The following is a 144179-nucleotide window of genomic DNA, read 5'->3' as shown; positions in this document are numbered from 1 at the left end:
TAAATGTCATTTGCCATGTGTCTGCCCAGTTCTGAATCTTGTCTAGATCATTTTGAATGACCTTTGCTGCTGCAACAGTGTTTGCCACTCCTCCTACTTTTGTGTCGTCTGCAAATTTAACAAGTTTGCTTACTATACCAGAATCTAAATCATTAATGTAGATTAGGAATAGCAGAGGACCTAATACTGATCCCTGTGGTACACCGCTGGTTACCACACTCCATTCTGAGGTTTTTCCTCTAATCAGTACTTTCTGTTTTCTACATGTTAACCACTCCCTAATCCATGTTACGGAATTACAGAATGTGTGTAAGTATGCATGCATGTATGCGTGTATAACGACTTGTAACAAGAACTGGAAAACTGTGTGTGCCAAGAGTGCTCTAATACTGGCTGGAGCATAGTATACCACATGTATAAACACACTCACACACACACACATACTGACTTGACAACCTGTGAGAAAACCCCCCCAAAAGAGCCATAAAACATGGCTTTAAAAGGAAGTCAATATGTACATAACCTTACTACAGCTTTATGGGAGTAGATATCATTTCTCTTCGACTTCTTGATGGGAATTACCTAACACTGGTTACTATCTCCATTAATGGACAGAGTGATATTACAGGCTATGGTGGGTGACAAACCCAGTCTTCACGTGATGACAACATGGATGCCTATTTTCTCCAAGGCAGGGCGTGGAGATTACAACTGTCTTTACCAGCTGGTGAAGCATTTCTGCAGATCAGATAGCACTGGGATAAAACCACTGTTAGCTTCCTTTTAGCAATGTCTTAACTGCTGTTTACTATAGACACAATTGCAGATGTCTCAATCAGAGTAGAACGGTCATCGCATAGTCCCAAGTTTCATCAGCTGGAATGCTGGTCCAGGATATTTGTTGTGAATGAGCAGGAGGAGGAGTGGGGGGGTCCGGGGTAACCTCCTTCCACAAAAAAAAGTTGGGCAATGATTAACCAGACCTAAATTACTTCAAATTACATTTCAAATCAATACATGATATAGGAAACAACAACACAGATTTATTAAAATTCATGTAATTTGCAACTTCAATGATGAACCAATCAATAAATGAAGTGTATATACAATCATATGCTGACAAGAATAAACAGTAATCTAACATGACAGTTTTATTTGGTGGGTTGTACAATGACTGTTGCAGGTCTGTGGGTTTTAATGATAATCTGGGTAAATGTGGGTCATTTGGGTGATCTACATTATCCTATGATAGCGAAACCTAACCCTAAAATATAACTTAAAAACACATTTAAAAAAATCCTCTGCCCTAGCCTACTTGTCACCTATCTGTCGATGCTGTACATTATCTAGCAGGTAATGACAGCTTTATCAGACATCAACGCTTAAGCATATTTAGCTGTTGCACACATATTTTGACAATAACACCTGATATTCCTAGATTCTGTTGATCAATTATATATCATATCTATTTGCTTATTCTATCGAGCCATACAAAGGAAGCTTACCTTGTGTTAATACGTTGGAAGCGTTAGTGCAATCAGGCTACGTGATGTGTTTCTTACACAATGGTCCTGTCAATGGGAGGTGCACCCCAATGCTGTTGGGAAAGAGTGATTCCTCTTTGACAGTCATCACACAACAGGATGCAATGTTCGCTCATTTACTCCACCAAGGTTAGGAACTCAGTGCACATAACTGTCCTATTTTCAACAAGCTGAAAAGGTGTTAAAACACAACTATTTCCCTAGAATATGCAGTGTCTAATACTGAAAGCACTGATGACAGCCCGTTATTTATAGACGTTCATCTACCCAATCAATTCACCACATTTTTGTATATGGCATGCCATTCCAGTCAGACTGGCTTTATGATGTTGCAAGTGGGTGAGTTTTTACGCACTGTCATGCCATTTCTGTGGAAGCACTGCTAGTGAGAATGGAGCAAGTGTCACAAACGAGATTCAGTGGCAGTTCCGGAAATTTTGCTGCTTGAATTTGGCTTGCATTCAGTCAGGGAGAAGGAAGATAGATAGGCTGTATGCATATAACAAATTTAACAAAAATCCTACTGATACAGCTGAAATTAAATGCCAACAGGCGACCTCCAAGGGTCACAGAAAAGAAGCTTTTTGCCAACAAACATGAGCAGTGCAATCAGCCAGTGGATCCCGGCCAGTCAGTGTTTTGTGTCCTATCTCATCAAAGCATATGAATTTTCAAGAGCTGGTTTAATGGCCTACTTGTTGCAATATCTTATAAGTCAAACTCCCACAGGTTTTGAATTGTGCAGTTACCAAACATGAGCAGCTGGCACTTCGGGGGTTTTCATTGTTCCATATGAACATTTTCCTTAATTCTAACAATGTCCCTGCCAATTGTTGAATGTCATCAAGCAATGTGGCAAAACTGTTGACACTTCTGGGTGGCAAAAAATTAGAGGAAAATGCAACATTTTCATTGTGTCTGCAGCCAGGGTCCACTCTGCCATTTCATAATGATTATGTGAGCAGAAGGCCATCCTGGTTCTCACCATTTTAGAACAAGTTGCTGGTCATGTAATTTCACTGAAAGTAAATGTTTCAGCAAAAAGAAGGGGGGACAGAACAGGACAGGACAGGACAGGACTGTGCAATAAAAAAGTAAACAATATTCTTGATCTTTAACAAACACAATGATTTGTATGTTTTCTTATTCAGTTGTTTTTATTGGAAAATGTGTTCAGAGAAAACTGGAAAATGGTCAAAAGTGTTTAATTGATGGGCTATGGGTGAGTCATAAACTCAGGGGAGCGCAGGTTTGCGTCCTGGCCTGGCCTTGCTGGGGATACCAGAGGGAAGGCAGCATTGGCTCTGAAGCTCCCGTAGGTTAAGGAGGCAAAACCGGTATGGAAGCCAAGTGAACTCAGGTGCACACCTGCAGTGCTGGCCTGGGTGTAAAAGATGAAACTGTCTTGGTTGTGGGATCAAAGGATGCTCACTGAGCCTTCAGTTCTCATGAGAAGCTGTGTGGTGAATTTCTGCAGTGAGGAAGAAAATAATTGGGCATTCTAAACTGGGGAGAAAATCAGGGGTAAAACTATTGGATAAATAATATATTAAGCTTTTATCTGTTGAGAAATCTTAATTTAAATGTTTTGCATTCTATCTCATTAACCCTATCCCTAAACCTACCCCCCCCCCCCCAACTTGTTTTAAATAGACACCCCCCAACCTCAAGCTTACAGAGCCCCTGAAGGTGCAGGTCAAATTGTTTGTTCAGTGTCACTCAGAGGGTGTTTGTTCCCAGTTAATCAGCATCAAGAGATAATGATCAGCAGGTTAGCTTTGCTCACTACTTCCAATACAATTCCTGTATAAAGGTGCTGACTGTCACAACAATGCTTTTTAAAGTTGCGACCAGGTGAACGCTTGCAGCTGATTTGGTTACTACCTGAGTGTAATTCCTACTGGAAAAACAGCCCGCTGATTGTTTTTGTAAACTGAATCATTAACATTAACAGGTGAGTAAACCTGTCCACTGATCTTATCACTTGTCTAGATCTGGAAGGAAAAAGACATCAAACTCGTCTTTGAATGTTATTGAATTAGGCTACTTCATAGATTATTCAAAATTCTTAGCTTCTTAAAAGGGCTCATTAGTTTAGGATGATTGAGGGAAATATTGTTGACTTTTACATGGCTGCCTTGATATGTGTAACTGTAGCATAATAAAAGAGTTGCATCCTTACGGCATATTTTTTATATACAATAATGTGCCAATGCATTAGAACACCTCGAGATTTATATCTTTTATATACCGACCTGCATGAAAACCTCTGGGTGTGAGAATTTACATTTCCACTCAGTAATCAGTGATATGGAAACAAAAGGCACTCGTATGTGAAAATGTCAGACCACTTCGTATTTTAATTAGGCATCTTAAACAACCTAGGAAGTCTCCTGCATTTTGTCATTTGCTGCTATGTGTTCCTTTTACCTTACTGTTTTAAATTAATTGCGGTCTGTCTATTAAAGTCATCAATTAAATTAGACAATCACCAATTTGCCTATGTTGACAATGTTTCAAGATTTTCAGTTCCAGTGGTTTGATTTCATATACACAACAAATCAAAACAACACAAGCAATGGGGTGTGCTAATGCATTTGCACAATACTGTATGTGGCAGTGAAACTCTACAAAAATTATCCATACCACTTTATACATGAGGTCTAAAATACATATTATTTTTTAAAAGAAAATCAGTCGATACTGTGCTCTAATTATTAACCTGCACTGTCAAAGTCTGTTTTCAGACTTGCGGAATTCTTGGATCAAGTGTAAAGTATGCTGGCTCGCCTCTGTTCTCTTCACAGGTAAACGACTAAATCGAAGGAGGAGAGCAGAGCTGTACACATTCCATCACAGGAGGTAGCCCCACTCCTTCTTCAGCTATGCACGCGATTCTTTCAAAAGCACAAGGGTGGAAAACATTGCCCCCACTTTTACAGCTAGTGGTCGAGTAGTAACAGCTTTAAATATACCATATTAGTTCAATCTTTTCTTTCCTGTAGCTTTTAAGTTTTAATCTGTTTGTGTGTATATATATATATATATATATATATATATATATATATATATATATAGATATATATATATATATATAAAAATAAATATGGACTGGAGAGGAGGGCTATAGTGGAAAATTACTGACCCGAGAGAAGACTATTGTTACCGACAGGGGGCTCTAATGCTTGAAACTGCAGGCTGAGGGCATTGCACACTGGAGGTAACAATCGTCTTCCCTGGAGGTAACAAGAGTATTTTGTTTATATATAGCTGAAACAGCATAAGTAAATAACTAAATAACATAAACAAATAACAGAAAATGTTTTTGAAGTTCATACCGCCAGTTTTTGTTTTCATTTGTAGCATGTTCTGTCATTCATTCTCTGTTTGATCACCAAATTGCTATTCAGCGGTTTTTTCATTCACATTACTGAATATCCCATTACAGATAAGAGCAGCTATAAAGTACAGTAAAATCAGTGGTAAGATCAATTTGAAATAAGAGCAGCACAAGGAATGCAGTAGATAATTAGACGTAAGAGCGAGCTCGACTTAGAGCAGCTACATGTATATCCAGTAATCATTGAAACACCCTTCTGTGCCAGACTGGTGCACTTTGTATGGGAGTGTTCCTTGCCTTCATGTTGTTAGCTCTTTAGAGAACCTGGAATAACCCACAATCAGTGACTGGTGGTGGGCCTTCCACAGATCATCAATAGATTTTCCATGATTGTCCCACTTCAGTGTTTAGATATTTAAATCGTGTGTCTTGAGGCATTTCCAGAATAGTGTGATCATCTTGCAAAACATTGCACGGAACATGCAGTGTCTACTTATACATCACAATGCTGTTTGATAGACATGCCCAGTGAAGCCACAGCCAATGAGAGACCTTCTGTTGCCAGTTGCTGTTGAGCAGCATAGACCACAGCGCTGGACCTCTATTCTGTATGCATGGCTCCTATCTGTGGCCTTGTGTTTGCCTCTGGTGGCTTCATAAGATTGTCTATCCAGCCCTCATCACAGCCCAAGAAAGCTACAGTACATCAAAGTTGAGGGAAAAATGACTACATTTGCTGAGAAGCCCTTGTTGATTAAGCAGGTCTCTGTTAGAATGGCTGCAAGAGTAAACAGAAGGCTTGAGTTTATCCAACTAAACAAAGAACGAACACATTCCCTCTCATAATTACCTGCTGTTGCTGTCCTCTTGGATTCTCATCTTCCTGAACAATGAAATATCGTCTTTCCTATGTTGTAAGATCGGTATTGTTTGTTTGTTTTTTTCTTCACTTCAGTATAGATTCATGGTACTGAATTTGTTGTATCTAAGGTGGGGCTTGTTTTCCTATCAAAGCACTGCCTTTGGAACAAATACATTGCTCCTACACTGCCTAGGCTTGGTCATTCAATAAAAGCTGTGCCGTTTTGTGTGTGTACAGTATTGTTTTTTTCAGTGGGTGTTGATTCACTCTGAGGAATTTCCTTTGATCAATAAAACAGAGTGAAAACTCCTACCATACACTTTCCCACACTTCTAGCACTTCAAAGAGAAAAATTTAGCAAATGAAACATCAAACTCACTTTTGTTAATTCCAAATCTACCTTAGGATGCATTTATGAAATATCCTGTCACCTATGATAAACCCTTTATATGCCCCTTGGGGATAAAACATATAAGAAACTAAGTCAAATAGGCAAATGTTTCAAATAATGCTAATGCCTTCATCGATGGCATTGCCTGCTGTTAGATCATCAGTGGGTAAATTTCATCCATTTTAAATACATGAGGGAAGCCCTTCCTAACCCAAAGAGATATGCACACTATTGGATGCATTAGCCAAGAACTTTGTCTTCCTGACTTACAGAGAAGCATTCGCATGTAAGCATCAGTTCTGAATGAGCGTTTAACCTGTTCATACAGAATGAACCATTTACTTCACAACCTTCCCACTGAGCTGCTGTACTGTAATGCTATGTTCACATGAATTAGTTTCTATTTTTCTTTTGTTGCTGAGTTTATTCATTGATTTATAAAACACATTTTAAGGGAAAGCCTTGGTAATGGTTTGGAAGAGCGATTTGTTTCTTTGCAACAGAAAAATATCTACTTATTTTGAATAAGGCTCAAAGGCCTAGACAATGGTTTGAACTCAGTCAATAGAAAAGCAGTGCGAAAAGATAACAAGGAGAACATGATTAACGACAGAAGTGACGTGAAATCAATAGAAACAGCCTGGGATCAATAGCTGCTCTTTGAATAGGAGCCACTGGAGCTTGGGATTGTCTTCAAGAGTTTCTGGGCAAAAACACACGGCTTGATTTCTGTTACTGAGCTGAGAAATAAAGAAATGGGTTACCAGAAATCCCAGCATGATTTTGCCTATACACTTATACCAATACAGCTCTACAGCTAGCAAAGGAAGAGTGTATGTTTTTTTTGTTTGTTTGTTTGTTTTTTTTTTTCACTGGTCTCTGTTTACCAGAGTCTTGGTACACAATACTCTGTGCTGGTAATCAAAAGCTATTGTGATCCTTAATAGCAAAACGCAAGACCAGTTTACAAGGTTGATGATGCAACCAGAACAAAAACAATGTATGAAAAACCTCAATGGCAAGTATTGGTTTGCTAGTAATTGTTGTCAGATTATTGATTTAAGTTACATGATAAGTAAGGCACACAAAAGACCAAATGTGGTAGACACTCTCAGAATGGATCTGAACCTTGCAGGAAAAAGTGTCTTATTTTAAGTAATTGATAATTGATGAAACCCATATGTTTGTATACAGCTACATAAACACAATCAGTAGAGCAATACTGCAATCCTGTGATATAATTTATTTAATAAATATAAAGTACATGATATAATAAAGTACAGTAGGGTGAGCTGTGCTCCATTTCTCTTTGGTTTCTCTATTTCTCTGTTTTCTCAGGTAAAGTACAGTAGGGTGAGCTGTGCTCCATTTCTCTTTGGTTTCTCTATTTCTCTGTTTTCTCAGGTAAAGTACAGTAGGGTGAGCTGTGCTCCATTTCTCTTTGGTTTCTCTGTTTCTCTTTATATTATCAGGTAAAGTACAGTAGTGTGAGCTGTGCTCCATTTCTCTTTGGTTTCTCTGTTTCTCTTTATATTCTCAGGTAAAGTACAGTAGGGTGAGCTGTGCTCCATTTCTCTTTGGTTTCTCTGTTTCTCTTTATATTCTCAGGTAAAGTACAGTAGGGTGAGCTGTGCTCCATTTCTCTTTGGTTTCTCTTTATATTCTCAGGTAAAGTACAGTAGGGTGAGCTGTGCTCCATTTCTCTTTGGATTCTCTATTTCTCTGTTTTCTCAGGTAATGTACAGTAGGGTGAGCTGTGCTCCATTTCTCTTTGGTTTCTCTGTTTCTCTGTTTTCTCAGGTAAAGTACAGTAGGGTGAGCTGTGTCCCATTTCTCTTTGGTTTCTCTGTTACCAAAGTTAAGTTTGAAGTAATTCGTTATATCACTCCATGTGATACAAGCACTAACTTGCTTGATTTTTTTGAGGATGCAACATCGAAAATGGATAATTGCAAAACATATGACATGGTTTATTTAGATTTCCAGAAAGCTTTTGACAAAGTCCCGCACAAAAGATTAATTCTCAAACTGAACGCAGTTGGGATTCAAGGAAACACATGTACATGGATTAGGGAGTGGTTAACATGTAGAAAACAGAAAGTACTGATTAGAGGAAAAACCTCAGAATGGAGTGTGGTAACCAGCGGTGTACCACAGGGATCAGTATTAGGTCCTCTGCTATTCCTAATCTACATTAATGATTTAGATTCTCGTATAGTAAGCAAACTTGTTAAATTTGCAGACGACACAAAAGTAGGAGGAGTGGCAAACACTGTTGCAGCAGCAAAGGTCATTCAAAATGATCTAGACAAGATTCAGAACTGGGCAGATACATGGCAAATGACATTTAATAGAGAAAAGTGTAAGGTACTGCACGCAGGAAATAAAAATGTACATTATAAATATCATATGGGAGATATTGAAATTGGAGAAGGAATCTATGAAAAAGACCTAGGAGTTTTTGTTGACTCAGAAATGTCTTCATCTAGACAATGTGGGGAAGCTATAAAAAAGGCTAACAAGATGCTCGGATACATTGTGAAAAGTGTTGAATTTAAATCAAGGGAAGTAATGTTAAAACTGTACAATGCACTAGTAAGACCTCATCTTGAATATTGTGTTCAGTTCTGGTCACCTCGCTATAAAAAAGATATTGCTGCTCTAGAAAGAGTGCAAAGAAGAGCGACCAGAATTATTCCGGTCTTAAAAGGCATGTCATATGCAGATAGGCTAAAAGAATTGGATCTGTTCAGTCTTGAACAAAGAAGACTACGTGGCGACCTAATTCAAGCATTCAAAATTCTAAAAGGTATTGACAGTGTCGACCCAAGGGACTTTTTCAGCCTGAAAAAAGAAACAAGGACCAGGGGTCACAAATGGAGTTTAGACAAAGGGGCATTCAGAACAGAAAATAGGAGACACTTTTTTACACAGAGAATTGTGAGGGTCTGGAATCAACTCCCCAGTAATGTTATTGAAGCTGACACCCTGGGATCCTTCAAGAAGCTGCTTGATGAGATTTTGGGATCAATAAGCTACTAACAACCAAACGAGCAAGATGGGCCGAATGGCCTCCTCTCGTTTGTAAACATTCTTATGTTCTTATGTTCTTATGTTTTATTTACATCCTTGCAGCCTTTTCTTGTTCTTGATCAGTTAGAAGCGAGGACTGTGAAGATCATTGTGATCTGCTGTTGGGTTACACTTCTGTCAGAAGGGGAGGTCGTTGAACAGTTTTGCATTTATCAACTAGAGTGGCAACTGCTCTAAATAGTAAGGCTGTAAACTTGTCATGTTTGCACATGTGTAAAAGTTTAATGCTAATTTTACAAAAATATTAATTATGCGCAAAACAATCAGGGAACATATAGGTTCCAGGAATTGCCATGACACTCTTCTAAATGAGGTCTCAATGAGGTTTGTCCTGGTTGAATACATAAAGAATGACTACGTAAAGAAATAAAAATTATTATTACTATTATTATTATTATTATTATTATTATTATTATTATTATTATTAGTAGTAGTAGTAGTACTATTAGTAGTAGTATCATTAGTATTAGTAGTAGTATCATTAGTATTAGTATTGTAGCGTTGGGTCTCGTGGACCCGCTGAATAGCACATGTTGCTGTTGCATCTTGGTTCCAGTCAGGTACGCTCTTTCCTGCCTGCAGACCCTATATAAAACTGCCGCCTGTGCGCTGACAGTGAGGGTGCTGAGAGAGGAGAGCAGCAAGAGCTACAGAGCAATGGCACCAGTCCATTTCTCTAAAGCAACAACACTTACCCGCGCCAGTCCATTTCACTAAAGCAACAACACTTACCCGCGCCAGTCCATTTCTCTAAAGCAACGGCACTTACCCGCGCCAGTCCATTTCTCTAAAGCAATGGCACTTATCAGAGGCAGTCCATTTCCCTAAAGCAACGGCACTTACCCGCGCCAGTCCATTTCTCTAAAGCAACGGCACTTGTCAGCGCCAGTCCATTTCCCTAAAGCAACAGCACCTATCAGCGCCAGTCCATTTCTCTAAAGCAATGGCACTTACCCGCGCCAGTCCATTTCTCTAAAGCAATGGCACTTATCAGCAGCAGTCTATTTCTACAATAAACTAACTTTCCAGCACCAAAGAAATCTTTGGAAGTGTTTCCTTTCTTCCCGCTGAGCCCATGGCAAGCTGTCTCCAGGGTATTATTACTATGCCGAGTTTAACAGAGATATTGCCGTTCAGTACAATAGCTTGATTTGGCTCAACATGCTCCCTGTATATGAACCCTATTTAGACAAAAAGTCCAACATCAAAGCTGTCCATTGTGCTCAGGAGTTCCAATGCATGTACGGTACACAAACATGAGCACATAGATTGTTGTCCTGGGTACATTACAATTAGATTTGCTATTAACTCTGAGAACTAAAGAAATACAATTAAAAACATACTCATGGAGCCCTAAACAAATAATATAAAAGGTCTGGTAACTGTTTGTTTGGAGACAGTCGTTTTTATTATCCATTGTAGATGGATCCCACAACTTGTTTGGACAGTTTAATGTTGAAAGCTTGTAGAAGTTGAGATTGGGATGATTTGCATGCCGGCATGTTTTGCAATGCTAGTCATGTGGATGTCTTTTAAAGTATTAGGGAGTGAGATGATTTTATTCAGCAATGGGTTAGGAATGATCTGGTTCAGTGAGAAAGCAAAACACAGGGACGGTGCTTTATCTATGTAATCAACCCATACCATACAAGAGCATCCTCCACATCAACATTTGACATCACCCTTCAACACTTATCATAGTCAGGCTTTTCTGCTGAGCTTTTAATTTGAACAGGTTGGCCTACAGATGTACTTCAAGAGTTTGTTATTTACATGTAGTGTTTCTATTTGCCAATACATTCTGCCAATACATTTGTATTTCACTGTGCATCATAAAACAACAGCCGTGTGTTATAAGACAATCATTAATACTTTCAAAAGATAAAACTGCTATGAAATCTTTTAAGAATCCTTTATGATAGTGTGTGTGTGTGTGTGTGTGTGTGTGTGTGTGTGTGTGTGTGTATGTGTGTATATATATATATATATATATATATATATATATATATATATATATATATATTTATATTATTTTTTATTTTTTTAAAGCCTATTTTCATGAATAGCCTTTATTCATTAAATAAAGATCTCTAAGGGTTGGTTTATGAATAGGGCACATTGAGTCAATATAACTAAATAACCCTATGCAGGAGTACGCTAGAAGAATCTAAAAGGACTTCAGAAGGGGATGGGGATGTCAAACAACTGAAATGAAGTGATCTGTTCACAGCTCATCTGCTGCATAGACACAGTGTTTAAGGGTTAGCTAATCCCTGAACAAGGGACAAGAAGTATGTATAAGTACGTCTATAAAGTCACCTGGTCATTTCATACTGCTGTTGTTGTCACAAGGCGTATACTAGAAGTTGTATTGTAATCATTGCTCAATATGACCACATTTTGTCATCAAAAAATTAAAATACAAAAACGCAGAACACGTAATGTACAGGATGGCTCCTGAAGCACTTCTAGAAGGGTGATCTGCTTCAATTTGGACAATGAATGTTTTTCCACAAGAGCAATGCAAAAAGACCATGTGACTACAGCCAAGCTGTTGTGTTTCATCGTATGATACAATATGTATGAGTGCATACCAAATATAACAGTGCTAGATACTTTCCTGCAAAAATAATTAGATGCTTCGAATGAAACAAGTCCACGTGCCTGTGTATAACTCCCCCCAGGAGAGCCAGTGTGCAGCAAAACTAAAGCAATTACTATGACTCTAGAAGCAGGGTTGGTATGCATTGTCTTTAGAAGAATGTTGACTCATTTATTACCTGTGAACCTACTTTAGTTTCTGTTGTGACTCATAGATATTGGAACTGTTTTGATGTTTAAGTAGCCCTTGAGTGGAATTGGCAATGAAAGTTATACAATGACAGATGATATATTAAAAAAACGATTTATTGGAAAATTCCAAACAAATTAACAAACCAAGTGTCTGCAGTTTCAGTTGTAAACTTGGTCTATTAAAACGCACTGGTTACAAATTGCTAATTTTATTTTTAGACATCTCAGGGTTAGGGATAACATTTACGGTTTTCTATTGGAGTCACTTGAAGGCATTTGAGAATATTTGCCAATAACAATGTTGCTATGTAATGTGTATGTTGCCATATGTACAGTACAAAGTAGAATCACCTGTGCAAAATGCATGCATCATTCATATTGAATTAATCACAACCTGAAAATACTATACGAAAATTTAAATGAGATGCATTTTGAACCAATAAATAGAAGCAAAAAGCCATTTGTACCTGATTGCAAACTTCCAGTGATTGTGAGGCGATGGCGATGTAACATCATCAGTCCAATAGGAGTGGAGCATCATGTGACGCATTTAATTGAGCCCTCTGTGTTACAATATTATGAAAACAACATCCATATATGTATGAAACCACTGGACACACACAGAGTTAAAAAACTCTCTTAGTTCAAGATATGATCTTCACCAGCAATGGAACGTGTCTGCATGAGCACTAAAATCTCTTACTGTTCAGGAAGATACAACAGAGCTCTGACTAGAAGGTAGAAAATACAGGCCCTTTTTATTACTTTTCCACACAGCTTGCTCACTGCCAGCATTCAGTGTGTGGGTTTGTGGCAAAGCGGTTTGCAGTGCGCAGGTGCAGTGATGCTGCAGTGCAATAGAATAACAACCCAACACAGTTCAACGGTGAAAATAAGCTTTATTTTGCTTAAATAATATGACTGGCTATACACAGCAATGTGTAAAGCCCAGTCAAAACCCACAGGGTTCAGTCCCAAAATAATATTTTAGAATTATAACACACACTTTAAAGACCTGTGGCAGGGAGATTGCCCTGCACAATAGGTAATTAGTGTTAATGTCATTTGTATGTGGGAATGGGTTTATTGTGTGTCTTTTTGGAGTTGATTTCTATGAATGAATTATAGTTTACAGACAGGTGCTCGATTGAAACTTGCTGCCTGCTAAGCTTGGTTGATGGGAAGGGCAGCAAGTGATTGGCTATCCTCATCCTCAATCAGCAGGTGGGCGGGTCTTGACCCAGTGTCCGTCACTTGAAAAACAAACGCGGGAGATGGCTCGAGGCTGCTGTAAGGCCATCAGACTCTGCGCTACGGAGGTCTGGAATCCTGCTGGAGAGAAATGGAGACTGCTAACTACTGCATGGGTTAACCAGGGTTAGGGTTCCAGCATTCACGCGAGAAGAAACTGCAGCCACTAGCGGTCATGTGTGTACCGGGGCGGGATAGGAATGGAGCTTAGTTTCAGGCAACAACAGCCTACAATATAGAGTGAAGTGGATTCTAATGGGACTTCCTGTTTAGGGTAGTAGCGCTAGTCATTTTTAAGGCACCTTTTATTTGTGTTTTTTTGTACTGCATTTTTGTACAGCTAGCTGTATAAGTCCTCTGTGCTTTACCATGGCTGGCAACATCACTTGACTAACTTTATTTACTTTCTTTTTGTTTGTTAATAAATCCTGCGTGCCTGTGCTGGCTTGTTCAACGCCACCCCCAGTTGTCTCTCTGTATGCTTAATCAGCAGCTACCTACACACGTGACACGAGCAAGACCCTGTCACACACCTACACAATCCCAATTTCCAAAATGAGTACTCCTAGTGCAAGTGGCGAATTATACAACAATATTGTAGTGTGGTCTGGGGTTGGTGCTGGCTTTTAACGACTGCTCCCGGATAGTTTAGCCGTCTTCAAATGACAAACGTAACAGTTTTTGAGACAGACAAGACAACACAAAACACTCATGGTTCTTTTATGATTCTCATTTACAGGTCCTTTCGTAACTGTAACAAAGGAACAGATTGCTTCACCACATCCTCTGATATGCTGTCAGTCACACCCCCTTCGGTAGCGAGCGCAATCTCTTTTCCTCCAATCCATGATTGCCACGTTGCCGACCGCATTTAGGTGATGACTTCTGGTACTTAATGGCACAGTGTTCCTGTTATACAGTGCCCTCACAGGTCGGGAGGGACATTTATGACTTGGATTCTTTTGCTGTCTGTCACTGGGTTGTTTTGCATATTGATTGACAATTTACTTAAATCACAGTCCTTTGCATCCCTTGCCTTCCTCTCTCCCTCACAATCTGATAGACAGACCAGTTCAAGGATGCTGGATATTTCTTAAAAGACATCTGTGCATTGTCCTTGATTTTCTTGTTGCAGTTGAAATCTAGGATATAGCTGCGCATATAAACTAGTTACTCCCTGTCACACTCTAACCAACTGCTCCAAACAATATACATTGCAGAGTTTGTTGTTTGTATCGATTTCAGCCCTTTGATGAAATGCACAGTTTTTAAAAAGTGGGCTAAAACTAAATAGCCATCTGCATTTAAGCTATACCAGATAAAAAGAGAGATATGATTTTTAAGACCAGCTTTAGTAAATTTTTGTTCATTAAAAACATGTCATGTTTAAAAAACAAACTGTGATCATCACATTATAAGTGAAGGCACAGCTTAGGGTTCTTCTAATCTGTTATTTGCTGAGAGGACTGGAGAGATCCATGCAGTCCCAAGATGTGTGAATATATATTTCAAAAGCCAAATGTATGTTTGTACTGTACTGAGGGACTGAATATGATCTGGCTTTCTATTTCAAAATATATAGGAGCTTGCTGTTAATACGAGTTGTACATTTGTTAGAATTATTATTATTTTTTTTTTTAGTGCCAGAGACTTTGAAAGCACATAATAGTGGCATTCATAGTGTAAGCTTCTCACGCCACACCAAAGGATCACTTTATCTTAAGTTAGATACATTGTACAAAACTGAGGAATTAATGGGCTGGTCTGAGACCAGATGTTGCTGCTTTCTGAGGAGCTTGGAGCTCTACACCCTTTTACACAAATACCCTCCCTTGTCTTATAACATGTTTTCAATGTGAAAGTAATGGATTGCTGTAGTGAGTCGGTGTATGAGACAGGCCTGAGGAGTCCCGCATTAATATCATTGAAAGTGCATGGTGAATGGAAAGCCACTAATGTGCAGGGCTGATGCAGGTTAAATAGGAGAGAAGTGGAGGAGGAAGTGGAAGAACATCTCCATGCTGTGCAGGGAGACCCTGGCAAATGAGCAGTGGATAAGAACTGAATACTCAAGCAGTGGATAGAACTAAATACTCTAGGAAACATTTAGGTAAAACCAATCAAACTAAATGCAAAAGCTGGCTTACACATAACTTTTGTCAACTCATTTTTAATCTGATAAAAAGATCAATATAATTTAATATTTTATGCAACCAGCTACTTGTGCCAACTCATGTCAGGATTGGCATGGTAATTTAACTTTTTTTTTAATATTAAGAATATTATACTGGGCTTTAAAACATTTTTCCATGCTTTTACTACCTATATCAACATGATTTTTATTTTATTAAATTAATGTTATGATTATAAATATATGCTAGATCAGGGTTTCCCAAACCCGGTCCTCAGGACCCCAGTGTCTTTTGGTTTTCATTCCAACTGAACTCTGAATTACTTAACTAAAACCTTAATTGAACTAATGATTTGCTTAATTAGACCTTTTTAATTGTTTTCAGCTCCTAAAGTTTGCTGATTTCATGTTACTTATAACATTTTACAATTAACTTGAAATCTCCAGCTGTTTAAGAGCTGAAAACAATATAAATGGTCTATTTAAGCAAATGATGATATTAAATGATATTTAAGTTCAATAAATGGGTTCAATTAAGGGTCTAGTAAGTAATTGAGAGCTCAGTTAAAAAGCAGAAGACCCTGCGGTCCTGAAGACTGGGTTTGGGAAGCCCTGTGCTAGATGTTTATATGTGTTGTGAAGTTCATTTTTTCAGGTTTTTATTTTATTTATTTTTTTCTGTTCTAATTGGACAATTGTTTTACCTAACTGCATGAGAAGCTATTTCCATTGTAGCGGAACACATAACTTATGTACCCATCTAAACCCACCTATGCAAACCAGGAAGACTGCTAATAAGGTCTGTTCCTTGACAAAGTACTGTAGGAAACGAGAAGTAAAACAAGGATAAGCATGAACTAAAACAGGATAAGCATGAACTGCAACAAGGATAAGCATGAACTGCAACAAGGATAAGCATGAACTACAACAAGGATAAGCACGAACTACAACAAGGATAAGCATGAACTACAACAAGGATAAGCATAAACTAAAACAAGGATAAGCATAAACTACAACAAGGATAAGCATGAACTACAACAAGGATAAGCATGAACTAAAACAAGGATAAGCATGAACTACAACAAGAATAAGCACAAACTACAACAAGGATAAGCATGAACTACAACAAGGATAAGCATGAACTACAACAAGGATAAGCACGAACTACAACAAGGATAAGCATGAACTACAACAAGGATAAGCATGAACTAAAACAAGGATAAGCATGAACTACAACAAGGATAAGCATGAACTACAACAAGGATAAGCATGAACTAAAACAAGGATAAGCATGAACTACAACAAGGATAAGCATGAACTAAAACAAGGATAAGCATGAACTAAAACAAGGATAAGCATGAACTAAAACAAGGATAAGCATGAACTAAAACAAGGATAAGCATGAACTACAACAAGGATAAGCATGAACTAAAACAAGGATAAGCATGAACTAAAACAAGGATAAGCATAAACTAAAACAAGGATAAGCATGAACTACAACAAGGATAAGCACGAACTACAACAAGGATAAGCATTAACTAAAACAAGGATAAGCATGAACTACAACAAGAATAAGCATTAACTAAAACAAGGATAAGCATGGGGACAAAGAGGCCCTGAAGTAGTTTATTATCCCATGTGTTAAACCTGGAGTAGAATAGCCCTCCAGGACCGGGATTTGACACCCCTGCAGTACACATTTTCAAATGCTATTTGTTTCAAATGGACTCTTCCAACTATTTTGTCACTGTTAAGGAGCTATCTGCTCTGTGCTTTGCAAACAGTTTGCCTCGTCTCAGCATTCTTAAAAACTTTTACACACCCTTTGAAAATCCTTGCAGACTGTAAACTTAAACCAAAAGGTATTGAAGCAATTTGGGAACAACTTTCAATATGAAAAACTTCAATGGTGAATTTGAATAAGGAGAAATTTCAGGCTGTATAGATATACAGTATGTGTGACATCCAAGTCAAAGAATTAACTTTTTAAGCTTGTACTCCATTCAAAACTACCAATTATTATTATTATTATTATTATTATTATTATTATTATTATTATTATTATTATTATTAGTAGTAGTAGTAGTAGTATTCGTGGTGTTAGATTCCACTTAACTAAATGTTTAAACTTAATTATGAATATGTTTAAACATTTCAATATCTTTTGTAGCTATTTCGAATGTTGGTAATCACTCAGATACCCCAGTAGAGTTGCACACCAATGACTGTACTATTGTATAAGACTAGATGTGTACAACTCTAATGTGCGTGTGGAACTGAAAAAGACTTACACTTATTTCTGATAATGACTTATACAAAATTCAAACCATTTAACATTTGGATAATGTCTAAACTGTAGACTTAACACTCGTTAGTATTATTTTTTTTTTGAAAAATAAAAATCAGTAAATCCTCTTAAATCCTGAAAGAAAGTACCTGAGCAGCATTGAAGCATCCTTCAGACTCCTGGCTTGTTTATTTCTAAATGTTAACAGCTATTATGTCCAAGAAAACAAGCTGCAAGTGATTGATGATCAAGGTTAATCAAATGAAGATGGTGAAACAGAAAGAAAAAAAATCAATTCCCAATGGAAATTCTCGAAAAAAAAAAAACAATTAATTATAGGAAAAAAACTTTTTTTAGCAAAGGTTTTGGTTTTGTGGATGAGGAAAAAGATACAAGAAGTAGATGTCTAGAATTATTTATTTGAGCATTTTTTTGTTATGATAGTATTGTCTACAAGGTGCTAGAAATTTCAGTATGATAATGCCGAACCTAATACTAGAAAATGTTGGATTGTAGGTGAACATTTTTAGAGAGTATAAAAGGGTTAGGCATTACTGTCATTACCAATAAGTCAATATGGGGAAAAGTAAAGAGCTACCAGAAGACCTTAGGCAGAATTTTTTTGTTGTCATAAAGCCTTAAAAGGATACAAGAAGATTTCCAAGCATTTGAGTATCCCAATTTTAACTATTGTTTCTATTATCAAGAAGTACAAGACTCCTGGTACTGTCACAACACTCCCTCGGTCTGGAATAAAGAAGGTTCTTTCACCAAGAACAAGTAGACAAATTGTGAAAATGTGTGAAGAGACCATTTTGTGCTTTAATTAGACATCTTAAACAACTTCTAACAAGTCTCATGTCTTTTAAAATGTGTGGTTATGTGTTCCATTTCTCTTACTATTTTAATTTGCCTATTCCCAATTGTACAAGATTTTCAGTTGCAGTGGTTTGATTTCACAAGTACAACAAATCAAAACAACCAATGCAATGTGATGTTCTAATACATGTGCAAACAATACTGTATATAGAGACGGACACAAATTAGGCAGTTCCTTGAGCCTCTGTTCACACTGCCACCACAAAGACCAACTGGCATTTTTTGTTGCATCCTGGGCCATCCATCTCTCCCTATATCAGATTGTGCATCCCTCGCCTGTCACCTTTTCATGCTAAAAGTCCTTTAAAATTAAATTAATGTTTGTTGTTGTTCTAATTCAAACTTTCTACATTCACGTCTTGAATAGAGACCATACAAAACATGAAATAGCTGTGCCCTTCAATATTCTATATTTCCATCATATGTTTCATTGAGTGCATAACTAACTGAGATCTCTGGAAGATTGCCTGGGTAACATTATTCTATGGGCTGACTACTGAACTTGGTGTAGAAGAGGTCAAGGTCAGGTTTGTATTTCTCTAACTTCATAGCTCAAGTTAAATGGTCAAATGCCACCCTGCCCACACTTAGCATGTACTGTTTACACCTGTATGCTCAGGGTGGGGGCATGGAAACATTACAGCCTTTTCAGTTTAAATAAGGGTTATCACTGTTTGACAACCTCTTTTGATAACTACTTCTGCTGCAGTATTTACCATGTGATCATGTGATGTAAACCAGCTGATTCCATTGATGGTGTTCATAGGCATTTTCTAAAGATGAAGGAACACAAAGCCACTTGTATCAAACCCCAAGTCTCCCCTGGTGTGCCATGCAGTGGCCTGAAACCTAGTCTTCTAAAACCAAGTTCCAGCCACAAAGTGGCTTTGTGTTCATTCACTGGACATGATCGAGGGCTGTGTAAAGGAAAAGACCTCGGGAATTGATCATAGAAGACGTGCTTATAACTTAGAGAAGAGGAAGGAGATTACCTTTGGCTCGTGCAGGGCCTCCATCTTGGAGGTGAGACCGAATCGTTCAGTCTCCAAGGCTGGGAAGCAACAGATGCTTCCCCCAAGGGGGATCTAGAGGAGAGAATGGGAAGATGACAGTGATAGTTAAATTTGACCGGGGGTCCCCCGTGACTCGTGGAGAACCTTCTAAGGTTGGGGAGTGAGCTTCACTTACCCACAACAGGGAGACCGTTGCAGAGGAGAGTGCAGTTGCAGAGGTGGAGTAGCTGAATAGAAGAGGAAAGTGTAGTGGGGGAGGAGGCAAGGATGGTGGAAAACAAAAAATGCAAGACAAACTCAAGGCTTGAGGTTAAAATTGGTGATTAGCAGGTGCTATTGGTAGCCCTCATTCATGCCCCCTGAATAACATTAAATTTACAACAAAACATTGGAAATTATAAAGTGTCACACTATTTAAACATGTTGCTTGTTTTTCATTAATTTTCGTACACTTTTTGGCAGTTTGTCAGCACTGAAGAGTGAAATCGTCTGTTTATCCAGAGAGCAGGGATAGCACAGGAAGTAACCATGGAGCTTCCCTCAAACCTTTCCTGGAGAGACTGTCCACTTAGTAGTAGAGGGATAAGAGAGCAGCTGGTCTCCATGTCCATCACCACACCCATTCATACTTGGCATCTTTACTTGAAACTGTAAAAAGGTGCAGATTGTGCCAAATAGTGGTGTTTTTAGGGTCGTGAACTTGTTGTCCATTGAAGGATGACTTGGGACTACAATACTAATTTCATTGGTAACCTAAGCTGGGTTTAAATACTGTTCAAGAGAAAGGCTAGCCCATTAACTCATCAGTTCAACCATTATGTGGTTGTGCAGCTACTGAATAATATATTATTATAAATGTATATTGGTTTTACTTGTTATTTACTTTTACATGCAGTGCAAAACAGTGTTAACCTTTTTTCTACTGACCAATAAAACAATATCATTCACACATACAGACTTATCAAAATGGAGATTAGATAACATACAAATATGGCACTAGAACTATTGGGGATACTGAAAAACAAAGGAGAGGATATGACTATAAATCCATTACTGTTACAAAATAAACCTCCGAAAAAAAATGTTTCTCTTTTATCCCATTGCTGAGAAGATAAACTCTCCCTGAAGGTCTGAGGAGCAGTAAGTAAAAGAAACTAAGTCTGGGTGTAAATATGTCAAAAAAGAAAAACATCTCTGCCGTGTTTAAAAATAGTCCGAAAATGTATGAAAACAAGAGAAAGTAAGACAATTGTGCACATACCTCTCCTGCTGCTAGGGCTAGTGAATACAGTGGTTACCATGGCTAGATCTGGATATGAGGTGGACTCTGGGGGCCAGGCTTTGTGTCTGATCTTTCCCCAAACAGAAAGCTCCGATCCAGGCAGCAGGTTTGTGTACATTGGGCAATCCAGTTCCAGTATTCAACAAACGAGTCATTGCTTGAGTGCTTTTGCAAGTGATCTTGGCTGCCTTTAGCACTTGTCATATAACTGAAAACTTAAATACCTTAAATATTGAAATTACAAAAAGAGAAATAAAAAACCCATAATACAGCATTCAACGTTTACTTTTATATCAAAGGGCCTAATGGACTTGTATTACAAAGCATTACCCTTTTCCACAGATCATTGTGTGCATTGAGCAGCCCAATGTGATTGTCTTTGATGATTGTATTTTGGTTCTCAATCAAGAGAGTCTCAGTGGTTCGAGATATATGTAAATAAGAAAGTACAAGTCCTGTCCATGATTAACTGTGCTATTCTTATCCAATGATTGCTTTAGATTTTGCCTAGCCAAGAAAATTAAGTTTCTAAAAAATGACATATTTCATTGATTCCAAAAACTACCTGGTTTGAATTCAGCACGCTCTACTGAGCTCAATTAAAGAGGACGTTGCATTTTCGTTATGTTGCTGGTGAAGTGCAGCCTAGTCTTTTATGCTGTTCTCCTGCTGTGAAAAAAAATTCACGCCGTGTAGTGTAGGCTACGTATAGCACAGGCTACTCTAGTCCTATACTTCATAGTGCATTTCTTAAGGGCATTGGCTAAAATCAACACGTTCCTATATTAATACCACAAGTCTACGGATATTATCCCAGTTGCACTATAGTGTTTCTTGGAAATGTGCCGTAAATTATAAACAATTCCAAGTAAAGAAAGGAATGTATTCGCTTGCGTAAGTAACCTTGTCATAAGCAGTAGACAAGGGACGCTGGATCCAGTACATACAGATATTGGGTTGAAAACCATTAGATGAACGACTCAATGCAAAACAGATACAAAAAAGTATACGATAATAGGGAATTAAATTATTAGCAACTCCCACTGACATCAAGCTGATCAGGCTAGACTACTAACAGAAAACAAAACTTTTATCAAAATGAAATACATTTTTTATTAAAAACTTTAAAAGGTTATTAACCATTAAAGTTTTTTTTTTTTTTTTAAAGATGTTGCTTCGAGTGTACATGTGTTGTTTGGGGATTCCATATTCCATATTAATCAGTTTATAGTTGTTAAATATATTTTAGAAATATAACTTTTAAACTACAGTACCGGTACTTGTATATTTCACTAACATAAATAGGCTGAACCGACTGCACAATTAACATATTATCTTACTACAAAATACGTGTGCGAGTTATTAAGATAGCTGTAATAACGTACACAAGGGTTGTTTTTATTATAATTAAACGAGCAATTTCTTCTTACAGAGCAGCAACCGTGTTGGGTAGAAATGGCATTGTGTAAGAGATTTGAAATGACTGTTTTGCTTCTTGTCATGTATCAAGTCTTAAAACTTTTTTTCAGGAGTCACACAAATCTAATTGCTTAATCGTCTTAATTCCCTGTCCAGTTTTACAATTAGCAAATAAAACGACTTAAAGACCAAGTAAGATCTTAAAACTTTAAAAGTATACTCTGTTATCTGGGCTATAAAACAGTGGAGCACTTTAATTATTTGTTTTGTGAGAGGAAGATGTGACTGTGAAAAAGTAAAGTTAAAAAACTCTGTTACCAACTGCTCCCAATCTCCTTCAAACAACTTTTTAATCAGTTTACACAGTGCAAGGATACTTCTTTAAAAAGTACTGCAACCCCATTCTAAAATGTGTTACCCGACTTGTTCTCTTACCTTTCCCATATCAGCCCAATCTATGTGTTTACTTGTCCATCAGCAGCCCAGTCTGATGAGCAGTCTTCGGTTCCTACGATAATGTCACCGTTTGCGACACTGCTAGACAGCAGTTAATAACATTAAACTCATCCTCACCCACTGCATTTGCACAGATTGACAGCAGTTGTAATTGCAAATGCTGTTTTTTTATTTTTTTTTTACACTATGCTTTCCTGAAAAAATTGTTACAGCATAAACAATGATCACAAAAAACAAGAAAAAAAAAACTTTTTTTTTTTTTTTTTTTAAATCAAATGCTCAAAGAACATACATTTTGTATTCGGACTGAATGTTATTTTTGTATTCAATTTTTAGTAACCTGTGTATTTCGTGTACATTAGTAGTAGACTGTTTTAATTTGTTGTAAGTTGCAACAAATAGGCTACTTTCAGAAAATGCAAATATAATAGGTACCCTACAGGCTCAATACCTATAGGAAACGTCTATCATTTCAGCGATACGCCAAACGGTACCTGAGAGTTACTATTCTGGGTAAATAGCTTGCCAAAAAAAAAAAGAAATTCCTTCAGGTATTAATGTATTCATTTATAATCGTTTGGCATGTTGCTCTTTAAATAATTGTGTAGGTTAAAACGTGTCTTTGCTTTGTAAATACACCGACAAGTGAGTGTGTGTGTGTGTGTGTGTGTGTGTGTGTGTGTGTGTGTGTGTGTGTGTGTGTGTGTGTGTGTAATTAAACACGGAATATAGCGGTTTCACATATCAGGGAAGATAATCTTAAAGTTAAATCGTTCACACTGCCTGACAAATTTATATTTACGCCAAGACAAGCTTTAGAAAAGGAACAAAAAAAAAAACTTGTAATTGATGTTTTCCCAGAAAGGTGCAGTCCCTCCCCTCAACTCCAACCCTTCAGGTGAAAAAAAAGGAATCTTTTAATATGTTTTGTCTTTTGTGGGATAACATCAGCAGGGTTTGTCTGCTCGAGCCAATCAGCTCCCGCCCCTGCCATAGATTGCAGCTATAATACATAGCAGTACAGGCAGAGTCTTCTCACAAGCGCCTGCCTACCATGCCATTCAGACCCCCTTTTTATCTTCTGCTCGCTACAACGACCCAACTTCGATGTGTTCCGTTATCAAGGACCTGAAGCCTGTCATTCCGCACCTGCCTTGATAGGGATCGGTGGATAGTAACAGACAGAACAAGAAGAGAGACAAGGACATAGGACGAGAGAGAGAGAGAGAGAGAGAGAGAGAGAGAGAGAGAGAGAGAGAGAGAGAGAGAGAGAGAGAGAGAGAGAGAGAGAGAGAGAGAGCTATCTAGAGAACCAGGGATAGACAGTGACGCTTCAAGTACAATAATTAGATTCAATGGACGAAATGCTGCTGTTGAGAATTATGCTTATGTGCTTGATCTGCTGCTCTTTGGTGTCCTCTGGGCTGGCTTGTGGGCCAGGCAGGGGCTATGGAAGGAGAAGGCACCCGAAGAAGCTGACTCCTTTAGCCTACAAGCAGTTCATCCCCAATGTGGCCGAGAAGACCCTTGGGGCCAGTGGCAGATATGAAGGGAAGATCACAAGAAACTCGGAGAGGTTTAAGGAGCTGACTCCCAATTACAATCCTGACATTATCTTTAAGGATGAAGAGAACACTGGGGCTGACAGGCTCATGACACAGGTAGAGTGAAACACGTTTCCTATGCTATGCATTGACAGTATTGATGTAGCGTTAGACATGAGACCAAATCAGCAGCAGCAACAGCTTATAAACTTTATAGTCTTGTGCTGCTTTAGTATTCAGATCAGTTTGCCTTTGGCGTGTCTGCATTTTTACACGGTCTGAAATTGTGTTTATCAGTGTCCCCAATGCTGCACTTTGATCAATCATAGTGTAAACAGTAGAGAAGGGGCACTTACTTGTATAGTGACTGTCAGGACTTTCGTTCACTACAACTGCAATACACGCTTGACATAGCTTAGAGTTAGTTCTCTAGTATTGCGTATATATATATATATATATATATATATAATATATATATATATATATATATATATATATATATATATGTAATTTTGACATAGAAGGGTTAATTACACAGTCCACCAATTAAAAGCTATTTAAATATAAATCGGGAGAAACCGACCGGTCTCTCTGTTATAACTGTTTAGATCGGAGGAGTCTCATACTGCATCCATTCGCAGTTGCGTTCATCAGGGCATGATAATACTGCTATTTCTTTAAGGGTATTCTGTACACCATTGCTACTTCATGACGGGCGGGACTTAAACATCGCTGCCACTAAAAGCCTGCAACTCAGACTTGTTTTATTCTGCATAAGGCTTTTTTGTTGTTGTTTGCAAGTCAGTATCGAGGAGTGAATCGTAATGATAATCCATTGACAACACCAAACGGGGTAAATGGTATTAGTGCTTCAGGAAAACCAAGGAGCTCTGTGTGACCTGCTTGCATAGACGAGTTCACATCAAATATGGGTCAGAAATGATCACTGCAGGTAATATGTCCAGCGTTTATTGCTGGCTTGTGAATATGTCCCTGCTGTAAACGCTTTGCATTTTACCGAGAAGTAACGATGTTTTCAGCATTCACGAGATTTAATAAACACAACGATAATTCTGTGGCTACCCTCCTTAAATATTACAGGACCCAGGAGTAGTGTGATGAGGCGCGCGCCTGCCTCTCTCAAGCACAGTGATGCGCGAGCCTCAATTAAATATTCACCCTGTAGTGTGCGGTGCGTGCAGTCAAGGATATATTTGAATTGCGTACCTCCTTCCTATATCTTGATAAGATTCTATTCAAATTATTCTAGCCCTGTGAGTGACAGAGCCTCTGTTCCATCATTGAAGAGTCAGCTCAGTCCTACATAGCCCTCGGTCATCGCGACTGGAAGCTGCAAGACAGTGATCTGCACCAAGTCAACGCATCGTGCATTTTCAGCTCCACTTACTTCTCTTGCATCGATCGGAACGGCTAGGATTTCGGTTTGCTTCCTTTTTTATATAACCAATGGCAACCCGAAAGCGCCGTCTCTGAGATTATTCGTTTTATAGCCACGACTGTAACCTTTAAATTCGTTCTTAAATGCAACAGTATACATATTTCACATATATGTTAATATGCTCTGCATTACAAAGACAGCACGCACAAAAAACACTGCGTTAATTTTATTGTAAAGACACGTGTTTTGTCTGCCGTGATTTTATTAAAGGCTGCTGCACAGCGCAGTCACTTCCTTGGGAATAGGCTGTCTTTCTACTCGGCTAGCCACTCTCGCTGCATTAGCTGGAAGCGTTTGAACTTATGACCTTCTGTCAATGTCTCTAAAATGTAAGAAGCAAAAGCAAATGTGTATTCTTTCAACAATATTTGTAGCAATTGAAATAGAAACGGAGTGGTTTACTTCGCAGATCACAACTAGTGTCACCGGTGTAAAATAGACAAAATGCTAAAAAGAAAATTTCTAAAAAGAAAATGCCTCTAAAGTGGGACTTAAACGTGACAGTACTAATATACACAAGCGAACCGTTACACTCGGAGGGGGTCGCTAAGATAAAATAGTTCTAAAGAAAGCATTCGACAATTTCAAAATGTTTAGGTGGCATTCGGGCGTTTGCTTTGGATGTAAACCCTATACCTGTGGACGCACAGCTGGTCTTCCTGTAGAAATAGTTTAAAAACAAATCCAAGTATGTTAGTATAAATGGATAGCCTCGGGGATCTTTTCACAGAAGATAAAACTCATTTCTGGTGTGGGTTCCTAAAATGTAAATCATATACCAGTTCAAGTTATTATGGCAATAAACGCATAATACCCCGAGGGTGTACCTATAATGAGTTGGATCAGCTTGGAGTTTACAGGGGAACCGTTTTAACTACAAAGACCTATCTCGTAGACTTCTGTGCAACTAGAAGGGGATCACCTCAAAGAAACAGTTTGTGTGTTAACCCACAAGCGGGCTTCTTTCTGAACAAGCATCACCGTAGTGCAGCCCAGCCAAATAATCGCTCCCGGTTTGGAAACGCGCTCGCATTGAAATAGCCGCCAGGTTGTTTGCGCTGACAGGTACCTGTTAAGCGTCTCCTCTAAGCAAGTCATTTGTGAAGAGATTACGAGCTGGCAGCGACTGCTTGTTGAACAACTTTGTCTCGGCGGCACAAAGCGTAAGCAGGGGGATCCCTGCTGGGCTTCACGGCGACTGCACAGCACTGGGTTTGATTTGCGGCACACGACCCCATGAATTAATAAAGAGTTTGGTCTTCACGGCTTTTGACTGGCAATCCTGCTCAGAATGTGAAGGGAGAGGTTTTTGGCACGGCTCTTGCTTTCTGCGTGCTACAAGTTCTTAGGATAATCTTCAATGCATCTGATGTTAATGTCCCATAATCTCTGGAGCGGGTTGGTTTGGGATAAGTATAGACGCTTCTGATGCCACGATCAATAGGACTTTTGCGTTGCACACACTAGTCACACAAAATGACAGTCTGTAACATACATCTTTGGGAAAGACCAAACAGACAAGTGGCAGATTGAGACGAAAACTTCGTATTTATATTATTCACTTAGCTTTAAATATGTCCAACATGATTTTAAAAAGGTGGTGGTACAGTCTTTGAAAAATATATATTTTAGTTCAGCAAATATCTCGCTTTAGTCGTTTTGAAACTGATTGTAAATGTCCTGTCCTGTCTTGTGCCCCCTCCGCCCCCTCCCCATTATTATTTTATAGTTTTCAAAAGCGTATTTCTGCAGTTCTGGTTACGCAACCCAGTCACGTCTCTAAAAGTAGTTCTGCAAGAATAATGAAAGTTTCTTTCCCATTCCGAGAGCCGTGAAAAGGCTCTTTGTTGTGTTTTATTTGACATATTGGTAAAGTGTTGGGCACAGTTGTCCCGGAGAAGGCCAGGCATCTCAGCACTGAGTCTTAGAGTGCAAGCCCCTAATTATAAGCGCTTTTATAAAAGTCCTGGGTATAGCCAATCAAAAGAGCAGGCGAATGTGTTAATGGATCAGTCCAACACGTTATTATCATTAAATTAAAACTGATGTCCAACAAAACCAACGTGAAGATATCATATGACATGAACTCTTTAAAAAAAAAAAAAAAAAAAAAAAAAAAAAACTTACATTAATACATATATATATATATATATATATATATATATATATATATATATATATATATATATATATATATTTGAAACGCCATTCTGAGAACAAATGTTACTGTTTGGATTGGCGAGTGACGGCTTGCTGACCTTAAAACAGGGATCTAAATATCTGAACCGATTCTAGCAGACTCTGATTGATTATGAAATATTAATCGCCTGCTCAGGCAAGGCGAGTATGCGGGTTAACGTCAGCTAACATCATGTTCGTCAATTATCTTGACTTCTCGACGACTTTAACTTTGATGCACATGTACACTATGAAACATAAATCCTTTGAGGGTTAATTCTAACCTCTATTTCTGTTTGCCTTGATTACTGGAGCACCTTCATCGCAAGTACAGTGGCAGCCGAGCAGGGGTTTATAGCATTTAAACACTTAATAAATGATATGGAAACGAATGTATATGAAAGAATATATATTGCGAATTCTGCATTTATAAGGAGAAAGACTTGACATACACTTTTCAGTCATCTTATCAGTAGCTATTTACAAGCCAAATTCAGAGGCTTCCACGGGTTCATTGAAAACAACTGCAGCTTCCTGAGTGATTTGTAAAACTAAAGGGTGTGAGAGCGGATAACCGCATCAGAAACAAACCGGTGCCAATGTCATTGATGTCTCGTTCTGTCTTTGCTCATGTGCACAGGAAAGTTCATGTGACAGTATTGAATTTTTGCATAGAACAAATGTGCAAAATGCCCATGCGTTTGTCGGTCTGACAAGTCGCCATGCACACACTAAACTGCTATTACAGAAAAGCCCTGCGCCCTAACGCTATTGTGATTATTTATGTTCAACAGGTATTCGATGTGTAATGCTCAGTGTATTTTGTTATTTTCCTTTTAGAGATGCAAAGACAAGCTGAATTCTCTCGCCATTTCAGTGATGAACCAGTGGCCAGGGGTAAAGCTGAGGGTCACGGAAGGCTGGGACGAGGATGGGCACCATTCTGAAGAATCTCTTCATTATGAGGGGAGAGCCGTGGACATCACTACCTCTGACAGAGACAGGAGCAAGTATGGCATGCTAGCCAGGCTGGCAGTGGAGGCTGGATTCGACTGGGTCTACTACGAATCCAAAGCCCATATCCATTGCTCTGTTAAAGCAGGTAAGACAGTTGATTTATTAATATACCCGACCGAAAGCCCCTGAAATTTGTTATCCATGGACTGATAATCTTTAAAATCATTGTGTCATTGTTAAATAAACATACAAATAAATACATAAATAAAGAAATACATAAATAAAGAAATGCGTCCAAAAGCATGCTACCCATTCCAACACAAGTATGTTGTGGTGAATCGGAACAGCACAAATTAGTATTAAAAACAACTCGATCATTCTGGGATAACTAAATGAAACAGAAATAGGTGTTGGTTTGCACACCTTGTTTGCGCAACACATAATTATGTTGATATAACACAACGGCATTACAATATGTTGAATAACACATTTTTAATGGGTTACCCCAGTTGCACCGCACAGGATCTTGTTCTGTATTAATACAGCACAGCAAGTTCAAAGCTTCAATCCCCACCAGTCACCGGTTATAATCACGTGTGGAACATAGCGCCAGATGTATTCAATTAATTTTCACATATAAACCCACACATTGCGCGATCGTTTACAAGTTAATTTAGCTAAAATAAAATCTTGCCGGAATGAATGCTTTTTAACTAAGTGCTGATTTCCAAACATTGTAAGGGGCATCAGAAGTGACATGCTTTGCTGTAAAGACAACACATACAAGGAGACTCTCCACACAACGCCAAGCTTCTCGTTTCATTAAATATGTATTATTTAGACACGCGTGCTACACGAATAAACATCTCACTAATGTATATATTGTTTCATGTCTACCAGATCAGTAGAGAGCCGGTAAATAAACCAACATTATAGTTTAGACGCCAGAGGTCTGTGTAAAGCATTTTAACAAGGTCTGTAATCCAGTCCTTGAATCCAGCTGTTTACCACATTCATATTCGTTACAGCCGGTCATTTATGGGATATATAGCATTCTCATAACAAAACGCAAGATTGAGACCGGTAAAAAAAAAAAAAAAATGCTTCCGTTTATAACCCACCTAGTTTTTTTTCTGTTTGTTTGTTTTTTTGTTTTTTTTTTACCACTACATGTAATGCAAAATATATGTAATGAAATGCGATTCTTGTTTTGTTTTCGGATTTGTTTATACTAAATTTATTTCATTATTTTTAAATAGATGGGAGGCTAATATTGTCTATGTACTTTCCCTTCAAACGCACCTGTTTATCCTTACTCCTTGTCCATAGCGAAATTCAATATTCTGAAAGTTTCAGATACTTTAAAGCAAATTATATGTCAGCAGATTAGTGATCTGAAAGTGTTGTGCATTTCTTTTAAATTCCTAACAACAATTTGTAAGGAAACCTGTTTGCGCCCTCGTGATTCGGCTTACAGCGGACTGCAGCTGAACGTTCTGCGTTCTACAACGCCACACACTGGCTTCAAAATGCAACCACACTTTCAAATGAAAGCCCTTTAATACAACGTCTTAAATATCTATGTCAAAACTGAGTGGAAATATGAGTTTTGAGTTAATGTTCCCGACGTTTACTGCTAAAACTAGTTGAACAGGGGCTTTGTTCGGTGAAGTACAGCTGGAAACAAATGAAATGGGTTAGAATTCAAGCCGCAAATTGCCAGTATTTTAAAATTGGTCGCACGTCACTTAAAAATAACGCTTTTCTGTTCAGATGTGTTGAAAAGATCATCATTTAAAAATGAATCCGAAAGGATGAATGTGTGGATAATTATTCTTAATTCATTCTTCTTTTCCAGTCACTTCATTACCCGTAACGTGAATCAGGTTTATTAGATTTGGGATTCTGATTGGAGTGATCATCAAGAAGCATACACTGTCCTGAGATGAATGCCCTGGATTAATAGAAGCGTTATCTTAAAGGGAATTCATCTTACAATTGTTGTAAGGATAAGATTTGACTAAAGAATGGGATAATGCTATTTCAGTAAGAGGAGCTCTAGCTATGTTCTAAATTATTGTATTGTTTGCATTTTGGTCAGCTATGTAACACCAAATGGATAATCCCACCCCACGCATATTGTATTAAGTATTGAGTGGCAAAATCTGCTGTTTAACATTCAAAACACACGTAGAGCTTTTTAGATCATATTTAGTCCATGTCAGGCAAGGTCGTGTGACTGTACCAAATGGATTTGAACAGCGCAATGTTGAATTCTGTCAGCTAAAGCTGGTTTTCAGTTGTCCCACTGCATTTCATGCCCCTGAATCCTATGAGAAGATTAAACGCTGAAATTCCGTGCAGGAAGATTCCATTCTCTACATCTCTATTTGCTAAAAGTATGATCCTGGAGATTGGAATGCAAAGAAGCGCTCTCCCAAGACTTGCATTATTGTCATCGGGGTAGACAACAGAGAGGCATTGGAGGTAAAAAAGGGACATTGATGAAGGTCTGCTCGGAGCATTTAGAGACTTTGCCTTCATTTAAAATTCAAATACACATCTTGAGTGCTTTGGAGAAGTGGCTCTGCTGTGCAAACAGTGTTTGCAATGCCCTGGTTTTGGAGGGTATGTGTGCGAATTGGCACATAGGGGTTTCTGCACCTGAGTAAATATGAGAAAGAAGCTGGGAAAAGTGTAAGTGTCCTCTAGTGCAAGAGTGGCTCCATCTCTTAGCTGAATTAGAATGACAATGAGCGCTCTTTATTGGTTTTTAATTAGAGGAGCCCAGCTTTCGCTTCTCAAGGCAGAGGGGTTTTCACACCTCGCTCTATTCACAGGCGTGTTTGTAGAGTTTCTTAACTAAGAATTGTATTCAAGGAGCCGTGCAAATGCAAATACTGTTCAAACCGTGACTTTAGACGGTAGCTGTTCTCTTTGGAACTATCCACAACACAAACAGTGTTGTGTTTGTCGCCTCTACATCATTTGTGAATGACTTCCATTAACCAGGAACTACAGAAAGCCGTTAATAAACCAATACCACCCTGATTCTTACCGCCCTACTCCAATTAGAAAGCTGTTTCCTGAGAGCACGTCGGGCTTTTCTTTGTAATGCTACAGCTTTGCAAACTGCTTATCAAAGAGATATCTATTATTGTGGTGGAATAAAGCAGTGTTGGCTTTTCACAAACTTTGATAGGTAGTTATGATGCTATCTCGTATATGTCATTTTAATGTCCAATGTGAGATCGAATTAAACAGGTTGATAGAGAGACAATAATAATAACCGTTTCTTTACCTTCTATTTTAGAAAACTCTGTCGCTGCTAAATCTGGAGGTTGCTTCCCCGGGTCAGCCTCGGTAATTCTGCAGGGTGGGAGAAACAAGCTGGTCAAAGATCTCAATCCTGGAGATAAATTGCTGGCCGCCGATGACCAAGGGAACCTAGTCTTCAGTGACTTTATGATGTTCATAGACAAAGAGCCCGAGTCCAGAAGAGTTTTCTACGTGATTGAAACGGAGGAGCCCCACAAGCAGATCGCCCTCACTGCAGCTCACCTCCTCTTCGTTGCCGACAGCAACACCACCGCTGGTTTTCATTCCGTCAAAGCAACATTTGCTAGCAAAGTTAAACCCGGCCAGAGGGTGTTCATAACTGAAGGCGTCGGCAACCAAGTGAAACCTGTCGCGGTGAAAAGGATTTATTTGGAAGAGTATGAAGGTTCCTTTGCCCCCGTCACTGCCCAGGGAACCATTGTGGTGGACCAGGTATTGGCCTCTTGCTACGCTGTAATAGAAGAGCACAGATGGGCTCACTGGGCCTTTGCACCCCTACGAATCTCCTATGGGGTCGTGTCTTTGTTGTTTTCTAAAGACCATTTAAACACCAACAGCACCGTACAAGACGACGGTGTCCACTGGTACTCCAACGCGCTGTATCAAATAGGGACATGGGTCTTGGATAAGGGCTCGTTTCACCCACTTGGGATGTCAATAAACTCTAGTTGAAATAGCGAAATAAAATAAATAAGTAAATAAATAAAAAAAAACATGAAAAATTAAACAGAAAAAAAACGAACTAAGACTTTTATTTAAAACAAAACACGAACGTAGAACTAAAGAGACCCCAAGAAGTTCTGGAATATTTATTTCACTGACATTTAGTGTCTCTTTAAAAATAATAATAATAATAAAAAAAGAATACATGGACCTTTGAGAGCCTTAAACGTATCTTTGAATAATTAATTATCGTGTGAACGTTTGCTGGTCCCTAATGAAAGGATTTCAGTGATGTGAGACCAGACAGGTGTGCAGAATCTATTTTTCTATGTTTCAAACAAACAAACAAACAAAAATCCCTAATGTGTGCGACTGACTGTTAAATTGGGGGGGGGGGGGGGGGGGGGGGGATACTGTACTTCGTGGGGGTCTATAAATTATATTTTTATACACAGAATTGTAAGTTAGATTTTTGACAGATCGTTACTTACTGAGTCACATTTCGTTATTTGAAATAGTGTAAAATATGAGAATATATTATTTTAATTTAATAGTTGCAAAAATATAAAGTCTTGGCTACCTTGTACTGTTTTTGTGTTTATGTTTATTATTTTTTTTTATTATTAATATTATTTTGTAAACTGTTTGGAAATGGCCAAGTTATTGTAAAAATGCGACTGTCCTCTAAGCTGTACTTTTTTTTTTTAATTTCAGAAAATATTTTTAAGAAGTGCACATTTTGACGATTTCATAATATGATAAAGTGGTAGTACAGATAAACAAGATGTTTCAGTTGATGGATTAAAAGAAAAAACTGCTGTAAATTTACTAAAATGTATTTTTTGCATATTTTGTAACAGTTCAATAGTTTTATAGACATGCCAGGTGTACAGTTTGAATATATAATACTTAAAGTGTCCATGCCATCTAACTATCATAACGAGGCGATGTGTCGAAAGATATGTTTAGATTTCATTATTTATGTTTTACTACAAAAAAAGAGATACAGGAAATACTCATATGACACCTGCTATACACCTGTTATTGTGACTCAACAAAACACGCGTTTGTACAATGAAAAGGGAAAGACATTTCGTCTTGTTTTATTGCACATTACGTACCCCAATAAACCAAAACTGGTGTAAGCACAGCCTTGTGTTAACTTGGAACAAATAAACCGAGAACCGAAGGATGTACATGGTTTTGTTTGTTTTGACAGCATTCTCGTGCTGCATACAAACGTTTTTGTGACGGCCTAAACGCATTTTATCAACGCATACACATGCTTCTTTTATTACAGTGTCTTCCCATGCACGCATCGGATCAGATGATATTCACGTCTACACTTTCATAATCCTGTACCCACCCGCATAATAATTCCTCCAAGCACTTCAGTCCAATTTCAATACAATATTGACTTCAGTTTTATGGATTCTTTGTTTTCATAATTTGGCCTTGGTGAATGGGTCTCTTACAACCCAAGCCTATGTGCGATTGAATACAGCGTTATTAAATCTGTCAGGTATCTATGGTTTTTGACGGACCTATGCTGTCGTCTTTATGTCAAACAGGAATCTATTCAGTCTCGTGTTAAGTGTTGCATGTCCTATATTAATTCATTCCAGTTTAGTGAGAGCAGCTACATGTGCAGAATATACATCACAAACAAAATAAAGCGCAGGCTTCTGTGCATGTGGATTGCAACTGGCTGTTAACATGTTTTTGATTGGGGGGTAGGGGGGCAGGACATTCTTCGTGTTGTCTAAATTATATACATCTTTATGAACACTGTGTTGATTAGACCAGCATCTAAACACATACATTTAAAGCGATTTCCTATATTACTATTATTATTATTATTATTATTATTATTATTATTATTATTATTATTATTATTAGTTTTTTTTTTTTTGTTTTTGTTTTTTTTTTTTTTTTTTTTTGTGCTTGATTTCTAAAGAAAGTTCAGTTAAATTCAAAGTATAGTTTGAGCAAACAAATGAGAATTCTAACAGCTTGAAGAATCGGTCACATATTTTCCAGCTGGAACTATGCAAGGCTTTGAACTCTATAATATCTACCCGTGGAAAATCGAGGCTCGATGTTAGATTACACGTTTAAACCCTTGCAGAACCCCTTCGCTAGGCATAGCTGACAGATTAAACACATTCTATATATATATATATATATATATATATATATATATATATAATATATATATATATATATATATATATAAAATGCCATACCCCCCCCATGTTTTACGTTCACTCAGACGACTCGTTTGATTTACAAACTAAACCAAATTGGTTTAACTTATTTTTTTTTGTTTTGTTTTGTTTTGTTTTTTTAATACACTTCAAATGAAAAGTTTCACAGATGTATTGGTACAGTTCAAGTAAAATTGCCATTGAAATAATTCACTTTAACGATAGCGGATTTTAACACAATGTCAACGACTCGTAGGCTATATAGTTTGTTCAAGACTGGGTCAGTCACGGCTTTCCTATTGAGGCTAATAGTAATACATAATCATTGGGATGTAGCCTTTAGAAAACGCATAAACCACGGCCTCACACACGTTCTTATATGTGCAAGGACACCAGTCGACGGCTTATTTTGTATTGATCATGTACAGTGTTTCATTCACCAAGAAGCTAACCCCGTTCCCAAGCGTGCCTGCTGCTTGATCTGTAAGAAGCAGCTGCAGAACACGACTGTTTAACCATTTCATTCCGCACGTTCAAAACATACAGCAAACAAACACTCCAAAAAGAAAGCAAATACAAACGAATAACATTCCCATGATGCAAATGACATAGAGGACAACAATAACCAGCGCTTCACACTGTAAATCATGTGCACAAGTCCAATAATGGGTTAACATAAATCTCAATGTACGATTTGTTTACTAGGAGAGGGGTAGATTTGCATGAAATACACGGGCCTGTAACCCTGATCAGCACGTTTTAGAATTTTTACTGTTAAAACTTTACGCTTCTTACATTATTATTATTATTATTATTATTATTGTTGTTGTTGTTTAAAAACAGGCATTTTTCCTTACATTTTTTACTGTGCCAACGTTTAATAGCATCCTTTTAAGTTGCCTAGCACATACAAAAGACAGAAAGCAGACCACTTTGTGTTTTCTACACTAGACTCCTTATCTAATATTTTGAAGTATTCGTCAACGAAAATAATACAGCCCCCTACCTTGCAGAGAAACATTTCCCGGTATTATTGCGACCTCTAGTGACAACGTCGTTTATACTTACAAACCTGTAACAAAAGCAGAATCTAAAAATGAACCATACAGATGTTTCCAACCGAGAAGTTGTCATCGATAACTTGTTACATTCTTTTGGTAAGCTTATGTTTGTTTGTTTTTCTGCCATTTTGACATAGATTTTTTCATTATTCTATGAGCTCTCCTCAAATTGATGGTTTTGTGTGAAACGCAACTGGTGGAATTGAAACACACGAAAACGCACCCACTCGCAAACCAATCTTTCAAACTGATTCTCAAAGCAACGCGGCCACAGCAAACCAAATGTTTCAAAATGATTTTCAAAGGAAGCTGTGGAAGACAAGACCCTAAACCAAAAGAAAGAAACTTTGCATTTCAAGATTAATCTCACGATCCTCTTCAGCTGTTTGCGGTCGATCTTCAAGTGTGTCTCCCAATGCCCAAAGTGAAACTTCAACTGAACTAATGATCGTTAAGTGCATCGTTGATCCGTGAAATTATTAATTAAGGCCATTTGAAACACACGTGAAAAAAAAATGAATTTACTAAAACGGAAATAGAAATATTTGTGAATGTGGTAGAAGCTAATAAATCTATTTTATTTAGCAAGCTAAAATCAGCATAGCTCCGAAAACGAATGCCTGAAATACTGGCGCTCCAAGAGAAGGAAAAGATGTTCTCAAGAAATGGCAGGATTTTGCTAGCTTAGCGAAACGGAAGACTGCAGATATTAAAAAGCAACAAAAAAAAGGGCGGCGGCCAATGCGCTCTAAGTTAACCGCAGAAGAACAGGCTGCCCCGAGCCATCGGTACATGGTAAACGGAAGCGTAAAAGAACACTTGCAATCAAGAGTTAATCACACTAGAACGCGAGGACATTGACATACTGGGGAAAAGCAACACACATTGCGGAAAAAATACTATCGCGACAGCAACAGCAACATCACGAACCTGTTGCATTTAAAAAAAGAAAAACTGGAAATGATGGAAAGCAGCAAGCAGTTCCTGAGGCACCGTATTTGCGACCCAGTATTTCGATTCCGTTCGTCATGCCAAACCCCTTGGCAGAAGGACAAGGTGGGTGTGGGTGGGATTGCAGCTGTGGCTCAGTGTCAGTAAAATAAATACACCAACACGCGTATTCTTATGTTCTGCACCTGTACACCTTTTATCTTCATTTTGTAGGATGCCAGTCAAATCCCTCTCCCATGTCTATGGAAGCAACGCCAGCACTCAACGATCCTGATAAACAATAAACTATAGACATGTACAGCCCTCGAAACATATTTCACAAACCCTGACGAGGAAAACAAAGCACTTACACAGAGCCTTCTTGTTTTATTCATATCCTTATTTACAAACAAAATAATTGAATTTCCGCTTAAAGCAAGTCGAGTGCACAAAGTTAGACCCACAATCCCAGAGCAAGTTACAAACCAATGTCAGCTTGCTAAATTAATTTAGCACATGCATTCATCCAAAACAACGTTCAGATCCCATGGGATCAGCTGGTGCTGCTGAGTCACAGAACCATTTATGTTTGCAATATACACTTAAGTAGTATTGCATATATAAATGGCTCTATATCTATCTATCATATCTATCTATCATATATATATATATATATATATATATATATATATATATATATATATATATATATATATATACACTGAGTGTACAAAACATTCAGGCTCCACCTGCTCTTTCCATGGAATAGACTGACGAGGTGAATCCAGGTGAAAGCTATGATCCCTTATTGATGTAACCTGTTAAATCCACTTCAATCAGTGTAGATGGAGGGGAGACAGGTTAAAGAAAGATTTTTAAGCATTGACACAACTGAGACATGGATTGTGTATGTGTGCCATTCGAAATTGGCACGGCAAAAGATTCAAGTGCCTTTGAATGGGGTATGGTAGCAGATGCCAGGCTCACCGGTTTGAGTGTGTCAAGAACTGCAACGCTGCTGGGTTTTTCATGCTCAACAGTTTCCTGTGTGTATCAAGGTTGGTCCACCACCCAAAGGACATCCAGCCAACGGCAGGCCAGTGGTCGAAAATGGCTCATTGATGAAAGAGGCCAAAGGAGGCTGACATGAATTGTGCAGAGCAACAGACGGGCTACAGTTAGTCAACTGACAGTCCAGTACAACATTGGTGCCAAAAGACCCATAAAAGAATGCACAACTCATCGTACCTGCGGTTGCAGTGGGCTAAGGAACAAAAACACTGGACACTGGAGGATTGGAAAAACAATCTGGTCTGATGCATCCCGGTTCCTGCTGTTTCACACTGATGGGAGGACTAGGGTATGGAGAAAACCACCTCCGAGTACATGCATCCATCATGCCGCGTGTCAACATTGCAATTTGGTGGTGGTGATGGTGTGATGGTGTGGGGTGTGTTTCCATGGCACACATTGGGCCCCTTGATAAAAGTTGAGCAATGTTTGAATGCCACAGGATATCTGAACATCATTGCCAATCAGGTGTATTCATCTGCTAATGGATTTTTTCAGCAGGATAATGCCCCATGCCACAAGGCTAGGATTGTCCAGGAATGGTTCCACGAACATGACAGTTAATTCAGCTTACTGCAGTGGCCTGCCCAGTCACCAGATCTCAATCCAATTGAGCATCTATGGTATGAGATGGAACAAGCTATTCGGAATAGAGATCCACTACCAGCCAACCTGACACAACTATGGGAAGCAGAATGGGCCAGCATCCCTGTGGAATGCTTTTGACACCTTTTAGAGTCCATGCCCCGATGAATTGAAGCTGTTCTGAGGGCAAAAGGGGGTGCAACTCAATATTAGGAAGGTGTTCCTAATGTTTTGTACACTCAGTGTGTGTGTAAATATATATATATAGCTTTTGGGAAATGGCCCCCTGCTGCTCAGAATGCTGTGCCCTGGATTATCACACGTATAGAAAGTGTACATATGGTTGTTTTTTCTCTTATTTTAATTATTTAACTCCAATATTCGATGTATAGCTGCCATGTTTCAATTGCTGAATTGTTGTGTTTTTGGTTCCGATGGTCTCACGATGCATTATAAAACTCCACGAATATTTTACAATTACCCCAGACCACTCGTCAACTCACAAATGAGTTCAAGAGCTACTGGAGTTACAATGGTGTTCGGGAAACACTGCAGTTTTGAAAAGTAGATTGTACGATGGTTTTAAGATGTATTGGTTCAAGTGGCTTTTGGGAAATGGCCCCCTGCTGCTCAGAATGCTGTGCCCTGGATTATCACACGTCATCAATTGCCTTCCATGTGGTAGCAATGGAACAGAATGGAAAGATCTCCATCTAATGAAATCACTTTTTTCAAGTGTGAAATGCTTTGGCCCGTTGGTACAGAGTAGTAAAAGTATTTGCCCCACCTCTGTTCCCAGGCCTGGTTGCTGTTTGAAAGCAGTTTCCCACTGATCTTCCTTTCACTGGGGGAAGGACATCATTTTGTCGAAGAGGATGTTTAACCCTCTATGACAAAACTGTGACTCCAAGAACGCAGCATTCAAGATGGTTGCTGGTGGCAGCAAATTACAAACAGGGGTCTACTCAGTTGATAGCAGTGTTTAGATCAATACACAGTATTTTATAAATGATTTATTTTATGGTGCCTCAGAAAAGATTCCCCAGTGGTCCCTGAAAAATCCTCGAATCATTGTGAAGCATCCATACTATTGCTCTGCTATTCTAGAAGCATGGGAGTTCTGCACTGAACAAGCTTTGAACCTCCAAACATCACTCCAGTTAAGCTTTGCATCCCTTGTCTCTTGGTGATTGGGAAGATTTAAATTCAAATGTTGCCATAACCATGGGTTATAACCTTGAGTTAAATAAATACTAATCAATACTTTCAAATTCATTTTTTATATTAGGTTTATTAAAATTATAACTGATCCCCATTTTCTTCTGTGATAATCTTTTCTTTCTTTACTTTATATATTATTTATTTATTTGTTAGGATAATGTTCCAATAACCCTACAGATTCCCAGCTGTATCCTGGTACCTTTGCTTTGCATCATCTGGCCTGATTGCAACCAGACCATCGGAGTGTTTTTGAACTACAAAGCATTCAGCGCCTGTCTTTAATCTACATTCAAAATTCAAGTATAAAATACAAGCAAACAGAATAAAAAGAAAACTAGTGTTAAGAAGAGACAGGAAAATAAACCTTCAAATCTTGGTAAGATAAGTGCTTTTGTTAGGAAGCACTTAAGTCTCATAGTCTTCCTACCAAAAAGGTATTACCTTGCTTTTATTTTTATGGATATTACTGTATATTTTGAATAGGGCCCTTAATGTTCTCTTTAGAATAAACTTCTGCTTGTTTTATAGCTCGCATGAAGCAAACCACCTTGTAATAGATAAATCATTTTAAACACTATTCTTCCTTGTTAGTATAAACAGCAGACATGAGCATGTCCTATGATAGTTGGCTGACCAGATGCCTGAGCAGGACTGCAGCTACATATCCTGGCATTAAATCAATGCGTGTGCAACAGCTTTGCAGTGATTCTCCCAGCCCTACACACAGCAGAGTGCCCGGTGTACGTCTGTTGTCCAATAGATATTCAGTTGGGTTAAGATGGGATTTGGGAGGACTCCCTGTTGCTTTGAAGCTCACTGGACCAGTTGATGACTGCCCCAGCCTTTTGGATTGTAACTAGTGAGGTGCAGTTATAGAAGACAGATGTGTAGCCATTACCTTGGACTGCAATCTATGGACTAGGGATCCACCATCCTCTTCTGTCCTAGAAGAAGAGTGAAGATGATGAAATTCTTCTGTGGTCCCTTCATTCAGTGTGGTTATTAAAGACCTCACAGGACTGAGCAGTAATGGCTATTAGTCATAGAGCCCTTAAACAGCGTTCAGGATTAGTAACGCTTCCTTAAACCTCTCATATCTACAGTACTAGGGACCTATTTCCAGTTTTTAATTTCATCCACTTGTTAAAAGGTGTTGAAATGCAGAAGTGTTTAGATCACTATTAAAAAGACACATTGCTTTACCTTTGCTGTATCCTGTCCTGACCATATCACAGTATTTTTTTAAAAATGCATTTCAATAGAATCCCAATTGTTTAGACATTTGTATTCATACACATACCTGTGAATCAAATTGGGAATTAGTTTTTTCAGCTTTCACTTGGGAATGTTCACCAGGATTCGGAGATTTGTACATTTGCATATCTCAGTGTTTCCCATTCATGATCCCTCCTAGGAACAGAAGAGCTGCACTGCTGCAGGAGAGAGAGCGTGATCTGGACACACCACAATCCTTAGAAAAAGTCGGTTTTATCTCCTGGGGAACGCTATGGAGTGAACGTTGAGAAATGTATTGCCCAGTTGATATATGACCCATGATCTGAAATTAAACATTTAAAAAGTGAAGCTTCAAAATATAACACTAAGATCCAGGCGACATAGAGCACAAAGGTAACACCATGCATGTCCTGAAAACCCTTTGGGGTTGTTCTGTAACACTTGAAGAGAAGGTGTTCCTCTATTCAGAAACACCCAGATACTGAGCAGGCAAGGGGTGCCACAAGCTCTGTCATGCTGTATTTATTCAACTGACAGATAGGGGAAGGGAGCTTTCACTTTCAGCTATGGTTATAACATGAATCAAAATTTCAGGGTGCACTTTTGAAACGACTACAATGTGTTGATGCTGTATCTGTGAACCAGCCTCAGACAAAGGCATTATAGAGAAGTACAGGCCTCACCTAGGACTACTCCAGTACAAAGGTGCTCAGAGTTGAAGCACTCCTGTAGACCTGCTAGATAACATCAGCAATCCCTTGTGCTCCAGACCACAACTACCACGACATGCGACTTAAAGTCTTGTGTCTATAAAGAATGCCTACATGGAGCTTGTTAAGATTGTCCTACACAAAAACAAACCCTGTGCTTCACAAAACAAGACCGTGTCTCATGAACCACTGAAATATACAGTATATAAAAACCCAGATTCAAACACTGAAATACATGACTCGAAAAACTGGGGATTCTTAGATTATTACTAAGTGACACTTCGTTTGCCATAGGAAAAAGTTATCCTCAGTAACAATTATGTAAAAGTGACGCCTGGTGGCTAATCTGGGCATTTTGGCGTCATTTCCAATGTTTGTCTACAAGGTGTCAGTATTAGTCCAGATAAGGTAGGTCCTCTTTTCAAGACCATCAAAGTTAAAGTTTGGATAGTTACTTGTGCAACAAAATATTTACATACAGCATAGCGAAATAAGTTTGAAATTTACCGTTGGAAATATTTTTGTGGTGCCCACTTAAAACAAAGTGTACTACAGTGGCAGCTAAAGCTACTCAAAACAATCTATTGAAATATAGTGCTGTGGGTCGCATTCAGAAAGTTATTACAAAGGGCAATGCATCCCAAGCACGTTTGACTATGGAAGTATTCAATTGTCTCTGCAATATTTAACCAACTGTGTCACACAGCCCTCACAATTTAGGATGCACAATCATTTCCTTCCTAGTGCTGTTCTTGAACAGAACAAAATAAACACACCATTCACAATGCAAATCTTCCTTTATAAAAAAAAAAAAAAAAATGCCTTTCTGTCCTCATCGCAAAACCGAATGCACATTTCAGCCCTGTTCTCTGCAGTTTGTAAATCGATGGGTTAATGCATTGCTTCATATGAGGTTTAAGGTGAAGCGAATTTTCTCTGCCACCCCACCAAACACAAGTTCCCCTCCTGTGTTATCGTTAGCAGGACCACAAGCCTTACACTCACTGTGATGCTGCTGCAGACAGCGGGCAGATTATCCACTGCGGGTAAATGGCTCATGCAATACATTTATTATGGAAGGGGCAACTTGCCTGTGATTTGCCCACTCAGACCAGGGTGTGGATCAGGTGAGGCTTTACCCCAGTCTCTGTGAGTGAATGGGGAGAGGAGACCAAGTGCTACATTCACACTTCCTGTCTCATGGCTAAATGGGCTTCATGACAGCCTAATCTGTCTGGAAAAAGATCAGCAGCAAAACAATAACTTAATATTGTTATAGTAAATAACCCATTAACTACCCAATGCATTTCTCTTTGAAAAAATCAGAACACAAGCCGTAATCAGAGCAGTGAAATGTCATGTCAGCCGTGAAGCTCAACATAGAAAATTTAGCTTTAATGAAGCTCAACACAGAAAACTGAGCTTTAATGAAGCTCAGCACATAGAAAACTGAGCTTTAATGAAGCTCAACATATAGAAAACAGCTTTAATGAAGCTCAACACAAACTGAGCTTTAATGAAGCTCAACACATAGAAAACAGCTTTAATGAAGCTCAGCACATAGAAAACTGAGCTTTAATGAAGCTCAGCACATAGAAAACTGAGCTTTAATGAAGCTCAACATATAGAAAACAGCTTTAATGAAGCTCAACACAAACTGAGCTTTAATGAAGCTCAGCACATAGAAAACAACTTTAATGAAGCTCAACATATAGAGAACAGCTTCATCATCACTGGGAGGAAAACACCAAGGAATTTATCATTTGTAGGCTTCAGTTTCTTTTATTTTGAGGTGGCATAAAAACATCTGAAGGGCTATATTTGCAGAATGAAGTGTTACATTTTTACTTAACTTTTGTAGTTACCAAAAGTAGAGGAAGTTATCATAACAATATAGTTAAAGAGAACATCTAAATAACAGGTACATACCAGTTAAAAATGCTAAATAAATAAATAAATAAATATAGCCTGTCCTCAAAAGAGGACAGAGGCTCTAAATGTGTTAAGGTAAAACTGCTTTAACTGCTATAAGCAAACATGTATCCTATTAATATAAGTTTCATAATTTATATTAATCTGTAAGTGCCACGGAAGTCTTTGTTTTAACGGCTTGTTTTCCCAGCGGGGTGTGTGTGAGATATATACAGTACACAACATTAGAGCACTGTCTAATAACCTACATTCTGTACACTGGCTCAAATAAATAACAGTAAGAATTGATTTATACATAAAACAACCATTGAAAAACAAGTAAAACTGGAAGAAATGTGTTGTTTTGCTGTGCAATGACTTGCCAGATAATGCTAACTAATAAATGAATGCATAAATACATTAAGGAAAGGGCACTGTGACGGGATGGAGTGTAACCCTCTTCCCTTCAGGGCAGGTCTGAGACATGCTTCCAGGCCAATGATTGGAGGCTCACATTACAGGATGACATGTATAAGGAATAGACTACTTCAGCCTCCAGTGTTGCAAATCCAAGCAGTGGTAAGCAATGGTTTGGTTCTAAATAACTGGATTTTTGCAGCAAAAGCAAAAAACTAAGAGGCTGTGTAAAGGGCAGCTTTGGAAATGGCTCAATTTGTGATTTAGGAGGCCCTCTGTTGGCTGTATTTTTTTTTTGTTTCATGTTTTTTGTTTAGTATTGTTTTTATTTAATTCAGAAAATGTAATAATCCTTTCCTTACATGCAACTTGTAGTTTTTACCACATACAGAATAAAATCCAAACAGGTATGTATCAGACAGTTAATTAGGTGGGGATGTCTTGAGCTCTGATATTGGGATGCAGTTCATTGTTTTCAAGAGCGAGTCAGACCTAGCTTCTCTCTGATGCATCTGCTTATTCAGCCCCATCTCTGTATGAAACAGCCACTAAAACACTGCATTTCTGTTACAAAGCTCCTAACTGTGAAGCTGCAGCACTTCTCCCCTACATGATAAACATAGGGATCATCTCTAGACATTGTAGCGTTGATGAACACTGCAACCAAATGGTATGGTTTTGGTGAGATGAATTCTGAAGGAATACAGAAGAGCAGCTTCTGAACTCAGGTCCCTTAAAAGAGACTTACAGGAAACACAAGAACCACACAAAGGCAAGGGGCACACTGCATGCAATATGATACAACACTTGGGCACTGGAGTGTGAGCCTTGTGGATTGCAGCACCTTGGACAGCTACTCCCTCAAGCTGCTGGTGGGCGCAATTCTGCTCCGGTTTAAAAAACAAGCCACCTACATCCTTTGTATTTTTGGTACAATACATGCTTGAAATTATTTGAGTAGACTTCCACTCCATTTTATAAATACATGTTGTGCAATGTCTATTTAGAACATATTCATTAAGTATTTATCTGGGCTTTGCGAGATGAAAGTTAACCTGGAAATGCTGTCCTGCGTTATAAACAGCGTAAGTATATTTTTTTGATGAGATTACTTAATATTTAATTGTGGGAAATAACCAGGTATTATATTATTTAGTGAATTGCCAGTACATACTAACATGCTTGATGTGATGAACTTTGTAAAATTTTCAATATCTTAATTATGAAACTTTGTGGGGTTCAAACATATAGCATTACTGGTTAGGAATGCTGTTCCTGGAAGTAAATGCTTAAAATGTGTTAAATAAAAGTATAAAAATATAAAATAAAATATTATAGTAGTATACTGTAAAGCCGTAAATATTTGTGAGCCTTTTATTATGCGTTTTTCACAATTAGTCCCATCACTATCTTGTCTTGAGCTAATTCATTTTATCATTTAGGTGCATTCAAAGCAAGTAATTCTGCTGACTGACAGCAAGACCACTGAGTAAGAACTTAAGATGGGCAACTTCACAAACATACATCCACACAAGGATTTTACATTAATGCATTTTATTAAGAACAAATATTTGTTTTTATACAGGAATAAAGTTTTCATTTACAAAAGTAACAATCAAGTTTTCTGCATTTACATATTTCTATACTGTTAATGCATACAGGTAGAAAATCTAATTTAAATCAGTGGAATAATGGTCTTCAATGATCATTTTGAATTCTAAATGCAACACAAATCTTGCAATTTGTTCTCACTTTTTAAAACAATGGGAAAGGATAGAGAATGCTGATGGTCAGAACAATATCAGATGCAGTCTCTGCTATGCAAACCTCCATCATTTGCGTTAACAAACGACAGAAATCCAGGCACCTATTCAATACATAATGGTTTAATAGTCTTCATAACATCATCCTAAAACTATCAGTACTCCGATAACCCAAGTAAGGATCAGCACACTATTTCTGGTTAGGAAGGACCAAGTCAGTGACAGGGAGAGCCACAGCTAAGCCATCCACTGAATACAAGTGTTGTAATTAAATTGACAGGTCATATTCACCAAGTGGAACAGCAGCTTGTACTGTAGAAATGAAATAAAAATAACTGGTCTTTAAATTACTGCTGGATCAGGACCTCCACAATCTTCAGATCTCTGGGAAAATAAACACACACACACACACGAATGAATGGCTTTGTCTGGCTTGTCATCCCTGGAAATAAAGATAGATGTTAATATCATTCCAACAAGAGTGACATTGGATCTGCACACGACACCTGCAGCAAACCTTAGTTGTGATCAGTCTGTCTGAAACCCATCTTTACACCTGTGGGGATTTAAAACAAATGTCATTTAAAAAGGAATAAAAATTCAAATTAACATTTGTAACCTGGGTATCTCCACCTTTCTGTAAAAAAAAAACAAATGTTTAAAAAAACAAAAAAATTCTGCAACTGCCTTCGCTGCAAAAATAGTTCTACAATAAAATAGAACAAAGTTAGCGTTTTAAAGAGAGGGGATCTTGTTTCTCATCTGGTACTTTATAACTTCTACATTTCAGCTTTATGTTTTATAGTAAGCTATTATATTTTAAGATATGTTCATTTCTACTTAAGAAATTTAATTTGATAAAAACATTTATACTGATAAATGCATCTACAGATCAAAATCACACTTAAAACCTTGTGCTAGAATTAGACATGTTATAAATCCTCATTAAGCTTGATAAGAATTTGCAGAAACATTTGAAAGCCAATGAGCATATGTAACATTCCTTAACTGTACCACCCCATCCTCGTTTAATTGTACAGCTTAACTTCTCTACCTGTTACCAATAACAGAATTGAAAAAAAAAAAAAAAAAAAAAAAAACCCCAACATGTCATTTTGATTTGGCTTCAATAAAACTAGTTAACAAAACTACATTTCATGGTCATGTGTGTTAATATAAATGACAAAACTGTAGTGCCAAATAATAAAAACCAAATTCAGCTATAGAAAAACAAACCAATCTTAAAAAATAAATAAATCCACTTATACCAAAATACATAAAATGGTTATGTACAATGATCCTTCCCAACCATATTTTATAAAAGCTACATCAAGATTCAATATGAATCTGTTTTAAAACATAAGCACTTGCTTATGATAAGTTACCTTTTCAGATGAGTTACAAATATTGTAACTACTTGTTTAAGCTAAATATACCGCTTTGAAATCCACAGGATTTAATACCTAAAGTTGAATATATCATAAAATATATTTAAGTCAGTTTAAAAACAAACAAAAAAAAACGCAATATGGCACACACAAAACAACAATAAAAACAAAATCATGTTAAATCATTACAGACCTGATGTTAAACCCCAGTTTTTTAAATAAAGATTAAAATGTGGTGAATAATTGCTGTATACGTTCTGGATGGAAGGTTTTGTAAACTTTAACCCACAAGAGACGGTCCCTTCTCCACCCCTCCTCCAGACCTCCTCATTAGTTAATGCTGGTAATGCTTTGTAAGGAGTATGTGAAGCCAGAATGTTACAGGTATGCAATGGAAGACAGAACAGCAGAACACACTTCTTAAACACAGCAGAGCTCACTTTAAAGGAGGGGCATGGCAAGAGCATGCTTGGATTGTGACAGGCGTGAAAGCTGTATGCCAGATGAGAGAAGAACGGATTTATAACATGGGATAATTTTAAAACGTGGGGGCGGGGGGAGCCACAAAACGATTACCATTACCTCCCTGGTCATGTAAAAAAGTACCTTGTCTGAGGGCAGGAAAAACATCTGGTGCATTTCTTAAGAATTCAAAAGTAACCAAAAACAAAGAAACAAATATGTATAGTCACAGCAACAGGACAAAATGGTAAAAAATTTTCTTCAAGCAATTTTTGAATTTATGAAAAGTGTGTTAATATATTAACTAGAGTAATGCCTCCTTTTGTACGTGCTGTTTTTAAAATAGGATGCATCATTAATAAACAGATACCAACAGTGCAAACGCAATCTGATGTAAATTCCAGAACATTAAGGCTTTACTAGAGTATCAGCTGGCACTACCCAGTTTAGAGCAACAGCTCTTCAAGTCAGAGACTGTTCATATTAAAAATTAGTTGTATGGGTAGGTTACAAATACACAAAATGTACTCGTGTATCAATTATAATATACATATGTTTGTATTTAACATTAAATTTACATTTTCTGAAGAATGGAAAAAAAAACATTTGCTATGTTAAGGAAATAATTGCATCTCATTCATAAAAAGGAATGGGTAGGTTTTACACCTTAAAACTTACTTTGATTTTCATTCAAATGAATGTCATTAATTAACCTCATTAATAAGGACTTAACAAAATTGCTCACCTTTTAAAATGAACTCCATTCTATACTATTTTATCAATATATCAAATATGCATTTGAATATATTTGATACCAAAATAGGAACAGACAATGTGTGCTATAGAACATGTAGTTGCACCAAGTGAGATATAAAAACAGTCTCCTGTTTGCATGACACTGACCATTATGTTTCTAACCTCTTTAGAAATGCACCAATATTAAACAAACACAAGAAATTAACTTACTTTACTACTAGCAGAAGACAATGTGATTTTTTTTTTATCAACCTACCATCAAACAACATAAAAAGAAACAGATGCATTGATTCAAAAGGGAGAATATGCATTTGGCTCCACATACTCATTACGCTGAACCCTGAGTAAAAGTACCCTGAAACGTAAATACAAATAATACACCAGTGAAATGTACTTCGTGACACATCATCTTTATAAAATTAAGTGATACATACAACACAAACTTCTAAGGAAGTTGCATCCATTAAAGGTTAAATACACATTACAGTAAACTGAAGGTTCAAATAAATGATCAAAAGTCTAAGCATGTGAATCCACAGGGCTTTTTAACTTCTATTTACATGGTAACAGAATAATTTATCCAACTTTTTTCATCTTCATGACAAAGAATAAACAGATTATGGTTGCTGCAGACCTAGGAATTGAGACCGGTTTCAGTAAAACAAACTAGTATTCCTACATAAAAACAAAAGTCTGTTTGGATAAATTAACACTGATAAAACTTCCTATATCCATTTGAAATATCTGTATCTGCAGTATTTGCATGTGTCACTGTGGTAAATGCACACAGCATGGTGCACCTCTTTAAAAAGACAGTATGCTTTCATGGATTAATTAAAACTTATATTGCAGTTTGTTTATGATTTCGTTCCAGAATCATTTAAACAAACACAGTTTTTAACATATAAATGATTCTGGCTACTGAAGTCAAACACTGCCGCTTGGACTGCACATCCAATGAAAATCTCTCTATTACCAACCCAAACTTCTCAAAGGAATGAAATGATTGTAATCTTCAATTAACATTTAACTGATTATAACAAAGCTATTATTGAGATGATATTTTTGCATTTTGTATTTGCGAAACATGGGCCTAATTTGATTTATTTATATAAATATGCACAAAGTGTTTATGTCTTTTCACACCTAAACAGAGTCCAGCAAGGAGTTTTTTTGTTTGTTTGTTTTTTGAAGACAAACACTGTCTTTGCTGCTAAATAAGGCTAAAACTATATAGTGCCCACCAGCACTACTGTAATTGTTATAACCATACAATTTGAACAATTCCAGTTCAATGACACCCCTTTCCAAGCTTAATTGTTCACAGCTTCATGCCAACACTCTTCTGGTATTGTCACCCACTTTCTGTGAGTGCATTTGTGTTAAGAAACGTTACAGTGTTTCTGTATTTGTACCTGTAATTACTACTTGGTAGAATAAACAGAGTTAGTGTGCAGCTATTTAGTGTAATTGTAATTATAATTACAGCTACTGCAGCATAATGGTAACTAAAGGAAAAAATAGCATTGTAATTGTAACTTGAGCAAACAATTCTGCTGTAACTGTAATTATCATTATAATTGACCCAGGTCTGATCATGCCCAACACATAACTGGACATTCTGAATGTCGGTCTCTGACTGAGTTTAGTAGATTTGCTCTTTCTTTTCTAAACAGCAGCAGGTATGCATGCCAGAATCATTGACAGGTTTACCACTCCAATGTAATTTTTATCATATTCTGTTGCACAGAAACATTCCGTGTCCAGCTGTACCACTGACACATTCTGTCTATTGAAAACACACTACTGTCACTAAAACCGAATGGGAAGAGCAAAAGTAACTGGAACACCATTTACACAATTCATAACACTAAAACCCTTTTGAATATGAACTTGAGTAATGTCCCTATTCTATTTCTGACTGTCCTGTTTATTGATCTGGATCAAGCCCTATTAGTAAAGGCTCTGCTCTGGAGTTTGTGCTGATCAGAGCACACCAGCTTCCTCCTTTACACTTACTGCATTCAGAATATGAGAGCAGAAACTTTGAGTGAGTGTGACCAGAATCAATCAATTCAAATCATAGGAAGCAGCACACAAAACCACTAATGTCAAAACCACAATAACCAGAGGAAGAAAACACAACTAAAGCTACTGAAATGTTTCTAGCTTTTAAAGAAGATAAGTAATTATACAGAAAGTCAAATGTTACCCTTTATCCATAGCTGTATACAGTGGTCCAAATTGTCCTTTGAAAAACTCTTCAGCTGAAGAATCCATGTCTCTCAAATCCACTCACATGTACAATTGTTAGAAGTCATACATTAATAGCTTGTCTATATCTCTAGTTGCTGACAACAGTTCAAGATTTCCATTCTATACAGGATAGTCTCACACTACTGCTCTTATGCACAACATCATTCATATTTAAGACATGGTTTTGTTTCTGCAGTTTAGAAGTCTGGGTTACATCTACGTATATAAAGTAAAAGCCATTCCAAAACAAAGTGGCAAAAAACACATCACTTGAAAAAATAACACAAATAAAAAACAGTTCCTGAAAGCGTTGTTGGACAGCTTCCAAATGTCGTACACAGACCTGTATGTCACTCTACAGTATGTACCTGTCCACAACATGTACTGCTGTAAAGTGTACTAAAAGGATTCTAGCAGGAGTCTCTATTTTAAACAGTACAGTAAGTAAAGCTGCATTTATTAGATCAGTGGGTTATATTATAAAATCCCAACTCCTTTAGGGACCTCTACTATTTTGCATTAACTACAATGACGGGCCTAAGGAATGCGTCTTTATACAAAGGCACAGCCTCCGTTATTTACAGAACACGTACAAAACAAAAGTAAAATAAACAGCTGAAAATTAAAGCTAAAAGAAATCCTGATGCATATGTTTTCTTAAGTATCTTGCTCTGACCTATGGTAATTCTATTAAAAGACAAAAATGACAATCTACGAGACAATACCAACACTAGCCAACAACTGAACTATAGTCGCACGGCAATTTAATGACTACACAGATGGAAAATTTCAAAACTTCTGTCTGGTCATTATAAAAAAAAACTTAACATGACACTCTGCATATGAGTAAATAAATCAAGAATGGCCATTTGGAAGTGCAAAAATAATATGGAAGCTATTACACACACAAACAAAAACCACGGTCAAGAAACAGGATGCCAATGAGCATTGAATCATTCAAATGATAACAGACAGCAGTGTCTACCACAGCACACATCCCAGAAATACTGTGCTGGCAATGCTAGCCCTATACACAGAGAGTCCACATTTCATCAAAACAGAACACTATATGTCACGCTTTCTTCAAGACACATTTAAAGGAGTCAGTACAGAAGCACTCTTTGTACAGCTGTCCATGTGCTGTATTACTAGCCTAACTGACACGTCATAAACCATAAACAAAGCAGCGTGGATCCAATGATGCGAAGGATTACCGTCTTGGGAAACACTGCATTAATGTACCATCTCCTGTTTAGAAATGTAACCAATGAATTAAATATCTGCCTGGGAAGCTTAAATAAAATGTCCTTTTTGTAGAAATAAAAAGTAGTCTGGCTTGCACATTTCCACTTTGATCCAGAAGATGGTGCTCTTTAAAAATACTTCATGGATGGATTTATTTTTTTTTTTTTTTACAAACAGAAGGTGGCAGGAAGTGATCCGATATTGCCATCTATGGGTTCCAAAAAGCACTGCAGCCAAGCACAAATGTAAAAGTGCAAGCCAATTTGTTTTGTTGAAGATTTAAACTAACAGAACAGAAAGGTTTGGTGCTAACTAGAGGAGCTTAAGATCACCAATAAAAAGCCTAACTTTTTTGCCTTCGATATTTCTAAGGGGTCTGACCTTACTAAAACTACAAACCTGGTTTACTTTTATAAGACTAGTTCATTTCTGATTAACGAGAGATTATAAATGTTGAGAAGGTAAGAGCAACCATTATCTAGTGTTATTCAATATCAGTTATTTTTTTTGTACTGGGGAAAGCATGTCTTGATCTGACTACCTTGTTAAGTCATTGCTGGTAAATATATATCACAATTTTGAACAAAGTCTGGCATTGACATGCACGTCTGTTTCTATTAATGATAAGAGCTTGAGTCGAGTCAAGAGAAAAAAACAAAACATCTGTAGAAAAAGTTTCTCTTCCTCAGTGCGATGGGTGAACACCCCTTCCTCTTGAAAAATGACTTCAGAGTCCTGGTGTTCCACAAGCCTGCGTCGTGACTCAGTTTTAGATTGGTGTGTGTCTGTCTGTGATCTCCTTTGAATGACACTTCTGATTCCACTCCAATGCTACATCTGAACTACTCCAAGGGCTCAATGTGCATGGCGGTGATCTATCAGTCATTTATCAGCGACACATTGATATGCGACAAATCTATCATGTGCCTGTGGAATATGTAAAGAAAGTTTGCATTTAAAGGAAGTGCTTTTGGACATTTAACAGATATATGGGTACTCTTGGTTAAAAGTTGTCCCCCCCCTGCCCCCATAGAACAAAAAGACCATACTACTAGAAATGATAATGAGTGAAGATATAATAGCCCTTTTACCTGTGGAACCTCTGCTGGAAGGTGGTAGCATGCAGGGGATTGTTGAATCTTGCTACAGCTTTCCTTAGTTGTGGCTGCATTTGTAACATCTGTGGAAAGGAAAGTTACATTTTTACTATGGCTATTGTTAATACTGAACAGGATTGTGCATTTAATTATGAGAAAAAAAAAAAAAAAAAAAAAAAAAAAAGGAGAACAAGCAGTATTTCAGATCTGGTTAACCCTTTATCAAGGCTTGTAAGATGTTCTTAATTCACAACTTAATGTGCCAGTCCCATACATTTTTAAACCAATGTTTTTAATACCTTAAATGGAACCCCATTTCAACAGTAACAAGCATAAACCTGTGCTGCCCCCGTGCCAATGCCTCATATAGCACTACACCACCTTTAGGACATGTAAACTTAACTAGTTTAGTCAATTCAATCAATTGATTTTTTTTGAAGGATTATTATAATAATGTAGTTGACGGCAATGCAATTCCATACAGCGTGAAAAACATTTGCCTCAAAGTCTATATGTACTGGTAAGTTTTATTGAAATGCTTCTTTAAATGCAGCGTGAGTCTCTGTTTAGGAACAGAAGTACAATGTTTGGTATGAGTGACAAATGTTTAGTACAGTGTATTTTATTAGTAGTTGTCTTTTGTAAGTTACCGGTTTGACTGAGTAAAGCTGAGGGAACACGATGCCACTTTGTGGCTTGGAACTTGGTTTCAGGAGACTAGGGTTCAGGTTTGTTACATGATGACTAGAAGTATGACTGGTTAATGATTTAATATAATGGCTTATGAACCGATGGGGACTGTTTTGTCCAGTTATAACAATCTAAGTGAAACGATTCATATTTTAATAGACACCACTGCTTTAAAAAAAATAAAATAAAAATAAATTGGGAATAAATGTAGTGATTTGGTTTAGATATTATAAATGAATTTCATTATTAAACTGAACAGTTGTAACTATACAATAAAGATTTAGTTGACATGTTTGTTGCTGGTAATTTTTTTTTTTTTGCAATAATTTAAGCATGATGGCCTTGCTTAACCCAATAACAAAAGGCACACTGACAGTCCAACAAAAAGGTAATTTTAACATAAGGTTTTAAAAATCAAAACAAAAATCAGCAATTTGAACCATAACTTCTCTTTTGTACAAAAATCTGAACATTTTCAATAAAAAAATAACCAATCACCTCTGCCCCATAAAATAACATTTTCAATAAAAAAAAAAAAAACACCACATTTAAAAGTGCTTATACGATAAAAACTGGGTGGATTTTAAATAAATCTTTGAAAAAACAGTGGCTCCAATTCCCTGAACACAAGATTTACAAACACAGTACTGGGGCAGAAAGAAATAACAGTATGGGGAGTGATGGGATATTCAGGGTAACTAACCAATTAGTATTTGTGTTTTGGCCTTAATTACAAAAAGGAGTTAAACTGAAGGAGTAGGTTTGAGCTTGTCCAGCTAGCTGCCTTAACAATAATACTTTTCTAAACCTAATTTTATCCACAGCCTGCATCGCTACAGAGGGCCTACAAATGCTGCTGCGCAGAGATGAACAATGAACTGCGGTTTAGATAACAATCAAATCAATAAACAGAAATGAATCATCCCGTTACCACAACGAGTGGAGCACAGCCTTGTCAAGCAGCCCCTTTCCCGTCACCACAACGACTGGAGCACAGCCTTGTCAAGCAGCCCCTTTCCCGTCACCACAACGACTGGAGCACAGCCTTGTCAAGCAGCCCCTTTCCCGTCACCACAACGAGTGGAGCACAGCCTTGTCAAGCAGCCCCTTTCCCGTCACCACAACGACTGGAGCACAGCCTTGTCAAGCAGCCCCTTTCCCGTCACCACAACGACTGGAGCACAGCCTTGTCAAGCAGCCGCTTTCCCGTCACCACAATGACTGGAGCACAGCCTTGTCAAGCAGCTGCTTTCCCGTCACCACAATGACTGGAGCACAGCCTTGTCAAGCAGCTGCTTTCCTGTGTTTAGAAAGGCAAAGGGGGCAGGGGTTGATCTTGAAATAATCATTACCAAGGTCAATATCCCAATCTTTTTTAGGTGTCAAAGAATTTCAAGCATTGGGAAATAAGAGAATGTACAATTAAAACTTACTGCCCCCATTCATTCTGTACTTTTATTTATAGGTTTATCAATTTATCTAAACATATTAAGAAAAATAAACAGTCTTACTATGTGTCAAATAAGCTACCATTGAGCTCAAGTCTTACAGCAAGTGACTAATGTCATTCGTAGTGTGCTCTGTTTATCCTGCAAAATGCTAATGAAATAAGATGACATTTAAGATGTCAGGTCTCTCTTCACTAAATCACTGATCTCATTCTGTTCCATTTACTATGCACTGGCTCCTCTTTGTTCTCCCACGTATTTGTGCTAAGAACAAAGACACACAATAATTAAAATGATCATCACTGCACCAAAACGTTATTACATATTGCATATAAAATATTCACCTGGGGAGTAAATTTAACTAAATTAACTTTAACTAAATTCTACACTATGTTGACAACTTACCAATTTCGTTTAAGGTAAACAATCTGCAATTTTCACATAGACTTGGATGACCTAATCTAGATCAACTATTAGCAATGTTAGACTATGATTAATGTCCTAAACTTTAAAACTAAAAAAAACTTTAATAAATAAAAAAAACCTGACCCAAGCTTATTTAAATATATTCCAGTTGGAAAAACAAAAATGTAACCTCACAATCCCATGCATTGTACTAAATTAAGATAAACACTGACATATAGATTAACCAAGGGTTAACCAGTTTCACAGTAAATTGTGCTGATATTATCATCAACCTTCTTTGGCTGAAAGGCATCTGACAGCGTGAAGCAGACAAAAAAAGGTGACCTACCTGAATGGGTCCCACTGACATGAGCAGGTTTTTCAGCTGGACATCAGTGGTTGATGAAGAAAGCCCTTCAATTGACACGACGCATGGCTGAGGCTCCACCACTCGCAGGTTCTGCTTGTTTGGCATCAAGCGGCCACGGCCCATCTGGCCTGCTGCTGCTCTGCCTCGCCCCTGCATAACAACCTGCCGAGAGCACAAGACAGGGAGCAAATCAGCCAATTCCATTCGCCCTTCTGTTGTCTGATAGCATTTATACAGAAGAAACTATTAAAAGCAGTATGACACCAAGTACAGGAGAAGCAAATAAATATCCAAGTTTGTTTTGAACAGACACTTTAAAATATAGCAGGTTATAGGTTTCTTTTGTTTTCTTCTTTAGTGACATATTGGGCAAAAACATAAAAAGAACATGATTGGTAAAATATTGTTACTGAAAAAAGGTCCTTTTGTTTTAACAATTTCGCATGGCATTCAACAACCATAACTGAACAGGACTTAAAATAGCTTCCCTACCAATGGTATGCATTTTCCACTGGAGAGGACTCCTTGTTAACACTCCAAGATCATTAACAGACTGTCAATGCAAGTCAGGCCTGTTGTAATTGATGGTGTTTGCAATGGAAGCAAATGTGGCAAAATGAAAGCATAGACAAATGTGTTTAGAAAGTCTTCTGTAATATATAAAATAACTGAAGTGCAAAGTGGAGAGAGCATCCCAAAGCAGAGGACGTGGCCAGTCCTAGGATCAGGGGACTAGGAATAGGTGCGATGCCTAGATAAAGGGTTCCAAATATCAGTCTAACTAGACTGTTTTCATCACACCAAGGTCCATCAATTCAGCAAGGCATTGTGGGGCACGGTCCATTGCTGTGCTACCACTGAAGCATTTCCACAAGGATAGGGAGGCGAGAGAAGAACAATGTGATGCAGAGAAAAGGGGGTCAGTCTGCCAGGAGAAGCAAGCAACTTCTGTGCCAGTTTGAGTCCAGCTTGCGGTGATTACAAGGCATGAGGGAATTTAGAGTAAACAGAAAACTGGTATCACACAGGCGCCAGTGCCCCTATGGAAATGAAGCACTTTACACATTTGTCAATTGACAACCTGACGGACGGTTGATAACCAATGTCCACATTAAATAATGTATTCAGCCTTTCAAATCCTAGAATACAACCCCCACCCCACGACTGAACACAATGACTTAAAATTCAAGGGAAAAAAATGATTATAGTTTGTATTTCCTCCGATATCAGAGGTGAAGAATATCACTACAGCATATAAGAAATAGTGTGTGTGTAGACAGAGAGAGAGAGAGGAGAGAGAGGAGAGAGAGAGAGAGAGAGAGCACTCTGGAAAAAATTGAGACCACTGCAAAATTATCAGTTTCTCTGGCTGTGTGGTATGGAGCATTGTCCTGCTAGAAAAACCAATCCTCAGAGTTGGGGAACATTGTCAGAGCAGAAGGAAGCAAGTTTTCTTCCAGGACAACCTTGCACTTGGCTTGACTCATGCCAAAGCTGCCTGATTCCAGCCTTGCTGAAGCACCCCCAGAACATCACAGATCCTCCACCACATTTCATAGTGGGTGCGAGACACTGTGGCTTGTAGGCCTCTCCAGGTCTCCATCTAACCATCAGACGACCAGGTTTTGGGCAAAGCTGAAAATTGGACTCATCTGGGGGTGCTTCAGCAAGGCTGGAATCGGGCAGATTTGTCTTTATGAAGGATGCATGAATCAAGCCAAGTACAAGGTTGTCCCGGAAGAAAACTTGCTTCCTTCTGCTCTGACAATGTTCCCCAACTCTGAGGATTGGTTTTTCCAGCAGGACAATGCTCCACGCCACACAGCCAGGTCAATCAAGGTGTGGATGGAGGAGCACCAGATCAAGACCCTGTCATGGCCAGCCCAATCTCCAGACCTGAACCCCATTGAAAACCTCTGGAATGTGATCAAGAGGAAGATGGATGGTCACAAGCCATCAAACAAAGCCGAGCTGCTTGAATGTTTGCGCCAGGAGTGGCATAAAGTCACCCAACATCAATGTGAAAGACTGGTGGAGAGCATGTCAAGACGCATGAAAGCTGTGCTTGAAAATCAGGGTTATTCCACCAAATGTTGATTTCTGAACTTCCTAAGTTAAAACATTAGTATTGTGTTGTTTAAAAATGAATATGAACTTATTTTCTTTGCATTATTCGAGGTCTGACAACACTGCATCTTTTTTGTTATTTTGACCAGTTGTCATTTTCTGCAAATAAGTGCTCTAAATGACAATATTTTTATTTGGAATTTGGGAGAAATGTTGTCAGTAGTTTATAGAATAAAAGAAATGTTCATTTTACCCAAACACATACCTATAAATAGTAAAACCAGAGAAACTGAGAATTTTGCAGTGGTCTATCAATAGATAATATCGAAGTCTTCCAAAACATAAAAAATATGAAACACACATACAGATAGTGGACAAAGAAATGGAAACACCACCGTAAAGTCACTTAATAGGGCGTTGGGTCACCAGGTGTGGCCAGTACAGCCTCTATGCGCCGTGGCATAGAGTCCATCAGCCTCTGGAGTTCTGCAGGAGGGATGCTCCACCAATCTTCCATGAGAAAGTCAATCAACTCACGCCTGGTTGATGGAGGTGGAAAACGCCGTCTCAGGCGTCGTTCCAGAATATCCCATAAATGCTCAGTTGGGTTCAGATATGGTGACTGAGAAGGCCATGACATATGGATAACATCAGTGTCATGCTCATCAAACCACTGGGCAACCACATGTGCTCTGTGGATGGGAGCATTGTTATCCTGGAAGACACCTCCCCAGCAGGAAAGAAATGCTGCAACATGGGGTGAAGATGATCACTCAGTACCATTAAGTAGCGAATAGCAATGACCTTACCTTCTATGTGAATGAGTGCACCCAAACCTTGTCAGGAAAATGCGCCCCACAACATTACGGAACCACCAGAATCCTTCACTGTTGGAACCAAGCACTCAGGGCTGTAGAGTTCTTTAGGCTGGCGCCACACGTGACCTCGTCCATTTGTCGAGACCATGGTGAAGGATGATTCACCTGACCATATCACATTTCTCCACAACTTGGTAGTTCATTGCCTGTGTTCTTTGCACCACTGGACTCACAAACGTGCATTGACAGGTGTGACAAGCGGTTTGTGCAAAACTTGCTTTTTGATGAAACTTGCTGCCGCGCTTGCTGCTTGCTGCCGAAACTTGCTGCCACGCCCCAGGTTGAAATTTGCAGTCAATTGATTTGCAGTTGCTTGCCTTTTTTGCCATGCACCTCGAACGAATACACGGATATCACAATCCTGGAGTATGCGCTTCTGCCCACTGTTGCCCTTTGCTGATGATGGCTTTCCCTGGGAGTTCCATGCCGACATCACCTTAGACACTGTTGCTCATGAAACATCAGCAAATTGAGCTGTCTTGGTCACTGAAACTCCTACCAAACGCGCCCCAACAATCACCCCTCTTTCAAAGTCACTGAGGTCTCCTCTTGCAGCCATGCTAAAGCCATAATTATAGGCAACCAGGCCTGTCCAGCATTTTTATACATGACCCTAAGCATGCAGAGATGTTTTTTGCTTAATTAACACATGAGCCACACCTGTGTGGAAGCCCTTGCTTTCAATATACTTGGTGTCCCTCACTTATCCAGGTGTTTCAATTTTTTTGTCCACTACTTGTACATACAGTTGTAGTCAAAAGTTTACATACCATATAATGGAAATTTATAATTTCTATAAATTTCTTGAAAACAAAGAATTTTAGGGAAAATATTTTCCAGCAAAAGCTTTGCTTTTGTGGATGAGAAAAAAAAAGTTAAAAATCAAATCAATCAAATCAACAGCATGAAGGTCACTCTTGAAATCAGGACTTAAAAGGATATATTGCAATAAGGGGAACAAGACTAAAAGGCTAAAATATGCACAACAACACAGAAATTGGACTAGAACAATGGTCAAAGTGCTTTGGATGGACAATTCTGCCAGTTCTGTTGTCAAGTCAACACTCATCTTCTTACTATTCCATAAGGATATTATCTTCAGCTATTGCTCATCCTTGGTAGACAGCTTTTTGGGTCTTCTAGTCCTGGGTTTGTCAATTACACTATTTCATTCAATGTTTTTCCTTCTTTATGCAAGTCAAGGTTGTGATAATAGTAGAAAACACTAGTGGAGGCTTTGAGTAAATTGTTGATGCTCATAATGCATCAGTTATAGAAAATCGCAACATGTTTAAGACTTTTGCACAGCAGTACATATAAAAATGTTTTTTGGTTTTTTTTTTTGTCTAAAATAACTCACCCTATTTTGAGGTTGATTTCCAAGGTTGTTTCTCACTCCCTGAGGCTCTGGATGTGGTTGATAAAACTGTGTTTGCTGCTGTTTCAGCTGCTGCTGGACAGTTGCCTTTCCCAACGTGACCTTTCGTGCTGGCTGCTGTTTTTGCTGCTGTGGTAGCTGGCCCCTCTGAGGCTGCCCCACTGGAGAAGCATGGACAACTCCTTCTCCCTCCTGCTGAGAAAACCCCAAAGCCCACTGTCAGAGGAAACTGTAAACCTGTATTTACAACTGGGACCACCTAGTCCAGAACTGGATTAATCAGTTCCACAGTCCCACACATCTTTAAATAAATACATTAATAAAGAATTTCTCTACAGGTGAAAAGGAAAAACAACAAAGTGACTCAGGAAACTTTGGAAACTCCTTTTGTTAATAAGTTAGAATACCAATAAATTTTATACAATGTATGACACTGATTCATTAAAAAATAAACATTTATTATAGCCATGACCCAGTGTTATTGTTTTTCAGTATAATAAATACATCTAGGCTGTACTGTAGCAGTGGCAGGGGTTAGATCAACCCTTTTTGTCCTGCAATGCGGAAGCATTAAATCGCATTCCCACATATTTAGCAAACATTTGTTGTTCTTGTTATTCCCATCTGGAAATTAAAACTAGTTATTCCTCAGGAAATATGGTCAAGTTCTAGCAGACCTAAACTCCCCTCTCGCACTCCCACAATGTGCTACTGTCCTCATGACCTTCCTGCATTACATATGGCATCAACTACCTGCTGTGAAGCCTCCTACTGTAAAACCTTAATGAGAACCTTGTAAGCATCAACAAATTACAGGCCCTGGAATAACTTGTTTGGTAGGTATAAACTGCTTCATCAATAGACAAACAAAATGGTAATGCTGAAAGCCAAATCAAGACTAGCTCGAGCAAAAAGCGCCTGTCTCACAAACGCAGCATGTTGTACCGTTTAACACCCACCCGACACCGATGCTAGACAAACGCATCCAAGAAAACCAACTGTGGTAAAAGTGTATCTAACAGAGGTCGGAGAGCACAGAAACCTAGAAAAAAATACCTCTGCCCGAGCTTGACGCACATCTGGAAAATGTAATTTTCCACACAATGAAGAAAGACATGAGTATGAACCTGGCACAATATAGTCTGTTCTGAGTAGTGTTGACAGGTACTTTAAACAAAAAGGAAAATGAAGTGGACTTTGCTTCCCCAGACACATCAGCAAGCAAACAAACCTTCAGCACAGCAGCAATGAGGGAACAGGAGACAGCGCCACCCACTGGCTGGGAGACTAATTGGTACACTCCTACACACAGCTTACAAACAGTCTTCTGTCCCAATTAAGGCTGTAAATCTACATTTAAATCAACAAACATGTAAAGTGCTTAAATATTTGGCCATTTAGTGGTTAAAAGATTCACAATATGCAACAGATAACCCTCTCCTCATTACAAATGTGCTACTACTGCACAAGATATCTCCCAGGTAGAACGGTACCCTGGAATGTTCTCTTTTAACCAGGAAAGCAGTTGTGATGGGGCATTTGTATATGGAGAAATCACTGATAATTCTCGCTCACTAAATATCCTGCTATTCCTGAAAAGAAAATTGTCTCCTTTTTAAAAATATGCAAGAGGTTTTAATGAACAGTCTAGAGCTGGGAATAGAGTTACTTGAGTCGTTGCGTATTAAAATAATCGCGACGATCTTTTTGGTATTTGAGTAATTGCCTTAATATATGCATAGATATATTACCTACATTCACGCCAGGTGCGTTCTCAAATAATAATTCCCATCAGCTGTTCACTCTGTCTGTTCTTGGTGGGAATACTGAACAGCAGATCGGTATTACTGATTTGGTTGAAAGTGTGAAGGTGATATATTAATAAAAAAAAAATAAATAAACTCATACAGAAAAAAAAGACAGCAGTTTTTTTTGTTGACGTGAATACATCCAGTCATTGCACTACTACTGCCACCAATGCAGCCGATACAACCAGGGCCGACACTGTCTGAACATAGGTTTTCATCAATCCCCCTCATCCTCCTCAACGACAAGTGATGCTGTTGATGTTGAAGAATGAAGGCAGACCTCAAAGCAATGTTTTAGATGAAGAGGCGGCTCATTCTTCATCTCGCTCTTGGAATGCAAGTTCAACAACAGCGTCATCATTCATCCAGCAATGTGCTGCACAGCCAGATGAACCCATTGATCTAAACCACCCATAACTGGTGCTAGACAGGATGTTTATGATAGAAGGACAGTGCACTGACAGCTCTTCTGACTCAGAAGAAAGTAATGAAGAACAAGCCTTGCGGAAAGAAGTAGTACAATACATCAGTGAGAAGGCTAGTGACAAAGATACTGAGCCTTTGCAGTGGTGGAAGAACAATATGCATCACCTTCCTTTCCTGGCCAAACTAGCTAAACTGTTTCTCTGTATCCCTGCTACCACTGCTCCATCTGAAAGGCTTTGTTCAGCAGCTGGTGCTATTGTGACAAGAAAATGTGCCAGCCTTAACCCTAGATATGCTGGTGTTTTTACATAGCAACCTGGCATAATGTGTTTGTTTTTCAACATGCTGTGTTATGTTAAAATAAGTTCATGTGACAACAGAATGAAATAATGAGCAGTTTTCAGGAAACAAGAATTGTTTTTGCTCACTTAAAAAGGTTCAGTATTTCTGTAACGCTAAAAAAAGACCCTCCAGAACATACTTGTTTTAAGTGAACTGTACCTCTTAACTATTTTGCATTACTGACTTGTTAAAAGGTTAATGAGTTGACGTTCAAAGATTTTTGCTCCACTTGTTCAGCAAACAGAAAAAATTCCACGTAGGTTGGAATGACAAGAATATTTGTTTTACTAGTGTTTTCCACAACTATCCTATCCCTTGTCAGGTTTTGACATTTTTGTAATTACATACATACATATATAAATAAACTTTTACAATTGATTCACAAAAATTCAGGAGCAAATCTTGTACTGTAGTTATTTGCGAGAAAGCATTCTTATTAATAAAACTGTTAAAAAAATAAATAAAAAAAATAAAGATGTGTTGTTGTCTGAGTTAAACTTGCTATTTTGGATAGAGACCATCAACAGAGTAAGACAACTAAACCAGTACTGGAGAGTTAATAATGCTACACAATATCATCTACTATATGGTGGGGTGCCTTTTATTTACTGTTTTTTCTGCATTAAATGAAAAAAATCTAAAATTAATCTAAATTAACAGATTAATCGATTAATCAATTATAAATCGTACTTAAGTTGATTATTTAATTAATTGCTCAGCACACCTCTAGAACAGTCTCTCCCAAAAGTGCTGTGGTAACCCAAATATGAGCCACGTAGCATATTCTTAGAGGAGACAATTATCTTTTCACGGAAAACAAGATATTTAGGGAGCAAGTAGTCCGAGTGAAGTTATCCAGCAAAAGAAACTCCCCATCACCCATTGTACTGTTTCGTAGAAAAAGGAGAACGCTGCAGGGTACCATTCGACTTGAGACGACTTGCCCATTCAAATACTTAACATCTTTCTAGAGAGGAGACGATTTCTATTCAGGGATACCAAGACAGTTAGTAAAGATCTCAGTGATCCCCATCCCTAGTCTTGCTGTAAATCAGTTGTTGCCATAATTTGTGCCAGTACTGTGCATCTATCTATCTAGCTTAAAATACATTTTTTTCTAATCTGACAAATCTTTTCAATGCTTATTTTCTCAGTAAAAATTTCAGTAAAAATTGGTAAAATTGAGGCAAAAGTATATGTTTTCAATCAAATGATCTACTCAATCATTTTGTTGTTTTTAGCAGGTTCTGTGCTATACCAGCAGTTAATGGATGTATTCAGTATAAGGACATTTTTATTTATAGTCACTTAAAATTCCTATTGCTATGGTCTGAGAAAGAATCTTTCTAAAGTCCTTTTAAAATCTGACAGATCAAATCTTATTTTCATTCTTCATTCCCAGCATGCAGTGATATCACCAACCTGCATTCAGCAGAGTGCAAATTGATTAATCCCTCTCTATAGAATTCACAAGCCTTGATTATACCCATCAAATGTTAAGCAGCATTATACTAGAATGACAACACTTGACAAATTCCCCGTCCATTTCTCCTCAGGCTTTGTGGTCCTGCTAGCCTGTATTATTCCTGATGAAAAATTAATTTGCCTTATCTATGGCTAAGCTCCAAAATCCAAATCCGCCAAACTGGCACCTCTTTCTTAACAGGTATTATGGACCCCCACTAAAAGATTAATTACATGTCGTCAGGTGACATTAATTTCTGTACACCTGAAAGTTATTTGATACTCAAAACTGAAAGGAAAGATAACACTGTCAGCCTGCCGAGAACGACAGCAGAACAGCATCCCAGAGTAGCATCCTGTGAATCTGCCTTTCAACAAGGCTATACTTCACTGTCAAAGGTACTGCCATTGATTCCTCAGCCTACCAATATTACTGCATAAGCATCCATTGAAACTGACACTATGTTATCTCTATCAGCACAACAGTTCAGGTTTTACTGCATTATGCTCACAATGATTAGAGGCTTGGGCTCATTGAAAGAAATGTAATTTGGTCTAAACATGTAAATTACACTGCTGCTACTTTAAACTACTCCACATATATGTATTGCAGTTATTAGGTACATATTGAAAAACAGGTGACATACTTAATTTGCTAAAATATATTACTGCTGACAATGTTTGCAATAATGACTCACTATTGTTTACTGCAATGCAATAAAACAAATGTTTCCGGATACAGAAAGGTAGAACACCATGGTGCATGTTACTTAAATCACTAATCAACATGTTCTGTTAAGTGCTTGACTTTTTATTGCAATACATTTTTATTTTACGGCTTTAAAATGTCCTTTAATTGTATTTGCATTGTGCTTTCTGGTCACAATATAATCTCCAATACCATATACCGCACTCTTACTGCAGAGTACGTGTTTGACTATTCAGAGCTCTTGTTGAAGTGAATTCCACCAATTTGGGTTAAAAATAAAATATAAATAAAGCTACCAGAGACACTGGGTATTAGGTGATACAATACATCAAAAGCAATGATGACGTTTGAGAAGGCCATGACATCAGAAGGCCATAACATCAGAGTCCTGCGCGAGTTCGATTTTTACAACCCGGGCCCGCAACCCACTGCAACACTGTCTTCTTACCCGCGACCCGACCCGCTTTTATGAGACCTGCAACTCAACCCCAACCCACAAGTGTTTTCTTTACCTCTGCCTGCGCTGACTGACTCTCCCACACTTTCACATTCGCACTTCTCTACAGTTCTCCACAGACTGAGTTTATACAACAGGCTATACAGCGTGGTAGCTTTCTCTCGTGGTCAGGATAGATTTTAACATAGCAACACATTAACTGTCTCACTTTACTAGAAAATACCTGTCTAATACTTTCGTGTCACTGGTTGAAAAGGGAGCTAGACCTATGATTTCGCACAGATGATGCATCAGTTTTGTGGGTGTCGTACACCAACACAATGAGTTTTACAAGCAATGAATAAGGTCACATGTTTACTATTTTCATTCGCTATGACTCCAAAACAATTCCACAATTCTGATATACCTCTCGAACTAGTACCCACTATGATATAAACCCTGCGCTATCTTTTGTTTCACCCTGTCCACAGGCATTTTTAATATCACCAAGCAGACAAAAGCATCTTGTGACGTATCAAACAAGCAGCAGTACAAACCAAGAACACTGCTTAGTCAGCTCCCTAATCGTCTCTTTCTTTGGTGCAGGAAATACATTGATCTTCCAATAGTGCTGGGACAAATATCTGAATATTTGAACAAATATTTTTGACATGTTTTCGGATACAAAAATCAGATGTTTGTATTCGCTAGAAATGACAAAAAATAACTACTTAAGTTGTGTGACAGTTTAAAAAATGGCAAATGAAAAAGCACTCTGTGTGATGTGAGATTAATATATATTCAGACAGCAAAGCGTAAAAACAGATTATTAGCGAACATATAGTGATCTCTGTGGAAGGCCCTCTGGGTCAAAAAAGCGTTATCCTTCTTTAGAGCAAGTCTCATGGGACAGGAAAAAAGGCAAGCACGTCATTCTGAAATGCCTCAGTTAAACAGTGCCCAGCTTGCTGGAAATGTGGAATGTAATAAACGGGAACCAAAACGGTAACGGTCATTTCACAATGGCATTTCTGCGTTCCTGTCCGTCTACGGCTACTGTTTACTGTGAAGAAACGGCAATGGCAAGGAATAGAAAAAAGTTACAAAAAAATAAATAAAATGCGGTGTCAACTTTAGGTGCTGTTTATTTTGGGAATAAACAAAACAACGTTTAACTTGAGCTGCTATTCGGCATGCTTTGCTTTGTAGTTATTTCACTGGGATAAAGTAAGGCCTACAAAACGTATTTTTACTTCAGGGATATTTTTCTACCGTAACGTGTTACAAATTGTAACGTCTTGCTGGAAAATAAAGGCACACACACAGGGGGCCACACATTTTCACACCTCAGCATGAAATTTTTTGACCCTCAACCGAACCGTGAAAAAGTACACATTACGACCTGATACAGGACTTTTTTAAAGTTTGTGTAGGTATTTGTAAAATAAAGGAGATTTTTAAAAAATATATATAAATTTACCTTGCATACAAATGAATCCAGGTTTTTAGCTTCATTATCATCAAGGGGAACTACATCCAACATTGATTTTCCATCATTAAAATTACTTAAATATTTACAATATGTTTTCTTTATTTTACCACCAATTTTCCTGTTTGTGTAAATGCACCCTCTATCATCTAGACCAGTGGCTTTCAATCTTTTTCATCTCAAGTACCAGTGTTTCCAGCACAGGGACAACCAGGGGTACCAGTAACTATGTGCAATCTTAAACAGCTGTTGTAAAACCAAGACCTACCCCTCTGCTGAATGAATCTGTGCAGCTGATGATTGCAATGAACTCAGCATGTGTATATTTTAAATATTTTGCAAGTGTTGTGTATGGAATTGGTGACCACACCTTTAACGGTAATATTGGAAACAGCATGCTGAAGCTCCCATGCTCAGTGTTATTGAAGTCTTGATCTGACGGCATGTAAAACAGACAGCTCTTATGATTACATGTTACCGTTTCTTTTTCAGTAAAACAAGTTTAAACTGAAGTGTTCATTCTGCTATATATGCGATATTAAATACACCACAGCAAGCACATTGTGCTGATGAAAATATCTAAAATATATGACAATCAGAGCTAAATTTAGCGAATGGCATTTATTTACTGCAAGCAAGTAAGCTGCAGTAATTTCATTCTTAATTCCCTTCATTATTTTGTTTTTATTTCTCAGCAGTACACTTCCTAATTACAGTCCCAAGTACTTCTGTGTATTTTGCTTTCACATTTCTTAAACGGTCAGTTTGAGAAATAAACTTAGGCTTTCCCTGCAACAGCTGACTCACGCTGCATTACTGTTTTTAATACTCTTAAATTACCGTGCCTGCTTCCTTGGCTGAAGAGTTATCAGCTCATCAAACTCGGAATCTGCTGCTTGATTAAATCACCTTTAAACTCTCGACAGTAAACCATGTAACTAAATCTACAACAGACGAAAAAAAATCAGTTTGTGTTGACTCAAAACTATATTTAGGTACTCTACAATCTGACTGACGATAACGTTGGTTTATCGGAGTTCACAAAGATAATTTCTTCCAGCTTGGTACGGTAACTTTAACTGTTGAACATTCTGCTGCCTTACTGCTCTTCATTAATTATTTTCTTTAAGTTTCCAGGACATTTTGTTAATGGCACATGTAAAATACACAGGCAGCATTTTTATCCCGAACCTCGAAAAGAGTTGTCAACACTTTTTTACTGTCGCATTTGCAACCATTTTAGTCACAGTCCGGAGCCCTGCATTATAATTTCTCATCTCTCTGTGATTCAGTGGTATAAACAGGAGGATACATTACGATAGTGTGATTGAGGGAGTGGTGTTGTGGTTGAGGAATCATATCATCATAAAGAATAGCTGCCAGCGCATACCTGTTGCAAGCCAGAAGGTAGTTTAAACATACTTTACCAATTTGAATTTCCAGTTTTATTTCTGTGTACATCGTACTCGATGCAATTCGCCTTCAAGATAATATCCTACAGTACTAACATTACCACTGTGCTTTATACTCGGACCAAAACGTGGCACCATTTTTTAAAGCAACAAATAGCAAGAAAAGGAGTTCACAGGATAGCTAACATTTCAACTCACTCTTGGAACGAGGAGTTTCAAATACATTGTCTATCTTGTCTAGAGAATTTTTAAATAAATAAATAATAGACAATAACTAAAATATACACAAGAATAAGACAAGGAATCAACGATTTCAGAGCATATAGCCGGCCCTCAATATCTAATCACATAGTTGAGACAAGCCAAAAAGCAATCATATGCAATGGGCTGCTCCATAACTGTAATCATGTTCTAAATCTACATTTTATTCCAGCTCCACGTTACCATGTAAGATCCATACAGGATTTGGAGTAACAAACTTTTTAGAACATTCATGTAACTGTATCATAACACACCTATTTGTTTTATTATTTTTTTCATACTAACATTTAACCAATTACTTACAGGTTAAACAAACAGGATCCCTCTTTAATTGTGTTAAACAAAAAAGGCAATGAACTGTCATTAAATTTGACGTGATCCTATTAGTGTCAAACACAAAAAAAGCATGCGATAACACATCTAGAACTTAGATTTGATGCAATATTACCGGCGGAAGTGAATAAAAAATAATAAAAAAAAAAACACAAAAATGAACTTACCGCTCCTAATAGCTTGACAACCCTGATTTTGGCACCAACATGCGGCCCATCTCCGCTCCCACTGTTGGATCTCTGCATTACAGTCCTTTTCACACCAGGCTTCAATTCCTGGGGTCTGCCTTGTCCAAACACCCCCCGAGCACTCTGCTGCAGTCCTGGCACAGCTGCCACTACTGCAGGTCTCGCTTGAGCCTGCGGGGTCTGGAAGTGGGGTCCCGGTCTGTTCTGAATTAGCGGATTCACGTTTCTCCTCTGTAGATTGAGCCCAGCTTGCTGGAGTCTTACATTTTGCAGCTGAACCCCAAGACCCGGAGCCTGTGGTTTTTTCATCGGAAACTGGTTCTTTATGATTGGCCTGGGTAGAGCACCAGGCTGGGGTGTTTGTGTAACGCCATTTGAAGGTATCTGCAATGAGTTTGGTTGTTGTTGCTGCTGCTGTTGTTGTTGTGGTTGTACAAAGGGTGGTAAAGGTGGCGGTGGTGTCTGTAGCGGTATTGCTAGCTGTGGTTGAGGCTGCTGTGTAATGCGTTCAAGCAGTTCTTTCTTCCTTACACCAGCCTGCATTTGTCTTCTGAGCTCCTTCCGTTTGAGAATTTCCTCCCTTAAACGTTTTTGTTCTTCTATTTTCAAACGGTATACCCTTGTTTCTTCGTCCTCATCCAGGTTCTTATGAAGAAACAAAAGAGACAATTTTAGAAAAACACTTTTCCGTGTTTGCATATCATTTTCATCAGTGCTACTTATTCGGTTCAGGTAAAAAGGTACATAGCAAATGGATTTACTGTGGTTCGGAAACAAAGCCATGGAACAAGTTTTAGTGCTGAAACTAAATAAAAAATCTGGCCAATGTGTTTTATGTCTTAATAGATGTTATACCGAAGGCGACAGGCTTAAGGTCGCGCTTTATGTTAGTGCCGTATGTTAGCATAACGGTTCTGTATTGCAGTGATAAAAAGACAAGTAAGAAAAACATTGCATCAGTTCTATGTTTATATAAGTGGGGAAAAAAAAAAACATGTCTTGATGTTTGATGCCAAAGATTCCTCCACTGTAATCAGTTATTTTTCAATATGTGGGGTTTAGAGTTCTTAAAGTACTGACAGGACATTAAAATCCCATTTACCAATATATATGTTTAAAAAAAACAAAAACAAAAAAAAAACAGATTTCATCCTGTTGTCATGTATACTCAATAAAGGAGTTATTTTTTTTAATTATATAACTTAATTTTCCATTCTTTAGCTCGACAAAAATAATTCAGGCATGAAAGGGTTAAACCATTTTTACCAGTCACATCAAAACAGAATTAAAGTGCTAAAATAAAAACTCATATATAAAGCCTGCAAGGTGTGCAAGAAACACAACAAAAGAAACCTCATGTTTCTGACAGGCCACACATTGAGAAGACACTCCACCTGAAACAACTGTGACTAGATCTGCTGATTTTCCTAACTGCATTCTCAGAGATCCATCTCATTTGTGACTTAATTGGGTCTAATGACCAGCACTCACTCAATCTGCCCAACCTTGAACTTTATTTGCTGAGTTTAACAGTATCCATTGCCTACTGTTAAAGATAGTATTAACATTCTAGCAGTGCTGTGCAATGTTTAAATGCCATTCCTTCAGCTTTAAGTCACCTCTGTATACCCTCTCTGTAACTAGCTGAGGAGACATCCATTTCCCAGGGGCTGGATTGCTTACAAAGCTGCTCAGTAACCAAACGTGGAGGACAAAGAGCTAACTGAATCTCAAAACCACATTTGTATAAAGAAAAAACAAAACAAAGACTGCAATCATTTTGGACAAAGCTAAACAAAAAAATAATTGCTGTTCTGGATCTATGAAACCAGCTGTTTCAGTCTTAACTGTGGACTACCTAAGCTAAGATAACAAGATTTGCAGCCGGTGCGAATTAAAAAAAACAATGATAATCATTTAAACTGTAAATGTCTATCCTGCAACATTTTGCTTGTAACTGCGCAACATATAGAAAGCTATGTTATATGGGAATGAACATGAAAGTGTTCTAACATAAAAATAAAAAAGTGCACTGCGTAATGCATGCCTTTTGTAAAACCAATCATGCACAAAATGATCAATGGGAAAATGAAACTGACCACTTCACTTGTCTGTGGAGGATTAAGCTGTGCCACTGGAGTATCCGTTTTGACTACATTCTTCGCTGCCATTCTGGGCACTGTCTGGGCCTTGGCAGTAGTTTGGGGCCTGGCAGTAGGCTGGGGCCTGGCAGTAGGCATCACCTTGGCTCCGGACATTGACCTGGCATTCTGCATATGCCTGGCAACAGGCCTCACCTGCGCAGCAGGAGCCGACATCGGACGGTTATTGTGAATGTTCACATTAGCTGGTGCTACAGGGAGCTCACGCAGGTTACTGTTGCGTGGAGGCAAAGCTTGTACCTGCTGGTTTGGAGGCTTATTCACAGACTGAGGCAGTGTGTTCTGAGGAAAAAACAAAACTAAGAAAATTAAAACTTCATCTGCACTAAAAAGACAAATGTTAGTTTCCCACTGCATTAAGACTGCTTGAGCTTTTAATTTAAAATATTTTTTTTATAAAAACAGTGAAAAAATTTGGGAACTGGATGATCCGACACGATCACGCAAAAAGAACAACCACATTTACAATGCACAATTAAAGTTGGAATGACCACTTCTCAATTGTAATAAAGGACTGGTTATTTTAAAACCCTGTTACTCACAAGTCTGGGTTTTATTGGGCCTGTGCGGAGCGGGGGGCGCTGCATTCGCAGATTCATTTGTTGCTGCATGTTCTGTAGCTGAGGTCTGAAGTAAGACTGCGAGTTAGGGTGCAGGGGGCGCTGTGGACCTGGGTGGCTGTAGTGCAGGGGGTGCTGCTGCTGTTGCTGCTGCTGCTGCTGCTGCTGCTGCTGCTGATGATGGTGATGGTGTGAAGCTGGCAGCTCATGGTGTGAGGGTTGAGAATGTGGAGAAGGATGCATCGGCCCCTTAAATACAAAACAATACAATTAGGAATTCACACTAGTTAACAGATTTAATTTTAATTAAAAAAAAAAAAAAAAAAAAAAAAAAAAAAAACTTTGTTCCTAGTAAAGGTAAAGAATGGGTTATAGCAGGGTTTTCAACATTTTTTTGAAACTCTACCCCTTCTGTCTGGCGATTTCTGCTCAAGTACCCCATTACAATTGTAGCGCACTGAATGGTACCACAGTTGCAATACAAGGCAGGATAATCTGATTAACACATTTAATCTCTTGCTGCTTGTTGTACATAAATTATATAGCAAATAGTTTGAGACTGACAAACTGCTGGTTTAGGACAGAATACCAAACAAACAGTAGTTTTTATAACTTTTAACTAAGTCTTTGGGTGCACAGACTCAGAGTCAAAAGACAGTATTTAGGAATCTCTTTGGAAACACATAGTCGCTTTGTATTCGGCAAAGCTGATCGTCTGTCCTTAAACTTTTCCGAGTTTCGACTGCATTTTGCTGAATCGATGCATCAAATCAGTACCCAGTTTTAAGTCTCCTGATGCCGGTTTGCATTAAAACCTTGCGCTGCTTCTAGTGCTCGTACGGTAGATTTGCGTGCTGCTAGGATACACGCTTCAAGCCCACATTACGCTTTGGAGATATAATATTTGCCAGCAGACCCGGCACGTATTGGAGACCGGCGATTATATTAGATCTCTAGCTTCACATGCTTCATGCAGTCACCGAGAAGCCGGTAACACACAACCTTGTAGCAGCATCACAACTCAATTTAAACACACCAGAAACTTCGTTAAAAGGTTGTTAGTGGAAACTAAGTAACAGTTTTATTTTATAACAAGATGACACTGTATTGGTCACCCTGAAGTATAAAGCTAAGGTATCATTACGGTCTTTTCACATGCACTACCTAACAAGGATACAGTATGCAAAACATTAGGAAATGAAAAAGCCGAATTACAAATTTGTATTTAAAAATGGAATTAGATCTACCATTGTTGTTAATAATAATAATACAAACTTCTAAACATTTTATAAAAATAAACAATAAAAGCAATAAGTATCATTATCAAAAATAATTTATTGTTTAACATCAAACTTGTACATTGTTAATACAAAAAAAAAAAACATGTTAAAATACACCAAGAGGTTTGTATCTGGCCTACTTTAAGCACACTCAAAATTCTCAAAACTTAACATAATAACTGCATTAAACAAATATGCATTACAGGTAGGCCTACCTTAAATTACGTTTTCTATTATTAATTTTTAATCGTGAGAGTCACTTTCACCGCTGTCACTCATTACGCTCAAGCCAGAGACCCACTGTTTAATAGACAGCTAGCGTTTATTTTCAGCATTTGCAGCAGACCCCCGGCGTGTATTAGAGACAGGCGACTATTTGAGACCCGGCAATTATTTGAAGTTTTACAGTAGGCCAAGTATCTGTTTTTTTTGTTTTTTTTTTTAGTTAAAAAATTAAGGCAACATTGTTTTTTTGTTTTTTTTGTATTTATTAAATCTACCCATTACCTTTTGTTTCAAAGCATTTTGTGTTTGGATTAAATGGTAATATTATAGAAAAAGAAGCTGAACTTAGTACAGTAGTCACATTAGTCAGCGTTTGTGAGATTAATTCAAATGCTTTGCTTTTGGACATAAAATGTAACCAGTATTGAACAAGCACAGTTCAGAAATTACTTCTGTTAAAATCAGTATTTTTTATTATTATTACAGTGTTTGTTATTTGTACTGCTTTTCTATAATCGGAAGTGTTATAATTTGAATGCAAGTCGTGCCTTTTTGTTGAACTATTATGCACAACGGTGTTTTTAGTTATTAGAGCTTCTGTTATAAAAATAACATTTGTTTATTTTGAAAACTAAAACATCAATGAATCGATTATCATTGATAAATGTCTACACGGTAATCAAATACGAAATCAGGGTGCTGAGTGCACCTCTGATATCTAACAATTAAACCCCAGGGGTACGTGTACATCGGGTTGAAAACAATGCTATTTCTAGTGCTATTGCCCTAACATAAACACCATTTTTTGAAGAAAAAAAAACTTATTTCCTCCAATGTTTAACTTTTTACAGTAGTCTGCAAGCACAACAAAGGTGTGGAATTTGATACAAATTCTAGGACTTCTAGAACAGTGGCATCTCTCATAGAACCCCTAATGTGTCAATTAAACACTAGAGGGCAGTCTATACCTACTGGATCTTAAGGTTACCAAAAAAAAAAAAACTATTTAAAAAGACCTGAATGGCACTTCTACAAAATACTTACCTGAACAGATCAATAAGGGATACACCATTCCTGAAGACATACAAATGTAATTATTTCATTCATTCATTCATATATATCTATAGTTAAATCTTAATTTACTTTGTTTCACTTACTCTGTGGCGTGCCTGCATTCCAAGCTGCATATGTGGTGATGGGAAGGGCTGCCCAGGGCCTTGTGGAAAGTGCTGTCTCAGAGGAATAAAAGGTCTGGGACTGGCAGGTCCGGGCTGGGTGAAGTGAGACATGCCCATGGCACCCGGAGGATGGAGGTTTGGCCTCATGGGTCCTTCGCGTTGGAACACTGTCTGTTGCCCTTGCTGGTTAAAACCAGGCCCTTGCTGGTTGAAAGGCATGGGATTCTGGCCAGGCAAAGGGTGGTTGTTATTCATGAGTGGAGGGGGGTTCTGTTGTTCAAACATATGCTGTCCTGGGAACCTTGGCTCTGTGAACAACAAAAATGCTTCTAAACACGCTGTGCCATATTGCTCTGCTTCAATTTATCAAACGTGACATCTCTACTTCTGTTGCACCGAATACAATGAAACATACAGTATGTGTACATATTGTATGCATTACCATCAGCTAGGCATAAAGGCTAATTATAAATGAGTTCCTTAATTAAAGAAGGTTTAATCCGGGAGAAGTCTCCCGAGATATATTTTGTCACATTGTCAAAAGTGTCCCGGTAAACAGAAGACTGACAGGAATCAGTAATTCAACCACAACAGTGCAGCAAAATCCACAGAAGAAACTGGGAAATGAATAAAGATCTTAGCAGTTAGAATGTTCTTTAAAGTATTCAGAGACTTGACTAGTAAGCAGTACAGATACAACAGCAGTACAGTAAGAGTTCTTGTTTTGATCACAACTAGCTACTTTTTTCTTGTCTTTTTTTTAGCTGCTACCTAGCTAGACAGGGTAGTACTATGCCAGGCTATTCTAGTGTCCTAGACAGGCATTGCAATGACAAACCCAAAATACTCTTTAAATCCAAAAGCTTTGCAAACACATTCAGGAAACCTGAACACATAGGTTTTACAGTTCACAATGAGACATTTGAACAGATGCACTGTACTAAATTACAGAAACAGGGCTGTAACGAAGGGTACATTTTGACCTTCGGTGATTCAGAACACATAACCAAAGGAAGGTTCAAATCTTCGAAGGCACTCATTTGCATAATGTACTGGTGACGTCACCATAGCTACTAGTTTATACAGTGGCCTGCAAAAGTATTCAGACCCCTGACCAATTCTCTCATATTACCGAATTACAAATGGTACACTGAAATTTCATTCTGTTCGATATTTTATTTTAGAACACTTAAACTTAAAATCAATTACTGTAAAGTGCCATTGGTTTTATGTTGGGAAATATTTAAGAAAAATAAAAAAATGAAATATCTTGCTTGCATAAGTATTTAACCCCCACACATTAATATTTGGTAGAGCCACCTTTCGCTGCAATAACAGCTTTAAGTCTTTTGGGGCAAGTATGTACCAGCTTTGCACACAGTGTCGGAGTGATTTTGGCCCATTCTTCTTGGCAGATTTGCTCCAGGTTGTTCAGGTTGGTTGGACGACGCTTGTGGACCGCAATTTTCAAATAGTACCACAGATTCTCAATGGGATTGAGATCAGGACTTTGACTGGGCCACTGTAGGACATTCATCTTTTTGTTCTTGAGCCATGCCAATGTTGCTTTGGCCTTGTGCTTGGGATCACTGTCCTGCTGAAAGGGAAATTTCATCCCAAGCTTCAGTTTTTTAGCGGACTGAAGCAGATTCTCTTGCAGTATTTTGCTCCATCCATTCTTTCTTCAACGGTAACAAGATGCCCAGTCCCTGCTGATGAGAAGCATCCCCACAGCATGATGCTGCCACCAACATACTTCACTGTAGGGATGGTGTGTCTTGAGGCATGGGCAGTGTTAGGTTTGCGCCACACATAGCGCTTTGAGTTTTGGCCAAAAAGCTCTATCTTGGTCTCATCTGACCACAAAACCTTTTCCCACATCGCAGCTGGGTCACTCTCATGCTTTCTGGCAAACTCCAGATGTGCTTTCAGATGGTACTTTTTGAGTAACTGCTTCTTTCTTGCCACCCTCCCATACATGCCAGTGTTATGCAGAGCTCTTGATATGGTTGACTGGTGCACCATTACTCCACTCCCAGCCACTGAACTCTGTAGCTCCTTCAAAGTGATTGTTGGCCTCTCTGTGGCTTCTCTCACAAGTCTCCTTCTTGTTTGAGCGCTGAGTTTTGAGGGACTGCCTTTTCTTGGCAGTGCCTGGGTGGTGTGAGGCAGCTTCCACTTCCTGATTATTGATCCAACTGTGCTCACTGGGATATCCAAACACTTGGATATTATTTTGTACCCTTTCCCTAATCTATGCATTTGTATTACTTTGTCTCTAACTTCTGTAGAATGCTCTTTGGTCTTCATTTTCCTTCAGATTCACAGCCTTACCAATGATCCTTCAACAGTGGGGTTTTTATCCAGAAAATGTAAAAGCCACTTTAATGGTTCAGGTAATTATGTCCTCGCTAGGGCAATTTCTTTCATCGGTGCAAACTGGAAGCTTCCACAGCACAGGGGTTGAATGCTTATGCAAGCAAGATATTTCAGTTTTTTATTTCTTAAAAATATTTCCCAACATAAAACCAATGTCACCTTACAATAATTGATTCTGAATTTCAGTGTTTAAAAATAAAATATCAAACAGAACGAAATTTCAGTGTACCACTTGTAATTCAGTAATATGAGAGAATTGGTCAGGGGTCTGAATACTTTTGCAAGGCACTGTATTTAACTGAAAATCGTATTATCGTACAGGCAATCCTTATAAATGGAAAAAAAAAAAAACATTAACAGGTAAAAATATGTTATATAATAACAATGCCTGTGTCCGCTAGAAATTATTGAATTGATAGAAATGAGAAATGCACATCACATCTTGTTTTGCCTTGCACCAATTTAACACATTGTCACAGTTAGCATGACAGTTTCTAAAATGGCAAGTGAAAAAAGAGCTGATGTGATGTGTGGGATTAATATGTCAATAGATTCTCTTGATCCCCCATGTAAAAAGTTTTTGACAGTAAGAAGTAAATAGTCCAGATTAGGATGCACACACAACCAATGCTGCAAAACAGTGATCTCTACTAAAGTCACAGGTGCTGCTTCAGGTTTGGGAAGATAGTCACAATCGGTGGATACAATTGCAGGTACATCACTCCAAAATACCTCAAGCTTTCCAACACTGGCCCAATTTGCAAGGAAAATGTTATGTATAGTGATCAACGTTTTGCTTTTGTTTTATATTGTTATCCTATTTTCTGTTATTTAATTTCAAAGGTTTATTCAAGTAAAATTTAAGTTTTCATTTGCTTCAACTAAAAAAAAAGGCATGAGTAAACCTCAGTGATCCTATTGCTTTATGAAAATATCTTTGGCCACTTTTTTATTGCAAAGAAACGACAATGGCAGGGATTAAAAGAAGAAAATGTTTGCTGTACTGTTTTTGTCTGAAATGCTGTGGAGTTCAATGGGAGTAAAGTAAGACCTTTGCAACCGCTTCTAATTTCTGGGTTATTTGTTTACTTTAATGCAGTGTTATAATGGCTTTGATTACATGAAGACACATGTTCATCCCAACACTATTTTCCTATACGCTTAATAATGTGTTACTCTCAATTAGGTGTGCGATCAATCATCAATATCATATCCCACATTTCACCACAACTGGATAAACAGTTCTCTAGATATACATGCAAATGCCAGGGAAACAAAGACAAGCATGCAGGCATGTTCAGCTTACCTCCAATAAAGAAAGGCTCCCTCTCTTGAGGTTGCGGGGGTCCCCTCCAGGGTTCAGGGGAATGGTGTCTTGGGGGCTGACTAAAGTTTCCAGAGACAGGCGGCTGGAATTCAGGGGCACCCTGGCAAAGAAACAGCAACAATAAATACAGTAAACTGGCGCGTAACCACCTGTCACATTCGCCCTAACTGAGTTGAGTGTTTACATTTATGAATTACGAAGGAGAATGTACATTCCCAAAGAGCTGGATATACTTTGGGTGTGTGATTTACAGATAATTTAAATGTATATCAATATCTGCAAATCACACATCCCAAGTATCTTCAATAGATGAAGATTCCTAGTATAGGAGTGTAATTGCACCAAAAATGATTCTTTTGTACATGGGTATAAAGTATCTTCAATTTCTGTCTACACAAGAAACCTGTCAATGGCTTAAATACAAAAATAGAACAGTTACAATTGGTATTTATCATAAGTGTTGCCTCTAGTGTGTAATATCATTCTGAACCAAGTGTCGAGTCACATCATGAGAAATCGCATCCTATACAGTGTGTGGCAGCCTTAAGCAACAGCAAATGCCTAGTGCATATCTACATATAGGGTTTTCAATGGTCATGTTTTAGTCCTGGAGTGTTCCTACTGTACAGGCTTCTGTAAACATTTACAGCTGGGGAACACTGATAAGAGTGAAGGTAGTTAATGTTTATCGTCACAAAATGAAACATGAGCGCCATATCAGAGCTCAAGTTTAAGGTCGTTGCCACATATATTTAATGTTACAGATATGTAAGGCTCACCTGGTATAGACTCTAAAGGTTTAGCTTGGTACATACATTATAAAAACAGTGAGTTAGGCTATACATTTATTGAATTAAAATTAAGCAGAGCAGGAGCAGCATGTGTCAGTTTCATAATTATATCACATTTCTGAATCATATCCTTCAGGAAAGCAACTGCATTTGGAAGGCAGAGAAAAACCCTAAATGTCAGATCATGTGCAGCATACACAAACATGCTGTAGCATTTCTGCTTCTGGCAACTGCTAATTTCATGCCTTTCATTCATTATACACTGAAAATAGCTCACTGAACATGATGCTCGCATACATAAGGAGCAATCCCATCTACCTACTCAAAGAAAATAAGATAACAATCCTCTAATCCTTTCAAGAAATAAGGAGCCACTTGGCTTTCTCTTATCCTCTTAAATATCCCTCATTTAAGAAATGAACCTTTATTCACCACATGATCCTTACGCAAATTCTGCTCTTACTTCTTCCCACCTTCTGTTAATTACTTGATGCTATCAGCTTAATCCAACTTTTCATCCACAATTGATGACTCTTGCTGAGAATGAAAACAGAGCTAAAACTTTACATAAGTTGCTTAAGAAAGTTAATCGGCTACCTTAAGCGCTAGACAAGTAAGAGGATCAAATAGCTATTGTACATCTTATCAGTTCTTTTAAAAGGTCAGCTTCATACTCACAATAGAGTTTAATTAAATACTTATACAATACTGCAGACATTTCCAGAATTTGATAATAACCGAAGCAGCCTTCTCACTTCTAATCCTGCATACATTTTAAAAGGAATACACAGGAGTCGACTGATACAGCACCACAAAAAAGGGTGCTTTGAGACAAATGTCGCAATGATATTTGCAATAAAACAGGGGGCATCTATGGTTGAAGCGGAGCAAATGCAGATAATATATCCTGTAATGATGCATCAGTGATAATCACTTGTGGCTCTTTCAGTCCATTCCAATCCAGACCTGTGACAGTTAACACCTGGGTACAAGCAAACAGTCAATACCTGGTGGGAACGAGGCTCTGGACTGCTCAATACAATAATTAAGGGCATGCTTGGAACAAGATCCTGGATCGGAAAAGACTGAACAGCCTTAGGTCAGTACCACTGTGACTCACAAGTCTTCTGGCACAAATACCAACAAAATATTTTAACCTTACCCGCAATTCACCCAATGCATTATTATATTAAACTATTACAGAGTAACATCTCAAATCATCTGGTCTATACGTCACCATACACTAGATCAGTGTGCCCAATTCCAGTCCTCAACATCTGGCATCCTCCTGTCTTTGTCCGACCTGTAGCCTAGATTGTAACCATTTTAACCCACATCTAGGTCTTAATCAGGTAATTCAATAATACCTATGAAATCCTACAGGACCACATTTGAGCAGTCTTGTACCACATATTAAAACTAGAAGTTACCGAACATTTTTTTCTACTTCATGTTTGGGAAAATTGATAAATATTGCTAGTTCTTTACAGACCACCAATTTAAAGGAAATCATTTTGGAGGTTGGGGTTCGTAGCTAAACAACACTTCCACTAAGAAACACACTGAGTACTGTACAGCCCAACTGCAGATGGGAACCTACTTATACCATTAAATGTGATAGTATGATAATGTATGGTAATTATGATTAATCAGATGCCCACTGGCAAATGGAAGTTGCTGGGTATTTTGTCACCTGCATTTTAAATTGCATTTTCCCTATGCCAGCCTGACAGCATTTGACAGCTGGGGGGATCTAATGCCGCATCTGCTCTCCTCTGCCGAAAGATCCGATAAGAGAAAATGCCCATCATTCCTTTGCTATCTGTGGCTGCAGTAATTACTGGGCTTTGCAAACATTTTGTGAAAACAGCAAACATTTGAAATGAAAGTGCAATACTAAGTACAAACCTCAAGCTCATTTCTGTAAGGTCTATAACCTGAATAAAATGCAATTTGCTGCAGATTCTCTGCTCAACCTGATTTGCATAAATCACTACAAAAAGCTCTTCCCAGGATGTGTCAATCAACACCTGATGCCTTCCACCCTGGTAGCTGGTAAGAACATTTGCAGCAGATTTGGTAATCTGTTTTCAAATACAGTAATCAGTTTACAGTTTAGCATTGATGGAGTAATTACTATTTTATTTTTTAAACCACCATTATTGCAAAGCTGTTTATGACACATGCACTTGCTTCAAACATATTTGAAAAGAAAAAAAAAAGTCTCCAGAATTTCTTTGTTCTCCATGGTTGATTCTGCAGGTTGCTTTATGTGCCGACCCATGACTTCACTTGCAAGCAGCATTAACTAAACCCCCCAAAACCCATCAGTGCCTAAAGCTCATATCAAACATTTCCAGTTGTGCATTCGCATATCAATGTTTACAGATTCTCAAACAGTATTTAGCCAGGGCAGTCAATTAATTGCTATAATAATAGTTCTTTACAAAAGACACATGCAATCCATATCATTAGAAAAGAAGCAGCAGCTGCTACTCACTGGAAATCTCTGGGGAACCACAGCAGGCCTGGGCTGGTTTGGCACAGGCATCAAGGGCACTGCAATGAGAGGGAAGAGCCCATTAGATATCTTTACAGTTCAGCCTTTCCTGCACACAAACATTTTTAATTTCACTGCACATTAATTCCGCTTTATTTTTATTTTTTAAAAGGAGGGGAGAGGAGTCTGGGGTGTTCAAAAGCAAACAAACATGTTTTAACTGCACAAATGAATAATTAAATACTAACATACAAACACTGAGCTTGGATGAGTTAACGTCATTTTAACAAAGGGAATGCATGTCCAAAAAAAGAAGGGTCAGAGAAAATAAACCTTTAGGTCAGATCATTTTGAACTGCTAAAATGCATCAGCGAATGTCTACAAACCAATAAAAGGATGGTTTTGTTTTACGGCTTTAACCTTAGATTTATATTCATTGAAGGGAGGAATAATAAAATGAAAAAAATCCTCCCCCTTTATCAGTCATTACTGCAGACACAATACAGCATGCCTTTCTGCCCTATAGGAACCCCCCAACCCTAACCCTAAACCCATCGCATTTCTAGACACTTCAGTGGTGAAGGGTTCACAACTGATGAGAATGTTAAAACCTGTTCCATAACCCACCCAGAAAGACTGTCAGACAGACTGATAAGCTCAACACTGGTCCCAGCCAAGTTTAAGTAAAATAAACAGTTCTCTAGACATGTAAAATACATTAAGATAAAAATGGTTGTACTTCAGATGTGATCAGAAGCTACAAGTCGATTTTCACATTGGTCAATCGACATGACTCATTAAAAGAATAAACTATCCAACCTTGCACAGGAGAGGAAACTGGGCCTCTGAAGTGCGGGTTGATATGAATGTTCTTGGGCTGCTGTGGAGAATGTGCAGGTGAGGATCCTTCTGCCTGTGGACGGATGAGTGTTCCTTGTGGAGAAGACGACTGGTGGTACGGATGGGAAGGTATCAGAGGCTGAGGGGACTGTCTCTGCTGGCTCTGCTCCTGGAAATGGCCTCTGGGAGATTGCTGGTGGTGTGGCTGTTGATGGTGCAGCTGCTGATAGTGGGTCATCCTAGAGGGTGGGTGCTATTTGGAAAATAAATTATAAAATAAAATCAGCAGATACAACCATTTCATAAATCAGTGGTGTATCTCGTTTCCCTCAAACCTGTCTGGTCATTTCTTTTGATAGTGATATCTAATGGTATATTTACATCTCTCACATGTTACTAATATTGTGTTGAATAAAATTTTTATATGCTCTGTGTGAAGGGTGGCAGTTGTTTTTAAGTACTAAGCACAATACTTGACTAACTGCTCTACAAACAGCTAGGGTTGAGGTCACAAGTTCAATTGCTAGCTAGGAATTCAAAGGTAGTACAAAATCCGGCTAACAAAAAAAGTTTTGTTAGGCGGCATTCACGCACTGTGTGTTCTTTCTTCTTTCTCTTAACAGAAACCGTTTGACAATGTGTAAATACTATAAATCACATAATAAATGTCACTCGCATAAAAAATTCGATCTTTTGATTTGCATAAAGAATATTACTTGAAAGTTGAATGCAAACTGTGCATTGACTCTGTGTACTGGATGCACAGCCAACTCTGGGATCAATCGACAAGCATAAGTTCATCATATTTTTAGCAGTAGTAAAATGTTACCGATATCCTGCTTGGAACGCTCACTGTTCAATAAAGTGTTGTTTTGTCCAAGTCAGCTGCAGTTCTTTTATTGGCCGCAAACTGCAATGCAAGCTTACAGTATATAGCGCAAGCAGCATCAATTACGTGTAGATAAACAAAGTTTGCTTTATTTAAAATTACAAAAACACGAATACAGTTCGATAGCACGTATTTTTAAACTCTGGTAATGTGTCCCGAGCCTTCGAAGGTAAAAACATAACCCATTCAGGCACACAAGGAATTGAGGAGTTGTTCAAGCAGTTTCTTCTTAAAAAGCTGACAATTTGGATGACCAGATCCAACCTGTTTGTGAATTTTAAACCCTGTTTCGTGCACCTCACTGGAAAAATAAGAAAGGTAACATTATTTTTATTTATGAAACACGTATGCCCCTTTTACCTTAGAGTTAAAATGACTGGCAACAGAGATAAAAAAGCCAATAAAATGTTTTAATAAATATATATATAAAAAGGTGTTTAATGTATAGATGAGCAAAGGCCAGCTCTGTTATACCCAGGAAATGACTTTCTTCTGAGCTATGTGCATTATTAAGCTTGACTCCTGACCACGCAACACAGTACAGAACAGGTCAACTGAAGACAGCAGTGAATAAAAGTCTGTGAGTCAGACAGCTCGTATCTACTCGGCTCAAAGAGCAGAAGCAATGTTAGGAACAGAAGACAAGACAAGCAAGCAAGCAAAGTTCCTGCAGAATGCTTTATTTTAGTCTTGCCATTTCAAACTCATGTTCTGAAAAAACAAATGAAGAACATTAACGGTTGTCTGTATAACGGTATGCAAGAAAAGCTAGAGTTCTTAGACATGCCAGATGTACCAAAGAGTTCATCTAAAAAGGCATATATTCTGGTGGTTGACTGCATGGGACTTTAATGTCAGTTGTTTGTTTATTTTTGAAGCAGCTATGAGATATGAGGATATAGGTCCCTTCACTGTAACCTATCAAACCCGTTACAGGGGCCAGGCCACTCGATTTGAACATGTACAGACACTTCAGCATTTAAGTATGATGATAATTCCTTAAGAAAATGACCATTCGTTCACATTCCCTCCTTTTAAAGTATGCAAAAACTCATTACTATTAAGGCAATATATAACAACGGATCACCTGAACAGATCTCCAACGGGATCCATTATTTCCCTAAAAAGTTTTGAGCCCGGCTTTATTAAATGTCCAATTTAGGGATGCAATGGTTATGATTTTCCAGAACCGAAGCCTGCATAAAACGCCAAACCAAATGACACTGACAAAATAGAAAACCGAACCTTTTTTTTTTAAAAAGCATTTGCAGTTTTTTGCACAACGCCAGAGGGCATTTTCATGAGTTTACCGCACACTTTTCTGCATGTAGACAGTTCATATTTACTTCCATTAATTTGTACATCGTAACAAATCACAAGTTATGACAAGACCTAACTGACTGATTGACAGCCCACGGTGCTTTTGCTACTAGCCCTGCAGTTAAATGCAAACACTCAGACTGTGTTCACTAGTTACACCTTTTGTTTAAAAAAACGCACCCTAAGAATTGAAGAGCTGAAGTTGGAAGTTTAAAAAAGAAAAAATGAGTGTTGCATCTGTTAAATTACTACATGTAGACCTAGTAAAAATCAAATAATGATTCTAAATTGGCTAAAACAGCCAAATGCAACAATATTGAAAGAAAACGCATGCATTGACATGTGTTTAGTTTGTGTCCGATCGCTTTGTTGTCTATCGGCATATTAACTGAATTCAACCCTCGCCTGCCATCGAGAACTTAAACACCACAATAAATGTTTCTGTGTGAGCAAGAATCTCTTTTCTAGTGAACAAAATGCCTCCAAAGTAGATTTCTCAGTTTACAAAAACTCCCTTCAAAGGCATTGGAAAGTGCATGAACAGTCCAAATGAATGGATTATATGCTCCAATAGATTTTTAATAATAAAAAAAAAATGGCACAAGAAACTAAATCCTGGGCAAAGTACAAATTTAATTTCATGTAATGCTTTCTGAATGGACCACTGCCAAGTTATTTAGTATAATCCATATATCAACACGGATAAGAGGGCCAAAGACCTTGTTTAATTGACTTTTTCAAAAGCAAACTAACACTACTGTTCCAAAAGGACATGCCAAGAGAAGGACAAAAGCAGACTGACAAAATGTAATCGTGCAATCAAACAGCAGACTATATTAAAGGCAAATATCACCAAGGATATCCATGGTGGGTTTTAGAATTAAACTGCATAATTATTTTTACATTTTGTATTTCCTTAAAACACTTGCATAACAAGTAAATGATGCAATAAACAATAGAAAATGCACTCCTTTAACTTGAAGTATAACATTTAAAGCATGAGTCATGACTAATCACATAGGGAAAGAAATAAATCAAGACACACATTTTTCAAAGAACATTTGCACTTCAGAAACCCACTACTCAGAAAATTTGTTAGAGTATTGTTTTTTTTGTTTGTTTTTGTTTTTTTTTTACCTGCAAAGACACTGGCATGGACATCAATGGAGGCCTCTGCTCATTCATTCTTCCTCTGCCCCCAGCGTCTCTCCTGAAATTCCCATGCTCATAGCCAGGGAAAGCTCCTCTCCCTCTCCCCCTTCCCCATCCCCCAAAGCGACCCTGCTTGCGCTGACGCTCTTTTTCTTCAAAGTCCATCAGTGTTGCTTTAGCTTCTTCAGAAAGCTCTGAAATTCAAGCCAAACAGGGTAAAGATTAGAGACCACATGTGGCAGACAGTCTAGACATATTAACATTCATGTATTTTCTTATTTAACAAGAGAAAAAAAAAAAAAAATTCTACAAGTATTTTTATATACATACATACTTAAGTTGCCTGTAGGTGGCGTACAATACCTGTACTGCAACCACATACATTTAACATCTAGATCTATTTTTTTTAAACGTCAGGTTTTCCATTTGACTTTATATTAATGATTGGGGGGGGGGGGGGGGGGGGGGGGGGGATATATATATATATATATATATATATATATATATATATATATATATATATATATATATATATATATATATATATATATATATATATATATATATATGTATATATATATATTTATTTATCGGAATACATGAGCTTGGTACAGGGTCGTCGAGAAGCTCCACACACACTGAATCAGCAATTATTTTCCCTGCACTAAATGTCAAGATTAATTTTACCACCCCAGAAATAGAATGGTTTCAGACGACACCTTTAATCAGTAAGTAAGAAGTGCTTTCTTCCAATAGAAATAAGCTGTCACACAAGGTCACCAAAATGTGACAAAATGAAAATTGCATTTGTAACTTTAGCTGAAATGTCAATTGGCTTGTTAAATGTTTTCCTTCAGCTATTTCAAGATTTCACACTAGGGAGATGTAATACTTTAACAGGCATGTCTTTTTTCTTTTTATTAGCAAGATAATTCCTTGTATCCAGATCCAACAACATTTTGCAACTGAAGTTCATTTACAAAAGTAAGATTTTATTTTGTTGTTTCTCTTATTCCCCTGTAACATGCCTCATATGTTAGTTTCTGACTCTAGTGGTGTCTTTACTGGTGTAGCCAAGGTTTCAGTCATATTGTAACAAATAAAAATTATATGGAAAAAAACATGTTCCCTGAAAACCACACACACACCCCAATGCCATGGCAGATTAAAACAAGACAAAGATTGTGCAAAAAAGTATTTCACAATTAAACTGTAGTTGACTTAAAGCTATATTTCACACTTTGAAACTGGAATTTAATAATCATTAAAACAAACCAGTGAACTGCTTTTGCCCTGACTAAAGTATTTGTCTTAATTTTCCATACCCAAGGTTTCTGGAATGTTCCTTCTTTTACTGGCTGCGTCGGACAGTCGTATGACCGTTGCATCTTTTCGTTCAGTTTTAAACCGGAGTCGACAGGACTCCTCGTCTTCATCTTCTTCCTCATCAGATTCCTCCTTTGCCTCTACCTCCTGTTCCGTTTCATTCTCTACCTGACAAGGCATTGTATATTGAAACATTGACATGAGCTGCAAACAAGCTACAAGTACAACAACTGTGATGTTCTGCATTAAGCAGTTGCCAAACTTCTAAATATGTTAAAGTTAAAATATTTTATCACAGTTGTATGGTTTAAAAAATAAACTGAATCTTACACCTATAGAAACTAATGACAAGGTGTCGCATTTTGTTTTGTTTTTTTTGTTCATACAGCTATTATTACCCATTGTTCTGTATGAGTTTTACAAAAACCAGCTGCTTTCCACTGTGACGTGAACAGACAACACATCATCCTTGAGTCCTCAGCAAATGTTACTATTTTGACCTCCCTGAATTCACTTACTGACCCCCTAATTTAGAGGCAAGGGGTCATAACTGACATGCTTGTTCAGCTTCAACATAACCCAAGCAAACATGGACATTTCATTCCAGGAATGTACGATATGCAACCCTGATCACTCCAATCTAAATCAAGCACAGAAAAGCAATCAAAAACCACTCAAATGCATGGGCAATAACAGTTTACACTCTACTTAACACTTCCCTCCCCACAAATTAGCATAGTATATCTGATCTCAGTATTATTAATTATCTTCAAAAAAATCTCTGCTTAGCTGAACAAGCCACTGTTGGTGTTAGACAATTAGCAAAGCTAGCACCTGTTTAGTGTACAAAGATGCTATTGACTGTATTAGATTTGTAACAGCTAAAAATAAAAAAAAAATTAAAATTAAATGAGATTTAAATGTTTAGTGAATTTCACAGCTTGCTGTGTGGTAAGTAGCAAAGTTCAAAGATGTGCTGGAGATGGTAAATCGCCACAATAGTCATAACACTTCCTAACAGCCTACCTCTTCAGGTTCAATGCCCCTCTCCTGAGCAGCAACATGCATCTCCTGCTCTTCAGCTTCCCCTTCCACCTCCAGGACTGTCTGCTGACCACTGTAAGACTGGGAGTAGTCCTCATCCTGGAGACAGAAACACACACTACTTACTGGAGCTGCAAGAAATCAGTTCTAGAACGACGTGATGGTTAGAACCTAAAACTAGAATCAATCTGCAATCATATAAGGGTCATTCCAACTCCGGTGGAACAAATTCTGTGGAGGTGTTTCCTCTATTTGTGGTTGATAATACATTTAAAGTGTGACAAATAACATACAGAGGTGTATAGCGGCAGGGATAGAAATAAAACTCCTATTACACAGCAGTTTCACCAATTCCAGGTTTTGATACATGCTTGAACACCCCTGGTGTACATGTAACAATCTCAGGTGTGTCATATTAAACTCATTGTAAAACCAGGAACGGATCCAACTGCAATGCAATGGGAGTCTTAGTTCCATTGCTGAGCTGGGATGAGTGATGTATGTTACTGAAAAACTTGTTCTTTCCCATAATTGAGATTCAATGAGATGTCATTATATATACACACAAAACCAATACTGTATTTCATAGATGTTGAAAATCTCAGATACCAATTCCATTTTACACAAATCCCCAGGAATTGATTCATTGCCACAAAAAGTGTACACAAAGAATTCAACAAGTGTGTTGGAAATATATTATCCCAGTTACAGATGTAAACATAAATTAAGACCTATCGGTACAATTAAAAAATAGAGTAACACAACCTACATGAATTACAGTACAGAGACCGCAAGAATATACATCTTCAGTTACACAAAGGTACAAAGAGAATGTTGTGTTTATCACTTTCTGCATGAAAAACCTGTAAAATTTCAGTTTAAGAGAACAACCTACTGTAGATAGACAAAAGGAACATATATGTTTCAATGGACATCGAGTGTGTGTGGAACCTTTCTTTGTCCTAATGCCCTACAACTTGAACTTCAAAAATCATTATATATAAAGGGCATTAAGACAAAGTAAGGTACCACACACACTCAATGTAATTACTATGCTAACACTATGCAATGAAAGGCAAATAACAGTAACACCACTGCAGTAAGGGTACACTCTTCCCCTTATGAAAAAGGGTTTAATCCCTTAAACTGTGCCAGATATTACCTCTAAATACCAGTAAACAGAAGCATTAAGCCTCAGCACTTGGGTGCCCTTGTAAACAGAGCCATTACACACAACAGATACTTTTCAAAATTACTTTTAAGCAGTATTGTTCATTGGTGGTGAAAAGGTCAAATGCTTATCTTTAAATAGCAAAAGGAAGCAATACATCTTTGTCAAAAGTGGTCTTGGCATTATTTTGTAGGTAATGATAAATGGACCATACCTGATATCCCATCTACATCTATGAGTTAATCTCTTTATTCAGCTTGTTATGTGGTTTAAAAAAATGAATGAATAGAGAACAGCATCAATCATTTCAGCAATATTAAAAGATGTCTTTAAAGGAGGTCAATAATCTTTTCACCTTTGCAGGACTTTATCAGATATTGTCTAAAGCCCAGATAAAAGCCTTTGCATTAACCACCTCTGACAATTGGCAGCCTATCTCCACCACACAAAGCAGCTCATTTTTTTTTCACCAGGATACAGCCCTCAAGGTCACAATTCCATGCAGGCTCTGAGCCGACAGAAGAGTATTACCTACCGCCAAACAAGCTGTCAACACAAAGTTTGTCAGAGCGCAGATAAAAAACTAATGGGGGACCTAATTTTCCCCCCTCCCCCCCCCCCCCCTCCCATGGGACAGAAATAGATTTGAAATCTGCCCTAAACCTAGGCAGGAAAGCAATGTTATCTTTGGAGATACAATAGAGAGGACTTACTTGAAATTCATCATCCATAGGGTCATTGATTTCAATGTCTAACACTTCATCGCCTGTACCACCCTCTTCCTCCGCCTGTTCTCCTGTGTATTCGCCCCCCCCCCCCTCCCTCCCCCCTCCCCCACCCCCCCCCCCCTCCCCCCCCCCACTCCCCCTCGAGGGCGGAAGGGGGGAAGGGTTGGGGTGGAAGGGGGGGGAGGCTGGGGGGGGTCAACTGGCTTCGTACTGATCTGCATACTCTTCTTGAGAATAGCCCTCCGCTCCTTCTAACCCCCTTCTCCCCCTTCATAGTCTTCAGCACCCACATTTTCATCGCCGCTTTCTCTGTACTCTGCTTCATCCAAAGAATGGTCGTGATCACTTTTTGTAACGTCAAATGTCCCAAGCCCCCCCCTCCTCCCCCCCTCCCCCTCCTCACCCTTCCCTCCCCTCCCTCCCCCCCCCCCCCCCCACTCCCCCCCCTCCCCCCCCCTCCTCCCTCCCCCTCCCTCCTCCCCCCCCCCCCCCCCACCTCCCCGCTGGGGTGGCCGACCCGTAACCCGATTACCGTTGTGGATGGATCTAATTTTCCCCCCTCCCATGGGACAGAAATAGATTTGAAATCTGCCCTAAACCTAGGCAGGAAAGCAATGTTATCTTTGGAGATACAATAGAGAGGACTTACTTGAAATTCATCATCCATAGGGTCATTGATTTCAATGTCTAACACTTCATCGCTGTACATTTCTTCCTCCGCCTGTTCTCCTGTGTATTCCATGTGGTCCCCTGCCAGCTCTGTGTCACTGGCTTCGTACTGATCTGCATACTCTTCTTGAGAATAGCCCTCCGCTCCTTCTAACCCCTCTCCCCCTTCATAGTCTTCAGCACCCACATTTTCATCGCCGCTTTCTCTGTACTCTGCTTCATCCAAAGAATGGTCGTGATCACTTTTTGTAACGTCAAATGATGTAACCAGACCGGCTGTAGCATTGAGGCTAATGGCAACACCCTGGGAACTGTATAACACAACAAACAAACAAATTACTCACAGAATCATGAGCATTATGAAATATTCAACCCCACTGTATTACCACATTGATTATAATTATTTTACAAGCTATAATTGTATTATAAATTGGCATCGATAGACAGCTCATCCAAACATTTGTCTAAATGTATTTGTTTTCATTTTAATACATCAACCATATCTGAAAACCAGCAGCCTCTCTATGGTGAAATTAGATGATGCAATAAGCAGCAAAACTGAGCTTTATAGAGCTTATTCCCAAGTCTTAAAGGAGAAGTCTGATTTGGGATGTTTAAGATTAATTACATAGTGTACAACTTAAGCGTTTGCAATTAGAAATAAACTATCTGCAATCCATGCTTCCTATTACTTATCTACTTATAGATCTAATTGTATCAAGATATAGATACATATAGATCTAAATCTATACATATCTATCTATCTATCTAAAGTGCCTAGAATTCAGGTACAATCTATACCTCATGTTCTGATCTTCATCATCACTTTGCAGAAGGTCATCGTTCAACTCTTCATCAGAAAAGTCAGATGGATTCTAAAAAAAAAAAAAAAAGGGTTACATGAAGCTACAAAAAATAAGTAGATAGACAGACAAAACTAACATCATTATGAATTGCTTACTGAAGCAAAATTACTGCGACAGGCACCCAAGTGTCTCCCTCACCTGCAATATGCATGAATCATTTAAATGATTTGGTGATAGGAAAATGTGGTCAAACTAAGCTTTACATCCTGCTCATTAAGTCACACTTGTACACACTAACTCACAATCACAACTTCATTACTACTTGTTGTACTGCATCATCACCTAGATTATTATTTTTTTTAAACCATTAAAAATCCATTGTTTGTTACATACACTGCAGTCCAATAGCCCTCTGCTGGCTATTACTAACAGTTTTATAGCCAATAATGTTTTTACCATGGTTACATGCTGCACTCTGATATAGTAACTTCATTGTTTTGATAATTTAACACTCATGAAAATTCTCTCTTTTTATATAATCTTGGATTGATTTCAAACCCTGGGCAGGGGATTCACTGCATTAGTTTGCAGATCTCAGAAGCACTGGCCTGTTATTAAATCATTTCTCCATTAACTAACATCAGCCTTAATTAGTGTGTGGCTAGGTTTGATTTAATTAGCATTTTTTGAATATAAATGAATATTTTCTGAATGCAGATAACCTTGTTACGTTCTTGCATCTTGTGATTATTTAATGTTTTTGTCACTTATTATATGGCACCACTATTTGCTTAAAGATATTCCACAATAGTCTTCAATGAAGTACATGTACCACAGTCTGTGGAATCAAGTCAAGTTGTCAAGTCACGAGGTTTAAAATATAGTATCTGACGTAGACTCGTTAAACTATGTAATAAAAATGACTACCATATCTCTGGATACACAAATCATAAACAATGCATGGGTTCAGCATTCAATTCCTACTTTATTAAAAACAAATGGGCACAAAAATCAGTCAAGTTAAGAGTACTGTACTAAAACTGTACAATGTCAGAAGGTAATACATTGCGAGCAACATATGATAACGTAAGGGCAAGGTTATGAAGACACACAGACATTAGGGTTTCATGACAACATGGATAATACAAGCAGCAGCGACAGCAGCAGTGACAGTGATGAATTTCATTCTGACCACATCAGATTAAGCACTGGCACATCAAACTCTCATGCACGTCAGCAAGTTAGAAGATAACACAGAATTGTACTATTCAAAAATGACTGAAAATAAACGCAGACAAATGCATTTCAATTGGGTCTCAAGCACTCTCACTGTTTGGGACTTGAAATCTTATTCCAAAGACCGTGCAAAGAATGAATACACTGTATGGGTTTCTACAAACCATTTTATTTTATCAGTACTAGGAGAGTTACTAAGTTATTCAGACGTTAAACATTTAGAATGTTGTTTGATCTTTGTTAGAAATACGTATGTTAATATAGATGCTGGCCTTCTTGTTTATACAGTAGTTACTGCACAGTGCAAGGGTCTGTGCTGATACTCATTTTCCATGTTAATTCCCTTTAACATACTGGATATTAGATACAGCAGAATATAGACACTTAAGGCACGAATTATAAAACACAAAACAAACATTTCCCTCGTTTACACAATTACTGAATACCAACCAATACTAATACCTCGTTTCCATAGTCAAGCCAACGAGTGCACTCAAGTGCTCCCAGGTTAGCCTGAATTTCCTAATACCTCGTTTCCATAGTCAAGCCAACGAGTGCACTCAAGTGCTCCCAGGTTAGCCTGAATTTCCTAATACCTCGTTTCCATAGTCAAGCCAACGAGTGCACTCAAGTGCTCCCAGGTTAGCCTGAATTTCCTAATACCTCGTTTCCATAGTCAAGCCAACGAGTGCACTCAAGTGCTGCCAGGTTAGCCTGAATTTCCTAATACCTCATTTCCATAGTCAAGGCAACTCGAGTGCACTCAAGCGCTCCCGGGTTAGCCTGAATTTTCCAAAACTCGAGTTGAGGTGCAATGCGAGTTGGCTAAAAAAGTAGCGTTTCCAGGGTTTCCTGAGTTCGAGTTATTACATGAGATGGGCAAATCTCACTCATGTTATCGCGAGAGGTGGCCGGATAGTAACCAGGTAACCAGATTACTGTATCATCCTTATTGACATTGCAACATTGTTATCACCAAACACAGCAATGGTTACTTTTCCAGATAATTCACTGCAGACTTCTGTTGTGATATTGGACAGTGCCCTAAATATAATATAATATATTATTGTGAAACACTTTTTTGATTTCAAGAAGATCCTTGAAGCTGATTTTGAATGACCCGATCTCTCCAAACAGTAACCAGTGATAACATTTCATCATGACTCCACGTTGCATAATGTGCTGTCATGTTAAATGTTTTTTTTTTTCTTTTTTACAGGTAAGCTATTATTTTGTTTTTTCTAACCGTAATTTTCAACTGATACTGGCTTTCATAAAGATTATTGCTAAGACCCGGGATTCCACGATTAGCGACGTATTATTGCTCGGCCTGCCTGCATAGTAACATAGTACCAAAGAACTCGGTACCTCTTTATAGATGTGCATACTGATGTATGTGCTTACTGACTAAATCCTCTCCTGATCTCTTGTTTTATCATCAAACTCCTCAATAATGTGATACTCATTATTTACTATTATAACATCTCAAAAAGCTTTACAAATGTCCATGATATTCTTTGTGCGCTTGATGCGGAAGCAGCTACCTCCTTTGTTATGTTTCTGTCTTCTCAGTGGTGCAGTGGCTAGAGACCTGGTCCAACGTAGGACCGCAAAGGGTTAAGCCCGACTAAACATGAAACGGTACTTCAGTGTGGACGCTTTGACCTGGACTAATTTGAACTGTTTCGAGTAAGGTTCTCGAGATCAGTTATGTAGTGTGGGCAGGGCCTTAATACAGAACCTGTCTTGATCAAACAAACATTTACATTTTCTTGCCTTAAATTAGATCGGATTACGATTTCAATTCCAAAGTAAACTTGTAGCCTTTTTTTTTTCTTTAATGCAATGGGGTCTGTTCAAATAAACTTAAGACACTAATACACACGGTTGAATAACTGGATTCTCATAACCTTGGGTCTCATACTAACATTAATAATCTTTTAAATGCGTAGCATCCCTGCTGTCCATATTTCAATAGAGTTTTTGATTAAAACCCTGAGTAGAAAATATCGGTTCTAGTGACATTGTCTTATCAAATAAACAAATAAATACACATTTAAAAAGGCCAGGTATAACTACTCCTTCACTAGTAGAAGTGTCATCTAGAGTCCACACAGCCTTGCCTGGACTCTGCACCTGCTGCAGGCAAAGACACTGCCAGCTGGGGGCAGAGAAGGCTTTACTAAAAAGGCAGAGCCTGATTGTATTCCCCTGCTCCCAACAACACTGGTAAATGTTAGATCTTTGAGCACAATCACATAGACTGGCGAAAAAATTGCACAGCAACGTACCTTTTTAGTAGAAAGCCAATCATCATCAAGCAAGTCGTATTCAAGATCACTGTAATAACAAGAACAGACATGACAATTAGAACTATAATATCAAGTTTCTTTTACACAAATACTTGTCACCAGCTACAAAAAAAAGGATTTAATTAACTAGTCTTTTTAATCCTTTCATCTGAGTTGGGAAATTAAATCAATTATTACAACAAATGAAAGCTAGTGGACAATTGTTAGTTTTGTTAGATACAGGGGTTATGTCCTGTCATAAATGTAATCAAAGTTTATGATGCTGCCAAAGTTAAACTTTAAAGCTGTTATGGCTGTGCCTTCATTTTGATTTAATCTTGGTCTCAAAAACATTTTGGACATTGTCATGTAATCATTCCCCGAATTTCAGTTTGTTTCCACAACAAAGTATCACTAAACTGTCAAATAACCAGACAGGCATTGATGTGTGCTCTACTGTTAATACTTGAAAATTTAAATTAATCTGACAGCCTTTTGAGTCAAGCGACACCTTACTCCCTAATAATAGGTATAGCCTACAAGTCCCATGTTGAATTAATAATTAGGATTCCTCTAATTGGTATGAGACAAGCTTAGTTTATATATACGTTCTTGGCGTGCAAATATGCTTAAAATAGTTTTGAACGACTTCATGTTTTCAGTGTAGGTTATAGATAGCGAGCAGTAGACGTTATCGTCACTGGCTGACAGATCTGACTTTGCCATCTCATTGATGATGACCCTAAACTAATGCACTGTTGATCTGAAGAGATCTGTTTTATTCCCAGTGCACTCGATTCCAGCCTCATATTTTAGACACAACGTGACTCTTAGCAAGAACTTGGCGTAAGTCCTTGAGCCAAAATAAAATCCATTAAGGCCACACTGTTGAATTTTAACGTGTTGTTTTCCATCATGAAATGAACTGGGATGATCAACAATAACCCACTCCACTTATGCTAAGTAATTGATTTTACTCTACCTGTCCATGTCCTCAGCTCCAGTTCTTCTTCTCCGTGACCTTTCGGCCCCTGGCTTGTCAAACTGATCAAACTCATCATCTGTAAAACATAGTAATCTGTTTTGAGACACTTGTCTTTCAGGATCACCAACATTTTTGCATGCAGCATGCACAGTGAACCTGAATTAACTTGTCACTGCTTAAGACAAGATGCAGCTCAGATTCACTTGTACTGAAATAATAATCTGTTTTTTGGTTCCCTTATGTTCTCACTCGAAACATTTTGGAAACATGCTGATTATGCATATGTGAATAACATATAAGCAATAATACCAGCAAGTATTACAAACCTTACATTGTGTCTCAAACCAAAAAACAAGGCCAGTTTAGCGAGCACCTTGAATAAAACCAGCACTATCGATTGACTGGTTTGGGTGACCTCTGAGGTTTATAAGTAAAGCAACGCCTAAAGAATTCTCAAACCTTGGTAAATTAAATTGCTCATTTCCTGTAATCTTTAATTTATACACACAAATATGGCTCAAAATGAATGCCGGCCTTGCAGAAATTGCTGCAATGCCCCTCAAAATGCATGGACTATGTCTATTCATGGCCATTGTGCCTGCAGTGCCCTTTCAGCTACAGCAACTAGAGAGACACCTGTATTAGGAATTGTTTGGTTGCAAACAACATGATTATGTTGCACCAATTCCATACTTGTGTCAATATTTATGAATGCGCTATGATGTCAGTCTGTAAAAGGAAAAAAAAAGCATGCATAAACTGAAGCGTGAGAAGGATGAGACAGGAATCTGATCAAACACAAATGCCTGGAAGTCCAGAGGTGCCGTATTAACACCAGCAGAATATGGGAACCACGGGTTCATGCAGCAGTTGTGGTGGTGATCAAATGTGTGAGAGTACATTTGCTTTACATGAAATGTTGCATTCAATTTTTATTTTTAATAACAAAAAACAAAAACACACATGCTATTAACAGTTTTATAATGAAGGGCTGAAACGCAGCAAAAGGTCTATTAAAACAAAAAAAAAGTTCAAAGTTCTCTTTGTGAACTCCAATAAACCAATGATGTCTTTTGCACTCAAATCGTTGGGTGCCTAAATAGTTTGGAGTTAACAATAACAGACTGCATCGTTTGTTACTGAAACACAGTAAAAGTAGCGAGTTTTGTACTAAAGCAAGGTCAGCTGTGCAACAGCTATTTCTCAAACTGAATATTGAGAACAGTGACAGCAAAACGCAAATAAGTGGGACTGTAATTAGGAAGGGTACTCCTGAAATAAAATGCACTGCAGCTTACTTGACTGCAATAGAAAAACTGTCATTCACTAAACTTAGCTTCCAGACTGTAACAATGACTAGAACAGTTAAAATATGATACTGTGTTTACTGTGGTGTACTTACTTTAGTAAATGACAGAATGGACTCACTGAAAACAAGACTGATACCAGGACTCCGCTACACAGAGCATGCGAGCTGCAGCATGCCACTTCCCATACAACTGGACACAATTAGTCTCAGTCACCAATTCCCTACACAACCCTTGGAAGCTATCTCAAATATATAATGCAGAGTTCATCGTAGTCATCAGCTGCCTAGATTACCTATTCAACAAGTGAGTAAAATAAGCTACTGTGTTAGTATCATTTTAGTGTCTTAGCAACAACCAACTTGCTCTTAAAGTGGCTCTCAACAGTTGTCTTTGGAGACTTTTTTTTTTTTTTGTACTTGGAGCCATTGGCTTCTAGAAAAAAGTTAGTCTGGAGCCTTGTCTAGGCTGCTGACTGACAAAACAAAATAAATTGTTATCATGTAATTAAATATACAGACATACTTTCCACAGTAGTATTTCTAGAGCTTCAATCTGTAAATAGAGCAAGTAGTTGTTGGCTAAATCTGAAAAGCCTGTACAGTACTGCTGGGCAATGAGTTTCACTGTATGAGAAACAAACCAGAGATGGAAATTAGACTTCTACTGCATAGCAGTTTCTCCCATGCCAGGTTTTACTACAAGCTTGATTAGACACAGTAGGTAACAAGCTCAGGTGAATGGATCAAACTGCTATGCAATGGAAGTCTTATTTCCATCTCTGCAATGCTATTATTTTTATTTTTGGTAATGCTACTTTAATGTACATTTGGGACCAGGTATCAAGTGTTAAAATCCACATAATTATAAATGTGCAAAAAACTTGCATTATTAGCCCACAAGCAACAAAAAGGGTCCATTCGGGTTCTATAAAATAAGATTAACTCTCAAGCTGTAACCAGCAAATACAAATATACACAAAGTCAAAATCGAGTTGGATACTGTAATCCTCACAATACACACTGTGGTAGGCTGTGCAGAATGTAGCACTCTAGCAATGCACGCTCACAGCAGCTAAACTAACCCTAACCTGCAAACATGTTATATCATGTACATAGCATGTGTTTTACGGTAAACAACATTCAAACTAACTAAACGACCATAAGCTACGAATGCCTGAAAGACGCTAACTGAGCTCAGTTGTCTGCTGAACGCTAGGCCCTCACCCTGCTTGTTTGAGACCGTCGCCACTCAGGTCATTCGTTTAAGTCTTCACTTTTGTTTACAAATGATATTGTATTGAAATATTACCCATACCTTTTGCACTCGCAGCCATTTTTACTGGAGGGCGTCTTAAACACCAGAGTGCATTAAAATGACGTCTGAACAGTAAGGAAACCAAAAAGCAGTCGTATTCGAGGCTTTGTGTATATTCTTCTACCGCAGTTTCAAGATAACCTAAACATGGCCGGCTGCCGCTGGCAGCGGTGCATTCTGGGACAGGGAAGGCGCAGTGCAGTCTGCGAGCGTGCGCAGGTCTTGGCAGAGGGGTTGCATAAACTAGGGCTCTAATTACTTCAACGAAGTGCTGTTCAATTAAGCAGTGAAATATCCGGTACGATGCTCGACTGCTGAGTCAAAATCTAAAGGCAAAGTTAGGAAAAAGGTATTGGACTGAAAAGATTAAAATGAAAGAGCCGATATAACACTAACGCAGTAGTACTCAACTGAGAACTGGCGCTGAAGAACGTCATATTTACCATAACATTTAACAGGATAGCATTGTGGACAACATATATCTTTTTATAAGTTTTTTAAATGTAAGCCATTAACATTTAAACAGTTCACAATGGCACGCTGTTTTAACATGTAATCCTAACATATATATATAATATATATATATATATATATATATATATATATATTATGTGTGTGTGTGTGTGTGTGTGTATATATATATATACAATTATATTATTGGTATAAACAATATGTAACAATATATATTGTTTATATAAAAGTAACATTGTTTTTGTTCAAGATTTTGTATATACTGCTGATTAGATGTACTTTTCCCAGTCTGGAATGTTGATGCTTCAGTTCATTTAATGATTAACTGCTGAAGGCACCAGTACTCGGAAAGTGGGCTCAGGTAAATGTTTGTGCGGTGCATGTTCACAAGAGGGAGGTAAATCGACTAGTAAGTGTATTTTTTTTAAGTCCATTTGATGTTATGCGTTTATTGATTATTTTTTGTTTATTGCTGTTTTACAAAATAGTAAAATATGTGTAATTTGACGTAATTATTTGCTGCGATTGAATAATATGAATCAAATTAATAAAACCCCTTCACTTTGATGTTGTCTTTTGTGTATTCTGATTTTAGGATGTGGTTTAGTTTAAGTCTGAGTGTAAAAAAAAAAAAAAAAAAAAAAAAAAAAAAAAAAATTGACACAAGCTCTTGGCTGAAATGACCCAGATGTACAGGGGTGGCCAACCCTGGTCCTGGAGAGCCACAATCCCGCAGGTTTCCTGGGTATCTGTAAATCGTCAATGGCTAAAGACCTGGAAAAAAAATGTTAGTGTTGACCAATTAATAAAATAACTGATTCAATTAAGTAATTGAGAACTCAGTGGAACATAATCCAGAAGACCCTCCGGCGCTCCAGGACAAGGGTTGGCCAGCCCTGCTGTACAGCTATGGCCAAAGGTTTTGCATCACCCTCTAGATTAACTAAGTTTGTTTCAGAAAGCTGATTGAAACCTACTGAATAATTTGATCTTAACATATTGAATTACATACCACTATAGTTTTCCATATAGTGTTTTTTTGTTTGTTTGTTTGTTTTTTTAAATGTGACATTTCAAAATCTTACATGAAGTACTGTAGAACTATTATGGCTTCCATAATATACTTTTACAATATAATTCTGTAGTTTCTTTGATTACATGATGTTAAATAAAGGTCTATATTACGGTTCATATAGTTTTTGTTTTGTTTTGTTTTTTTAAAATGATATCTCAATCCTACAATTCTAGGTGATGGAAAACTTTTTGGCCACAGCTGTAGTGATTTGTTATCATATTTAATAAGGGATTTTTTACTACTAGGTCTCTCTCTTCATTCGTGCTTCGTGATTTATAATATTCATCATTACATGTGCTTCTTTACAACACTGCCCTGACCTATACCAGGGTAAACTCTATCCACATGCAAAAAACATTGCATCAACCAGGTCATGGCTTATACCAGTTATTAATAGATATGTCTATATGGAAATGTCAGGATCAAACAGCAGATCAATATGATCAGTAAATATGGATATGGAGAGATAGGCATATACAATACATACACATTGTGAACTTATTTACCAAACTATATACCAAAACTGCATGTGTGATAGCTATCAAATTCCAGACAGAATTATTCGCAACAATCTGATATGCATATTACAAAATGTACCACTAGTGTTTTTGAGAATTTTGCCACACTACAGCAAAAAAGAAAAAGACATTAGCTTCAAAGATTAATAATCCCATTCTTCTATTGAGAACACGGTGTTGGCCTACACAGAAACACACTCATGCTAAGGACTGGCTGAAACATTTAGCTTTACATTCATGGACATCGGTTAAGACCTAACTATATTATTTATCCCGGATTATACTCATTGAGATGCAAACGACTCTTTTTTTAAGCAGCTTACAATTCACAGGCAGGCTTTAAAACCAGGCTTTGAAACATAATGTATTCACTTGAATTTAATACATGTAAAATAAAGCATTAGCCCTAAAGAATATCAGCTCACGTGTTAGTGCAGTGTAACAGTGCACAGGGCTTAGCAGGTATGCAGGTGTGCATTATTTTATATAACTGCTGAACGAATATACAAATTAGAAGCTGAGTAATTCAATATAATACGAGCACTAAAATGTAGGTCTGATTACACTGGGCGCAGTAACGGAAAGCGATAAACCATGCGGCAAAAAAAATTTAAAAAAATAGAATGTATTGTTTTGAATGGGAAAGTGGCACGGCCGAAAATTGCTCGGCATAGAAACCAGAGGATTTTTTTAAAATACCACACGGCAAATCTCCATCTAGACCGGTGGTGCACAACTTGGTGCTGGAGGCTAGTGTCCCTCCAGGTTTTTATTCCAACTGCACTGTAAAGTACTTTATTGGACCTAATTATAAGCTTAATTGGTCCAATTAACTAATTTAGAGTATGGTTAGGACTAAAACCAGGAGGGGCACCGGCCCTACATGGCCTGAGTGGTGCACCACTGATCTAGACCAATCAGCTGAAGTGCTGTGTGACGTTATCTGCACTATGAGAGATGGTGAAAGAAAGACTGATTTTCGAGGTGCAAAAATGCCCTCAACCTGTCCAGATTATAAGGATACGCTAACCAAGTCAGCTGGGACTATATAGCACTCTGCCATACCTCCAAGCAAAACACTTTAAAGCTGAAAAAAGAGGTCTCAATAATGACGGGCTATTGGTAGTATTTCATGGAGGTTTTTTGTACAGGTTTTTAAATTATTGTCGTAAAACTCTTGGATTTGCCATGCCAGGTAAACAGTTCAGTCATGCAATGCACACTACCGGTATCTTTATATGGTGTGGAATATTGTTTGGTTCAGACAAGAGTTAAAAAAAAAATATATATATATATATATATATATATATATATATATATATATATATATATATATATATATACACAGACACACACACACACAGTTTTCACATGTTGTTGCTTTAAAGCTTTCAGTATTGACACTGAAGTAGGAATGAATGTGTTCTATACACCACCTACTCCACACATTCAAAGCAAAAACAAAAAGAAAGAAGTGAATAGATAATTAATATGAAATAAAAATGGAAAAGTCATGATTGCATAAGTATTCAAACTCTTTGCTGTGGCAAACCTAAATTAATTCAGGTGCACAAAATGACCTTAACAAGCCACACAATTAGTTGAATGGCCTCTGTCTGTGTGCAATATTAGTGGTTCTCATGATTTCAAAATAAAAACACCTGTCTCTGTGAGGTTCCTTGGTCAGGTAGTGAATTTCAAGCAAAGACTCAACCATGAAGACCAAGGAGTGTTCAAAGCAAGTCAGGGATAAAGTCATTGAAAAGCAGAGCTCAGGAGAAGGGTACAAAAAAATATCTTAGTCTCTGAATATCCCTGTGAGCACAGTCTACTCAATCATCAAGAAATGGAAGGTGCATTGTACCACCCAGACACTGCCTAGATCAGGCCCTCCAAACTGAGCAGCCGGACAAGGATGAAACTGGTGAGGGATGCCACTGTGAGGCCAACGACAACTTTGAAAGAGCTACAGAGTTCAATGGCTAAAATGGGAGAAAATATGCATCAGTCAACAATATCCAGAACGCTTCACAAAAGTAGCCTGTATGGCAGGGTGGCAAGAAGGAAGTCATTACTAAAAATAAGCCACCTCAAAGCCCCCATGGAGTTTGCAACAAAGCACCTGAGTGATCCTGCAAAAATGTGGCAAAATGTGTTGTGATCAGACGAGACCAAATTGGTACTTTTTGGTCTAAATGCCAAGTGTTACGTTTGGCGCAGACCCAACACAGCACATCTCCCAGTCAACACTATCCCTACAGTCAAGCAAGGTGGTGGCAGCATCATACTATGGGGATGCGTCTCCTCAGCAGAGACTGGAAAATGTGTTAGGATTGAAGTTGAACTTGAGAGAGCTTGAGCAAATCTGCCAAGAAGAATGGGCACAAATTGCACCAAGCTGGTGTGCAAAGTTGGTAGAGACTTACCCAAAAAGACTTGCAGCTGTAATTGCTGCCAAAGGTGCTTCCACCAAATATTGAGTTGATGGGTCTGATTGCTTATGCAATCAACATATTTCAGTTTTTTTCGCTTTAGTTTTTGCTGAGATTTACTGTAACTTATCTTAACCTTAGAAGTCTTCAGTTTGAGCATTCAAGTTTTGAATAAAATATTAAGTTTAAAAAAATGTTTATGAATCATTTTGCAATTTCACAAAATGGGACACCATAGGAAGGGTCTGAATACTTTTGTAAGGCACTGTGTGTGTATATGTGTGTGGGTGTATATATATATTGGCGGCATCAAGAAGGACACATGGCGAGGTTTCATGACTAAACTTTTTATTTCATTTTTGAGCTTTTTTCTTCCTAGCTCTTTCTCTCATAGCTCCCTTTCTTCATTCTGTTTCTCCTTCTTTCAGTCCACCCTCCGTCTGTGTGTGGATTTCCTCGCCCTGTGCGATGCGCCTGCCTGCGGGAACTGAGGTTCGCGACCTGGTGTTAGGAGTGGGATGCAGGTACCACAGCACACACTTGTCAGACTGTAGCCCGGTAAGCAAGTCCGGGGTGGACCAGGCTGGCACAGGAGAATGTAGCAGGTCTGGTAGGTGACATAATCACACACAAAGACATAAGCCCGATATATGCTCCTTGCAAAGGAACCAGCTCTTTTGTATAGCAGTATTGGCGCTATGCTTTAGTGCGAGAGGTCCTGGGTTCGCGCCCGCTCTCAGTCTGTGTTTGGATTAGTTAAAAGGCTTAAAGGAAAGTTTTCATGCTTTGGGACATCGAAAGTGCAACAACTAACCTGACAATGTAACGTTGTTGAATGAAACATTCTCTTTTTTCTTGCCAAAAGCTGCAGTGCTACTATATTTTAAAATTGTTCTCCCTAAAGAAAAACACCATAACAGCTTCTCCCAAGTTATCGTGATAATTAGCATTTGTTGAAATTCAAAATTAATGATAGCAGCTGTTGTGTACGTTGTGTTACAAAAAGCAAAAGAGAGAGGTACATTTTACTAATAATTCTGGTCAAGTGTTTATGATTTGTTTTGCGAGCTTGTCAGTAAAAGTGATTAGCCTGGCTTATAAGATCTAACACATCACAGCAACTAAGATGATTTAAAATTGCAAAAAGATAGCCGGTGCCCATTCAACTAATGTAAAGTTACTGAGTCGAAGAGGGGAACGAAAAGTTAAACTTGCGCCACCAGTAGTTTTTATTTTTTTATTTTATTTTTTTTTCTCATTTTGAGCTGGTGCAACTCTAAGTGACGCCCTCTGGTGATTTCAGAGTGATGCATCCCATTGTGAATCTGTACAAAACCTGAACAAAGATTTAACCAGTGTCTGGATTGTGATCAGGGCTGGGGGTCAATTCCTGTTTTTCAATTCCAATTCCTTTTCAAAATCAATTCCCAATTCCCATTCCCTTTTAATCAATTCCAACATGTCATTGATCAAAATGACAATTAGCAGTATTCTCTTAAAATTAGCTTCTCACAGTGGCAACACATTACTTAAATAGAAGTAACTGTTAGTCAGTTAAATTGGCTTCAAATGAAAGCAGCTGAACAATCACTACAATTATTATGTCTCTAAAATATCAATTACAATTCCGTCAAAGGAACTGGAATGGGGAATTTATTTTAAAACGGAATTGGAAATGGGCTTTGCAGTTGAAAAACAGAAATTGATCCCAACCCTAATTGTGATAAACACATTTACTTACAGTGCCTCTCATTAGCACGACACACATTATCACTGACCCTTGCCTTGTGTTGAAATCATTCAGATTTTTTCTAGTATTAAAAGCTTAGTTATCACACCAGAATAGGGGAGGCAGTAATGAAAGGAGCACATGAGGGCCTACTCCTGGGTTCTTCCAGTTTCCACATACACAGTAGCAATACCAACCTAGATCCTAATCAGAAAAAAACGTTAGATTATTATCATAGCCCTGGTTCCCTGAAATAGAAATGTAACCACTACTGAATGGGTATTTACCTCCTAAAGACCAAAATCCTGACTATTCTATACCAAAGCTGCTCACTGAGCCTGTGGCACAGTTATGACCCCACCCCCCCAGGAATTAAAAGGACTGCGATCTCACAGATCTCAGCATCATTTTTCCTTCAAGCCTGCTGCAATCATGGATGCAATGGCCTCGAAGGTTAATGGACATTTCTATTTCAGGGAGCCAGGGTTATGATACTAACCTAACATTCCCTTTCAAGTCCGAAATGTTACCATTACAGAATTAACTTAGAGACAAGGATTGGTCATGAAAGACAAAATAATACATTTACCAGCAGGGCTTTGCCCTTCCCCCTGTTTACACGCAGGGCTCTGCCCTGCCCAAATTATTATAGTGCTACCCTGTTATAATGTGGCTGTCGGGGTCCATAATTAGGTCCATAAGTGTTTCGCATTATAACAAATATTGGCATTTTTGTTCCTGAAATGAGATACAATGCCCACAAGCCAAATTAATATTATAGTGTACGATGTGAAATAAGGAAGGAGACACACACAGTTTGCAGGTACTTGAATCCACGGTTTATTTTGACGATTCTTTCCTGACCGTGTTCAAAAACAACAAATCTTGCACTCTGAAACAGCAGCTTGTCTCACACGGCTCTGCCTGCGCTGATGTGGGCACCCCCCTGCCTCCCTGTTGACACTCCTGCCGAAACCAAGCGAATACAGCAGTCTAATTCATTGTTTTTAGTGCACCCCATTTTTTTTTTCCTAGAGCAGACCTCTTGGAGTCAATCTTTTCAAGAAAACCTTAGTTTACCTTCATCTTTTTAGCCATCCATGTAATTGTAGATTCTGCATCATTTATATCTTTTGAAACTACTACTTGAGTTTCACCTTTTCTTACTCTGTCCACCGCTTCATGTTTCATTGTAACAGAAAGATTTACTTTTTTTGCTGTCTGTCATGCTTCATACTGTATATCTGGAATGTTCACCCAATTTTGCGAGTCAAATTGCATTATGTGGGAAATGGGAGCCACAACCTTTCTGTGGTATAACCGATTCCGCACTATAACAGGTCATGTTATAAGCGCTGTACATAAATAATATAAAACGTCTAGTGTAGTACTAAATAGCAAAAACAGGAAAGAAAATAAGCTCCCGCAGGAGCTATGCAACCTGGGAGAAGAGTACAAAGTCAGCCGACTTATGCTGCTGGATCCCTGGGAAAGAGCGACTCAAGCCGGTGGCTTCATGCAGGGTATAAGGCCGCAGAGGGACGTAACTAGCAACAAGCTGTAGTCAGAGTTTCCGTTAACCGGTAAATACTGGTTAGAGACTGTTTTAAAAGCTAAATGACCAGCAGAGACAGAAGCCTTAAGTCAGTTTGACTTAATGTGTGAAAGGCAGCTAAAAAACTCACGCTCTGAATAGCTCACTTAATGCACCCATAGAAAGCCGCCATCTTGGCGCGTGCGTGCCTATTTACGTCAGCCCACGCTCATTTCTTTTTTTTTCCACTGAAAGACAAACTTGCTGGTTGTAAGCTTAAACACACAGTATGTCTATGGCTGTGAGCAGATATGTCTCGTCAGTCCAGAAGACATTGAAACTACTACAAAGCCTTCAACAAGCAAGAAAATAAAGAGATTATACAACCCTGAGAAAAAGTTTGTGTGGGTACGACACGAAAATGTTGATGGCACTGACAAAATATTTTGCCGTTTTTTTATAAAAGCTGCACGTAAAAACTGATTTACTAAAGGCTTTGTTAATATGCAAGTTTCTTCCCTGCCAGCACACAGGGAAGTGCAGCGACTATATTCTAGCTATACTTACACTGAAGCAGCAAGCTACCATGAAAAAGCACTGCGATAAAGCAAGGCAGTCATCAGGCAGCAAACTGATTACTCAGCTCAAAGTTGTTTATCACATGGCACAAAATGACATTCCAAGTTACCAGTTTAACAAATATGTACGCTACAATATCAATAACTTTTGAAAACAAATGATTTAACGGTTTTGGTTTATGTTTAATTAAAGATATGAATGCACAAGGATTTCTTCTACGTGTAATTTTGAATATCTCTATGTACAGAGTAGACATAACCGCTTCATCTTGTGTGGTGACCGGTAAAATATTTAGTAACAGGACCCTGTGACAGGCTGACTAGCAGAAATGCTGCTGTAGTGCACACAATAGATGTAATAGAAAATTATTACAGCAATTAGTTTAAATATAATTTTTGTAAAACACAACAAATGCTAAATATAAAGTGATAGAAGCAACAAAATACTTATCTGAACAAGGCTCTCCAATCAGGTAAATTCTTGAAAGGAAAAATGGTGCTGATCTTTGCACGCTGCCCTTTTAGGGGCGGAGTCATGCCTGCATCAGCGGCTGGGTGAGCAGCTTTGGTATACAATATTCAGGATTTGGGTCTTTAGGAGGGAAATACCCATTCAGTAATGGTTACACTTCATACTTGAAAGGGAACTGCACATTCAGTATAATGTTTATCAAATTGAAAAATCTTAAAACAATCTGAAGTTGTGTTGATATTTAACTACTTGCGATTTAAAAAAAAAAAAAAGACGCCAATGTTTTGCATATTGTTGACTTAATGTAAATTGAAATGAACCAGTGCTGCAAAGCAACTCTATTAGTACCATTTCTCAGGTAAAAGGTAATTGAATTGAGCACTGTTGAAATGCATGTATGCCAGTCGTAGAGATCTGTAGGATATTTTGAAACAAGTGCAGAGGCAAAAGGACATTTTTTAGAATATATTACAATTACTGGTAGAAAATTTGTAAGAAACCATTTCAAATAATATTTTAACTGATATTCCTAATTTGGCCTTTGGCTTTATCCTTGCAAGTTTCAATTTGCAAGCATTACATTATATACAAAACTTTGAAGAGTGGTTACTAGTCATCTCTAATACACTGCAATTTAATTTTGAATTCAGTATCAATTTACATGGCATCAATCCATCAGTCGAACATGAAGCCTGCTAAACCCAAGAACACGTCAGAAAGTATGGAAAGACACTGAGCTCTAGGGTTATAGGGAGCAATGGCAAGTAAGTAATTTACTCAGTGTCAGCATTCCTTACATTTCTGGTATCTTCAGGTATTGTTTATGAAGGCTATCAAACTAAAATGATTTAAATAATTTTAAGATTGCTAGAGTTCGTTAAGCTCGACTAAAGGGACTTTACCCAAGACCACTGAACCGAAATGAAACCCACAGGAGGAACAGAGAAATACAAAGAATATGAGTGGAGCTGAAACATAGCCGAGGACTAGACCACAGCCGTGGTGTTCAACCCGTTACGTGATCCGCTGCATGGAACAGGCTGTTTCAGAGCCTTTCAAGGTCAATACCTGTAAGCCAGAAGGATAAAGAGGATAAGAAGTAAGATTTTTAATTTAGGAAACTATACAGGGACTTTCCTGGAGTAAGACAGGCAGTGAATTATGATGCTGAAAGGTATCAGAGGATCAGAAGTTGAGCCAGCATTATTTTTTTATTCTTCAATACCAGATTGATAAACCAGCGTGACGTCTCACTGGTTTTCAAGTGCAGCACCTGTTCATGAGATCGATTCTTTCAGTGCAGTATAATAAAGCTGCCAATCTGTTAACATTCAATAGGCAAGATGAGTCGGTTACAGCTGGTGTCATTTACCATGGAAGTGTCATGCTGAGCAATGTAATCTGATGACCTTCTCTTAGTCTAGAGGTCAGTTTTGAGAAGTGGCGACCAACACTCTCCCAGCAAACATCTGGTATAAGTATGAAATATCACAGCTTTATTTTCTTAACCCTTTGCTGCCCGATGTCCAGTATACATTGAGAGAATATGCATTAAATGGGTATGGAAACCCTGGGCAGTAAAGGTTAATTAGTGTATTCCTGTTGTTGTTTACATTCACTTTGTATACCATTTCTGTTTCAGACATCACATCCTCAAACATGTCCTCTCTCCAAGTGCAGCTGGCTCACGAGTGTGTAGCCTGTTCCCCTCAACACGCTGCCCCTAGTGGATGTAAGAAAAAATCACATGTGTAGGATTTATTAATACACATAAGTTCATCTTTTTCTTTAAGATTCTCTGAATACAAATGACACACAAAGTGAACCGAAACAACAAGAAGAACACGTTAGTTAAGACAACTGTAATATTTTCTCATACAGGAATTTAAAAGATGAAGGCAATTAAAAAACAAAATAAAACGAAACAGACTTTAGAAACTGTTTCAACTGCTTTTGGACCCACAGTCTTCTTTATTGGTTTGGAAACCATGACAAGCCAACCCCATTGTGTTTTAATACTCTTCAGACATGCGTCATATAGTATATGCATTTACAATATATTGTAATGGGCAGCCTCACATGAATAAACCCAGTGTTAAGAGTGTTAGTCTGTGATCACAGCCTGGCGTCTGGGTTTCAGTCAACAGCCACTAGTACCAAACAAGAAGAGGCAGAAAGGTTGCTGTTTTCCAGAGATTATGAGAGCTGGAAACAGGGAGGAAGCAATATATTGGGGGTATTAAGTCAGAGATCACACTGGTGCCGTCAAACAGGCAGCAGCTTCTGCCATGGGTTGTAGCTGTTTTTCAACCAGCCTGAGATCTGCCAGAGAATAATAGAAAAATGACAGAAGCACAGTACCACAATATCCTGGTTCATCATGTCCTGCCTTGTGGAGAAAGTCCATTTGGTTCATGATTTCAGATCCTACATTGAAAAACATGCCAAACACTACTTAGGTAGTTACAACACTGGAGGAACCAACAGTTATTGCCTTGGATTAGTCTTGAATATAATCCCATAGAGGACCTATGGTTATACTCAAGCCTCAAGGGCAACTAAAGCAGCAACCGGTGGTGGATCATGCTGCAGCAGAACTGTCTGGGCTGATTTCTGGCTCAGCTAGTGCTATCAGTAATGAATTCATGTGACCTGACAATGAAACATAGACCAACTTACTATCAGTTAAGGGGCTGTAGCCTACAGAATCATTCCATGAAGCCTACCTGTTGTGCAAGTCTCTTATTCTTTTTACACTTGGTACAATACTAGTTTTATTTATATCTTTTGTTTTTTTAACCAGGGAAATTCTCCATTGAGATTGATGCTCTAATTTACAAAGCCAGCAACCCATTTACATATGTCTGTTTCAAGACAAAAACTTAAAATCATCACACACAATCAGAGCAGTTCCTATGTGCTCATGCAGCAGTTTTGTTAAAAAGTTATCAACGGTGCGAAACTGTAGAAAATCGTAAAAGACAATGGGGCACCAACATGCTTTGGGCTCCCTGGACATTTTGTATATCTAGAGGCACTCATTTATGATGAAACGTTATTTGAACATACAGTACTTCAACATGCGATTGAGGGTATCACAATCTGGGGATATATAAAGGAATCTGTTTGCATGTCAAACTTTTTTTTTTTTTTACATGTGCACACAGTGGGTAATAATGGGTCATGGTGATTCACCTTTTAATGTTACTAATGGCTATAATTATGGAATTTGAATAATGACCAAAAATGCAGTGCAACAGCCCTGTTGTTTCCCACTTTTGTGCTATAGACTGAATGAACTCTGTTTTTTGTATTCCTCTATCCTCCATCTGCACATCATGAAGAATGGATCAATGAAAGAGCCTTCCCACTAGGAACACAATCCACAGGGAGTCACAGCAATGCCTTCATTCATGTTCTTAACTAACCAGATACTTTTTAAAATGAACAGACATGCTTGCCGTAACGTGTGTGTTCATTCAAAAGTGTACATTAGACATGGCCACTTTAATGTTTGTTTTGCTCACCTGAGCTACACCAGAGTCGGTAGATGACATTTCCCACCTTTGACTGTTGCAATGCAGCGGTACAGTGACAGCAGCATTCCAGATGTTCTATTCTTAGCAAAATAGAGTGGCAAGCAGGCTGAAGGCAGCAGGGATGCTTACATTTTTTAGTATAAAACAGAAAATGATTTTGTGACTCATCGGTTACATTATGTTTCTCCCTACGGACAGGAATAACAATGCAATGTGGATTGTGTGGCTAGTGGGAAGGTTCTTCGATGGATCTAGCGATAGCATTCTATTCTTTGAGATCCAGTCCGTGCAGATGTAGAGGATAGGAGTACAAAACCAGAGGTCATTCAGTCTGTAACAGAAAAGTGGGAAGCAGGGCTGTGCTGTTCAAGGTATTGCAATGCCAGCGACGCAGAGCTTTGGGATATATGCTGCGCTGCTCCACTGCTAGATACAGTACATTAGAAGGAGGTGGAGATCAGCAATAGTGTGTAAAAGCATTGCAGAGAATACCAGAGTTAATGAAACCAGCTTTTCTAAAATGTATAAACCTGCCTCCAAATCCCACTTTCATTTTAATGTAGTCAGTGATTTTGATACATTAGCCCTGTGGAAAACACTAGCAGGATATTGAGTTAAGGGATGGCAGTTCTTGGGTTCACCACTGTTTAGATCAATCAAAAATCTGGTTATTTTAAGATCAGCAGTTATTGTGATGTATGATATCATCAGAAACCTCTTGAAATCTATTGCTGCGAATAATGGATTTGATCCAAATTGTACAATTGAATATTATTATTATTATTATTATTATTATTATTATTATTATTATTATTATTATTATTATTATTGGTGTTGTTGATTTCTTTTTCTTCATAGTTTATTAATCCATAATGTGGAATTGATTGGATACAGAATGTGACAGAATTGTAACAAAAAAAAAAATTTCTACACCTGCTGTAAAGTGTTATAAAAAACAAAAATATACACAACACCTTAAAAACAAAAAAAAAGGCACTGGTATAGGCACTGGTTTTCTTCCTAAAGAGATAAGAGATATGGCTATAGTGTGCCAGGAATGACACATTTACAGGCACACTAGTGCTTTATGAATACAGCCTAGTATATTTTATAACTGATTGTGACGCCTTCCTGATGCTGTCTTCCAGGACCCTATTGAAACGAGATGTACATTAGACAATCTTGAGAGAAAATGAGATATAATTAAAACAAAAAACTAAGAAAACATTCAAACACCACAAAAGGAAATCAACATACACCCAAGCAGTACATGTGGCGCTGTTTACTCTAGAACTCATTTAGTTCATGCTCCTGGTCACAGTAGGGTTGTAGGTGTTATTTTTTTGTTAAAATATTTGCTGTATCCTTCTTGATAAAGCACAACCATTTACACGTCTTACTAGGGCATCCCATGGATCTCTATTAACATACAGTTCATTAATATTCATTAAGATAAGACAGGAGAAGAGATTAGGTTATAAAATATTAACATGTTAACAGCTGTTTCTTTAGTATCACTTTCAACCAGCAGCTGGAAGGCAGTGGGCTCTGCATGTATAGGTTTCAGATGAAACCTGAAAAATTCCTGTTACAGTTTTTATGTTCTGGTGCACTAACAAATGCTGGTAAAACCAAGGTTAACTAATCCCACAGTTTCTACCTAGTTGCTTGTTGTTTTTATTATTATTATTATTATTATTATTATTATTATTATTATTATTATTATTATTACATGACCGTCATGTTTTTATAATTATGATTTTTGTTTTGGGATCTCTCTAAAGAACAAAAATGCATGGTTTCTGCACACACTATATCTTTCATCTTTGAGTAGTCCCCTGTAATATAAGTGACGCTATAATTAAAGCACCACTTACAATCTGTAGACACTGTATCTTCCCTGTATCACTACAGACATCCCCCTTTCTCCAGTGGTGTTTATTTAAGTGCTTGGTGGGGTGCTGATTCTAATCAGCTGCTGTATGTGTTGATGTGCTGACACACAGTAATTGTGAGGGAATTAGTGTGCCTATACATACCTCAGGGAAAACCTGATCCTTTTGAAATGTCCTTAGAGACTGCACAAATTTAAAAGAAACCACAAACAATCACAAGTTAGATGATGTGTGTGTGTGCTGGCATTGGGTACAGCCACAGATAGGGTTGCTGTATCAAAGTGCTGGCATGGGTACAGCCACAGATAGGGTTGCTGTATCAAAGTGCTGGCATGGGTACAGCCACAGATAGGGTTACTCTATCAAAGTGCTGTATATGGAAGCACCTGCAAACCTATTACCAAAAGACAGGTCTTCTGTCATGACCCCTTTAGCTAAAACTTACTGGAAACATGTATATGCATATGCATATGTGTGTATGTATGTATATATACACACATATACACACACACACACACACACACACACACACACACACACACACACACACACACACTTCACAATACAGGAGGGATTTCATTTGCATTTACCCCCTTCTCTTAAAACATGTGCACTACATATTGCAGTACTGCAGGTGAGTCTCCTCTAAGAAATGTAGGAATACAGTTACTAAAAGTATTAACAGGTATACAGAACTGGGAATAAAAATAATAATAATAATAATAAATAATAATAATAATAATAATAATAATAAAAAAACATAATAATAACATAAAAAGATGATTAACAAATGGATGTTTTTAAATGTTTGTTTTCCTATATTAGGACCTTGTTTTGTTTCATTGGCGCAATCTCCTCTAACACAGTGCTGTAGGCCTATGCATTATACACTTTACGTACCGTACCGGCGTTGGATGGTCAGTCATCCAGATGGAAAGAGATGCAATTCAGTAGGTGTGCACAACGTATCTCTGCTCACAGGAAGCATCACATTACACAGCAACCCTGTGTCGTATTTTACAATCTGTTGCCATGGGCACCGCTTCACTGCAGATGAGGTAGTGTCAACTGGGTAAGTGTCCTGCAAGCGCATAGTCGTTTGATATGGTGACATACACAACTGTATCATGTGTTTATTGACTTTATAAAAAAATCCACATTATTTATGTGTACATAGAAAGTGTTATCTTTATGTCTTAATAATGGTTCACCTTTACTTTGGACTGATGCGTACCTGGTACCTGTCTCTTTAAATATATTCCAGGGAGAGACTAAGAACATTCCTCGACAATGAAACTTGAAACCTCGTTGTTTTAAGATATATTTCGCCATACTGTATTTCTTGTTCAGCACTTGGTAAGAAGGACTGTCATTAATATTCTGGAACAATAAACAAACTCACAGTCGAAAGAACTGACGCTTTTTAGCCCTACATTCGAAAAGTAAGTACATGGATTATTATTAATGCCTGCATACGGGTCATTTGACAGTTTGCTAACAACGCAAGCCCCGCTTTGTGTTCATTTCAATTGGTTACCTGCCGCTGCTTTGCAATTCTGTTGGCCCTTTTAGTTGTCAGTCAAGCAAGTGTCTACACTTCCTATACACCGTGGCAACGCAGGAGTAGAACACGTCTGTGACCGGAGGTATTGCTGATTGTGAAATGTAGCAAATACAGGTCTCCAGAGATATATATATATATACAACGAGACGGGCGCTGTCATTTGCCTAGCTTTGTTTCTGAAGAAAAGAGCGACTTTGTTTTCATTATAATTCGATTTGCAGTGGCCAAAGTTTTTGTTCTCAGACTCGAGATAGTTTGTGTCACACCAGCCCAGGTAAGTTGTATTATATTGTACTAATAACGCGCCTATACGTATATGTGAGCAGTTATCAAGTTAAACAAGTATAACTATCGACATGTATATAAACGAGGTGTATAGGTCCAGAGAATCATCATCATCATCATCATCATCATCATCATCATCATTATTATTATTTATTATTATTATTATTATTATTATTATTATAACAGATTTATTTAAACAAGGTATTCAAGTAATTTATTCAGTAAGTACATTTCGTAGTCATGAGTAATATGTATCGCAAGTAAAAACTATGTATTCGGTATTTTAGGTTCAAACACGTGTGCCCGTGCTTGCCTGTAGAACAGAGAGTGCAGGTGAATTAGCATGTCTTCTTATCAATGGATACCTGACTCTTTCTTTTCCATATTCCTCCAAACACAGAATGTTTTTCTGTACATCATGACTAGGTCATTATATGATTAACATACTATCTGTTTTTTTTTTTTTTTTGTTTTTTTTTTTTTTTTTTTTTTTTTTGGTTTTGTTTTGGTTTTTGGTTTTTTAATGCTAAAGGACAGTTTTCTATAAAGGACACTTTAAAATGTTAATAGGACACTTCTGAATAGGTGTGTGTTAAAGGGGGGAATTCATGACAGTGTGACACAGAAAGTGGACTCTTCATGCAAGTGCTGTCTTCGTCGCCGGTCCTACAACTTTTAATTAGTTTTACTAGTTACTTGTGTTAATCAGTACAGCCTCTCTCCAAGGCCGTTTAACAGGTTTGTTGAAATTAAACATAACCACACCTCCAATGCAATTGCACCAGTGCAATGCCTCCATGTGCTATCAAATGTACTGAATACTGTGACAGTAATGAGGCATGACCTACAAGGTGATTTATCACAAACCTAGAAGGGATGTGTGAATGGAGCAGACTGCTTAATTGGCCGTGAGGAAAACATGCAGTCTCAGACAGAGAGGGCTGTAGGTACTCCACTGGTGGCGCTAGTGCATCCACCTTCACTAATAGAAAGGCTGTGTGTGCACCTGTGTCCCCGAGACCTATAATGACTGGAAGCTGAACCTGAGATTTGTTGGGGTGTGAAATCCACCACCTGCCTCTGTCGTAGACATGCACACCAAATGGCATGCTCTGGTAGTGCCAGTCATTAGTATCACAGGGAGACCCACTGTATACTGCTGCCTTGTTCTGCTCAATCTACTGTTTATTAAATATGTTTTTCTAACATTTATTGGCAATTCTATATGTGGAGAATTATGAAAGAATAAAAGGAAAGGCCATCTAACAATATATAAATCCATAAATAAACCAAACCAAAAATAGGGTGCTGTGCATGCACGTGTCATTGATAGTGAACCTGGCAGAAGTTTTTCATCTCAATACCTGTTTCATTTGCTTTTGGTCTTGATAGTGAAAACCATTTGACAACAGACTTCAGCTTTTGTTTTTGTTTGTTTTTGCTACTTTTTTGCTATAAGGTTAAGTGTGGGGCTTCCTTCTCGTAGCAGTTCATTAACAAAAAAAGTGGAACGGTACTTTGTACTATTCCGGTTGAATGATTTCTTTTTTACTCTTGTGTACGCAGTATACATTTCAGCTGTGGAACATACTGCAAAGTGATTGGTCAGTGGGGTGTGCTCACATTAAATTTAAATATACTCTGACAGAACAAATTATTATTGCTTGCTTGCACTGCTATGTTTATTTGTTCTTTTGCCAGCCTCAACAGATCATTAGTACTGTGTTTCAGCTTGCTGCAAGAATGATGTTTTGTGTTTCCTTGTCTTGGTTTTTGTGTTGAATATTCCAACCTTCAGTATATATTTTTTTTTTAACTTTATGGTCATAAGGAATAATCACATTGAGACTGAAGAATTGTGTTATAGTATAATGTACTTTTTTATCCTTTAGAAAAATCAATTATTTTAAATTTAACAGGTTATCTAACGTGTATATAAATGACATTACCAAAAGCACAACATTTAAAAAAAAATTTAATCACTACAATGCTAATTTCTTTTTTCTTTTTTTGCAGAATGGAGTCCTTTATAATTCAATTTGGTATTTTGCTAATGGTACTCTGCCTTTGTTCTGAGAAGATAGAAGGGAAAAAAGATGAAGTATTGTATTGTTCCGGTAAGTGAAAATACTAGATTTTTTCCAGTCAAGCAGATTAAATGTAATGAAGTTGAGAAGCCTGAGAGCAAAGGTCCATTTGTCCATGGTAAAATCAGACATTTCTAAAAGCAACCATTTGCTACAAATAGATTTACAGAAGTGTATTCCATAATGTGGAAGAGTCCATTTTACACAGATTACAGTTAAGCTGTGTTTTGATTTCACCTTGGACTTTCTTGCTTTGACTTTGTTGTGTTCAATAAATCTACATTTTAGTACTGTGCAACTGTTTTAGTACAGCCTCAATGGATGTTATGTTTTGACATGGGTCTGCACCAATATCTTGGATGAAATCTTAACAAATGTAAAATTTCCAAAGGCTTTTCCCCTGTTAAAGTACAATATTTAAACAATGGCCATACCATTGGAAGTTGTAGTTAGAAGCCCACTTTGCTGGTTGTTATCACACAGGACGATGATTAGGTTCTACTAAAAATAAGTTATGGATTTCTATCTTGAAATAGATAAGGAGTTAAAGAAAATGACCAGATGTTACATGGGACCTTTTATCCCAGGTGTAGATAGCCTTCGTTCAAGTAACATACCGGTATTTCTAGAAGCCGTGTACCTGTGCCAGTATGTCTGCCCATTAACTCCTTAAGGTACTGCACAGGAGGAGTTGAGTGTTTGAAACAGTGGCTCGGGTATCACAAGGAAACTGACTATTTGATTGACCAGATCCAACCTGTCGGGGAAATATTAAACCTATTTTGTGCACCTTCTTACAAAAATATGAAAGTGAGCATGATTTTATTTGTGGGACCCATACAGTATGCCCCATTCCATTGTAATTCATGTTTACAAACCATTTTGATTAGAGGTGCATTGTTCCTTCACAACCCCCTCCCCTTTTCTGGTTTGACCTTATTCTCAGCTGTTTGTGGTAGTGTTGCTCCATGTTTTCTGGGTTGTATAATTAAGTGTTGCAGTTGAAATCAGATATTAGATCATATGTATATTCGCTCATTTGCACCTTTAAGGGCTTTCAGTTAAAGCCTGGATTTTTGTACATCACTGTGTCCAGCTAATAAGCAAAATACTCAGCACCCCTTTGTTGCTGTTTTACTGGGGCTGTTGCTGCTACAGTACACAGACTGGGAACTCTATCGTAATGACACTGATTCAAATTCAATGAGAAACTGACAGAAGCAGCACAACATTAGAGCCTCAATTGCTAAGTCAGCATTGTTTTCTTTTGCCTAATTAGTCTGTTTCCATGTACATTGTGTGTGTGTGTGTGTGTGTGTGTGTGTGTGTGTATATATATATATATATATATATATATATATATATATATATATATATATATATATATATATATATATATATATATAATGTACACACACATTATAAGAGCTTGAGACAGGTGATGTGTGCTTAGTTTCTTCTGCATTTTTCATACCTTTTTTTGCATTGTTTCTTTAGCCTGCAGGGCAATAGTTGATGAGCTAAACTACTCCATAAAACAAGTGGATCCAAAGAAGACAATCCAAGTAGGAAATTTTAGAATTGCTCCAGATGGAAGCCAGAAACACAGTAAGGTACAAATTATTTTATGCAAGCATGTAGAATAAAATGAGGGACAGCCACTAGCCACTTATCCAAACAGCAGTGGTCCTTGATATGGTAACCTTAATCCTGTGGGGGGTAAATTCTAAAATAAATTGCATGTACATCCTCTGGGATGAAAGTGAATTTCTTTATTTTGTGTGTTTGTGGTGGGGGGAGGGGCGTGGTCAGTTTTTTAGTATCTATACATTGCTGTTTAACCATGTTTGTTACCTTTTTTTGGTGTTTGAACTTAAAGTACAAAGTATATGTAAATGTTTAAAAAAAACTTTTACAGAACTCAGGCTCAGATTTAGCATCAAAACCAATAAAAACAAAAATGAAGTAATACAAAATAAACAAAACTTTAAAGTTATTTAAAGGTAAAGTCCTTTTATACAGAGGAGAAACATGAAACCAGGACTTTTGTTTTTTTTCTCTGAAGTCTCCCCAGCAATTAATATGTGGGTCCTAGATTCACTTGATACAGTGGGCAGACCTGTGATGTAAAAGCAGTAATTGGATCTGTTTGTGCCCTCCTCCATTACCGTTGATCGGTCCACACAAGGCTAAGCGGTTCAGTTTCTTCCTGTCTGTCTATGTTTATTACACCCTGGTTGATGTAGTTCTCAACCACATGAGAGCTTGCTAATTTTAATATTACTATATTCATATACATTTCTAACTTGTATATAATTTGTTATTTATTTTTTAATCCAATAAAACCCATGTAAAAGACAGGCCCTGGTTAGAGTGATGAATATAAACTCTGATTTGCAGTTTTTTTTTTTTTTTTGGGAGGGGGATTGCACTATTTTGGTCCAGCACATATACACAGAATAAAGGTGAAAGCGGGATATATCGGACTAAACAAATAAAACATAGGGTATTGTTTAAGGTTAATATGTAGGATTTTGTCATGAACCAAACTGTCAGAGTTCATGCAAAGTATCATGTTCTTACAGCCTTCTGTTGGGTCAAAATAACAATCTCATTGGAGCATTCTTTTTCACACTCACTTGTGAGTGCATTATCAACATTGCATTTATGGGCATTCTCAAGAGCGAATGGGTAAACATTCCACATTTTGAATGTTCACTGCATTTAAAAACAACTCATTGCTTAATTATAAACCATAACCTTAATAAATAAATACAATTAAAGGTGTTTGTACTTTTGATTTATTCATATTTTTCTCGGATACGTGAATAAAGCTAGACCTTTTTGATTTTTCCTTTGCTGTGTTCTGCAGTAGTCTGGACAGTGTCGTAAGTGATGGACAATTGTATTCAGCTTCAATTTCATGCACTGAACAAAAATCTAAATTTTTAGAGTATTGTGACATACCCACTCCAGCGGCGCAATCTGATTGGTTGTGATGATGTGTAATAAACTAAGTTTACTACAGACCCCACATAACTCAAATCTACTGCCCTCTGCAGTATGTGTTGTGCACACTCACTCTACTGCCCTCTGCAGTATGTGTTGTGCACACTCATAAGAACATAAGAACATAAGAAAGTTTACAAACGAGAGGAGGCCATTCGGCCCATCTTGCTCGTTTGGTTGTTATTAGCTTATTGATCCCAAAATCTCATCAAGCAGCTTCTTGAAGGATCCCAGGGTGTCAGCTTCAACAACATTACTGGGGAGTTGTTTCCAGACCCTCACAATTCTCTGTGTAAAAAAGTGCCTCCTATTTTCTGTTCTGAATGCCCCTTTGTCTAAACTCCATTTGTGACCCCTGGTCCTTGTTTCTTTTTTCAGGCTGAAAAAGTCCCTTGGGTCGACACTGTCAATACCTTTTAGAATTTTGAATGCTTGAATTAGGTCGCCACGTAGTCTTCTTTGTTCAAGACTGAACAGATTCAATTGTTTTAGCCTGTCTGCATATGACATGCCTTTTAAGCCCGGAATAATTCTGGTCGCTCTTCTTTGCACTCTTTCTAGAGCAGCAATATCTTTTTTATAGCGAGGTGACCAGAACTGCACACAATATTCAAGATGAGGTCTTACAAGTGCATTGTACAGTTTTAACATTACTTCCCTTGATTTAAATTCAACACTTTTCACAATGTATCCGAGCATCTTGTTAGCCTTTTTTATAGCTTCCCCACATTGTCTAGATGAAGACATTTCTGAGTCAACAAAAACTCCTAGGTCTTTTTCATAGATTCCTTCTCCAATTTCAATATCTCCCATATGATATTTATAATGTACATTTTTATTTCCTGCGTGCAGTACCTTACACTTTTCTCTATTAAATGTCATTTGCCATGTGTCTGCCCAGTTCTGAATCTTGTCTAGATCATTTTGAATGACCTTTGCTGCTGCAACAGTGTTTGCCACTCCTCCTACTTTTGTGTCGTCTGCAAATTTAACAAGTTTGCTTACTATACCAGAATCTAAATCATTAATGTAGATTAGGAATAGCAGAGGACCTAATACTGATCCCTGTGGTACACCGCTGGTTACCACACTCCATTCTGAGGTTTTTCCTCTAATCAGTACTTTCTGTTTTCTACATGTTAACCACTCCCTAATCCATGTACATGTGTTTCCTTGAATCCCAACTGCGTTCAGTTTGAGAATTAATCTTTTGTGCGGGACTTTGTCAAAAGCTTTCTGGAAATCTAAATAAACCATGTCATATGCTTTGCAATTATCCATTATCGATGTTGCATCCTCAAAAAAATCAAGCAAGTTAGTTAGGCACGATCTCCCTTTCCTAAAACCATGTTGACTGTCTCCCAGTACCCTGTTACCATATAGGTAATTTTCCATTTTGGATCTTATTATAGTTTCCATAAGTTTGCATATAATAGAAGTCAGGCTTACTGGTCTGTAGTTACCTGGTTCAGTTTTGTTTCCCTTTTTGTGGATCGGTATTACGTTTGCAATTTTCCAGTCTGTCGGTACCACCCCTGTGTCAAGAGACTGCTGCATGATCTTGGTTAGCGGTTTGTAAATTACTTCTTTCATTTATTTGAGTACTACTGGGAGGATCTCATCCGGCCCAGGGGATTTGTTTATTTTAAGAGCTCCTAGTCCCTTTAACACTTCTGCCTCAGTTATGCTAAAGTTATTTAAAACTGGATAGGAACTGGATGACATGTGGGGCATGTTGTCAGTATCTTCCTTTGTAAAAACTTGTGAAAAGTAATCATTTAACATATTTGCTATTTTTTTTTTCTTCCTCTACGATTTTGCCATTTGTATCTCTTAAACATTTAATCTCCTCTTTGAATGTTCTCTTGCTGTTGTAATATTGGAAAAACATTTTGGAATTGGTTTTAGCTCCCTTAGCAATGTTCATTTCTATTTCTCTCTTGGCCTTTCTAACTTCCTTTTTGACTTGCGTTTGCAGTTCTGTGTACTCTTTCTGCGTACTTTCTTTTTGGTCCTTTTTTAATGCTCTGTAAAGTGCCTTTTTTTCGCTGAATATTTTTTTTAATTGATCTATTAAACCATTTTGGCAATTTAGTTTTACATTTAGATTTGTCTACTTTAGGGATGTAATTGTTTTGCGCCTCTAGTACTACATTTTTGAAGAACAACCATCCTTCTTCTGTGGGTGTTTTCTCTATTTTACTCCAATCTACTTCTGTTAGTCTCTGTTTCATGCCTTCATAGTTTGCTTTTCTAAAATTGTAAACCTTAGCTTTAGTCTTTACTTTTGGGGATTTAAAAAACACTTCAAATGAGACCATGTTGTGGTCTGAGTTTGCCAGTGGTTCTCTGACCTCTGTTTTAGTTATTCTATCTTCGTTATTTGAAAAGACTAAATCAAGGCATGCCTCCCCTCTAGTGGGTGCCTTCACAAATTGTGTTAGGAAGCAGTCATTTGTCATTTCCACCATTTCTATTTCATCCTTCGCGCTACCCACCGGGTTTTCCCATTTTATTTGGGGGAAGTTGAAATCCCCCATTAGTATGGCTTCTCCTTTGCTACACACATTTCTAATGTCATTGTATAACAGATTATTGTGCTCACCGTCTGAATCTGGTGGTCTATAGCATGCTCCTATTATTATGCCTTTTGAATTTTTGTCTGTTATTCTGACCCATATTGATTCGGTTTTATTTTCTTTGTCCAGGTTTAACACCTGGGCTTCAAGACTGTTTCTTATGTATAGCGCTACCCCTCCTCCTCTTCTGTCCTGCCTGTCTTTCCTATACAGTGTATACCCACAAATATTATATTCGTCCCCATCACTCTCAGATAACCACGTTTCTGTAACACCTATCACATCATAGTTACCTGTTAGTGCAGTAGCTTCAAGTTCTAGAATTTTGTTTCTGATACTTCTAGCATTTAGATAAATACATTTAATGGTTGTCTTACCTGAGTTGTTGTTCTTGTTTTGATGCGGTCTCCCTTCTGTTTTTTTGTTGATTTCTCCCCCCTTCCTTTCTAGTTTAAATGCTTCCGAACCTGCTCGAGGATCTTTTCTCCGAGTAGACTAGTTCCCTTGTTATTTAAATGCAGTCCATCCCGTCTATACAGATAGTCCTCGTTGTAGAATGTGGTCCAATGATCAAGATAGGTGAAGCCTTCCCGTGTGCACCACGTCTTCAGCCATTCGTTTTGATTAATTATTTCCAGCTGTCCATATGGTCCTTTGCAAGGTGCGGGTAGTATACCAGAAAATACCACAGTTTTGGTTTTCTCTTTTAATTTCCTTCCTAGCTCTCTGAATTTGTTTTGCAGGGATTTTGGTCTGTCTCTTCCAATGTTGTTTGTACCGATGTGGACGACTACTACCGGGTCGTCTCCTGTTCGTTCTAGGAGCCTGTCCACGTTCTCAGTGATGTGCTTGACCGAGGCTCCCGGAAGGCAGCACACTGTTGTAGTAAGGGGGTCCAAACTGCGAACTGAACTTGCTGTGTTTCTCAATATGGAGTCCCCAACAATCATGACCTCCCTTCTTTTTGCTGTCTGGTCACCACTGTCAATAGGGTCCTGGATGTTGTTCCTTTCATTCTCTTGTTGTTGGTTCTGCTCATCAAAATTCTGAAGTGACTCAAATCTGTTGGTTGTTTTGATTTCTGGTGGTGGTGTTTGACGAAGTTTCTTTTTTTCCCTGCTTCTGCCTACCTGAACCCAGCTGTTCTGACCTTCTATCTCCCTGGTGGCTTTCAGTCTGTTAGGGGTGATGCAGACTTCCATGAATTGTGGGTGTGCCAGTTCCTCAAGATCCTGTTGCTGTCTCACTTCTTCCAGCTCCATTTCTAGCATACTTACTAGTTTATGCAAATCCTGGATCGCACGGCACTTTACGCACACTTGGTTTAGCTCCGCTGGGTTTTCTCGGATTTCCCACATCAAGCAGGTGTCACAGATTACTGGCTTGAAGACCAGGTTGAGGTTTTTTTTTTTTTTGAAGTTTAGTTTCTTCTGCAGCCGTCAACCTGCTTTCAAACTGCTTCGAAACTGCTCTGTACTTTTCCACGCCTGTACTTCTCCCACTCGCTGTCGCTTCCACTCGCTGTCGCTGGGAAGACTGCCTCGTTTAACTGCGTTGTTCTGCTGTGCTGTTGGCTCCTCCCCTCGCCCGTGTCTCAAAACGGCGCTGAATTTGAATCAGCTGCTCCGAGTTTCAGCTTGTTTGTTATCAGAAAAACACACGTGGCTGTTTGACTTTGAGCTGCTGCTGTGTTTCCCCAATGTCCTCTATTTTCTGATTAAAGCAATTCAAGATGCAATTTCTCCTTTCTGCTTCGAAACTGCTCTGTACTTTTCCACGCCTGTACTTCTCCCACTCCGTACACTCACTCTACTGCCCTCTGCAGTATGTGTTGTGCACACTCGCTCTACTGCCCTCTGCAGTATGTGTTGTGCACACTCGCTCTACTGCACTCTGCAGTATGTGTTGTGCACACTCGCCCTATTGCCCTCTGCAGTATGTGTTGTGCACACTCGCTCTACTGCCCTCTGCAGTATGTGTTGTGCACACTCGCTCTACTGCCCTCTGCAGTATGTGTTGTGCACACTCGCTCTACTGCCCTCTGCAGTATGTGTTGTGCACACTCGCTCTACTGCCCTCTGCAGTATGTGTTGTGCACACTCACTCTACTGCCCTCTGCAGTATGTGTTGTGCACACTCACTCTACTGCCCTCTGCAGTATGTGTTGTGCACACTCGCTCTACTGCCCTCTGCAGTATGTGTTGTGCACACTCGCTCTACTGCCCTCTGCAGTATGTGTTGTGCACACTCGCTCTACTGCCCTCTGCAGTATGTGTTGTGCACACTCGCTCTACTGCCCTCTGCAGTATGTGTTGTGCACACTCGCTCTACTGCCCTCTGCAGTATGTGTTGTGCACACTCGCTCTACTGCACTCTGCAGTATGTGTTGTGCACACTCGCTCTACTGCCCTCTGCAGTATGTGTTGTGCACACTCGCTCTACTGCACTCTGCAGTATGTGTTGTGCACACTCGCTCTACTGCCCTCTGCAGTATGTGTTGTGCACACTCGCTCTACTGCCCTCTGCAGTATGTGTTGTGCACACTCGCTCTACTGCCCTCTGCAGTATGTGTTGTGCACACTCGCTCTACTGCACTCTGCAGTATGTGTTGTGCACGCTCGCTCTACTGCCCTCTGCAGTATGTGTTGTGCACGCTCGCTCTACTGCCCTCTGCAGTATGTGTTGTGCACGCTCGCTCTACTGCCCTCTGCAGTATGTGTTGTGCACGCTCGCTCTACTGCACTCTGCAGTATGTGTTGTGCACGCTCGCTCTACTGCACTCTGCAGTATGTGTTGTGCACGCTCGCTCTACTGCCCTCTGCAGTATGTGTTGTGCACACTCATTAGGTGGCTATAGCATAAAGGGATGTGTTTTTATGAAGTGCATGAGAACAGTTTTAAAATATTCATATAAAGTTGAATATTTATCGGGTAAAAGCCAAATTAAATTTGATATGTCTATAAGGGGCTAGGATTCTATGATAAAAGTTTGGTGAAGATTGATGTGAAATCAGGCAGACTCAGTCACTGTATGTGGGTCCCCATGTTCTGAGTGAGGACTCAAATATTGGTATTTAGTTTTGCCAATTCTACAGTTTAAAACACCTCTCAGCAATTGTGCTGTGAGGAACAAACGTATTCTCTACTTATTTTTTTGTGTCTTCTTAACTGCAGACACAGAGTTCATTGTAGTTCCCTTGAAGCACATGAAATGAGCTGTAATTGCTTCTAACTGGTCGACATCACTATTTCTCAATGTGTATTTTGGAAACTCTGAATGTGTTTCCACGGATTTGATGGCAGCATGCAGATGTGCAGAAATCAAAACTACTGGATCAATTTTGTATCTGCAATAGAAGGGGGGGACGTCCGTGGGCTGTGAATAAACAAGTACATTGTAACATCGAAGAACTGGTGACGGAGTCGGAAATCACATACGCTGGGTAAGCGCATTCATTTGTTTTATATATATATATATATATATATATATATATATATATATATATATATATATATATATATATAATATAATATATAATTTTTTAATACATTGTTCCTCTGCTAGAGATTCATGAATAATTCCTTTTGGTAACCCTGAAGACTCAGGTGGGATTTATTCATTCTGTGAGACGTGCCATGAGTACATTTTGCAGGGGCCGAATTGCTAATGGCATCTGTTCATTTCACTTATATACCTAAACAAGTGAAGTTCTGAAACCTAGGACTGGCTTCAGGACAAGTGTGAATTTCTCGCCATGGTCAAATTTCCTAATCTAAACTTTTTTTTTTTTTTTTTTTTTTTTTTTTTTTTTTCTCCTCTGCGCTTAAAAGTTTGGCAGACAAATTCAAGGGAACAAAGATTTGGTCTTTGAATGCTCCCTTTTAAAGAAAGAAAAACAAACATTTTGAATAATTATAAAAAGTGCTATTTGTTGTTTTTGTTATTGAAACTACTGAAAGTAGTGCCAGGAGAGAGGGGTAAATGAAATGAGGCAGGGCCCTTGATGACCAATGCATGGAAATCACAGGTTATATGGGTGGACCAGGTTCCTGTTTCCATTGCCCAATACTGACAGGTGTTTTCAGTCCGTAGCACTCTGCTTTTATTATTTAAGTACACCCACCCCTCGTTATATCCCCCCTCGTTGTACTGCGGATTCGGCTAAATCGCGGTCCTGGAGTTGGCTTCCCATTTTTGGTCTTGCTGTGCATGCCTTGGCTGCAATATACATAGGCAATTTCACGTAGAAGTGCTGTTCGTACTGCACACCACAAACAAATATACAAAACAAATCAAAGCAAAGCATTAGTATTGTACTGTTAGCACATACACACGCATTGCACAATAACACAAAGCAAATTAAATGTCTTCTTGCTGAAGCGGTTTTTATTTTAGCCAACTAGGTGTTCACGTGTGGCAGCAGCAGCAGCACGCCAACAAAAGCCACAGGGCTGTGACGTCCGCTCCCTAACAACAAGCATCATGTGTTGAGAATGGGATTCTTTCAATGCCTCGGGTTTGGGCATTTGAGAAAGGAGAGGAAGACTCATGAAATTATTTGGAGACTGAAGTTGATGAGAAGCAATTGCCTTTTGCAGTACAAATTAAAACGGTGCACTGCTTTTTATACTAAAATGAGAAAATGCGTGTGCATAGAGGACTTGTACTGGACCCTGATGCCCCCGATAAAATGAGGGAGTGGTTGTACAGTGTTTGTTATTAATCTATTTGTTTTTTCTATGGGTCTCTCACTATATCGCAGCCCTCGATATATACCAGATTTTTTGGACCCCGACACCCGGATGTATCGAGTGGGGGGTGTATTTGAGTCGTTGTGAATGAAAATAGAATATGACACTTATTTAGATGATGGACCCTGTAGTTCTTGTCAAAGTTTTGTTGATGAAATTATGTATTACTTTTGTACAGTAGAGCGAGACTGTATATCCCAGGAGTATTGCATTTTGTTTGATCGTAATTGCATATTGGAGAATTACTATTGCTCATAAATCCCTTCTGCAAACAAAATGGAATTACAGTTGTACATTTGTATAGTATGTTATATGCAATACACTAATCTTGTTCTGTAGCACCAGGTGTTTCCATCCGTTCTTGTTAATTTCACGCACAGACTGAAATCTCTTTAAATGTTATATATGTCTCTCTGGAATTTAAACGATATTTCTGTCCAGTTATCAGCCAATAAAAAAAAAAAAAATTAAAAAAAAAACTAAACCTAGAACTGATTTGCATATTATATGAGGAAATTTTCTACACTGTTCCTCACAGTGGATTAATTTGAAATAAATGCTAATTATAGTTCCCAAAATCCCCAAGTGAGACTCTCTGTATTCATATATTCCACATGAATTACCCTACAGCAAAGTAGCTGTGCTTCAGCAATGCATCCCGCAATATCCTCATTGTTGACACATGCAGCAAATATTCTTTCTATATTGGCATGTAAGACTAGTATAAATATGAATGCCCTGTGCTTGTATAAGATTACTTGGATTAAAGTGTTCTGATTATTCCTTGGTGCTGGTTGAACTTTTTAAATGAATCTCAAAATCCCTTGATACAAGGCAGAAAACTTGCTCGGTTATAAATCGTGAACCCCAAAACGTGAACTCTTCTCAACTGTTGCGTTAATTATATTAATTTGATATACAGTGTAATAAATCAAACTGATTGTGTGGTAATCTATGCTATAATTAGTTTCATTTGTGAGTCACAGAAGTTTAATGTCCATCAAGTATTGAAGTCTTTCTGTGTTATATTAAGGACATAACCAAAAACTTTTTCTTTGTTTAAAGCTTTCTTAATTTATTACTGAATTTCTTTTTAGCACTAATGTTAAAATAACATTGTGGGAGAAATGGCAAAAATTGACAAGACAATTGAAAATCTGGCACATGTATATAAAAACAACACGTTCTGAAGCAGAATTAATACCCAAGCAATGTCTTTGTTTTTATTCATTTGTAGTTTATATATTTTCTTTTCTTCGAGTTTGTAGACTAATCTGAAGTCTGTGTAAAACAGTTCTGTGTATGTTTCCTATTCAGAACAAACACTATCTATTAGGGCTTTGCATTTACAAAAAATGCGCTTCTGGATTGTTTTATTGCATTTCCATAATGGCTGCCTTTCCAATGAGAATTCAATGGAGGGCAGTATCTCTGAGAAGCCTTTTCTGCTGTGTGAGAACATCCAAGCCCTTTCTTATTCCTCTGGAAATTCTTTATTGACAGGTCCTATTCAAACCCTTCAGACTGTTAAGGAGAGGAATTTAATTCACAGCCGTTTTCCAGATTTCATGATCTTAAAAATTCAATAGAGGATGCAGTACAAAAAAATTGGAAGCTGCAAGGAAAATATGAAGTTATACTGTAAACAATTTATAGGAATTTATGATCGGGGAAAATGTAAACATTCACTGCATCTGTATATCAGCATATGTAAATGCATTTTAGTTTTGACACAATGTGTCGTATTTAAGAAACATTTGTATCTCTTTTAAACGGGTCATGCATATATCCTAAACAATTAAATCTGTTTCTTAATGAGTGGTAATTTCAATTTAATTATTTTAATTTAATTTCTATCTTTCATTAAAAAAAAAGTGCAAAATATTATTTGTTTCATTGCTGCCAAAAAAATAATAATAAAATAATAAAACAATTTTGGACTTGGTGCTTTATTTTTGAAGCTGGGGCCTTTATCTGATTTGTGACCAGATGGTAGTGAAGCAAGGAGAGACCTCTTTGTGAAATGAGGCACACATGTGAAAGTGTCCATAATGTAATCACTGGGACCGGAAGGGTCCACACTGTGTCTGAAAGAAGACAATGGAGTCTGGATATATCTACATTGCAGAAATAGTTCATCCGCAATCCAGCCCCTGTGACCAGGGTTGACATGAGAACTTCCTACTTTGATCACTGGAGGGTGGAGATGAACCCCCTTCAAAGGCCAGCGGATGCATCTCTTCTGTTTACCCTGCACTTGGCTTCAGTTGACACCCCCTTCCGGGGGCAGGGGCATCTTGCACCTTGACCTGTCTAGACGACAGAACACTTTTTTTGTCCTGCTACCAGGGGGAAGGGGTGCACTTTGACCTTTTGGTTCAGTTGGTTCGGAGAGTCACACTGAGAGTATAGGTAGTATCTGGATGTGTTTCACACAAACTCTGCAAAAAAAGAGAGGGGGCAGAGACATAACCCAGCTGCTCAGCAATACAAACTGAATCAGTAGATGCTGTGAAAAGTGACGTTTTGGAAACTTATTTTCTTTGTGCTAACCCTGGGGAGTGATCACTTCTCTTAATAAAAAATAAATAAAAAATGTAGAGAATTAATTAAGGTAATAATAATAATTTCTCTTTCTGGACATTTGAGCATTAATGTATTATTTTCAACAGTTTTAGATCTAGGTAGAAAATACAATTGATAGTGTTGGATTTTAAAATGTATATAATCTATAAAGTTGTGTTTACAAAGCGATTGGAACAATAGTGTTTATTCTTTATCTTAATTCTAATGATGTGTTGATTCATTAATTGCTACATATTTTTTCCACCAAGGTCCCATTTGCAAGGTCAGAGACTCATTTAACTGAGCTAATGGAAGAGGTTTGCAATCATATGAATGATTATTCCTTGTATGTTGACCCGGACACTAAAGAAAAACTGTATAAGAGATTTGCTCCAAGGGATGGTGATCCTGACAAAAGTATGCTGGGAAACCTGCAACATTTTCAGTTTGGTGATGGACCAGACAGTTCAAAGTCTTTGAAATTTGCGGTAAGGATCTCTATTTATTTTCTTGTTTTTGGATTGAGACCCCTGATTTTATATTGAGTATGCGTCTTTTTAATACTGTATCAATGACTGATTTAATGTGGCTTGGTAAAATGGACATTGTCTTTAGTATTTAGTTGTACTGTTTGTAATGGATCTATATCATACATACATTTCCAGTACAGTATCACAATCCAGTTTCCTTTTGAACAAGCAATACACCATTTCTGCTACCCATATTGGCACCATGGTATGAGGGTACAGCACTGTTAATGTGAGGACAAACTTTCTTTGCAAAATATACGTCTGAGTAAAAGAATACACAGTTTGTAACAACACATGCTTGAATTGAGTTTTCTAATTTCAACATTTATTACAACATGTGTATTCTTGAATCTAGCATATATTTAAAATAATAATTGTGATCTGATTTATAAATTGGGCAGATAATATATATTAAAGTGATTATAAGAAGTGAATTTTATAAACATAAGACCTAATAAAATATGCATTTCAAAAGAACAATAAAGTTCTTGTTTTTTGAGGAAATTCTTGTCCACTAAGCTAGTGGTCTTAGAAAGGTTTTCCTGTTTGCTAATTTAATAAAGTGTATATTTTAATAAGGACAATAGTTCCTATTTAGTCAGACATACATTGGAATAAAGCCATTACTTGAAATCAAATGGAACAAATGGTACATGCTTTTTTGTTTCAGCATTTACACAAGTTTGAGAACCACGATTCTTGAATTGTTTCGATATCCTCTTAGTTAGTTTAAATGGTGGATACCAGTCAAAGAAGTGCTGTAATTGACCATTGTTAATGCTGGGAAACTGGAACATCTCAACCATCCTTTAATTGCATAAAAGACTGTGTCTCTGGGCCTTTCAATTCATATTTTTTCATGTCGAAGACTACGCTGATTTCTCAAGATAATATTAATAATAGTCAATGCAATATAATACACGATGATGTCCTGTTAGTTTTGAGTTTGAGTTTTCTCCTGTTTCTGGTTTAAATGTTTTTATTTATTTAAGGTGGTTGTTTTGGGTTTTTTTGGTGCACATTTATCAGATGTTTTAGAAAGACTTTGTGCAGCAGCAGAATGTGCTGCGCGCTGTTGATGCTGCAGACTGATTCCAACATAATGGTTCAACAGCAGCAGAAATAAAATGGCAGCGGGTTGCAAAGACATGCCCTCTGTGTGCAATGGCGCACTTCAGAGCAACCCTGTGAAGATGATTCGTCTCCACTGGCTTGCAGTGTGTAAATCTGTCTATTTGTATTCTCCCCTCACAGTGTGAAAGCATAGTAGAAGAGTATGAAGATGATATCATTTCACTATACGCCCAAGAGGCAGACCATGTGGTGGACAAGCTGTGCAGGGATATAACAGGTAATGCAATGCTGGTGCTCTCTTTGAGCTCTGTGCTTTTTCCCTACTGCAGTATTACTATGAAGAACTAGCAGCATCATACCAGAAACCAGTCTCCATAAATGCTGGAATCCAAATATTGGCTTCTTGTGTTTTGGTTTAGAACCATGTCCATCTGTCCTTTTTTTTAGTTGGTTAAAAGCAATAATAAATATTATACACAATGCATTTAATTTAAAATTAGGAGACCAAAAATACAGTGCATGTAATATATGTTAGAACATTTTTTGTAAACAACCCAGATTAGCATAATGCCCAGGTTTGTAACATCTGCAATTGAGATCATGGAAGAAAAGGTATCATCTTTCTTTTTTTCTTTTTTATTAATCCTGCTGTCAAATTCTTACCTTAGTGACATTTTAACAATACACACTTTTTTTAAGTTTATAGGAAACTATAAATTTAGTGAATCATAATTGGTATTATAATACCAAAAAACATTTCATACATTAAAATGAAAAAGAGACTTTATGTTATAGTAACACAAGAGTAACGATTAACATAGTGATTGTACAGGGGGTGTAGATTGTTGTTGTGTGTTGTTGTTGGTTTTTTTTTTTTTTTTTTAATAGAATTTGTTTTGAGACCCAGGATGTAATCAAATTCCTGTACTAAAACACTATCTTAAAATACATATGCCCAATAACATTTAAGGTGTAATATTTTCATAAAGTTATTATTATTAGAAGTAGTCGTAGTAGTAAAACACTGATAACATATTGCTGTTAAATTAACATGTTAAACTTAAAAATGAGTAAGACAGAAGGGAGGTTATATTGTGTTTAACTTGCATCTTCTGTAGAGTAGCCTACAGAAGTGGGGTTTTCAAAGTAACAAGCACTGCTGTCACAATGTGGTTGTGTTGTACTGTTGGGGGTGGGGACTCAAATCTCAGACATACCAGGTACACAGATAACTGCTGTATGTAATTGGGAGGGGAACCAGTACATTGTGAAGGTCCACAGATTAAGAAGAAATGAAAATCTATATTTCTAGTATGTTGGCGAACCTGTGTAATCTAAGTGATGTAGTCGACTCTTGTTTTATGGCATGTATATATTTCTAGTCTGTTGGTGACCCCTGTGTAATTCTTTTTACATGTTTCCAGTCGGCTTTCATATTTTAATTGTGCCTAATATATTGAACTCTAACATTAATATTGTGTTAAAACGTATGCTGTAACAATACGAATCTACTTGTAAGATTTGTTGCGCTCTGTATGGGACTTGCTTGTAAATGTTTCATCTCTATGGGAATATCATGCGTTTTATTTGGGGTAACAAAATCTATATTGTGTTCAAGATATGTGTTATTTCATCATTGGTGTTTGATGCAATGAGCTTTAATGTTTTGAAATCTTTAATGTTTTGAAATAGGCCTAGTCCATGCAGTTGTGTTTCCATTTTTCCTGCCCATATTTACATTGTGGGTGTTGTCTTATACAAGACCTGGTTTTACACGATTGTCTGCTAACTCAGAGCTTTTTAAATTGATTTGATGATGCTTCATTTCTTTGAAAATATCTTTGAAAAAAGTCTAACTGCACTTGATTTGCACCTGACGCAGCTTGAGTTCTCAAACAAAATGCAAATAGAAAAGAGATAATAATTTGTTTCCTTATTAGCCCTGCGAATATATTTCTTTCATATTGAAGTATAATCTATGTATGTTTTCTCCTCTTTCAGATCTGTGTAAAGGCTCTCTTGCCGTCCACGCTGAATTATAGTGCACAGGTATTGTACTGAAAATTATCCTGAGTGTTTAAGCAGAAGAAAAGAATGTTGCATATCTGCAAAGAGAAATAAAAGGACTTCTAATGACGACCAACACGTTTTTTTGTTTTTTTTTTAAACATAAAGAATTTTAATTTTAAAAGCGGTTTGTTTTCTGCTTTTAAACTTAGCCACTAGGTTATGATTATGATATTGAGAAGCAACATGACCATGAAAACAATGTTATTGCTGACCTAGCTGATAAATCATATGGCTGTAGACGTGTATATAATGTCCACATGTAAAGAACTTGGATTTGTTCATTCAATAAAAGTTTAAAATGTTGTGTTTTTTTTTTTGTCTGTTTTATGTCTTTAGTGGCCGTAACATTTAAAGGATTTAAAAAAAAAAAGTGTATAACCGTTTTGCCAATACGGGTAATAAAATGGTCTAGGACTGATGACTAGGGGTTTAAAATAGTTATTTTAATTAAGAAAATACTAGACAAATATAGGGGCTTTCATCTTGTCTGACGTTACTTAAGAGAGTACCTTTTTATTATTTTTTTAACTGTATATTCCATAATAATTCTTACGATTTCATAAACCTTAACAGGTATTTATTTAAATATCTAGTATTGATGAAAAAGATGAGACATTAAACTAATATATTGTAAGACTGTGTAAAGAAATGATTAAATCCATCTACCAAACAGGGACCCTGCATGGAGAAGAGAACGGTACAGCCTCTTCTCAAAGCGTTTAACTTGCACGTTCATTTTTTGAGGATGTGCTCTTTTTAATAGCGCCCATGATGTGAGCTAATTTGGAGACTATAGTTCAGTGGATTACATGGATAAATTGAAAATGTAAGCCCTCGTTTTTAGCCAGAAAATATTAAAAAGATGCTCACTGTGGTAAACTTTCTTACAACTACGTAATAAACATGTATTAGTACCGTGATAGATAAATAAATAAATAAATGCTACATTTAATTTATTTGCTGTGCTTTACTTGGATATATAATATATATATATATATATATATATATATATATATATATATATATATATATATATATATATAAATATTTATATAAATTTTGTCAGAGCTATTTTCCTCTCCTTTATAAAGCAATCCTTGAGCTCTGTTTAATTCATGAAATGGGTTTGGTATTCGGGCAGTATAGCATTTTCCTATTAAGAGCCAAGAGTTATTGAACGTACTATCAATAGCAAAGGAGTGTTAGCTTGCAAATAATTTAATCGTTATCAATCAAGCAATATTCTAGTTGTGTACTGATAAACGCTGTTAATTTTTTGTGTTTAAAAAAAAAAAATGAGATGAAAGTACTGTAAAAAAAAAAAAAAAAAAAAAGTCTAACCTTTTTTTTTCTGCATAAATGTACATTTTATTTTGTGTATACAAAAGCTGTTTTGAAGAGGCTGGGTCACGATTTTCCTATTATTTTTGAACTTGGTTGAAAGGTCAGTGCAGAAGAAAGGTGAGGAATAATGACAATGCAAAGGTTAACATGTTCATCCCATTGTTCACAAAGCATTGCTGCTTTCAAATGATTGCTAGCTTTGGACTTTTTAAACTTTACATTCATGGAAGTCCATTAATCGTAAAACATATTTCCATGTAAGTTTTAAAAGGCTGCAAAAATGTAACCAATTGGCAATGCTTTAGTGTTTTAAAGAACCTTCAAATACCAAATGCATTTAGTTTAAAATTTAATAAAATGATGGCATTCATAAGATGACAAATTAAGAAAGCTACAATTTTTTTTTTTTAAATTTAAATACAATTTATTAATTTAAAATGTGATTTTCTTAGTATTTTGGAGAAATCTTTATTTTCTTTTTGAAAAAGAAGTTGTATTTCAAGGTAGATCTGTAGACATTTCCTTTTTCTGTTTTCATGATGCATTCATTTTAGTTTAGTGTTTAGAATTTGGTTGTAAACTTAGCTAGCAAGAATTCACAACAGCTGTTACAATCCAGAACACGTTTTATAATTTATTGTGAGAAATAACACATATACTTGTCTGTATGAGGGTTGGGGGGGAATGAATACATTATCATTGTAATGCATTAGATATAACTTTTTCAATCAGGTTCATTTTCTTGTGTGTGTGTAACTGTTAGTATAAGACTTGCAGTATGTTTAGAATAAGACATTTAAATTTACAGAATGCAAAACGTAAAGCCACACTTTTGTTTTCTAAAAGAGTAGTAAGTCAAACCCCTAGTACAAAACTGCACTTCCACTGTAAGGATATTCCTTTTGGATAAGGCCTGTAAACAAGTGTAAGATTTTAAAGCCAATGATATATTTTACCTGTCAGAACTTCTGGGGGAAACCCTTTAATTGAGAGGTTTGTTACACAAGTCTAAATCACTGTGAATTATAGCAGAGTTTCATACACCACAGTGAAAACAAGCAGGCAGAAGAACAAACAAATACATAAGATGCAACATCTTGAATTGCATCTCAAAAGTATGCACTTTAATATATTTAAACCCCAAACTGCCAAAGACAGTAAGGGGTTAATGATCTTTGCTGACTTGATCGGACTTGGTAATTTACTGAAACTACAAACACACAGCTCTGTGTTCACTTGACTGCCCTGTCTGTGCCTGCATAGGGATATTGACACGGCTTCTGTTTCTTCTGGAAGTCTTCTTGCTCTGCTTCTACAGGTAGGCCCAATTTCACTGTAGAATATCTTAATCCAAATCACTGGGGGAAAATAATATTGTTGAACTACCTCATTAAGGTACTGTGTTTCAACAAATGTTTCAATGCAGTTATTAAGCATTTTTCTAAGACCAGAGATTTCAACTATTCACTTCATCATTTTTTTGCCTGTTTTGAAGGTAGATCTGAAAATGTTTAGGTTTGATGATGAATATGGGATGCTAGTTTGAGATGCTGTTGATAGAACCCCTTCGGTAACACATTGTATGTTTTTTTTTTTTTTTTTTTTTTTTTTTTTTTAATTTTTAAACAGTTTGTGTGAACTCTGGAGTTCAAGAAGTTGCCCTACCATAACTTTGGAAAAAAAAAAACAAACACATGCACTATAAAACAGATACATAGATAGGAAACTTGTCATGGTACAATTGTGCATGTGAAACTATTTGGTTTTGCAGTTGAGAAATGAGTTGATCAAGCAATACTGAACAGACAATATACTCATATTATAAAGGATCTAGCCTTACTTGTATGAAAAGTAATCTCCTTTACAGATTCTAAGAGTTTGAACACAAGTTTTGAATGAAAGTGAAACATTTGCATTGAGGAAATACCAATTCTCATAAAACAAGATTACAAATGTCAATGCTTTTAAAGTGTAGATACTGGAGAAGCATTTGGTTTGTAAGTGTTATAAATCTGGATTCAAAGTTTATAACTGGCTGCATCAACATCATTTGTTCTGATGAAATTATGTTGCTTAAATTAGTGAACTAAACAAGAATTTAAAGATGGAGCCGTGGTCATGTATCTCTTGTAAGAAAAAGCATTAGCTGTGCTCCCCACGCCCCAACCAAATGAATATTCCAGTCTGTTATGTGCATGTGAATCAATGTTATTATCGGTACACATCAATGTGACCGTATAAACTTGCGTTGTGATTTGTTGTTGACTTCACAATGTTGTATGTGTAACTTGTTTAAATAATTCATTGTATGCACAGCCTCTTCTCAAAGTCCGGGGCTTCAGTGTAAATACATGACAGATCAAGGGTTGCCAAGGTGCTGTTGATATGAGCTCTACAAACTGGACCACTAAATACTCATTTCCTATGCATGTTATGTGCCTTAGCGGGGGTTTCAAACAAGGCACTTAACTTGCCTGCTGGAGTTTTTAATGAAATGAATTCTTTAAAAGGGGGATGTGGACTGGATGGTGGATTATTTTGTTTTTTTTAATAAAAAATTACCTAAATTCAATATGAATGAACCAGGAGGTCTACCTCATTCAGAACTATAGGAAAGTGGCTCTCTCTACTCTGACACAGTTCAACCACTGAGCTGCAGCATTAACTTGTATTCTAACAAGATTAAAATATATTTGTCCTGGGGATTAGCATACTTAAGTCTCCTTTGCCTTTTTGGTAGTGGCAGTGTGCTTTGATCTGTGTTGCATGGCAAGAGCCTGGCTTTGGCCTGGCCATCTGAGTGCCAAGTGTGAAATTGGCCTGATGTCATCCCCATTCTTCACCTTTTACATCTTTCACCACTTTAATTATATTTCCGCCACAAAGCTCCAGTGCTTCATTGCATATTCAAGTTTGACTAGGAAGCATTTAAAAACTATGGATAAATAACTCAGTGGGGGAGGGGACAGGATGGCTTTTTGTGTTCAAGGCAGACAAGAGACATCAGTGCTTTTCTGATAAAGTGTTTTTTATTCATAAACTTTTTTTCTGCAAAATAATTCTATTGAAGGTTTACCTAATGACAACCGTTTTTATATGGTGTTCACAATAACACATGTGGAATTGTTGTGTAAAAATCCTTAAGGTGTTGTTTTTTTTGTTTTGTTTTGTTTTGTTTTTTTGTAGAAAAACTTCAGCACTTGTTTTGTGAAATAAAAAACGATTTTAGAAACCCAGTATCTAAGTTGGTACATAGTGAAGGCTGTTACAATTTCTGTAAAGGGTTTAGGTAACCCCCCTTTGTAACATTTTATTGTGTGTACAATTAAAAGAAGACCATTAATCATCCTGATGTTTTTTTTAATTACAAGTAAAGTTATTTAGGCATATAAGAGTAAAGATTCTTACCCCCTATGCTGATATTATTCAAAGAAAAAACTGGTGCTGATAGAACGTGTTAATGGGCTGTGGCTAATGAATATTGGGTTACATCTGGGAAAATATTTCAAAACAGTGGAGAATGAAAACACCTCACTAAACTAAACACGCATACATGAAAGCCACTAGGCTTACACCTTTTTTTAAGGGGTCCGGATAACTTCCACCACTATCGATTTCATACATTGTGGGCTTATAAACTTGCCATGGCTAATTAATTGCGGTTTTAAAGAACAATTGTTTTGGCGTTGAAAACTTAAAAATACGGTTTTAATGAGATTCCTCAAAAGCCAGTGTTGAATTCAGAGGTGTCGAGCTGACGGACGGGGGGGAGAGGAAATGAACCACCTGCCGCTGTGACAGAAGGCTTTGACCTTCATCAGGGTCTCCAGGCCACAGACTCCATTCATACTCCGCATAGAGCAGAGTGTCTGAGCGGCACAGGCCTTTCTCTCCGCAGAGCTCTTCAAGTCACTGGCCGTTGGGCGTTACTTCCACATACAAGCTGGGCAAGAATAGAAATGCAGATCAGATTTTTTTAGCATTGAAGAGCAGGTCAATGCTGGGAAATGGTCCTCGCAGGCTGCCTCTTTTGTTGCAGATCTATTTTGCGTTTGCAATTTTTCCAAATTGTACAACGGGCAGGTAAACTTGTCTGTCTACCATAACACAATTATAATAAACTCGGTCACTTATGTTACTTTGGCATACATTTATTGACGCAATTTCGACAATAATAAACAAACCCTATTGAATTCCACACATGTGTGATTGTACAACATTTTCTGAGTTGTTGATGATAATGATGATAATAATAATAATAATAATAATAATAATAATAATAATAATAATAATAAAACTAGTTCATTTATAGATGCATTTAATGTACTTTCAGTTTAATTTTAATTTGAAGTGTAATTTCTAAATTGTTAAACAATTTATCACATAACAAACAACACCACATTGAAGACAGACCAATTACATTTATTCAAAGTGTAACATAAAACGCGAACAATAGCAAATTTGGAGATCGACAAAATGAAAAGTCATATCTTACCGGTAATTAGCTTGGTAAGTGAACATGCAGACACGATGCATGCTGTTTACAGACTTTCCTAAGATTGACTGCCAATAAAACGTGAACTTGGTGCAAAGAAAATCAAACATAATATTCTTGCACAAAACACGGAAATAAAAAAGCTTCAAATACAGTATTGTTGTAGGTAAAAAATAATGTCCATGCAATTTACAACATGTTTGCCGTTTGTACTTTTAAATCTCTAACACTTGGAATGAATGCTGTAGTTGAGATAACTTTTGTAAATTGCATCTACATTAAAATGTACGTTGGTGTACACACAGCTGCGCCTTTGTTTTTGTTCATGAAGTGAGAACAAGTTGTTTTCATACACTGTAATTGTTAAATGAATGAAAAGTAATGAGTAAACATGCATGTATATTGAGATTTAACAGTAACCTTTGGCAAAGCTTAGAGACAGGCTTTCCATTCTGGACATGCATTCTGGTATAGTGGTATAGCTTTATAAAGGCCACTTCAATGGTGTGGTTGTAAATTGTAATGATGTTGGTGCCTATTTCCCAAGTTTCTTGAGTTTATGGATTATTGAATACTTCTTAATGTTTTTGAAATATATTATAAGGTTAATGTGCCTGTACCAAAAGCTGCACATCATGCTTGCCTGTTGTTTAAACTTTATTTTGGTGCACGTTCATTTCCCAATGACTGATCTAATTTGCTGAAAGGTTGTCCTTTTCCCGCTAGTTTCCTTCACAAAACCCACACCCTGCTCTGTAAATGCGACCTCCACCTGACGAGTGGTGGAACCTGCAGGGTTATCACACAGCCTACAAACAATGAATTGTCGGGCGCGTGTTTCTGTTTAGGGGCGTTAGTTCACACTTATTTTAATTTCTACTTGAAATTGCATAAGATGCAAAGGTATAATTCACTTGTCATAAAAAAAAAAGAAATCATCACGCTTTGCTTTGAGTGTTTAAATGTAGTTTATCAGATGTTGTCATTCTGATGACAATTATTTATTGATTCAGCTCATCATAGGTCCGCACATGAGATACATATTCTCATAACTTCAAAATTCCTGGAGCTATTATTCACTTCGGGTTTATTGAGGAGGGAAACAGCATGAGTTCATTCATTTAGGGGTTCACGTCTTCTTTATTTACTGATTGCAAAACTAACTGGACCCAAGAACACACGTTTTAATTACTTCATGAATCCCGTGTTTTAAACATGTTATTGATCATATTGTTAACTTGAACCTTTCAGTCTTGCTTTTAAAACAGTTGGAAAGCTACTCGCTGGTATCAAGAAAAACAAACCATGGGCCCTGTATACCAAGAAAATGTATAGGACTTGAAAAGCAAAACACGTTAGCTTTACGCGAAACACCTGCCTGCAACTACCGCCACTTCAGAAAGCAAGCAGAATATCCCGCCTATTGCTTTTGAAGTGGTCGTGTTCACGTAGACTGGACTAAATGCGTGTCCTCTGCTACACACTGCTAGTTTCTCCTATTATCATAGAGACCGGAGTCTTGTTTTTCATGTGTCTGTTTGTAGATGTATTTTCAATAACCACATATATCGTAAAAGCCATGTCATGAACGCCAACAATAACACGTGCACGTCTTGTCTCTCGGTATAGCTATGCATGTACATTGGTGTGTTCCTACACAGACAACGGTGGTTATTAGAGCTGGTCTATAGGCCACTCTTTAATGTTTCTTAATGAGAGAAAAAAGTCATTCTTTATGTTCACTTGTTTTCCAAAAACTATTTTACAACTCCAGATTACAATAATTATATAATGCAGCTGGAGCCTTCAATTACTGTTTATAATTTTTCACATCCTATTAAAAGTGCGCAGTTCTTCTGTTTTCACTGCACGGACCTGCCAGAAACAATCTGTAAATAACAAGTAGCCTAATAGATTGCTGAAATTTGAATCTAAAAATAGTACTTCTGTGAATACACAACTGTGTCTTCCTTATTGAAGCACGTTGCTATCACATGACGCTAAACACGATGCCTTTATCACGGTTCCCTTAGACACCACTTTACAGGCCTATATAATATAGCTGATATTATGTAAGATATTTCAATGTAAACACTTCCTACTGACTAACGGGTATAACCCTTATCACATTAAAGCAGCCAGTAAGCAATGCATGGTAAGCAATGATGGGTCACATTGTAACAGAATGGTAAAATGCACGAATTCGATCTGTTATCCATGAATTGCCTATGTGGTTATACCGTTACATATATACTGTATAGAAGGTTCCAATAAACTACATAATTACGAAATACAACAGGTTACCATTAGCTGTAATGGTAAACACGCACGTAAACAATAGCAGTCTATTTTTGCGTTATTGTTGGTAACGAGGGAAGTGACGTGAAAATGCATACTCAAATAAAAAAAAAGAAAAAAAAGCTACTGCTTGCATGTTTGTATAGAAATATAAACTGCGGCAAAAAAGAATCAACTTCGACATTTTAAATACAAACTACTGAATTTAAAACTCTTGGCGAAACAATTGTACACATTCGTGATATGTTCTTACGCTTGCACGCGTTCGTGATATGTTCTTACAATTGCTTGCTAATATTTTATACATGTTTTATTTTTCTTTTATTTTTCATGTCCCCATTTTAAATAATTTAGCAAACAAACAACGGCGCCCTATCTGTACCCGAGAACAGCGATAGCGTTGCGAATGCACACACACAGCACTTTCACTGTGGTTTACACCTTCTTTAATAGGAAAAGCACATTTTGAAGAACGGGTAGTTTTTCAGCTTGCCACAGAGGGCTGAACTGTTATCAACACTGCAAGAAAATACACAGAAAGCAATGTACTGCAAATCACTTTCGACCTTTATTTGCGTGTCCACTTATGAGAGGCAGTTCATTACACAATTAAAACATACATGATACAAATTATGTACATTATAATATTTTTTTTTTATAAGAAGGCATACTTTAAAACATAAACACATGAAATGTCCTTGCGTTTCATTCAACACAAATATTTTAACATATTTCTCGATAGTTTTTTTTTTACTGTTCAAAATTCATTTTTGTCGCACCAGCTATTAAAATAAAAGGCGATTTGTTCTTACTAATATGCATTTAACATCATATTTTTTTGTTTTGTTTTCTTAGCACAGTTCGGTATCGTAAAGAAATACAAAAAAAGTTCGTCTTTGAAAGGAACCTTTAAGGCAAAGTGTGTTTAGTTTGGTGGATTTAAAATTCATACACACTTTTCAGATATAAAACCACATGTAGAGTCTCACACACACACAAACACACAAAAACAAAACAAAATAATTAAAAAAGTCCACAATTTGGTATGGATAGTCTAGCAACTTAACCCTTCATCTGAACTGCCATCATAAATACCTTGGATCTATTCATAAACACCTTCATTTTTCCCAGTAACAAACTGCAGCTTCCATGCAAAGGCCCCAAACAGAAAGAAACGCCTTCATTCACAGAAAAAGGTTCTTGTTGCATGATAAATAAGCAGTGCAAACACCCCAGAATAAACAGATTATAAGAAGCGGTGCGGCTCGCTAGGGCTCCACGCTGTAATCTCTCCACAGTAAATGACTGTGCTGTCTCGTTGTCTATACTGCACACATTGATTTTAAAACGATCCTTACAGTGAAGCGTGTTCCAAAGACCAGTGAGTATTTGAATTCACTAAGTTTGATTTCCTGTACTTTTTCAGTTTATGTAACATTAAAAACGTGACTCGGGGGGTTAACGCTGTTTATCCTCGTCGAAGTACCCATAGACAGCGCTGAAGTCTTTCCAGGCCCTCGTCCCTTTGTGCTTCCTGTTCTTTTCAATTCCTGGCAAGCAATATAATTAGTTATTGTAGCGCGCCTAGACCGCTCTCAGACCATTATATTAATAATGTTATCACTGAAAATTCTGTGAGACCAGATGAGAAAGAAATAAGGACGTCAGTCGGGCAATTGGAAATTGAAGCATATAGGCATAGCAAGCAAATTGTATTGTAAACAAGATGTACAGACGTGCAAATATGAAATCGATCAAAATAACATATATGTTTATCACCGAATTTTCAACGTATACATTTGGTAGCAAAGTTTTATTCACTCCATTATTAAACTAGTTTACAAACCAAACTTTCCTTTACCATATTATTGGAATACAAAATATTTTTATAAAGATTAAAAAGTTATAATCGCTATTATATGGCACACACTTTTTGAAAACATGTTGCTTAAGTCTGGGGTTATCACAAATATTTATTTATCAAAAATGTCTTATATCTGCGCTGCTTCACGGAATCATATTTCCTGCTTAAGTCCTTAAAAACAAACAAACAAACAAACAAAAAAAACATTGCAGAACAAACATTATCACTCTATTAGATTCACAGTTTGCCTGGATGCAGCAGAAAAATTCTTTGGACTTCAGCAATGTTTTTTTTGTTTTGTTTTTGTTTTTTGTTTTTTTTGTTTGTTTTTTGTTTTTTCACTGTCAAACATGTGGCTAAAAGATAACGCCCATCAAACGCACTTGGTATAAAATGTAACTAAAACACTTCGGGAAACAAAAAACAAACAAACAAACAAAAAGATCGTATATTGAAAAAAGTAATTATTTTTTTTTGTTTTTTTTTTTTTTTTACAACACCTTACCTGCAATGATATACTTGCACACCAAATATTGCAGAATTATATCTAATACAATGTATTAATGCTGGTATACTTTATAAACTGGCCCTTCTTTTATTAAATTATTGCATTGTGTTCTCGTTCTTCTTTTCGT

General features: G+C 37.7%; 4 protein-coding genes and 1 long non-coding RNA gene across 8 annotated transcripts in view; 2 read left to right on the top strand and 3 right to left on the bottom strand.

Annotated features, from left to right (window-relative positions):
- Positions 1-12995: 12995 nt before the first annotated feature.
- LOC121308092 lies at positions 12996-20152 on the bottom strand. The gene is made up of 3 exons (XR_005948462.1): positions 19760-20152; positions 19564-19656; positions 12996-13352 (listed from the first exon to the last, which is right to left on the bottom strand). It is a non-coding gene; the product is annotated as an uncharacterized LOC121308092 (long non-coding RNA).
- A 3589-nt stretch (positions 20153-23741) lies between these two features.
- LOC121310291 (sonic hedgehog protein A-like) lies at positions 23742-33269 on the top strand. The gene is made up of 3 exons (XM_041243567.1): positions 23742-24402; positions 28763-29024; positions 32193-33269. Exons 1-3 carry the CDS (start codon positions 24097-24099, stop codon positions 32888-32890), a joined length of 1266 nt encoding a protein of 421 aa, XP_041099501.1. The 5' UTR covers positions 23742-24096; the 3' UTR covers positions 32891-33269.
- Positions 33270-45767: 12498 nt separating this feature from the next.
- On the bottom strand, positions 45768-98947 carry LOC121310258 (RNA-binding protein 33-like). Of its 3 annotated transcripts, none has more exons than XM_041243560.1 (19): positions 98786-98947; positions 96159-96237; positions 95177-95225; positions 91645-91718; positions 90824-91154; positions 88258-88374; positions 87231-87399; positions 85891-86099; positions 82524-82797; positions 81704-81762; positions 78392-78512; positions 74686-75014; positions 72006-72272; positions 71401-71745; positions 69281-69946; positions 60416-60628; positions 56090-56272; positions 53192-53280; positions 45768-53027 (listed from the first exon to the last, which is right to left on the bottom strand). In XM_041243560.1, the coding sequence occupies exons 1-19, from the start codon at positions 98802-98804 to the stop codon at positions 52979-52981; spliced, it is 3642 nt and encodes a 1213-aa protein (XP_041099494.1). In that variant the 5' UTR covers positions 98805-98947; the 3' UTR covers positions 45768-52978. The 3 variants fall into 3 exon arrangements, with proteins under 3 accessions (XP_041099494.1, XP_041099499.1, XP_041099500.1); XM_041243565.1 differs by having other exon boundaries at positions 60416-60625; XM_041243566.1 differs by lacking the exons at positions 90824-91154; positions 91645-91718; positions 95177-95225; positions 96159-96237; positions 98786-98947 and adding an exon at positions 90160-90206.
- Positions 98948-114388: 15441 nt separating this feature from the next.
- On the top strand, positions 114389-133827 carry LOC121310241 (protein canopy-1-like). 2 transcript variants are annotated; one of them, XM_041243552.1, is made up of 6 exons: positions 114389-114470; positions 116894-116994; positions 118462-118577; positions 130139-130357; positions 131654-131750; positions 133475-133827. In XM_041243552.1, exons 2-6 carry the CDS (start codon positions 116895-116897, stop codon positions 133513-133515), a joined length of 573 nt encoding a protein of 190 aa, XP_041099486.1. In that variant the 5' UTR covers positions 114389-114470; position 116894; the 3' UTR covers positions 133516-133827. The 2 variants fall into 2 exon arrangements, with proteins under 2 accessions (XP_041099486.1, XP_041099480.1); XM_041243546.1 differs by lacking the exon at positions 114389-114470 and adding an exon at positions 114641-114866 and having other exon boundaries at positions 133475-133826.
- Positions 133828-144118: 10291 nt separating this feature from the next.
- LOC121308079 (homeobox protein engrailed-2b-like) overlaps positions 144119-144179 on the bottom strand; it is a 4437-nt gene continuing 4376 nt past the window's right edge. The window contains exon 2 of the mRNA XM_041240380.1: positions 144119-144179. This exon is cut by the window's right edge and continues 316 nt beyond it. Coding sequence (XP_041096314.1) covers position 144179 — 1 coding nt within the window. The 3' untranslated portion in view covers positions 144119-144178.

This window comes from Polyodon spathula, chromosome 3 (genome assembly GCF_017654505.1).
Source record: "Polyodon spathula isolate WHYD16114869_AA chromosome 3, ASM1765450v1, whole genome shotgun sequence".
NCBI lineage: Eukaryota > Metazoa > Chordata > Actinopteri > Acipenseriformes > Polyodontidae > Polyodon > Polyodon spathula.
This window is presented reverse-complemented; position numbering and strand designations above follow the sequence as displayed.

Excerpts from the sequence above, each read along its gene's own strand:
- LOC121310291 (XM_041243567.1), top strand. The coding sequence starts at position 24,097 with ATGGACGAAATGCTGCTGTTGAGAATTATGCTTATGTGCTTGATCTGC. Across the intron at positions 24,403-28,762 it reads CTGACAGGCTCATGACACAG|AGATGCAAAGACAAGCTGAA; the intron begins GTAGAGTGAAAC and ends TTTTCCTTTTAG. Across the intron at positions 29,025-32,192 it reads CCATTGCTCTGTTAAAGCAG|AAAACTCTGTCGCTGCTAAA; the intron begins GTAAGACAGTTG and ends CTTCTATTTTAG.
- LOC121310258 (XM_041243560.1), bottom strand. Across the intron at positions 71,746-72,005 it reads GCCCAATAAAACCCAGACTT|AACACACTGCCTCAGTCTGT; the intron begins GTGAGTAACAGG and ends TTTTTTCCTCAG. Across the intron at positions 60,629-69,280 it reads TTGTCAAGCTATTAGGAGCG|CAGGAGGGAGAAGGAGTTGT; the intron begins GTAAGTTCATTT and ends GGGTTTTCTCAG.
- LOC121310241 (XM_041243552.1), top strand. The coding sequence starts at position 116,895 with ATGGAGTCCTTTATAATTCAATTTGGTATTTTGCTAATGGTACTCTGC. Across the intron at positions 118,578-130,138 it reads GAAGCCAGAAACACAGTAAG|GTCCCATTTGCAAGGTCAGA; the intron begins GTACAAATTATT and ends TTTTCCACCAAG. Across the intron at positions 131,751-133,474 it reads GCTGTGCAGGGATATAACAG|ATCTGTGTAAAGGCTCTCTT; the intron begins GTAATGCAATGC and ends CTCCTCTTTCAG.